General features: G+C 47.4%; 2 protein-coding genes and 2 pseudogenes across 2 annotated transcripts; 2 read left to right on the top strand and 2 right to left on the bottom strand.

Moving 5' to 3' along the window:
- Window positions 1-649: 649 nt before the first annotated feature.
- Window positions 650-12643, top strand: LOC149328221 (uncharacterized). The gene is made up of 2 exons (XM_089559622.1): window positions 650-1009; window positions 11360-12643. The coding sequence occupies exons 1-2, from the start codon at window positions 650-652 to the stop codon at window positions 12641-12643; spliced, it is 1644 nt and encodes a 547-aa protein (XP_089415748.1).
- A 24854-nt stretch (window positions 12644-37497) lies between these two features.
- LOC149328222 (uncharacterized) lies at window positions 37498-93529 on the bottom strand. The gene is made up of 3 exons (XM_089558940.1): window positions 93039-93529; window positions 73364-73721; window positions 37498-37566 (listed from the first exon to the last, which is right to left on the bottom strand). Exons 1-3 carry the CDS (start codon window positions 93527-93529, stop codon window positions 37498-37500), a joined length of 918 nt encoding a protein of 305 aa, XP_089415066.1.
- Window positions 79924-80521, top strand: LOC149328223 (uncharacterized; annotated as a pseudogene).
- A 39199-nt stretch (window positions 93530-132728) lies between the features above and the next one.
- On the bottom strand, window positions 132729-133850 carry LOC149328224 (uncharacterized; annotated as a pseudogene).
- Between the last annotated feature and the right edge of the window lie 10329 nt (window positions 133851-144179).

The raw sequence follows: 144179 nt of genomic DNA on the forward strand, positions 1-144179 counted from the left end.
ACAATTCTCACCACCACACAAACTGTCCTCATCGGGTGTTGTTGACTGTAGGAGAATGCAAACAAACACATATCCAAGTCCACATTTTGCATAAGATCAGACCCACATAATACCGTTACTATACTTGGTGGACAGCATGCCCCATGCTCTGCCATACCTCTTGGGAATGCCACGACAAGTCGGACAAAAGTTAATAGTGCCACGCCCGACACACGATCAGTGGGAGGAGGCCCTGACCAGCGACAACCTGGTCCAGCAAGCTTGAATCATCTAACTAGTCCGCAAGTCAGCTGCCGCCAGCGGAGCACTGGACTAGAGGCCCCGGCCACCCGGCTCCTGCGAATTATGCTATGCTAATTAAAAGTTTTCAGTAGGATACAGAGCTTGCTTGGGCCAATTGGCACGCAGTTCTAAAGAAAAGAACCAGCGGAAGGACGCAGGCACAGAAAGCAACACAGGGCGCCACTGGACCTGTGTCCCTCTCTGTGTGTGCGTCCTTCCGCTGATTTTTTCTTTGGAATTAAAAGTTTTCTCTATCTCTTCAACAGGAGCACGAGCACTTTACCGGGCATTTCTAGCACAAGGAGGCGCTGACCACACGCAGTTCCACGCGCTCCTCGAGGGCATTTTCCAGAAGAAGACGGACACGATGGAGCCTCAGGCTACGGAAGAAGGCCTACTTTCACCCCTTGGCGGCGGTCCCCCAGCGTCTCGGACTTCACCTTGGCGGGGCAAAGAGCTACTCTCAGCCGGCACCTGCCTTGGCTTCTTCTGCGGAGCCTCTTTGGCAGCGGCCACCGCCGCGCTGCTCTTGTTCACCATCCACGGAGCTGCCACGCGGGACGAGAGGAACGGCACTAGATCTCGGTTCTGCTGCTCCAGCGAGGCAGGCAGGCTGTTCGCCGTCATCGACAAGCACCAGTCGCCCTGCAGAGACTTCTACGCGTACATCTGCAAAAACGCCATCAGACACGGCTTTGTGCAGCAAGACGTGGCCAACGACATGCTGGTGAGCTTTCGTGCGGACATCCTGGTAGTTTTAATCACGAAAATCTGCTAACCTGCATTTGCATTTTGCTGGTTTCGCCTGCCGGCTAGTCTGAAACTGTTTCAAACAGCGAATTTCGCTAATAACTTTTGAATGCAACTTAAATAGTCACTCGAGTCGAGAGAATTGTAAACTATTTAATCATCATCATCTCATCATTAGCCTGACTATGTCCACTTCAGGGCAAATGCCTCTCCCATGTCTGTCCAATTTACTCTGTCCTTTGTCAGTTGCGGGCACCCCATCTCCGCAGACTTGATTGTGTATTGAACCTTTCCGGCTCAAACTTAAGCTGTTCAATATAAACAATCGATATCCTGAGGCCACTATGTGTCGGAGAAGGATAATTCACCAGAAAATAAAATTCTGTTGGTTCTTTATCAGTTTTGTTTGCATCATTTTAAATGGAACCAGAGGAACTTAATGCGTTCAAATGGGTTAGTCGAGTGATTCCTATGAAGATTTAATATCATCTGCTTTGAAACAGCGCTTGTCATTGCTGAAGTACAGCTAGTGTGTCAGTTTTTATCAAGCATATGCTATAATGACATGACGCACAGCTTCAGCCTGCGATGTTATGTTTCAGTTGCGTGAAGGTCGGTGTACTCTCCAACGCAAGCGGAATTCTTGAGTCGATTGAACAAAAGCATTGCTTCTTTTGAGAGACGGCGTGCAAGAAGCAGGGCGACTACGATCTCATTTTGAACATTTAAAGCCTCGAGCGCGACGCATCCTTTTGCATTTTCTAAAAATGTAGAAGGCGAAATGCTCAAAATAGAGTGAAAGGGGGTCCGCGTACTAGTGACCTCAGCTATACAGTTCACCAAACAGCTGAGCGGACGGCAGCAAAATCACAGTCAGTCTACACAGCCAGAGAGCTGGAGCCGCGCGCGCCGGCACACTTCGTCGTCAACTTCTTCGTCTGCCATCGAGGCAACCTGAGGCGCATTCAAAATAGTTCAGGCGCGTTAATTGTAATTCACTACAATGGCCCCGGGATGGAAGAGGAGCCATCCTGGCGACCTATGGTGCTGGCAAGAGGAGCGGGTCGTAATAAGTCTTGAGGCGACTGACATGGACAAGCTCACGGCCGCGACGACGCAAGTCCGACGAAGTTGTAAGCGGCTCTACAATATAATTAACAGGGGATGTTGATTCGACGACGCGGTAAGGGCCATGATGTTCTCTGCGAAATTTCGAAGACTGTCCTGGTGTAGTGGAGGGGACCCAAAGCCAAACTAAGGAACCTGGAGAGAAAGCGTGCGCGGTTTGATGGGCATCGTGTTCATGCTTTCGGCGACCTTGGGAGTCCGAGGTGAAAGAACGGGCCAGTTGGCGACATTCCTCGGCGTGCTTGGCGAGTTCGGAAAGGGGCATGCATTCGGAGGCGTCCGGAGTGTACGGCAAAACCGTGTCCATTGTGGAGGACGGCTCACGGCCATACAACAGGTAGAAAGGGGAAAATCCAGTGGTTGACTGGGTGGCGGTATTGTATGCGTACGTCACAAAAGGCAGTACAGAGTCCCAGTTAGACTGATCTGACGAGACGTACATGGTGAGCATATCGCCGAGAGTGCGATTAAAGCGCTCAGTCAGCCCGTTAGTTTGAGGGTGGTAGGCAGTGGTGGTCCGATGAATGATGCGACACTCTCTGAGGAGGGCTTCCACCACGTCCGAAAGAAAGACACGGCCTCGATCACTGAGCAACTCGCGCGGCGCACCATGGCGGAGAACAAAATTGTGCAGCAGGAAGTGGGCAACGTCACGAGCAGTGGCAGCGGGTAGTGCGGCGGTCTCTGCATATCGGGTTAGGTGGTCGACGCCAACAATTATCCAGCGGTTCCCAGATAACGTGTAGGGCAGCGGGCCGTAGAGGTCGACGCCAACACGATCGAATGGGCGAGCCGGGCACGGCAATGGCTGCAAGGGGCCGCTCGTACGTGGCGCGGGAGACTTGCGTCGCTGACAGGCGATGCAGGAGCGGACGTATTGGCGAATGTACCCGTACATGCCCCGCCAATAATAACGCTGAGATATTCTTTGAAACGTCTTCAACACACCGGCGTGGGCACATTGTGGGTCAGCGTGAAACGAGGCACAGATCTCAGAACGTAAATGGCGAGGTATCGCGAGGAGCCACCGTCGACCATCTTGCGTGTAGTTACGGCGGTAGAGCAGGCCATCACGGAACGCAAAATGTGGTGCCTGGCGGCGTAGAGTGCGCGAAGGCACAGCAGTGTGAGCGTTGGTCACGACGTCGATGATCGACGCAAGCCACGGGTCTTTGCGCTGTTCCGCAAGCATATCAGAGGCGGTAAGAGGCGAGAGGACGGGTTCAGGCACGGATGAGCATGCAGCGGCGGTGGGCAGAGGAGATCGAGATAGAGCATCGGCGTCCATGTGCCTACGGCCAGAGCGATATACAACGCGGATGTCGAACTCCTGAAGGCGGAGAGCCCACCTGGCGAGGCGGCCGGCCGGGTCTTTAAGAGACGACAACCAGCAAAGCGCGTGATGGTCCGTGACGACATCAAACTGGCGGCCGTACAGATAGGGTCGAAATTTCATGAGTGCCCAGACTATCGCTAAACATTCCTTCTCCGTAACGGAATAGTTGCATTCAGCCTTGCTGAGCACCCGACTCGCATACGCCACGACGTATTCCTCATAACCATCTTTCCGCTGAGTCAGGACAGCTCCGAGGCCGACGCCGCTTGCATCAGTATGCACCTCGGTAGGGGCTCTCGGATCGTAGTGGCGAAGTATGGGCGGCGAGGTAAGAAGACGGCGCAGTGTGGTGAACGCGTCTTCGCATTCGGGGGACCAAGCGGACAGGTGGTTGTCTGTTCCAAGCAGTTTCGTGAGTGGCGCAATGATCGACGCAAAATTGCGGACGAAGCGCCGAAAATAGGAGCACAGACCGATAAAGCTCCGAAGCTGCTTCATTGTTGTCGGCTTGGGAAACTCCGCAACAGCGCGAAGTTTGGCCGGGTCGGGGAGAACGCCTTCCTTAGATACAATGTGACCCAAGATGGTTAGCTGCCGGGCGCCGAAGTGGCACTTCTTCAGATTAAGCTGTAGGCCGGCGTCGGTGAGGCAAGTCAGAACCTGCTGCAGGCGCGTGAGGTGAGTGGAAAAATCTACCGAAAAGACAACGATATCGTCCAAGTAACAGAGGCACGTATGCCACTTCAGCTTCCGTAAGACGTTATCCATCATTCTTTCGAATGTAGCTGGCGCGTTGCACAGGCCGAATGGCATAACGGTGAACTCATAAAGGCCGTCGGGGGTAACGAATGCAGTCTTCTCACGGTCAGCGGCAGCCATCGGGACCTGCCAGTAGCCCGAACGCAAGTCAAGAGAGGAGAAGTATTCGGCGCCTTGGAGACAGTCAAGAGCGTCATCGATGCGGGGAAGCGGATAATTGTCTTTGTGGGTAATTTTGTTCAGTCGCCGGTAATCGACACAAAATCTGATAGAACCGTCTTTCTTCTTGACCAGCACCACCGGAGAAGACCAAGGGCTGTGAGAGGGACGGATGACGCCACGGTGCAGCATGTCTTCAACGTGCTCACTTATCACTTGACGCTCAGCCGCAGACACGCGATAGGGGCGCTGCCGAAAAGGCGGGTGGGAGCCGGTCTCAATGCGATGAGCCACGGTTGATGTACGGCCTAAAGGCTGATGGGCTGCATCGAAAGCGAAGCGGAAAGTGTGGAGAAGGGCTGAAAGCTGCTGACGGTAGGTGGACGGAAGAGTATCGTCGATGGCGGCGCGGAAAAGTTCGTCAGGCGCAGGTTCAGTAGCGAGCTCGGAATGCATGGCGTTTAGAGAGGGACCGCTGGCTGCCTCGTGGACATTAAGGGCAGAGAGAAGGCAGACAGGTTGAATGCAGCCAGGGGACTCACCAGGTAGCAGGGTAAGGGCACACGAGGATGGATTGTAGAGCAGCATCTTCGTGACACCCCGCCGAACATCGAGGACAGCAGAAGGTAGCGGCAGGTTCTTCCGGCGTACAAAGGAAGCAGACGGCGTAAATAAAACGGTGTCATCCGACGCGGCACGGCACGACAGGGAAACAAGGGCAGATGCTCCCGGCGCTACTTCAACATCTTCAGCGATAGTGACCTTGAGTGGCAAGGGGGCAGAGGTTTCAGTAGTAAGCTCGTCAAACAAAGGGGAAAATTCAACTTCAGCGCGGGCGCAATCGATGACGGCGTTGTTGTGTGACAGAAAGTCCCACCCGAGAATTATGTCATGTGAGCATGAGGACAGCACCAACAATTCGACTGAATACAATATATCGTCAATGATGACTCGCGCTGTGCACGAGGCGAGAGGGGCAATGCACTGTTCACTAGCGGTGCGGAGCGAGAGACCCGTAAATGGCGTCGTGACTTTGCGCAAGCGGCGGCAGAGTTTTTCGTGAATCACTGATACTGAGGCACCCGTGTCGATAAGCGCATGTACCGGCAGTCCGTCGACGATGACCTGAAGAACGTTGCGTGGGGAAAGCGGAGGCCTTGAGCTTTTCGAACAGCGCGCAGTTCTTGCCTCCGGAACTGCGGATCTTAGTTTCCCTCTTCAGCGGGGGGAGGGCGACGGCGCATTGGTGACAGTGAGCGACGGCGCGGTGATGGAGAACGTCGGGTCTCGTAAGCACGACGGTCGGGGGCGTACGCGTCTTGCGGCGAGGATGGAGAAGCCGAATAAAACATCTGGGATGGATGCACAGGGGTTGAGATGGTTGGCGATGCCACAATGCGACGGCGACAGTGGCGGGCGACATGTCCCGCGTACCCACAGGAGTAACAGATGGGTCGGTTATCCGATGTGCGCCAAGGGTTGTAAAACCGCTGCGGAGACGGCGAAGAAACCGGGGCTGGTCGTAGAGACGGGGCGGGGCGCAGGACGGGCTGACGAGGTGGAACAGTCAGGGGCACGGAGCGCGCCGCTGCTTCTGCGTAGGTCATCCGGGCGGGTATAGGAGATGGTTGGGGATACTGAGCCTCGGCGTAGGTTAAGGGAGCAACCGAAGGGACTGGATGTGCAGTAGGAATAGCCTCGGCAACTTCATGGCGGATGACCTCCTGCAATGGCGCCACCAGAGGAGTCGCAGCGTCGTGACTGGAGGGCATCAACGAGAGCTGACGCGCGACTTCCTCCCGAACAAACTGCTTTATCTGCGGTGACAGTTGCGCCGGGTCGGTGTCAGATGTGAGGGAAGCAAGCGATTCCTGCTGCGAGAGCGGAGAACGTGTGAGGATGCGTCGCTTCCGAAGTTCGTCAAAGTTCTGGCAATGAGTAATGACGTCGGCGACTGTGGTGGGATTGCGTGCCAGAAGCATCTGGAACGCATCGTCGTCGATTCCTTTCAAAATGTTCTCAATCTTGTCGCGCTCAGACATAGAGGCATCAACTCGTGTGCACAGGTTCACAACGTCCTCTATGTAGCTGGTGAAATTTTCACCAGGCAGCTGCGCCCGACTTCGCAGGCGTTGTTCCGCGCGCAGCTTGCGCACCGCAGGCCTGCCAAATACATCAGAAAAATTGGACTTGAAAGCTGACCACGTGGGGATGTCGGATTCGTGGTTTCTGAACCATAGGTTCGCAACGTCCGAAAGGTAGAAGATGACGTTGTTGAGTTTGAGTGCATCGTCCCACTTGTTATGGGTGCTCACCCGTTCGTACGATGCCAGCCAATCCTCGACGTCATCGTCGCCGGTGCCACTGAAGAAAGCGGGATCACGCTGCCGCAGCGCTCCAGCGCACAGAACGGTCGGGGTGGGTGGTGCAGGACTGGGCACGGAGTCCTTAGGCATTGTGAGCGGCGGGAGAAGACGGCTGCGAAGGTCCAGGGCGTCAGACGACCGCAACCTCCACCAAATGAAAGGGGGTCCGCGTACTAGTGACCTCAGCTATACAGTTCACCAAACAGCTGAGCGGACGGCAGCAAAATCACAGTCAGTCTACACAGCCAGAGAGCTGGAGCCGCGCGCGCCGGCACACTTCGTCGTCAACTTCTTCGTCTGCCATCGAGGCAACCTGAGGCGCATTCAAAATAGTTCAGGCGCGTTAATTGTAATTCACTACAAGAGAAATATTTATGAGCTGTAGGTGCTTCTGGCAAGGCCGGGGGGGGGGGGGTCACCTTTTTTAATTTTGTCTTGCTCTGCAATATAATGCTACGTCCACGAAACTGATTTTTGTGTGATTACTCTTTTGGTCGCTCAACACGAACTCTTTTGCGAGTGTGTCCACTTCTCGGAAATTGAAAGGAGGACAGCTTTCTGCCTTAGGCGTAGTTTTTTATTTATTTATTTTATTTCAATATACTGCAGGCCTATGCGGCCCAGGCAGGAGGGGCAAACAACCTAACAATACACAAAAGAAACGAAAAAACAACACAGCATCATTCGGCGATAACAAAGGGAAGATAAAAACAACAGCATTAAAAAATACAAAATGAGACAACTTAACCAAGGAAATGTTCTTCCAATGCGTTGCTAAAATTGCTTTTTGAAAAAGGGATTCTGGGAGCATGTTCCGATCGGAGATGGTTCGGGGGAAGAAGCTATACTTAAATGAATTTGTTCGTGCGAAGATAGGCTGCAGTGTGTGTTCCTTAGTGTGTCGTGTACGTCTGGTGGTAGAAGGTTGAACATAGTTAGGTATTGGAATGTTTACCTCGCGTGAAAGAATCTTACGGAGGAACAAAATTCGGTTTATTTTTCGGCGGTCTGAAAGAAGTGGGATATTATTTTCTGCCATTAGCTTTGTGGGAGAATCAAATCTGCTGTATTTGTGGAAAATAAACCTGACTGCTTTCCTTTGAATGATTTCAAGGGAGTTAATGTTCTTTTTTGTATGCGGATCCCAAATAATAGATGCGTATTCGAGCTTCGTCCGAAGAAAAGTGTTATATGCCAAAAGCCTAATATTAGAGGGAGCGGAACTGAGTTTTCGTTTTAGGAAACACAATGTTGAGAATGCTGAAGAGCAAGAGTTGCACTACTGCTCGCTTCTGTAACGTCCTAAAGTGCGAAATTTGCTGAAAAGAGCAATAATCCATAGAGGTTCAATGCTCTTGTGTTATGCTTACTGTTGGGTTCGTGCGATAAATAATATTTCTTCACCTATTAAATGACAGCCATACACATGTGGCAGGCTAATCTTGAAATGTTTTCCTTTCACTAGATGTAGACATTTTCTCTGGAGGACAGGACGTTTACTGGCACATATTAGACTGCGCAAGAAGCTAATTTCGCGCCACAGAAGCAGTCACAGGCTGGGGAACTCAAATGAGACCGCGCTGCTTATTCTTCAATAGGGCGCCAGGCCTCAGTGATTACATTTGTAATCATTATTATTTCCAAAATATTTTAGCGCTTGTAAGTGTGTTTTGCAGACAAAGTTTATATCCAAGGAGCAAACTGTTCCTTACTTGTACCCTTCCTTTTTGTTACGTAGGAATAAAAATGGTTTTCTTCTGCATGGTGCAAGGGGAAAAGGTGGCGCTAGCTGATGACAACAGCAAAGCGCACGCAGTTCCCGTAGCCCTTTACTACCTACTAGCATATGTCGGTGAGGTGAAAGGCCACTGAAATATGTTTAACTGCTAAATGTCCGAACTGCTGCAAAAAACTTACGACTTTCTCGCTCGCTTGAAGGCTTGGGGCATCCAACGTTGATGATTTGATGGGCCTGAAAGGGTCGCGGGATGAGAATAAAAACGAGAGTGAAAAAGCTCCGAAAGGCAAATTCGGATCAAAAGTATCACAGAACGCTACCTAGCAGGGAAACCTACTCCCCGAAGTGAATCACATATAATTTGCGTGTCTTTTGTGCTTCGTAAGAAAAAAAGGACAGGAAAGCATATCAGTGACAAGTGGATTGAATGCACTGTCTTAATCTTTCAATAACTGGATGCTCATACACTGCGCCACAGGAACGATGGGATTTTGTTTATTCATTGCGCTCTAACTCGTTCTCACTACTATTCTCATATTTTCGCGCATGCGCTGAATAGATAATCGCGCGCCGGTGAATGTCTGGTATACTCCTATAGCTTCCCTAAAATTTACACAAGCACAGAAAAATTGGAGAGGAAAACCGATCGGACGGAGAAAGACAGGCTCCATCAATGCTCTGTACTGTTTTCTTCGCTGGCGTACCTTTTTTGAAGCGTGCACGTAAGGTGATACGTCGCTACACTCGCATTCTAAAGAGCGCGCCTGTGGTAGTGGGAAATTTAAATATATCATTGCGCAGGCTTTGACTGTGTGTTGGGGCCTTTGGAATCGTTTGAGGTATAACCGCACAGTGGAAGTCCATGTATTAGAGGTCGTTGAAAATAAAGGCAAGTAAACTGTTTAACACTATACAACTAAAATTATCTTGGCATGCTCACTGGGAGGTAACATGTCTTTCTTTTATTCACATTGCAATGCTTGACAGGAGATATCCAGGTCTCACTCTCTTCTGGCGGGATTTAGCGAAATTAGGAACGAGTACAGTCCACCTCCAGAGGGTTCTTCGGGATCCTTACTTATGACATGTTCAAAATTTTAATGAATTTAGCGCCGCACACTTAAATTTATACACGAAAAGACTTACTCTATTGTCACGCTTGAAGGAACCATAAAGGAGTCATACTAATGAAAGAAAAACAAAAGCTATTATTTTTTGACCAACATTCGGAAAATAGTGTCTCCAACCTACCAGAGTGCGCCTGTTCATTAGAAACAAAACACTAAAGCACACGCTTTCACTCTGGGCTGAGCTAGAAACCGAAAATTTACTTCGTTTTTATTTATTTTTTTACAAGATACTGCCGGCCTCAGTTTGAGGCCCTGGGCAGGAGTGGGCATACAATAATACGTACATGAAATGCACATAACAAAAAAAAGCACCACAAGAATTCAAGTGAGAAGGAGAGACGAAATCGAGCAGTAGTAATAGTAAGGAAACGTAAACCGCGACAAAATTCAGTTCAAGAGATTATTCCATCTTTTCAGTTGAAGATTGAATAATGCTTCTTAAACTCAAGCTGAATTACATGAATTACATTATGTTCAAGTGAAACCTGTGGATCAAGGAAAAACTTACTTTGTGCCGTGATAAGAGATTTGCTAAGGCACATGTTACATTATATTGGCTGCAGATCTTGCAGTACAAGCTTGTTTGGGTGTAATAAACCGGACACCTAAGGTTACTGTTTGTGGAGTATTCTCACGACATTCGTTTCAAATTTGGTGCCGAAGTATGGAAAGGATGATTAGGAGATTTGTTACGCAGTGAACAGGAAGCGAAGTTGTCTGCTCGTTTCGGCAACTATCTCAGCGGTACGCTTTTCAGTGCTTACTCGATCCAAGCAGCAAGTTTAGGCTGACGACGGCCTGCATCGGCCGCCAACGTTTGCCCAGGGTGTGCCGAGAAGGTTGGAGATTCAGTGGCCCCACGTTTGCCGACGTCCATCCCTACTCTATGTATGCTAAGGTGTTTGAACCTGTGCACTGCGCATCATTTCACCCTGTTCGCTCTCCGCAGGGAACATAGCAGAGCTGAGTGCCACACTCCAACATATAACGGTCATTGCATACGCTATCTGGATACCAACTGCATTTGATAGAAGGTGAACGCGCCCGGTTTCAGTTGCACCAAGCGACAACTGCTACGGTTTTTATCCAGTTTAGGCGTAGTGAAAGTCTGATTGGCGCTAACGTTATAATTATAGAAGGAGTAAGCGCAACCCTTGTCAAAACTGAAAGACCACTGGGTTTCCTGTTGGGCCATGTGGCGTGAATTGCGCATCGGCAGTTTTGAGAAGCCTTGAGGCGAAGAAGCACTAGTCCTCTCTCCTCTGTCCTGCAACGTGGGACTTCCCGGATTCTGCGAGAACATCAGCCCTGGCGCTTCCTAACAAAGCCGTGAACGATCAAGATAAATTATGTAATGCATTGGCAGTCCGCGAATAGAACATCGTTCGTACGTTTAGTACCCCGAAAGATTGTCGACGTTGCACACTGTGCTACATGAGATACATGTTAATATGTAAAACACTCTCCGCGGCGGGTTTCCCTTACCTTATCGCCGCTTGGATATCGAACCCACACAAAACAGTCCCTAAAGATGGGGATCTGCACTCCGTGGTACTATGCGGACAATGTGACTCTAATTTCATTCTACACTTTGGTTCAACGACACGAGTGTCAATGCTCCGTAGTACGACCAAAATGACCGTTGTGAACAAATTTCATTATGTGTCTTTAATTAGATAATTGGTCCTTGTCCTGTTGTGCAATTTCGCAGGAGGACATCATCTCCAACATCATCAAAGGAACACAAAACTACGGCAGCCCGGCTGCGGCAGCACTTCACGCTCTCTACACATCGTGCCTCAATGAGGTTTGGCGTCAAGATCAGCGAGCCAGAGATGTCGCGACGATCGTGCTGGAAATCGCAAACACCTCCAGCCGAATGAGTGGCGAAGATTTGCTACGTTTCGCCCTCGCGGTGGATAGGCGATACCACCTCAAGTTTATTTTCACTTTAATCAGCCGTACCACTAAAACACAAGTGTTCGTGTTAAAAAGGAGGCTACTCCGGACCACCGAATACAAAGCATTTTGCGACGATTCCTGCTACATCACTGCTCTCTCCATCCTGAGCGCGCATTTCGGCACTAACTACACCCGGAAGGACGTGTCCGCGTGGGAAAAAAAATTTCCACTTGACAAAAAAAGAACTGGTTCGTTGTCTTTAGAAGAGATGAGCGGCATCTTCGGCGGTCTGAAAGTTCCGCAGCTACGGGACATATTTCTCGAGTTTCTTATCGATATTGACCAAGTTAGGGAATTTCAGACGATCTCCAAGGCTGCTTTCTCTACGGACGTACGCCTCTTGAGGAGCGACCAGCCGTTGTCCTTATGCTACATGCTACTTGTTGTCGCCCTGGATGCCATGAGCTACATTCAGAGGGGCAACACATTGAAATCGCCAACAGTGCGTAGCAAGGAAGTCTGTAACGACCACGTGTTCCAGAGTGGCCAGCTATGGAGGGTCACGTATGTGGCGGCCCTCGCGAGTCCCGCGAAAGACCAGCAGCTGCATAAGATCTTCGAGGAGACTCGAAAAAGATTCGTGGAATACGCCCCTATCCTGCGGCTCATGGCGGCGCCAAATGACACGGAGCACTTACGGACGATGGTCGGCAACTTTACTCTGAAGCTACCCGGCGACCTGGTGTTCCAGGAGCCGGCCGTTCCCCAAATGTCAAAGCAAGGATTCGCTCGAAACCTGTTCTTGGCGCACAACTTCGAGTTCGACGCTAAAAAGGCAAATATGAAACGAGGGTTCCCCTGGATTCGAGACGACAATGAGCACAGAGCCAACAACCGTCTGTACTTTTTGAACAAGGCCACCCTGTACGTGTCGTCTTCGGGCTACGGCTGGCTGAGTTCGGGCACCCTCGATCCACTGCTTGCCGACGCCGCGGTGATTGCGAGTCGTATGGCAGCTTTGATGTGGAGCAACGTGCGGAGACCGGCGGGCTGGTCTCGACAAACAATGGCGGCGTTCAAAGAGTTCAGGTAATGTATAGTACTCTGTTGTGAATGAGCCAAAAAAAAAACCAAGCCCTCACGAAATAACGTGGCCTAATCTTTTGCGAGCATTTTCGGTTAAGATCATAGTTTGCTGTGAGCTGAAGGTTCCTCTATCCCCAGCACAGTAGCTACCGCCCGCGGGTATATTTCACAGCTGCAAATGCGAAGTATTCCGGCGAGGTCATCTTAAAGCGCTTGCTGTACCCTTTAGCAAAGTGGGAGCCTAAAGTGACTGAATTTAATTTCATTTTTGGGCCTAAGGTTCGGAAATTATTATGCACAACGGCCTCCGCTGCTCTCATGACATGAAATCCATAATTATCGGTCTGCGTAATATGAAGTCTAGTTAAATGCTTCCTGTTCACATCGCGCTTTAAAAATAACGTGGCGCTTTACGCAACCAGTCATTTTTAAAGTAATTGTTGGTAGCGTGTAGTTGTTTCGCCCGCAAAATAACGCTGTGATTAATAGTTTCATGCCAGGCTTAGAGAATGCTCTGAGTTGTCTCAGCACTGCCGTCACCATATTCCGCATTCAACCTTAAAAAAAAAGTTCACTCCTAATTAACCTAACTTTAGTTGGGATGTTTTCTTTAAGATGTTGCACTAGACATTAGGATACACGGTCGATCATGGCAGTGGCGAAACCAGAAATATTTTTTGGGGGCTCTGATGTGCCACCGTTAAAAAAAAGAAAGACAGCATGCGCCCGAAAACATATCTTAAGTCATTTTTCTGCTGCAATAAAGCCGAAAGGTTAGTTGTTTCATTCATTGTTACATCCGCCTTAAGTGCTTCTGCGCTATTAGACTAAACATAATCAATAACTTGTCCCGTGTACATGTCACACCACATTCATCAGCGTCACAAAGTTGGAATGGAAAAAATATCACACCATATCTACATTTTAGTCTTTACTAACAAGCGGATCACGTGAATAGAACCTTCCCGGAGAAATTCTCGACATAAGTGATAACGAGTATTTTCGGACCGCACTAACATAATTAGCAGGAGGATGAAACTGTTTTGTAACAGTTATTGCATTAGTTTATGTATCTTGTTATTTGTTACCACTCCTCTCGAATGCGTTCGGCCCTGAGGGTTCAATAAATAAAGTATTCAGGTTCTAATGCATCTTTCAAAAAAAAGATATTTAGACATGTTTTTTCAGCCTTAATAAAGTCTGTTGGCAAACATTGTTTATTGCTGAGAACCTAAATGTTAAATACGTAGCACTATAAGCAGGAAGCTCGGCTATTATAAACTGAGTGAGGGACAAGATAACAGCAAAAATGTACAAAAATGCACTAGTAAAATGAATTCAGTACTGTATCATGCCGATATAACAATTATACTCCGCGCAAATAGAGAAGGAGCGCACTCGTAGTACCTTTTCTGAAAAGTGGAAAACCACGAACAAGTTCTAGGAGTCATAGGCCGACAGCCCTCACCAGCTGTACAGCAAAATCATTCGAAAGTGCTGTCGACATATGACTGATGTTCGTACTTTAATATCGGCGACTTTTAGAATGCATCTATGTGGATTTGAAAAATCATGAACGACCTACCGCCTTGTTGTCCCAGAAAACACCATCGGGGAGGTGTTCATCCACAAGCAGTATGGTATCGGGTCTTCTTCGACCTCGAGAAGGTCTGTGATGCCACGTGGAAGTTTGGTATCCTTCGTGACTAGCAGACCTAGGTATACACGGAAGGATGCCATACTGCTTGAACAACTTTAAAAGCACATTTTGCGTCCGCCTAAGAGCAATTCTTTCCATTACTTTCACACAAGAGAACGGCGTACCCCAGAAGTGTATTCTAAGCACGGCAGATTTCATTTTAAAAATGAATTCCCTACCTATAATAGTTCCCAAGAGCGTAATGTTTTCGGTTTATGTAGATGACCTACATATAGCATGCACTTCGTTCAGCATATGTATGTGCAGAGAGACAAATACAAATGTAACTAAATAAAATTGGAAAATTGTTAGACACTATATTGAAGGTAATGGTTCATTCTTCTGATCTTCTGATGTTCTTCTGTTGATTCTTCTTGCGGATATATTGATTTTTGTAGTGAAATTTTACATTAGATGAAAAATAGCGTTCATAAACGGTTTCGTGCTCACAAATTCTTTTGTCCAGAATTGTTGGGCATGTATATACTGCCGCGTATTATTGTAGTGCCCGTTCGTTCGGGCAAGGCAGCAGGAAAGGGGTGTTATCATTTTTGTTCGTGACGCAGGAAGCGACCGGACTTATCTCGATTGATCACAGCCATGAAGAGCTGCATCTACGTGTTTCCAGATTAGTCTAGATGATCTCGACCTGTCAACTCGAAGTTTCCCTGCTGGCTTTAAATTGAACGATGCCGCGAGCAGCGGGCATTCGTAGTTCGACGACCGCCGAGCACGCTTGTCGCTACGTGCTCAGTGCTGCGTCACTGCGCATGTGCTTGACTGATCAGAGCATTGAGTTCAGCTGTTTTGTTTTGTATTTTTTATGTTAACACAGAACAAAATAAACTTCTCTTTCCACGCTACGCCCGAGCTCGTCCAGACCCAGCGAAGTTTTTTTCGGCGCTGGCTTGATGAGAATTTCGTCAAGTGCAGGCGGGCCTCGGATCCACTGCGACCCCGAGGTTCCGCAACCAGCCTCCCAGCCCAGGCGCCGTGCCTTTGCCGGTGCTCGGGCAACATCGTGACCTTCAAGCAGCAGCCCAGTCGGGCGCCCGTGACGTCATGGGAGGCCCGGGACCTGCTGCTCCTCCGGTGTTCCGTGCGCCGCCCCCAAAGGCGCACTGTTTCCAATTTCAAGTTACTTCCGACGCGACGGCTGACGACATCGTCGACGGCATCGAGTCGGTTGTCGACCCGAAAGGGCTAGAGAGCCTCCAACACCATGGAGGCATGAAGTTCTGCGTCGCCTTGGCCTCGGCTGCGGCGGCGGAGAAGATGCTAGTGGAAGGCGCCTTCAACGTGAACGGCACTTCCGTTCCAGTAGCCTGCGTGGGTCCCGCCGTGGTCCACGTGACGGCTTTTCGTGTGCCGCTGTACGTGGGAGATGCGGCGCTGGCGGCAGCACTGACCTCTTACGGCAACGTGTTGGACATCACCTACCCCGTCCTCAAGGGCCGTCGTCACGTCGGCAACGGGTCGCGCGTGGTCCGGATCGAGATGAAGCAGGCGGTGCCGAACTTCTTGACCGTCCAGGGCCACCGCGTCATGTTTGACTATCGACGTGTCCGGAAGGTGTGTTCCCGCTGCGGCCAGGACGGCCACATCGGCGCGGCTTGTCAACGCCGCGGTGCGCTCGCTGCGAGGTGTTCGACCACGACACGGCCGGTTGCGGAGCGGCTTGCAGGCGCTGCGGCGGAAGCCGCGCCACAGCGGACTGCCTGCGACCACGGTCCTATGCGGCGGCCGTCGCCTCGAGGAAGGAACCGACCAAGGACAACGTGGCCCCAGAAACACGGAGCACACCAGCCGTCCGGACGTCGGTTGCCGACGAGCACCCAACGACCAGCCGCTCGAGGGAGCCCGAATCCGCCCCCGCGACGGAGGTGCCCGGGAAGGAGCAGCACCACGAGGGGTCACCTTCAAACGAGGTGGAGCCGTTCGGTGCAATTTTCGCCGAGCCCTTGGCGCCGCTTCCCGGCACAGACACCTACGACACCGTGAGCAGCAGCGACGAGTCGAGCGTGGCGTCGGGCGACCTGGAGGTACCGGAAAAGGCACGCCGCTTCGCCTGACAGGCGACTTGACGTGCGGCCAGGTGTCAGGGCCGACGACTCCTCGAGGTGTGGACACCGCGCGCTTCCCGTCACCAGCCAGCCACACCCTCCCATCGGCGACCCTGGCGTCGACATCGGCTTCAGCTGCGAGCGTCGCCAAGACCACGCAGCAACCAGTGAGCGAGGCCACAAGCGCCGACGACCCCGAAAATATGGACTTTTCAAGACCCGACTACAAACGTGCCCACCCTCAATCATCTGATTCCGAAGGGACTGTTAACGAACGTTGTAGAAAAAAGTGCCGCGCGCGTTAAGCGCCGCCCATGGCAGCGCTCTTTAGGTTGTATCCTTTGCCGTCGGTGCTCTTGGCAGTCATGGCGGTTGTGGATCTCCTCTCCCTAAATGTTCGGGGATTTCAATTCGTAGACAGACAGAGAGAGGTGATGCACATTGCCAGGGCTAGGGGCGTCGACATCCTGTTTTTACAGGAATGCAACTTCCGTACTTCACTTGATGTGCTGAATTTCACCACCCGGTTTTCTGTTTTTGCTTATTTTTCGTTGACTGATTCTCATATGTGCGGTGTTGGTGTCGTGTTTGTAAACCCCTGCCTGCGCGCGGGTGGTCATTGCACTTTCGGGCTGGACGGCCGCACTCTTGCGGTCCACTTCACTCTAAACCAGCGGCGGGTACGTGCGTTGGTTGTATACGCGCCAGCGCGGCAGACTAGTAGTTCCGATTTTTTTGAGCGCCTCGACTTATTCCTCCTTGATCCTTACCCCACTTTCATCGTCGGTGACTTATATTGTGTTCTTAACATCGACCGTGACGTCCGCGGACAGGGTCACAGTCACCGTTATTCCGGTGCCCCCGCGCTCCGCGATCTCGTGACTCAGTTCCGTTTGTCTGACGCGTGGGTGCAGCTTCACGGGGATGCCTTTGGATCGACGTGGGAGAGAGCGCAGTCAGCCAGTCGGATAGACAAATTCTATTTTCCACCTGAGCTCGCTTCTTTTGTCGTCAGCTGCTAGGTTCTCGCGTTCCCTGCAGGCACGCCAGTGATTTCCGATCACCACCCCTTGTCAGTCAGGCTCGACTTTGGTGAGGACACCCCACGTACTGTTACGTGGCGCATGGACACGAGCCTACTAGCAGACCCGAAAAGCGTAGCGTCGCTGCGTACGGCGTTGAACGCATCGTGCAAGACCTTCGTTGCGGCTGATTCATGGAACACACTCAAGACTCGTTGGCAGGCAACATGGTGGCGGCCGGTCAAGACCGCAGACGCCGGGTAACTCATGCACTGAATGACAACCTCAAGCGCATCCGTATAGTGCAAAGGGGAGCACCCTTAACCTTTCCATGAGCGATTACCTGAGCCTACTTAAAGCACGTTACCACGTTTGCTCTGCCAGTCATCACGGGCAGCTAGTCGCGCACACCAGCTCGGGCGGCCTATATCAGACCCGGCTGTGCTACGACACGTACGCGCAGGCACGGCAGAGGAATTCGCTCCCGCTACTGTGCCTTTCGTGACACTCCCAGACGGCACCCAAAGCGGAACCACGTCCGATATCTGCACGATCTTCGAAAGTCACTTCTCGAACCTGTTCTCTACGGACGGTTGGCTACATCTTCAAGATCGTTATGACGGGCTTCTACAAAGGTTTTTTGGAAGCTTGCCACGAGTAGCTGAAAATCTGCATGAAAACCTTTGCGCACCAGCCACAAGCCAAGAGCTGCACGCCATCCTGCAGAGTATGAGTGCAGCCTCTGCCCCCGGTCCAGACGGCATTCCAACAAGTTTTTTTAGAACGTTTTTTTAACAGATCCAAAGAGCGGTGCTGGAGATGGTCAACGGCTTCCTCGCGGATGGGTTACGTCCAAACTCTTTCCGCGAATGTCGCATCATACTCATTCCTAAAGCGGGCGGTGACCCCTCCGACCCGCAAACATGGCGGCCCATAATCCTCTTAAACGCAGACTACAAAATAGTCGCACCTTTACTGAACACAAGAATGCGGACGATCCTGCCTCACCTAATCCACCTGGCTCAAACCAGCAGCGTGCCTGACCGCTCTTTGTTTGATGCATTGGCACTCACAAGAGACCTGTTCACATTTGCCAGCAGGACGGGCTTCAGCGGGTGTTTTGTTTCGCTTGATCAGGCGAAAGCATTCGATCGGGTGGAACACTCGTATCTGTTCGGAGTCCTCGAAGCCTTCAGATTCCCACCGCAAATTGTCAGCAGGCTGCGCTTACTTTACGCAGACCTGAATGCTCGTCTCTCCGTAAAAGGCTACCAGAGCGCTCCCTTCTCAGTCACCCGGGGCATAAGGCAAGGATGCCCTCTCTCCCCAACATTCTTTGTGTTATGCCTCGATCCACTCATCCGGCGCAGTAACGACAGCCCATCCATACGCGGCTTCCCTCTGCCTAGCCAGGGCCAAATCAAAGTTTCGGCCTACGCCGACGACGTGTCGCTTTTCCTCAAGGACGAGGAGAGCTACGCCGCTTTTTCGCGGCTGTTTCTCGAGTACAGCGAGATATCGGGGGCCCTAATGAACAGGGGAAAAAGCAAGGCGCTAAGGTTTGGCACCTTCACACCGAACCCTGCGGGCGAGGTGGAGTGGGTGCAGGGAGTGAAAGGCCTGGGAGTAGTATTCCTCGCCAGCGGAGAAGTAGCCCGCGAAACCTGGACTAACCTCCGCACGAATGTTGAGAAACGCCTCTCGGTGGCGTCAACTTTCCGCCTTTCAATGGCAGAGCGCAGCTATGTAGTTAAGTCCACAATCCTAGCCGCATGTTTTTTTGTCGCCCGTGTCGCAAACCCACCGCGCACGTTTGCTCGCAGGCTAACCTCGCCCAGTGGCTCTTTCGTTTGGGCGGGCAAAACCGAACTTGTGTCACGAATGTTCATGCGCCTTCCATTCTACAAGGGTGGGTTTAGTATACCTTGCATCCGCACCATGTGTAATGTGCTCGCCTTGCGAGGAGGACGCAATCTTGTGCGCAACCCAGACTATCCCGGGAGAACACTCATCGCATACTTTCTGGGTACAGCGCGTAACGTGTTTTTTACACAACACGTGGTTGGCCCAACAGCCGAGCAGCCGCCGGAATTTTTCGTTAACGTGCGTCGCACTCCTGGCGTCGTTGACTGCCAGCGTTCCCGATCTGGATGTTGATAAAAACCCGCCCTCCAGGATGTGTGAAGCACTAACGGTCGCTGAGCTGACCCGCGAACAACTCCAGAAAACGAGACGGGCACGCTGGCGCCAACTGACCTCAGCTGCGCTTCCTGCAGATGTCAGGGACTTCGGCTGGCTGCGAGGCTGGCGGGTCCTGCCCACAAGAGACCGTCTTGCGGCGTGGGGCGTGACGCCCTCCGCCCGATGCCCGCAGTGCGGTCTCCTTGAAACTTTGTAGCACGCAATGTTTGAGTGTGTAGTTGCGCGCACCTTTTGGATATTAGTGTCACGCATGTTTTAAACTCGCCTGGAAGCGCGCACTAGTTCAGCCGAAGTGTTTCAAAATATGCTCTTGCGTCTCGGCATGTTCGTTTTGTGGCGGCAGCGTGGAGTGGCCTCCTTAAATGGGCGTCCGCAAAGAACAATGTTTCCAATGTTGCAGCGCCTCCGCACGCGCCTCTTTGAACAAGCATGCGTGGACGCTCTGTCAATGAGCGAGGGTGAGTTTTTGCGCAAATGGTCGACATACTTTATCGTCCTGCGCGGCGGTCGAGTGTCGGCTTTCTTACTGCCTCACTGACGTGCTCAGTGCTGCGTCACAGCGCATGTGCTTGACTGACCAGAGCATTGAGTTCAGCTGTTTTGTTTTGTATTTTTTATGTTAACACAGAACAAAATAAACTTCTCTTTCCACGCCGCCGCCGAGTGGTTCAGTTCTTTTGCGGGCGCAAGTGAGCCCAAATAAACAGCTTCGTTTCCCAGACTGGTTGGTGTCTTCTTGACCGCTGGACTGCCGTCACTACAACGTGACATCTGGTGGAGGTGCTGGGTAGCCAATTTGAAAGATCCCTCCGGCCGCCTTGCTCGTTGGAGCCTGCGCCTTCAAGAATTCGACATAACTGTAGTCTACAAATCTGGCCGCAAGCTTTCCGATGCAGACTGCTTGTCACGAGCCCCTGTCGACGCAGCACCCGAAGAGGAAGACGACGACGCTTTCTTAGGGCCGGTAAGCGCCAGCAGTTTCGCGCAGCAGCAGCACTCGGATCCTGACTTGCAAAGCCTAGTTGATTATCTGAAAGGCAAGCCCGCATCGCCTCCTCGAGGGTTCATGCGCCAACTGTTGTCCTTCGTCGTTCACAATAATGTCCTCCTGCAGAAGAACTTCGCGTCCAACAGGACAGAACATCTTCTTGTCGTGCCCAAGAATCTTAGGCAAGAAATTATGCAGGCATGTCATGATGAGCCGACTACAGGGCATCTCGGGATTGGTCGCACGTTGCACCGCATCCAGGAGAAGTACTATTGGCCGCGGCTAGCTACAGACGTTTCCCATTACGTGAAAACGTGCCGCGAGTGTCAGCGACGCAAAACGCCTCCGACTAGACCAGCCGGACTCCTGAAACCCATACCACCGCCAATTAACCCCTTTCAGCAAATAGAGATAGACCTCCTCGGCCCCTTTCCGACCTCTTCATCAGGAAACAAGTGGATCATCGTGGCCACCGACTACATGAACCGCTACGCCGAAGCAAAAGCGTTGCCTAGTGGTACCGCAACAGAAGTCGCAAAATTTTTTGTCGAACAAATTCTCCTGCGGCACGGCGCCCCGGAAGTGCTCATCACAGACAGAGGAACGGTGTTTACAGCGGAGCTGACGCAAGTCATTTTAAACTACAGCCAGACAAGCCATCGGACGACGACTGCCTATCATCCGCAAACCAACGGACTCACAGAGCGTCTGAACAAGACCATCGCAGACATGCTCTCCATGTACATCGACGCCGAACACAAGGCGTGGGACTCCTTTCTGCCCTACGTGATCTTCGCCTATAATACTGCCGTCCAGGAGACACCCAGGTTTACCCCATTCCAGCTGGCATACGCCAGGAAGCCCACGACAATACTCGACGCAATGCTCCCGCACGTTTCCGAAGAAGACAACCTCGGCGTCGCCGCCTACCTTCATCGCGCTGAGCAAGCTCGCAGACTTGCGCGGCTTCGCATTAGAGACCAGCAGCACACCGACGCCCGACGCTACAATCAGCGCCGACGAGACCCGCATTACAATCCAGGTAATCGTGTGTGGATATGGACGCCAGTTCGCCGCCGTGGATTGAGTGAAAAGTTACTGCGACGCTACTTTGGCCCGTACAGGGTTCTCCGTCGCATCGGTGGCCTCGACTATGAAGTCATTCCCGACTGCACGACAGCATCTCAGCGACGCCGCACACGCCCGGAAGTCGTACATGTCATGTTTACGCAAAAGGCGTACTGGCGCTAAAAACGAAGACAACACACACAACAGGACAGGACTGGCGCCACTTGTACATAGGGAAGGCAGAGAATATACTTGGTATAACCGAGAGGCACGGTGTCCCCTTAGTGTCTCAGAAGCAGCCTTTAAAATGCAGGAATACATTTGATTTGCCATGAAACCATGGCAGCAGATAGACGACTCGCGTACATAGGAGCCTGGTGGTGTGATGCAACTAGGGAACGCTGATGTGAATTTAGATGCGGGTTTCTGGCTAAAGTAAAACTCAGATGCATTACCTCGAGCAAATGTCCCGAGCCAGGAGAGCGCACCCTAAATTGCAGATCAGCCACATTGCAGCAGATGCCTATTTTAACAGCACATATGGCACTATGCATTTCAAAGCAAGGCTATCTTTGTAGATGCAATCTCCACGACAAATTCCGATTGACACTCGATACTGTGCAGTCAATGGTACAAGGAAGTGCTGAGATCAAAAAGTAAACTATATAACGTATTCTCTCCACTGTGGGCACTTGGTCCGCTTCGTCCCGTTGGGTTTACTCCCCGCGATGTCGTCCTCCCTATTTACCTTAACGAGGGGGGTCACCTGCATTGTAGCTACCCCCAGCGCCAACAGATGGCGTAACAGTCGCAGGTGTGGGGGAGACAGCTCTCTCTCTTCAGCCTCGGGAATTCATTGCACGCACGTCGCACGAGCTTGCGGGAACATTTCCCGTGAGGTTGTATCCCTCACTAACGGTATAAGGTAGGTGGAGACGCATTTTATTTATCCTGCTTAAATTCTTTATGCAGCACATTTCTCAATTCTTCCTCCTCAAGTACTCATTTTCATAAGGTGCGTGCATTCACAACACTGCTATGTTGTCTTTTGGTCCTCGCATATGTGAGCACCGAGGGAATTCCCACGTTCTAAGCGATATTTGTTACGTCACGGCATGCATGGAATGTTCATTCACGACAGTTCCTAAAGGAGGTAACTCTGACCGTCGATATAAGGTGGCCAAGGCAATGCTGAGAGAAAAACAACACCTTATATGAAATGCCGCTCCCCTTCTACCTGACCACACACTGTTTGGCTGTGTGGTGCTGAATGTAGCATTAATATCCAATTACAGACACAACACCACGCAGCAGATATCTCTGTTTAGAAACAAACCGTCTTTTTTTACTTAGCTAGTGCTATTCTATCCCAACATCTTTGTTTTCAAGGAATTGGTAAGTGAATGAAATCAATGGACAATGCAGCTAAACTGAATGTTACAGACCCTAGAATCGGTGAGTGCACAATCACTGGCATCATAACGACATCCTTAGATAGCTGTTGTGTCCCTGATCATTCTCATAAACATGAGTCGTAATAGGTTAAACCTTTTAATGGAGAGTAGTGCCACTACCTGCACCCATTTCCAGCAGCGCTCCCATGACTAACCATAAATGCGGGAGGACAACGTTTAACATTGCTGCGGCAAAAAATTTGCAGAGGGAAATTAAGCTTCACGTTAAGGGCATGACACGACAGCATTACTCGATTAATGCCAATATATGTGGAATTGGTCGTTCTCTATATTACATTCATAGGTCCCAGGGAGTCGTCATACCACTCCTGGCATAGCCACCCAGGTTGGCCTTCCCGAGCAACCTCGCGACCAACCGTAAATGAAAGTGCCAACTGCAACGGCTGGCAGATTGTGATGAAGTCACAAAGTCAAGAGACCTACATGGCTCGCCTAGGTTGCTTCTATAGGGATTTTCTGTGGATTTTTTGCTTATGGCCAATGACCCTGTCTTTTCTGAAACACCGGACAATGAACGCTATAGCGTTGAAAATGTACGCATTGTATCTCTTGGCAAGCCATCATAGCTCTAAGCATAAGCCTCCGATAGCATAAGCCTCCAAACCGTAATTAGTCATACAACGTTGACAAGACTAACAATAATGAAGTTAGCAGCAGAGCACATCCCCATGTGCACTGCATCAAGTACAATAATTTCAGGCTCAACAGTTGACGATGGCAGCCAGTGATTGTATCGACAAAGCAAATGGCTTTACAACAGCCTCAGAAAAACCTTGAAGAAGCTAGTTACTCAACACATCTCGGTTTCAAAACGGTCAAGGCTACCTAAGTTGACATTGTTGACAGTTAGTATTACCATGTTGAGTTTCAATCAATATATCATTCATGACACGTACATATGTAATTTTTCCATCAAAAAAAGGCAAGGATGGCACTTCTCTGCATTAAACTTAAAAATGTGGACCATGCAGCTGGGAACATGCAATGAAAACATCACAGTACAAACCTAATCCAAAGAGCGTCATGGCAAGAACATGCATTCGTGACCCTTAATTTGGATCACTGCAGCCCCCCCCCCCCCCCGCACACATAGACATGGCAGAAAAGTATGGGCAGATTACCTTCCATGGATGAGATATGAAGCTGTGAAATAAACTTTGAATACTGATACATTGTCGCTGCCTGCTTTGCAGAAATATTAAATGCTATCACAGTTTCACTTATCGTGAGTGATCAGAAGCTAGTCATGCTTTCTTGCCACGTATGCTGCTGCAGGGATTTCAGGGGATAACTGGGGCTTCCTACATTAAGGTTTTGAACCATGTTACTGGAAGACTGGCAGCTTACAATGCGACCCTGTGCTTTTCCACAGAAAAATTTTGACTTCTGACGAAACATGACGCCTCTCGCTGTTGCTTATAGCCGCCATCGTGAGATATGCCAACACAGTATGTCGGTCAGGAAGAGATGTTCTCCATTGTCACTTTTGAAGGTATGATTAAATATAAAAATATGGTAACAGTGATAGGCGACAACCAACCAGACAAACCAAATTGAGTAGAGTATTTTGGTTTGGTTTTAAGGGGCTTAACGTCCCAGCATGATTCAGGTGATGAGGGGCACCGCAGTGGAGGGCTCTGGATAATTTTGGCCGCCTGGCGTTCTTTAACCTGCACTGGCATTGCACAGTACACAGGCCTCTTGCATTTTGCCTCCACCGAAATGCGACCGGCGCAGCCGGGATTGAACCCCATTTTTCACATCAGCAGCTGAGCGCCATAACCACTGCGCCACTGTGATGGCTAATACAGTAATTTCAATCTGGGAAGTAAGAAACGTGCATGAAAAACTATAAGTTTTGCTCAACTAAGAATGCATCAGCTGCGATTTCAAACTGAATATGCAAACTCTTGCCTTACTTTTATACAATCATGTCATCTGAAACATCCAAGCACAAATATTCTGCCAAAAAACAGGCAAAAAAGCAGATATGAAATAAACAAAGTGATGGCTAGAAGAAGACGCATTACAACAATTAAGAAAGGCAGGACATTGTATGAATCTGGAGGAGCTAGTGCATAACAAGCAAGGAACTCTTAGAAAACCACACAATAGCAAATGAGCCATCATACTAAAAGAAAGATCAGAATAAAAAAATTGCACAACACATCACAGAAATTTAAGGAATACAGCGTAGAATACACAAAATAGCCTTCAATGGAAACAAATAAACAGAACAGGACACAAAGCTTACAAATAACAAAAGGGGCAGGAAGATGAGAACATCAGGAAGATGGTCTCCACTGTTACTCTGAAAGTATGATGATTAAACATAACAATATGGCAATACGGACGGACAACCACCAACCAACCAAACCAAACTCAAAAGAGTATTTTGGTTCGGTTTTAAAGGGTTTAACGTTCCTAAAATGACTCAGGCTACGAGCGACACCGCACAGGAGGGCTCTGGATAATTTTGACCACCTGGAGTTCTTTAACATGCAATGACATTGCACAGTGCACAGGACTCTAGCATTTCGCTGCCATAGAAATGCGACCGCCGCGGCCGGGACTGAACCCTTGTTTTTCGGGTCAGCCGCTGAGCGCCATAACCACTGCAACATTGTGATGACTGATAGAGTATTTTCAATTTGGGAAGTACGAATGTGCATGACAAACCATAAGATTTGCTCAACCAGAAAAATATTTGGTCAGCTGCGATTTCAAGCTGAAGATCCAACCGCACTGCAAAGAGAACTACTGTCTTACTTTTATACAATCTTTTAATCTGAGACTTCCAAGCACAAATATTTTGCCAAATAACTGACAAAAAAGCAGATATGAAATAAATTAAAAGATGGTTAGAATTAGAACGGGCATAATGACAAATAAGGAAGGCAGGACATTTTGAGAACCTGGAAGAGCTAGCGGATAACTCGCAAGGAACTCTTAGGGGACACACACTGGCTAATGAGCCATCAGACTCTAACAAACATAAGAATAAAAAAACTGCACAGCACACCAAAGAAATTGAAGGTATATAGCGCAGAATACAAAAAAAAATAGCCTTGAAGAAAAAAGACAGACAAGGATTCAAAGCTTACAAAGAAGGAAGGGGCAGTAGAAAAATATCACAATGAACCACTTTATCTTACTAGGAAAGGGGGCATTCGCCACAGCCCTGATACAGAGGGGATGCCAACAGTTATCCATTTAATCTAGTGGAGTGCGTGGTACAAAGACATGTCCCGCAATACATAGCAAATAAACCACGTTCCGCAGTACAAAAGAAATAAAACAATTAACCACTATAATCTACTAGGCAACGTGACACTCGACAGAGCTCAGACAGAAATGGGGAATTTATTAGTGCATTGTACAAAGATATTGTCACCGACAAACGCAGCAGAAAAGCGGCAAGCACAGCGTTTCCTAGGAAGAAGCCCGCCGAACCGCCGAGCTCATCCAGAACGAAGACGATGCGCGGCCACGCGCCTGGAGGCAAGGCTCGGCCACCAGGTGGCGACGGCAGAGTGCCAGCAGTGTGGCATTGCCCCCCTACCTTCCAAGAGGCATCGACCCAATGCCGCACCCCTTAGCGAAAAGAGGATGTGCTAAAAATGCATTTCAAACGTATTGTATTAATTTCATATTTATTTCGCATTTTTTGTCCCTATGCTTAAACTGCAATACGAATGCTTTCTAAGTATACTAGGAATAATATTTTAAACGTTCTTAAAAATACGTGAAAAGTACATTTTTGCCCGCTTAGCATATTTATAATGCATTAAAAATATAATAAAAATATACATTAGAAATATACTAAAAATATACATTTAATACATTAAAAATGTGTTTACTCGGGCTTAAAAAAAAGTCTACTGGGCGGCTCCATGGAATGACACGGGTTAATTCACCAACTGGAGAACAAATCCTACACGGGTATTTATCATTAATCAACAGGAGTCTGATATTATAACGTCACGTGATTGAATGGGAACGGCAGATACCTACATACAGCATACCAAGACGACAGCGACACAGCAAACAACAAATCCTACGACAAGCGCTATACTTGGCTTGCCGTATATATACCCAGCGAAAGCGACGCACTATTTTGCACGGTGATACCTTTTTTTGCGCAAATACTGTGGGCTTCCAAATTATCGCAGAAGTACCCTACTGATCGCGTTCGAATCTGGGATTAATTGAGAACGGAATTGCTAGTTGAAACTTGCGTCAGGCACAGGTCAGGAGTCGAACTGTCAACCAACAGATACATGGGCGTGTAAGGGAGCCGGTCTGCCCTGCCACACGGGGTCCTTTCCGCTGGCTTATTCGGACCCAGAAGTACCCAAGGCGCTTTTGCTGGTATAATGCTATCACGTTCTCACACGGAAATGTTCGAATGACATTGAGTGGAATGGCATTCGAGAATAGGAATGACATTCGGACTCGATGGACTGCCGCGGTGCTGCACTTTCGAAACGCATTCGAAAGCCTCAGCTCGTTTTCAGTGTACAGCGACGACGACGACGGCGGTCACACTAGTCCGACAACGACAGTATATATCACGCTGAACAACAGCATGTAATTATAGTGAAATATCTAGTTTACTATAATATGATTCTAGAGGGACACGTTTTTCAGGCCAACGACACCGACGAATCCGGTCGGCGGCTGAGCGAGAGCACGGTGATGAGGCGGCGGTGTGTGCATGCTCGCGCTTCTAAATGAGCGAAACGAACGGCTATATTTCACGTGTGCATACCTGAACACTCACCAGCGATAAGCGCTTGCCAAATCAATTTCAATCGACGACGGCTCTGTTCCCTTCCGCGACGACTAGGCCCAGCGAGTTCGCAGGGTTGGATCTGTGATTTCGGCGGTTGTGAAGAGCGAATCACAAGCTTTAGCGAATGCAAATGGTCACCAGGTGTAGTTTTGGCAACAGTGACCTGAAATCAACTATTGCTTACATCGCAGGGCACGCGTACGATGAACGGGAATCGCCGGTGTGACCCAGACTGCCGAGCCGTGCTTTACGGCCAGCAGCAGTCGTCGCCGTCGCTAGCTTGTGGATAACAAGTTAGGCCGTTTCAGTTAAAGCGAAAAGTCGCCATACATACTTCTGGATAAAGTAGTTTAAAAAAAAGTACTGGTCACGTCGGAGAAAGCCGGGACAAGAAGCGAGAAGCGCCAGTCCTGCGCGATGCCAACAACCCGGCTTTCTCAGGCGTGCGATCGCATCATCGCTTCCCACACATTGTAGCACTGCGTAAACAATCACGAGTACAACCAGTAAAAAAGAAAACAGATTGTTTATTAGAACCAAAGCGCAGATTGCGTTTTATGTTATGTAAACAAGCGATGTAAACAACAGTATGAGTGCAGTCGTCCTCATCGGCGCACTCCCGGGGAAATTTCATGCTTACGCGGTTAATATTCATTGGCGTAATATTATCTTCAAGCACTCCCTTAGACAGAACACATGTAGCATCGTTAGATGACATTCGGCTGGAAGGCATTCGAAGCGCCCGTGTAGCAGGGGTATAAGTGGTGATCACCTTCCTGCTAGAAGTTACCATAAACGAAAGGATGACAAGAAAGGGAATGTTTTCACTCTTCGCTGAAACGTCATTTCGAGCCCTAGATTGTTCCACGGTAGCTTGAAGTGTAATGCAAATACGTTTACGCGGACAACCCATTTGTTAGAATTTAAATATACTTCAAACGGATTAATTGCGTATTTACGAAAGTACACTTTAAATAGATGGCCAGCACCAAAATGCGATGTCCCGAAACTCGATTTTGAGCATTAGATTGTTCAACGACAGCTTGTAGTGCGCTGCAAATATGCTAATGCGGACTGCCAATTTGCTAGAATTTCAGTGTTCTTTGGACGAATTAATTACGTATTTACGGAAGTACACTTCAAATACATTGACGACACGCATATGCCATTTCCCGAAACACGATTTCGAGCACTCGACTGTTCATGGCAGCTAGAAGTGTGCAAAGACGTTTAAAAGGACTGCCCGTTTGTTAGGATTGAAATATATTTCGGATGAATTAATTTCATATTTACGAAAGTTCACTTTTAATACATTGACAAGATGCTAAAACTGCATACATATACGTTTACAAGGGCTGCCCGTTTTCTAGAATTGAAGTATACTTTCGATGAATTAATTTCATATTTCCGAAAATACACTTTTAATACACTGACAAGATGCTAAAACTGCATGCATATTTTTTCATGTATTTGAAAAGTGCTCGAAGTATGCTTTAAGTGAGGTATTTTTGGCACATTTTAAAAATATATTTCGAATACCAAGCATGAAATTTCAGAAACGTATTTCCTACATATTTTTAGTGCATTCATGAATACAAAATATGTTTAAAATACATTTTAAATAGACCTCCGTATATTCCAAACGTATTAGTTTTTGCTAAGACGGGCGGGAAAAAAAATAATGAAGGGAAGGCGGAAAGTGAAGGTCGCGAGTGTCTGCGTGAAAAGGGGCTAACGGGAGTAATACGGCTTCAGTCGCGCCACGTGGACTACTTCGGGCGTCGGTTGTCGAGAGGACCGGACAGTTCCTTGAGGGAGCGCCTCGCAGGTCACCGCGTTGAGGCGGCGTAACACCTTGTAGGGACCGAAGTAACGGCGAAGAAGCTTCTCAGAGCGCCCCCGCAAGCTGGTCGGGCTCCACACCCAGACTTTATCACCGGGTGTGTAAATCACTTCCCTGCGGCGGAGGTTGTAACGCTCGGCGTCGCGTTGTTGTTGGTGCCGGATTCGCTGTCGAGCAACATGGCGAGCGGCTTCGGCGTCACGAACAAATTGGTTCGCTACGAGAGAAGAGGGAGCAGGATCCGGAAGAAGCAAGGCGTCCAGCATGGTCAAGGCTTCGCGACCGTGCACCAAATGGAACGGAGTGAAGCGTGTCGTTTCGTGTAGAGCAGTGTTGTAAGCGAACGTGATGTAAGGCAGTATCCGGTCCCAGTTCCCATGGTCATCGTCTACATACATCGAAATCATGTCGGCAATTGTCTTGTTAAGCCGCTCAGTCAGTCCGTTCGTTTGCGGATGGTAAGCTGTAGTCCTTCGATGGCTGGTGCCACTGAGTCGAAGTACCTCGCTCGTAAGTGCCGACGTGAAGGCGGTGCCCCTCTCAGTTAATACGACTGCAGGGGCTCCGTGACGAAGTACAATGTTGTGAATGAAGAAATGTGCAACTTCGGCTGCGGTACCACGGGTAAGGGCCTTGGTCTCAGAGTAGCGGCTAAGATAGTCAGTGGCAAAAGCAATATACCGGTTACCCATGGAAGACGCCGGAAATGGGCCGAGTAAGTCCATGCCGACCTGTTGAAATGGGAGGCGTGGTGGATCGATCGGCTGCGGGAGCCCGGCTGGTTTAGTCGGCGGCGTCTTCCGGCGCTGGCACTCACGACAGGTTCGGACGCAGGGGTGGACAACCGCTGCAAGCCTGGGCCAGTAGTACTTGTGACGTATGCGCGCCACCGTGCGGGAAAATCCGAGGTGGCCCGAAGGAAGGTCGTCGTGGCACGCACGCAGAATTTCGTCACGAAGCGCTGTAGGTACGGCAAGCAGATAGGCAGTGTCCGTTGGGCCGTAATTGTTTTTATAGAGGACACCATCGCGCAAGCAAAACGATGACAGCCCGCGCTTGAAGATTCGAGGAGGAGATGGAGCGGTTCATTCGAGATACTCGATGAGAGGAAGCAGTTCGGCGTCGGCCCTCTGTTGGCGGGCAAGGGTGGACGCGGTGACAGCACCGAGAAAAGCGGAATCGTCGTCGGACTCGCCCGTGGGGCAGTGAATAGGAGCGCGGGATAGACAGTCAGCATCGCTGTGTTTCTCGCCGGACTTGTACACGATGGTGACATCAAATTCTTGTAGCCGAAGGCTCCAACGAGCAAGCCGCCCCGAGGGATCTTTCAGATTCGCCAGCCAACACAGGGAATGATGATCGCTCACAACCCGAAATGGGCGGCCATACAGGTATGGACGAAATTTCGTAACGGCCCACAGCACAGCCAGACATTCCTTCTCCGTGGTGGAATAATTGACTTCGGAACGAGACAAAGTGCGACTGGCGTAAGCAATCAGGCGTTCTAGACCATCCTGCCACTGAACGAGGATCGCACCGAGGCCAACGTTACTGGCATCAGTATGTAGTTCCGTGTCGGCGTCCTCGTCGAAGTGGCCAAGCACAGGCGTACATTGGAGACGGGACTTGAGTTCCGTGAAGGCTCTTTCCTGGTCCTGCCCCCACAAGAATGGTTCAGCGTCTTTCGTCAGGCGCGTCAGAGGCTCAGCTAGCTTGGAGAAATTATGAACGAACCGGCGATAGTACGCGCAGAGGCCCAAGAAACGACGCAGGCTCCGTTTGTCTGTGAGCTTGGGGAAGGCAGCTACGGCGGCCGCCTTTCGGGGTCTGGACTAACGCCTCGAGCGCTGACAATGTGACCAAGAAACTTCAGCTGATGAAACGCGAAGTGACATTTCTCTGGCTTGAGAGAGAGACCAGCGGAACGTATGGCCTCGAAAACAGCACGCAAACGTTTCAGGTGCTCATCGAACGTGTAGAAGATCAAGACATCGTCGAGATATACGAGGCACGACTGCCACTTCAGTCCAGATAGCACGGTGTCCACCATTCGTTGGAATGTGGCAGGGGCCGAGCACAAGCCAAAAGGGAGCACCTTAAACTCGTATAAACTGTCAGGGGTAATAAAGGCGGTCTTCTCTCGGTCGCGTTCGTCGACCTCTATTTGCCAATACCCACTGCGGAGGTCAAGAGACGAAAAATAGGTGGCATGGCGCAGGCGGTCTAGAGAGTCATCAATGCGTGGCAGAGGGTACACATCCTTTTTTGTGACGTTATTGAGGCGCCTGTAATCCTCGCAGAACCTGAGGGTGCCATCTTTCTTCGTGACGAGGACAACAGGTGATGCCCAGGGGCAATGCCATATAATATGGCCAGGCTCCCCGCAGTGGTAGCAGAGCGGGCGGTCGTTGGGCGTGCGCCACACGTGCGCTTTGCTGATAGGAGGGCGCAGGTTCTGCTGCTGCTCGACGGGGCGCACGTAACGGTGGGATGTTCGAGGTCCGGCAACTGGGCGAAACTCTTGCGGCATGGGAGCAGGTCGGCGCAGGGCATCGCTGTAGGACATGACGTGTGGCTCCGGTAGTGGTGCTGGTGGTGGCTGCACCACGCGCTGGAGTTCGTCACGGATGACGTCCCCTGTAGAAGGTATGCTTGCCGACGGAGCATCCATGCGGAGGTGTCGCAGTTCTTCGCGGCCAATGCTCCGTACAATCTCTCGCAGCGCCTCATCCCCGGGGCCTGGAAAGGGCGCGAAGTATTGAGTGGCCGCTACATTTGCCTGACGGCCGTATTGGGCGCTCCGTTCCAGCAACGAACGCTCCATGAAGGTAGCTTCCTTGGTGAAGGCGGCGACGGTTAGCGGAGGGTCGCGCATGAGGCCAGCAAACAGCTGCTCCTTCACCCCACGCATAAGGTGCCGCACCTTTGTAGCTTCTGGCATGGTAGGGTCGGCCCGATTGAAGAGGCGTGTCATGTCATCTATAAACATGGCCACGCTCTCGTTGGACTGATGTGACCTGGAGCGAAGGGCAATTTCAGCGTTCTCCTTCCGTTGGCTCGAGCTGAATGTGGCGAGCAACTCACGGCGAAAAGCTGCCCAGTTGGAAAAGGACGCCTCGTGGTTCTCAAACCACGTTTTCGCCGAGTCGAGCAGTGCGAAATATACATTCAGCAGCTTCCGCTCGTCATCCCACTGGTTAAATGCGGCCACACGGTCAAAATTGGCCAGGTGCGAGAAGGACGCACGGCGGGACACTGCCGGAGGACTGACCTGTCTGGCTGCCAGTGGTGGACGTCATCGCTCTGACAGGCCTTGTTAGTGGCTCGAACTCGGGTTGCAGGCCTCGCAGGCGACGGCTCGTTTTGTGGACGGGTGTGGCGTCCGCGGGTCGGGGAGAAGCGTCACGGCTGTCGTTGGGGTCAGCGTACATGGGATGGTACCCAGCACCTCCACCAAATGTCACCGACAAACGCAGCAGAAAAGCGGAAAGCACAGAGTTTCCTAGGACGAAGCCCGCCGAACCGCCGAGCTCATCCGGAACGAAGACGACAGGCGGCCACGCGCCTGGAGCCAAGGTTAGGCCACCAGGTGGCGCCGGCAGAGTGCCAGCAGTGTGGCAATATGTCCTCTAATACATTGTTTTACAGGACAGTAGCATCAAGCTATGGGTCGGAGTAAGTTGGCAGCAGTTCCTCTGGAATGTTCTTACCCTGGCTACTGATGCTCCTCTAATGCCTGCAAAACGAGAACACAGAAAACAGGCCAAGCACAAAAAAAAAGAAAACGGAAATCGGCACCAGCGTTGTTCAATACGGCGGGCAGTCCTGTATTTTAAAGCGGACCATTTAGTGCAATGCTATGGTAGCATGCACTTTTCATTCCTGTATAGCGCCTAATGGGACGCAGAAAAAAGATTTCGTACTTGCATGTCATGGCAACATGCAGAGGGGGAGGACCTCCATGTACAAAAAAAGGCGTGCTGAGTTGCAGTCACTAGTGCCTGTTTGTACCGGTATTCTATGAAAACTGCTGGCTACAGGTACTGCCAGCTTTTTGGATACGGTCCGCCAGCCTGCACAAGTCACCGCAGTGCACCGTGAACACTTGTCATACATTACACCGAAAGAACTAACGATAGCATTTTCTGTATGACTACGGACACAGAAAAACAAATACATCTATCTCCACCAACGTGATGTCCTTGCTAAAGCCCGCTACAAGAGAAATTAAGCGCGGAAAGCTCACTGGCGACCATGTGAGTGACACGGTCAGAGCAGAATACACACACAAAATGAATTTAGACAGGTTAACGACAGTTACAACCCTGCTGCCTGTTGCGTTTACTTACCCGCAGATGCAAGTGATGAAATAGCAGGTTTATAGGAAAAACTCCAGCAGGTTTCTATGGGGCAAATTTGTCCGGTATTGTGGTTATAAACTGCTGTGCCTTTCAGGTTACTGGTAAAGGCATCAACAAGCCTGCATCTTTCATGACTGCGCAGTGACATTTGGGGACGTGCACACAAAGACATACCATGTCTTCACTCGCGTACGCTGAAAAAGTCACGTTCAACGGTTCGCACGAAGTCATGCTTGCTCTGCATGCGCATAGATTTCCTTCTTCAAAGCTTCTTATTCTCACAGACTGACAACACACAAACAGGAATGTGTAAAGGAACAGATTGAAGAACTGTGAAAAAGGCAACACACGAAATGTATGCAATTGTTGATGCCACCCGCAATGCAGCTTGCGCCATCGTACATCTTGTCTGCACGGTTGGCGTGGGCACATTTCAATACAAATAAACATTATGAGGACCATCTAGACAACCTAAATTAACTGTATTTTATGATGCTGCAAAGTTTCATTCATGCACAAGGTATAGTTGATTGGAAACTGGCCGTCAGTTATGACAATTCTGACCATCCAACGCAAAAAATCCAATTTCTCATCGCGCACGGTGGTTTCCTTTTATGAAAATGCAAAAATATGTGTCTTCCTTGGAGCATTACAATGTAGTCAGTGAGGTTGAATTTCAAAACTGGCCACCAGACAACACTGCGCAATCTTTCTTAATGCATACAACGCACAATACACAACGAACGCAATTCATTCCCCACATAGAAAAAGTTTAGACCCTTTTGAACCTACGTTGGCAGGCACAAGCTTTTAGAGAATAAACTACGAGTTTATACACAAAAAAGACCGGTGTACTACACATAGGACGCGAGGCGTATATGGGTTAACTGTGCTTGAGCTTCAAAGAATGCGAGTGCAAGACATGGAAAGTACTTCCCATCGTGCAACTATGAAAAGCGGAGGCTATTTAATTTGAAATCACCGAAAAGGTTGTTCAATGTTCCTTATCAGAACGGATGGATGTAAATGAATGTAAATACACAGTGGCTGAGAAAAAGAGAGGTTTAAAGTTTTCTCCAAAGCAACCGATGAAACTACCGCCATTGTCGTGCCACAGGAAATGCAATGCTATTAGACAGGATAGACTTGCTTTGGGAACCAGAACCAAGTGCTGAAGCAAGTGGCAAAAAAAATTATTTCCTGGATGCAAGGCACAATGATGTCTGTGGAAGCTCGAAGCAAAATTCTAAAAAAGGAAACATCAGCTACTCGAATAAAAAGGCTAACCAAAGAACTGCACTGCTTTTGAATTTAATGCACAACATGTGAAGTAAGTTTTACAAACAGCCAGAAGTTATTCAACATTTTGTAATCGCAACTTTAATAAAATAATCATGTGCAATTTCACAGAACAAACCTAAAAAACTAACCTTACAATACACTACATAATAACAATGTTTTTCATACGCACCAATCAAAGAACTTTTTTTCAGCAGCCACGACCCTTGCAACAAGTTATCATGAACACCTTACAAACAGCCAGAACGTATTCAACAATATGTAATGGAAACTGGAATAAAACACTTATGTGCACTAAGCAACCCCACAAAAATGACCCAAATCACGTGCGTTAGAATACAATACAAGATTACAATGTTTGTCCTAGGCACTAATCACAGTATTTTTGTTTCAGCAGCCATGACTCCTGCAGCTTGTTATCAAGAACACCTTATGCAAAAAAATAAGGCTTCTTCAAGTAACACCAACACAACAAAGAAGCTAGCACAATATGAAATGGTCACAAACACCTGATATTCTGACAACCACAACAGATAAAAATGGTCTGAAGATAATGCTCCACAAATATTATGCCATTTATATCCAGCAGAGAAAGCGGTCTGAGAAATGGTGATTTAGATGTTCGTAAACTCTTCTTGTTGACTTTGATACCGAGGTACAGAGAACTGTTCTAAAACGTGAACACTAACACAAGACACATCAATACGAGGTCGGACACTTGCCGTTCGCCACTCATTCCAGCCACAAGCACTGCTGGAGTAAATACAAAAAGATTAACACAAGAGCAGGTTTTCCTCTGTTGTCACACAAACAGAAATCGGTTCAATGATATTAATGAGTGAATTTATAATGACCATCACAAAAATACGCCCACTCAGACTGCACGAATAAAAAGAATAGTTATGCATGTTTTGCCCCCTTGAATCTTTTCACTGAAGCAGGCAGATAAATGGCATTAGCAATAGAAATTTAGCGCAGTCGAGACGAAGTAGCGTAGATGTAGACTGGTTTACTGAACGCCGGCTCCGAATGCGCAGTGCCCTGCCTGATTGTATCCATGCCACAACGCGTGCGTAGTCAATTTGCGGTAAACTGGCATACGTCTATGCTATTACGTCTCTGGTATGCTACATCTCTTTGTAATATTGGGAATAATGTTTTTCAAATCTCTCTCCAAAGAGAAGTGATGCCATCCACGTATGACCGAGATTTCATTTCCATTCATGCGAGTTTACAAGCATAGCAGGATTACTCTCTGTGTTCAGGAAATACTTATCGCGAGTGTGTGTCTAGCCTAAGGGAACAACAAATGTATTTTCCTGAAAAAACATTAAACGTGAACAAAACATACAAATGTAAAGAAAGACGAAGGTTAGCTACCCCCACCCATCATAGAGCATTCTGCTAGAATCTCATTAGATCGCACATAAAAAGGTAAATAGGAAAACATATCGACTAAGGGCATTAGAAACCGCTGCTATTCTTTGTGAATAGTCTTTTTGTGGAGTTTTAAATTTTTTCCCTGAGCGAATGTCTTATGGCACAAATTACATTGGAAGGGCTTTTCGCCCGTGTGGAATCTCACATGCCTCGTAAGAATTGAATGTTGTACAAAGGCCATGGGGCACAGCTGGCACTGATACGGCTTTTCACCCGTGTGGGTACGGATGTGTGCCACCAGGCTGTTCTTCGATGTAAAGCTGCTACCACAGTGGTCATAACGCTAAGGACGCTCACCTGTGTGAGTTCGCTGGTGTTTCACTAAGTTGCTCCGGTCTGAAAAGGTGCTATCACAATAGTCACAATGGTAAGGACGCTCGCCAGTGTGAGTGCGCTGGTGTGACTCCAAGTGGGCCTTTCGTGCAAAGCTCTTTCCACAGTCATCACAATGGTATGGGCGGTCCCCAGTATGGACTCGGAGATGCACCACCAGCTGAGATCTGTTTCTGAATCCCTTGTTGCAGTGGGTGCATTCGTGTACCTTCTTTACTGCAGGTTTACCCGGGTGGTTACCACTGCCAGAAGGAGTAGATTCCATGCAGTGGCTCACTGGGCCCCTTTGACCAGCTGAATCTTGCACAGGAGGCGCATAGTCACCCTGTGTGACGACTGAACCTGTGTGGTAAAGGAAGAATACTTTCAATCAAAAGCAGGAACAAACATTGCACAGCTCACCTGGAGCTAGGGAAATGAAGATCAATGTGCAGGACATAATTGTCAAAGCTGTGGATATTTATGAAAAGTTTTATTGAATAGGTCGGCCTTAAGAAGAATTCAGGTCTGAAGAAATATATCCCTAGAATGAATTCTGCAAGCAGCTGAAAACATTTCAGCTGCAAAAAATGTCATCCGTGCCAAGAAAATAGGGTAGCATTTGAAAGCCATTCTAAGCACTTGCATTACTGCCATCATGACAGACGCTTTCCTAAGCCCACCCAAGTGGGCCTAATACCCAACAAATGGCAATTAGATAAGTTTAGCACACTGCCACTTTTATTTTCTTTATTTGCTCCTCAGACAGGGTACAAGAGGAAGTAAAAGCTAATGGCTAAAAACCTGATGAGGCCTTGGACCCCTGCACAAGTCCTTGCATCAATCCACAGAACCCACAGGGGTGGCAGTTTGGTCAACAGTTCACATATTCTGGAAAACCACTTTCCAGAATATCAAAGGCAAATATCATAATTCACCAGAGCTCTATGAACTGAAGCTTCTGTATTCTTCACACTTCTCTTTGAAAGACAACCTTCAGGAACGCATTAATAGAGAAAAAGTGAAGATTCTAACCTGATGAGTTTTGCCAAGAAAATACACCGTATTTGCGGCCTCTGGTGGTCAAGCCTGCAAGTGAAAGACAGGTTACATCCAAAAGACACAGGATTACTGGTGCAATAACTCACATGGTGTTATGTGGATGAGACAGTGAAAATAGCATACCATCTCATACAAGCGTTGTGCTAGGTCAGGTAAATTGAGCAAGACAGGCTTAAAAACAATCAAGTTCCAAAGCAAACATTCCAAACTTTCAATTCTGCCTCCAGACGAGAACTATAATTATCCTCATGAAAGAATCACAATTACCTAAAAATATCAGAAAGCTGTTGCAAGGAAACCAACAGCGACTTTAAAGACCTGTTCGCTAGCACAGTAACTGGCTTCATAGGAAGGACTGTACAAGTCTACCTACGTAGGCTTAAAAACTAACAAGTGTGAGTTATGGTTAGAGACAAAACACATTGGGACAGGATTCCTCCTGTTTTTTTAAGACCTCTTACACCCTTTGTAGAGCACGTAGGAAAAAAAATTTCAGAGCTTGACAACTGGTAAAAAATTGTCAGGAGGCTTGCTTGCAGCCAAGATTACAGCCCCCACAAGTGTGGCCAACATGTCCAGCACGGTGTTTCCCCTGCAGCAGCTCCAAGAGTGCCATGCACCAAACCAGTAGAAGCACATCTGAAACACCACACTACTGTGTGTCAAGTGCAGTTAGAGCGTAACATATTTACTCGTGCAAGGCCCACGCCTTGAATGGGGGATGAAATATTGTAATGAGAATGAAAGCTGATGACGACAATAGGTGAGATGGCGAAAGGGCAGCTTTGGCTAAAGAGGGCCATGGCTCAAGGCACTTTCTTCGACACAGGTTGGGGTTAAAGGCCCAATTCCAAGCACTGCACCCAGCACAAGCTAGGGGGAAAACTTGCTTATTGCATCACTGGTGGGTATCCAGTGCTAGTACTGAGATTACAACCCTGCACATCGTACATGCATGGTGCATCCTCCACTGACTATGCCACTAATGCGGGGAGAGTGAACGCAGCAAGAAATAAAGAATAAAAGTACAACTTGTCATCACTTATCAGAATCGCAGCAACACTAAATCAGTTTTACAGGCATTTTGTGAGGCATGAAAACCTGCCACGTGTCAGGAACTCACTCCGGCATAATCAGAAAAAAAAAGACAGAAACAGTGTGGTTCTTAGACGAGTAAGTGTGGTACAGCTTGCATTGCCTTGGGCAACACGGCAAAGAGCACTGCGTCAATAGGTCAGCACCGCACAAGGTAAACAGGGTCAACAGAGCACAGAGCTATACAGAAACACTGGGGAGGCAAATTTTTCAAATGGCTTCACATCATAACAAAAGAACTTCCTCCTCAAAGATAATTCAAGGTACATACAATCATCTCGATCTGAAGTCCAGACCTGATGAATTACAAATGCGCACAACAGCACTGAGCATTAGCAAACTAAAAAAAAACATTGTCACCCCATACAGCCAAATGTCGCCTGCTCTTAAAAGAGCCTCAAAACAGAACGGAAGACGTCAGAATGCAGGCTAAATGCACACAGCAACAAACATAGCTTGGACAGAGTAAGGAATGCTTCGCACATGACAAAGTGAGGTCAGTCACGTGTGACCAACCAAAAGGAATCATAGCGTACTCTTCAGCAAAGCCATAAAAATACCCATAAACCAGTGAACGGCAGCAGATACGATACCATCTAGAATTCACAACACAATACTGACAGCAGGGTTTCTGCAGAGCCCCCATGTTCATAAGCCCCACCTAGCGGACAGAGCAAAGTGAAACCTGGTGGAGTCACACTGAATGACGACAGCAAGCATTTTGAAAATATGTGTGGCTGTACAGAACAAGAGACAATATAAAAATTGATGTGTCAATCACACATTCATCAAAAGGGAAATTATTTCATTGCATGCAATATTCACACGATGTTTCTGCTTTAAGTGAAAAACACGAAAGAATTTGGTATAAATGAAATAACCAATTTGCACACTTATCACAGCAACCACAATGTCTAGCACAATTACATTGTTTTCTTTCGTGTGATCTCGCACACCGTCTTGCGCAATGACCGTCTCTTCAGGTCCAGAGATCCTGCTTTGATCTATGAATAATAGAATGGAGTCAGATTCACCCCACTTTGCACCAAAAGTAAAGGCGTCATTTTCTGCCTTTGTATGTTTAACCGAGCGTAATGTCTTGGAACCAATGCCTCTCGTTTATTTAAGATGAGCACCAGCTGCTTATTTTTTTTCGACTCTCCACATCCCAAATGTTAATTGACAAACTGACATGCAACACCCTACAGACACTGGCACAGGCCATCTTCCAAAAATATGCGAAATCACCTGAATATAATAACTGCCCTGAAACATACCCCAGTTTCACTCACTGTGTTGTGGAATGCAGGACGACCACTCAGTATCCTCCCATCTCCCATCCAACCCTTTTTATGTGGAGTGCCTGGCTTGGCTAAGATAGCTGGAAGACCAATGTCCTTTGCATGACAGGCATAATCCTCTCTTGGTGCTTGGTTCTTTGCGACCAAATATCATGATTCTAATACTTCTACTACTGAGTGCACACCGCAAGAGTACATAGGTAATAGGCCGCGTTCAACTTCAGGTGTTCTCTTCATACCACGACAGAAATGGGAATCTCACCGAGAGCTTAATTTAAACTGGTCAACCATTACACAGCAGTGATTTCTGCTCAACCACTATCGAGTCAAAACGAACAAAAAGAACCTTGTGCCTCGTCAACAACAGAAACAACTGTTAGCGACAACTATGCTGCCACCCTTTATTCCCTCCTTCCTTCTCCTTTAAGCGAGCGTGTTGTGATTTCAGGGGAAAGAACCATATTGCTTACGAAACAAGTTCACTAAACAAAATTTCTTTTCACGGTAATGCCCACTTTCCTCATTATTAAGATCCCTGTAATTGAAGCATTTACATCGAAACTATTTCCAATCCACTTTGTGATAGACACAATGCGCTGAGATCACTGCACATGGAATTTTCCAGGTTATAAGCATGAAGCACTGGAGTCATGAAAGGGTGGCAGGCGTGGAATCTTGTACGCATTGGCTTTTCTGTCATGGCCTGCAAAATAACATAGAGCAAAGGAGTGTCACTTTGCAATGAACACAAACGCCACAGGCATCGGAACATGTGCGCTTTTGTGTAGACGGCAATGCACAAAAAGCGCATTTAACAACACTTTCTGTAGCCTTTCTTCTCTAGACACAAAATGTGAAAGTATATGGATAGGAAATAGAAGAGCAACTTGCAATGTGCTGTTAACTGCGAGTGAAAAAATTTGAAACTGATGCTTTCCACCAGCTGAAATGCAATGTCAGTTACGGTATCTTTAACAATGCTTGTCACATCGGCCCAGCTGGTCAGGCTAGTTCTCTTCGCAGATCCAGGTGGATTCTCATGAACCTAACTTTGCAGATGCAAATAAGTGAAAGTAACGTTCTGCCCGTATTCGCAGCAGAGCATTGCTTTCGAAGGTTCATCCTCAGGCACATTTTACCCTGGCCTCGTAATACTGGTCCTCATGTCTGAAAATCGAAACAGAGCACAGTAGACTAAGCAGGAGTCTCCAAAGCCACAACAGCATTGTTTATACGCTTTGTATATAGAGCACATATCATGCAGCAGGCACCTGCCTATTTTAAATTTATCTACTTGTGTCTGTGGCATGATGCACGTGCAATACAGTTGAGCTCACTTATAACTGCCACAGACACAACAAACAATTGCTTGACATGAACAAGTACGGTGCCACCATCAAAGTATGCCTTGGGCAATGGCAATATATTTCAGATACAACTACGGCCGCATCAGTCGGTTATAGCAAACAAGGAGGTGCCGTTAACACCCCCAAATATGAAGGGGTTGCGCTTCCAGTATGCGCAGAGATCGAAGAGCATCTTAGCCCTCGCGAGACCGCCCCGGAAAGAGCATGTCGACCTTACAGAGAAATAAAAAGGCAGCTTTGAAACCGTATGTGGACGGCCTACAAGGGCCTGTGCGCTCACCAAATGGGCAGCATCCAAACTCGAAAAAGAAGAGAGAGAAAGGAAAATTGTTGAAAGCGAACCGTCTCCGCATGGCTACAGCCTCCATGAGGGAACCCAGATAACCACATACAGCCTTTTGACTTATCAAATACAGCACTTGTTGGACATTGTGTATGTCCGATAGATCTCCAAATATGTCTGCATAACATTGAGGGGATATCCACAGGATTATCAGAAATGCATCCGTACCTCTAAAATAGTATGTTGTACAGATGTTACGGCTGGACATTTGTCGCATATAATGGATGTGCACATAGGGCAGTAATACACCTATAGTTCTTCCTATGCATTGCAACAGATGCCTCATTGGCAGTATATAGATCTTTCCAAAATGGGCTCCCTGTGCGCTGCCATATTGTTCCTTGTACTGCAGTGGGCACCTCGCGCTAGCATGGTGGAAGCGGCGAAACACCTCCTCTCTTGATTGCTGGAAACCGGTTCCCCCGTTGCTTCCACCCTGCTAGCGCCAGGTGCCCACTGCCGTCCAGGGAACATTATGGCAGCGGCCAGGGAGCCCTTTTTCGAAAGGTGTATAGCACCTGGTATCTACCTGAAGCCTGTGTATAAACTGTACTTAGGCTAGCTAATACAGATAGCATGTAGGTTGACTGACAATCGCTGTAGTAAAAGTATACTATAAGATTTGAATGATGTGCAATAATTAGGATCTCAATCATCTAGTCTAGGTAAGGTCAAGAAAAAACTTAGAAAAGATATTCATTGTACATCAAGCTTTCCAGAATCTTCGCAGCTGCGTTAAATTGGCATCAATATCTTCATTGTTTACAAAAATGTCTTACAACAGCATATAACGCATTTTAACAGTAAGCAGCAAAACACTCGAAGAAAACCCAAATGGAAAGGGATTGTCTTTAGTGTTTATAAAATGAGCATACGAAATACAGCTACTACACTACAGAAGAACTAAACACCAAAATGGTCACTTAAGTCAGTCAGGTCAATAACTGTGCCTATTGTGCTTGGTAGGTGAGTATATAGAGCACAGGTCTCAGCAAAACACTACTAAAACATGCTAACAGTGGCTACTCTTGCTGTCACAATTAAGACACATAGCACTGTAATAAAAAAGGCATACTCAAAAAGAATACAAAAAGCAAGCAGGGTGCTACTTGAGTTCACTGTGAAATATGCATACAGCCACTGCAAAAGACTGAACAGAACGATGAGTACTTAGATCGGCTGCCGATTAAAAACAAGTCATAATAATAATACAAAAAATGAAACTACAATGAACATGCACACAGTAGCTTGTAGATCAAAAAAACAAATTGCTGTCCCAAAAATACAGCATGAATGAGCAAACAGAAGCTTGGTTAGTAGATACTTCTTTCATAATGAATAGAAAAGGAAGTAATGTATATGACAACATCGATGTTAAATGATAAGAGCCGGAACGAAAAGAAACACAAAAATTCAAATAAATGCGGACAGGCTAGCTTTCCCTCCTAGCCAAATGAATAGAAAACAAATGTGTGAAAAGTAACAAATTCACTGTTTACTGTAAGTACAAAACAATCACTTAAGACAAATGCCAAAAGAAATACAAAGAAACATAATAGCTGTTACTGTTATTTGCAGACAAGGAGCAGCACTGTACAGAAAGGACTAAAACTACTTAAGTGAGTGGAACAGTGAAAACTTAAGGCAGATAGAGATTGCAGTAAAAAAGCACATTTTCAAAAAAGAAAAGATGACATGAAATGCTATTGACGTTAGCTGTGAGGTGTACATAATAGAACCACTGTACACTCGCCGCCAAAAGTAAATGGAAGGCGGCTTTGTCAAAAAAATTTAATTTCTTTAAATCTAAAGCATAATGGTCCATGCTTGTTTGGGCACAGTGCAATTCGCACAATCACAATTGGGCTGCGCATATGTATTCAAGGATGCATGAACTGGGGGCCAATGATTAAATTTTTTCCTGAATATTGCCTTCCATTTATTTTTGACGGCACCTGTACATATAAAAGTCCAAATTAATGAGGACCATATGGCATATTGCTCTGCTCTCTACCATAAGAAATAAATGCTGCGTTGAACAAAAGAAAGCTGAAATGAATATGCAAGCAGGAGCTTGTAAAGACTAGCAACAGGAGTTGTCATAAAAAACTCTATCATAACACTTCATAAGCAACTTTAGCTGTGTTGGTGGATATTCAGTTACCAGAAGTGGAAGATGCCGGGCTAGTTGGTAATCCATGATGAAATAACAGCGCAAGGAACGGGACGAAAACCCGAAGGAAGTAGACACAGACACGGGCGCTGTCTGTGTCTGTGACAGCGCCCGTGTCTGTGTCTTCTTCCTTCTTGTTTTCGTCCCGTTCCTTGCGCTGTTATTTCATCAGTTACCAGCTTATTCAATAACATTTTGTTCTCAGTCCCTGCCAGCCCATTCACTGTGATTTGAATTGTGATGCTAGATTTTTTTGTGACAAGTCCTGTTTCTAGTCTGCCTACAAACTTTTGCTTGCATACTGTTTCCAGTTTTTTTTCACGCATTTATAACTTTTAAAAATATGCAGTCCCGTAAAGACCCCTTGGCAGCTCTTGCTTCAGCAGGTCCTCACAGTACAGCTATACATGGGCCACTCCAATGGGCAACAAATGCGACGAGGCCTTGCAGCTCTTGTTCTGGCTTGAAGTTAGTGGGTTCACTGTTCAGCTGTGCATAGGCCACTTCGCTGGGCAGCAAAAGCGACAAAGAATCTTCAGCGCTGTGCCCAAAATAAATAAAATACCTTAAACTTCTAGCATGCGGAAAGTTTAGTTTCCTGAAACTAGCTGTGTGCATCCTATAGTGATTACAAATGAACAGGCTCCATGGGCATGCTTGGACTAACTATAATACAACATCAACGCTAACTTTTACGCTTTTAGAAATGAACAATGGAGCCTGTTTCCTCATGTGATCTTTCTGTCCTGCTTCGTTGTACAGTTTCCGAATGCCAAATTAATAGTAAAAAATGAGAACACACCACCACTGGTTTCGAATTTTTCAGAATGTCCATTCACCAGACATCACAAACACAAAATGCAAAACAATCTTTACATCTATGTGGCACTACAGTAGAAAGAAGGTGGAAAGATTAGATTCTCGACAGCATAAAACGAACAAGCCAATTAAAAAGAAGCCTTAATCTGCTGTAGCAGACACAAACAGCTATCCTCTCCTCCAGCTTGCCCCTTGTTCATTATATGCCTTATCTCTGGGCTTCACTGTAAAATAAAACAGGCAAAATATCTCGCACCAGTTCACAAGCCAGCTATTTTGTAATGGCAGTTTGGCTGAAGTGAATAAACAAATTTTCCACATGGTTATGTGTCACGTAGGCACTCCAACTCATAAAACACGTGTTTTGAAGCACAACTTTTGTGTAGTCTACTGCAGTACTGCAGTAGACTACACAAAAGTTGTGCTTCAAAATCAACTCTTTCATGACATAAAACCTTTTTTTTGTTTTCAATTTGCCCGCTTAAATGCAACTGTACTTCAGTTGGGACAGACACTGCAATCATCTAATAAGCTGAATGGCTTGCCTTTTGGACTGTCGCAACGCATGTAGGCAATCATATGCTTGCACCTAAACAGAATGTTCCTGTAGCTTAAATTTTCAGGTATAAGAGTAAGAGGTATGTGAAAAATTAGGGTGATGGCTAAGCTTCACCTTAACAGTAGACAAGATAGCGTCCATACTAGTAGACACTAAGAGCGCCATCACAAGTGCTCCCCTAGTGACCAGTAGTACTAACTGTTTATACCTCATGTGATATGTCATCGCTCCACAGTACCCCCAGCTGCAAGCACACCTGATGCAAACTTCATACATCATAACAGCCTACTCCTTCCCTGATGGCCTCTGAAAAATTGACACTTTCTGAATTTATCAATTTTCAACATTGAATCACACCATGATTAAAATTATCGATTAACAGTCTCTATAATCAAACAACGCATCCGCTAGCTGGTCGCTCCTGTAACGCGCTCAACCGACAGCACATCATTGCCTTTGTGTTGCATGCCCACCTGGCACACAAAGGGCCTGGGTTTGAGCTGCAATACACGAATTTAACGAATTACCTCTATTTTACGAAATACCCCCAAGAGCAACCTCCTCGCTAATTGTACCTACATTTGGACCCTCCCCTACCTTCATTTGAAATTTTTGAGATTTTTACCAGAGTGATGGAGGGGTTTGCCGGATTTTCAGCAGAACGAGCTCGTTAACTATAGTGTAAAAAGTCGGATTCTCTACATGTTGAGGCAAACGTTTTGTAGTCTTAGGTAAGAGACTTCAAGTTCTGACAATAAAAATTGGTTATCACAGTTGCACTAGTACAAAATTCATGGGACACTATCGAGAACTTCCAAGTACAATCTTCACTGCTATAAAATCAGCACAATAGCATTAGATTGGCGTATGCCCCACGCATGCAAACTGCATGCTCTGCTCATTTTCAGTTTTTGTTAGAACAGCTGAATGCTCCCTTGCCTAGGCATTAAAATGTTTCCAAAGTTCTATCAGGAAATATTACGCGCCATGTGAAATAGTTCCACTACTTCAGCCCATGCAAAAATATAGCACAAATTTGGCATCAAAATGATGATACACAATGAAAATTTTGAAGCATAGGAAAACTGAGTGAAATACCTTTCCAAATGCATCTCGATGCCTCGCAGTAGCATGGCGAAGCCAATCTCTGAGGGCAGTCTCAACCACGAATTCACTGCAGTTGTGCACAGCAGTCGTGGCAGCTACCAAAGACCACATGAAAATTAATGAGCATACCAAGAATGTCTGCTTCATGTCTGTACATTCAAAAACAGCCACACAGAAATGCTGAGCATTCAATTACAAACTACACAAACGAAAGGCAATACGAAACTTTCTAGCGTCAGCCAGAGGTCTACATAGAGAGGCTGCTTTCGCAGCCCACATCGCAGCCCACATTTCCTACATTTACGGAGTAACATAAGAAAGCAAGGCAGTATAACATATGTAAAACAGGGCAAAATAATGGCACACATAACGGGGAAGAAATAAACTGCAATGAATCGACTGATTACAGATATGTACCTTGTTGCGGTTAGGTGCTGCTTGGCCTTTGCAACGGGTCGACGCAACCTGTGCGACTTTCCACGGCTGTAAAAAGAATAATCAAATGAGATTTCCAGGATAAAACAAAGCGTTAGAGATCTTATTTCAAGGATTACAAAAAGGTGGTTCCTTCCGCATCTGCACTCCACGTCTGGGGGGCACAATAAAGTGTCCACCAAACATCCGTCTCTGCAGAAAATTATCTTATAAATTTATTTTATGACTAAGTTATGCCCTGCAGCACTTAGGCGGCACTTCGTTCTCGTAACACACCGATCGAAAATATCTGTGGCAAATCACACTTCAATTGAGGTAAAACAGAATCCAGGATCAAATGGCGGGCTACTTAATCCTCTGCGTGAATTACGGACCGGTGGCTATTTAAGCCGCTAATATTTCCCGCCTTTTCGAGTAATCACGACAAAAGCAAGGAAGGTAATGTGGCCGGCTTCGCGTACGTGATACAGGTTACAATTAAAGGCATTCACTCAAAACGGCACCTTCTCTGGAGAGAATATCCTGATATAACACTCGTTGTTTGATGTCTGCGTACCAATTGCTGCAATTGACCATACGACAGAGCAATTAAGCAGCTATCGATTCATTAATTTTGCAAGACGACGCAAACCGTGGCCTTAGATATGGCTCTGGGTATAACAAAGAGCAGTAAAACTTACTGCATCAAACGGGGGGTGACAGAAACTTCCCGCCTTTTCCTCACATGAAGCCAACCTGCACAAAAACAATTACCAGGAACTCAGATGTGCCTTGCAGCAGCTAAACGGCAGTTCGCGTAGCCACGTCCCGTACGACGCTCCTCAGGGTGCTCCGGCTGCCAGAGCTGCCACACACACAACCGCCACTACCAGCACAGATTCGCAACAAAGAACGACGGCGTAACGCCAGTGCTACCGCATATCCTCGCCGCTAGCCCAAAATGGACCCGCCGTTACGATGGATACGAGCTAAACCCAATAAGCCCCTCTGGCCCCTCTTTACGAGCGTGTTAACATACACAAAAAATTACCGGCGATTACGTTACTTCCTAATGCGAAATTTGAGCGCAGCAAATAAGCTGTTTCACTTTTCGATAGATTGAGGCAAAGCAATCGAGCAACACATGCATGCGCTATCACAGAATTTTTTTTTTTAGCAGACGGAGGACTTCCATCGGTCGTCTCGCTCATGGCTCAGAAAGAACTGGCAGATAATTTCGCAGTGGCGAACGGCAGCGGCAATTTCGGCTCGGGCGGTGCACATATACAGATCCGCCGCCACCGATCTGGCTCTCTGATTGCCACCGCACAGGGCGAACGGCAGCGGCAATTTCGGCTCGGGCGGTGCACATATTCAGATCCGCCGCCACCGATCTGGCTCTCTGATTGCCACCGCACAGGGGTTGCATTGGAGGAGGAGCGAAGAAAGGAATTAAGTTCGAGCCGGCGCTTTGACAACCGGAGACTCGCAGGAAGAGGGGGGAGGGGGGCGGCGTGTACACCCAGCGGCAAACGATGGGGGCAGAAGCGCGCGCAGCAAGCGGACAACACGATAAAGGGAGGAGGGAAGAGATAGCAGCGACTGACTGATGCCGCTGACGCCGATAGTGAGTCAACCCCAGCTGCGGATGAAAGGGGGGCGGAGCTGGTTACGAGGCCGACGCCGACGACGACGCGAAACCCAGGAACGGACGCCAAAGAGCTGCGCTCTAAAACAATTGCGCACGCCCCCAGATGTAATTGTACATACAGTACTTACCCATAGAGAAAGATATTCGTAAAGAGCGGACACTCCCATAGGTCCCAGCGGCCCATTTGACTGCAGCGCACCAAGCGGGCGGCCAACGGCCGGCTGATGGCTATCTCTGGTTGCTTGGACCATCCTGTAGGCTAGGAGTTCTGAGCGCTAGAACTACCGCTTCAAGCATTTCAAATAGCAATGTTTTCATCACATTGCACCCTTTCCCCTTTCATGCCCAAACTAATATCTGTGTAGCTTTTTTAACAGTTTTTAAAACTTTTTTACAGCCACTCTCAAGCACTGGAGCCAGGAAAAGGGCGTGGATGTGCAACCAGTGGCAAAAAACATCAATTGAATATTGGATGAGAAGATACAAGGCGATGTAAAATCAGCACAGAAAAGTGGGCAATGAGGCCACGAAGTATGAAGTGATCGCAATGATGAAAAACCACAAACGACGCAAGATGGAGGGAGGCAACAGCATCGGGCAGTCTTGTGTTGTTGCCTCGCTCCATCTTGTGCCTTTTACGGTTTTTTATGATTACAATATGCCTTGCCGACTGGCCTGCATGCAGCCTTACCCTCCACAGTCAAGAAGTGATGAACCATGAGGCAAATAAACAGTCAAATCTGAAGAGTACCTATTCCTGCCCTGTCCTGCTCCTGAGGAACACGGAATGCATAAATATGCCTCAAAGCAGCAAGTGGCATTCAGTGAGGTGTGTTTGCTTGGCAAAATTCAAAATGGTCAGAGCTAACAAGTGTTTTTGGGACAGCCTATATTCCTCGAACTCAGCACAAAAAAAAACTAGCACAGTAGAATGAACAAAAATACCTGAGGCACAACACTGTCTTTGGAATTTTTCTACTGATCTTGTTTTTCATGCAGATTTGGAGATATATGAGCTGGTTCCATTGCCTGCTGCTGTGCCCAGCAGCAGCTGGGCCCAACTGCTTTTGGGACCAACTGTTACTGGTCCCAACTGTTGCTGGTCCCAGTTCTATTGGTTCCAACTGTGTTGGGATTCTGCTAAAAAAACAGCAGTGTTGGGTCCAGCAGACTCCCAACTAGAAATTTTCACCCTGGATTGTAACTCTGTAAACAGTGAAAAGGTGCGAAAGCGGCGAGGGAATGAAATTACGAATGGAGTCGACATGTTTTTGCGAATCTCGCGTGCTGAACACCGTTGCGCAAAGTACACCCTCCCACTTTTTTAACCTGAACGCACGAGCGTCGACTGCCCAGTGCAGGGGTGCCGAGGCGAAGCATAGCGGAAATAGGGAGAGGGAACGAGCATGCGCGCTGATCATGTCGCTGTAGCTAGCGTCGTCTGCGTGGCTGTTCTGCTTCGTGCGAAGCAACCCCTGCGAAGCAAGTTTTGTGGCAGAGTTCAGCGATTTTGTTACGTGTTCTATCTGCTGTGTGTTTGTGTCGTGTCCGGTCGCTGTGTTGAATGCAGCGAAAGACGCACACGGTACTTTAAGACTGTCGTGTCCGGTCGCTGTGTTGAATGCAGCGAAAGACGCACACGGTACTTTAAGACTTCGTTTATTTAAAGCCGATGAGGGTGCGACCAGCGTCGACCGAGGCAGGAGCCGAACTGGCCGCCCGAAGAAAGGAGGGAGCGGAGAAGCGTCCACGGGAGGGAGTGGCTTCCCAAAACAGGAGGAGGATGCGGGGGCGCACCATGGGGGGGCATCTGGCGACAGCGTGCGACGAGGGGCAAGTGGTCGTTAGGAGGAGGACGCGAGTGGTCGTTAGGAGGAGGATGCGAGTGGTCGTTAGGAGGAGGATGCGGGGGCGCACACACACAAAAGCAATAAGGGGACACAACACTTCCTTCCCCCTTAGAAAGTTGCCTGGTATCGTGCAGGGGGTCGGCGCTCACGCGTGGAGGCGCGCTGGCTTTGTGCGCTCGGGGGAGAAACACTTGTAGGCTGGCTGTTGTTCGCTGTGTCTCCTAGGTCTGTCCTGGGCGAAGTCTCTTCTTCCGGGAAGAGGTGCCAGGCTATGTGGGAAGATGGTGCACGTGTTCTCTCCGCTGGCGGACAGCTCTCAGACGGCGTCGTAAATCTACGCAGCTGGTTGAGATGTCGGCATGCTACTGTGCCATGTATGTTGACGAGCCAAGAGCGCAGGCCTATGCGTCTGACAATTGTAGCTTCCTCCCAGCGTGGCTTTTTCAGAAACTGTCGGGCGAGGACGCGCTGCCCCTCATTAAGCGTGCCGCAGCGCGGAATTGCTTTTTCTTCCCGGAACGTCTCTGCCTTTGGCTCGGGGAGGATGGCTGTGAGCTGGGTTCGCATTTCACGCTCGAACATCATTTTCGAGGGGGTCTCGCCTGTTGTGCTCTGAACCGTCGTGTGCTGCTTGAAGAGAAAGCGCGCAAGGCGGCGCTGCAGCGAGCCTGTCTGATCTCTTTCAAGGGCGCGTTTTAGCTCGGCTACGTAGCGCTCGGCTTGTCCGTTTGTCGCTGGGTGGTAGGGGGCCGATGTAACTGATGAGATCCCGTTGTCGCGATAAAACTTGAGGATCTCCGCAGACACAAACGGTGTTCCGTTGTCCGACACTACCTTGCGCGGCAGGCCGAACGTTGCAAATAGTGATCGGAGGTTGTCAATGACTGCTGCCAAAGTCGTCTGTCCCATTTGCCTTATCTCAAGCCACTTTGTGTAGGCATCTACGACCACAAGGAAAGTGCAGCCCTCAATTGGTCCTGCAAAATCAATGTGCAGTGTGTGCCATGGTGTGTCTGGCTTTTCCCATTCTGGGACAGGAGCTTTCGGCGGGGCGCTCCGGCTGCTCTGGCAAGGCTTGCATTCTCGCACCACTGTTTCGATGTCGTTGTCAATGCCAGGCCACCACATGTAGCTTCTGGCACACTTTTTCATTGCAACGATGCCCCGATGTCCGGCGTGGATGAGAGACATAGCTTGTGCGCGTAGTTCTCTCGGCATCACAACTCGGGACCCAAATATGATGCAGCCGCGATGGGTGCTCAACTCTGTAGCTCGCCTGCGGTAAGCGTCGAAGTTGTCCCCTTTGAGTTTATGCACGTTGCCTTGTTGAACAGCTGTGTAAACTAGCCGCAGAGCTGCGCACTTCTGCGTAGATGCTGCAACTGTGCCTGCTGTAAGCGGAGGTTCTGGCAGTGCTTCGAACATCAGAACGTCTCCTGGTGGAAATGGTTCGTCAACAGTTGCGTCTAGTGGCAGACGGCTTAGCGCATCGGCGTTTTGATGTTTACTCCCATTGCGGTAGACCAGAGCGTAGTCGTACGCTGAGAGTTTGATGCACCAACGTGTCATTCGCGGAGACAAAGTTGGTGGCATAGGCCTTTGTGGTCCCAGAATGCCCAATAGCGGTCGGTGATCGGTTATAAAGGTCACCTTCCGGCCGGCAATGTACTGGTGAAAATGTGTCGCCGCGTAGACGATGGCTAGCCCTTCTTTGTCAAGTTGCGCGTAGTTGCGTTCTGCTTGCGACAACGTACGTGAGGCGAAGGCGATGGGAGCTTCCCTTCCTTGCTCGTCAGTCTGCGATAGAACCGCGCCGACTCCGTACGGTGATGCGTCGCAAGCCAAAAGCAGAGGCTTCCTTTCGTCGTAGTGGCGGAGGACTGTACATCTTCGAATCAGGTCTTTCAGGGCATCGAATGACTGCTGATGGCGTGGCGACCATGTCCATGTCACATCTTTCCGAAGGAGTTGGTATAAGTCGTTGGCCACGGTAGCTCTTTGTTCCAAGAACCGGTCGTAGAACGTCAAGAGTCCGAGAAAAGCCTGTAGCTCCTGCTTGTTTGTTGGAGCTCGTGCTTCTGTGATCGCTCGCACTTTGTCCTCGGTAGGGTGAATGCCTTCCGCATCAATTCGGTGTCCCAGAAATTGCACCTCTGGCACCGCAAAACAGCACTTCGATTTGCTTATGCACAAATTAGCGTTTGCTAGCCTTTCGAGAACGAGCTCTAGGCGCACTGCATGCTCTTCAGTGGAAGTGCCACTGATGATGACATCGTCAAGGTAGACACAAACTCCTGGGATGCCCTGAAGCACTGTCTCCATGAATTTTTGAAATATGGCCGGGGCTGCAGCTACGCCAAAAGGCAGTCGCTTGACTTTGTACAAGCCTTTCAGTGTGTTAATTGCCAATAATTCAGCAGTTTACTCGCTCACCTTCAGCTGCTGATACGCCTGGGTGAGGTCCAATGTGCTGAAGATTCTTGCGCCACGTAGTACACTGAATACTTCTTCAGGTGTCGGTAGCGGGTAAGAGGACGCTTTAGTCGCAAGATTGACGGTGCTCCGGTAGTCTCCGCAGAGGCGTATGGTTCCGTTCTTCTTGCGAACTACGACAAGTGGTGTGGCCCATTCTGAATGCTGCGTCGGCTCGATGACACCTTGCTGCTCCAGTTTGTCCAACTCTTTTTCAACTGAATCTCGGAGAGCAAACGGCACCGGCCTGGCCTTCAGAAATTTGGGTTGCGCGTTGTCCAACAACTCCAGTGTGACCGGGGGCCCTTCGTTTCCTGGAATCTCTTCCGAGAATACTCTTTCGTATTTCTCTTGCAGTTGCTCAACCATGTTCTGGCTCGGCGTCTGGTGTATGCCGCATATCATCACGCCTAGTGGAGAAAACCAGTTTCTCCCTAGAAGGCTTGATCCTGTGCCCTTCACAACAAGCAGAGGTAGCGTATGGGTCTGGCCGTTGTAGTTAACCTGCACGTTGGCAAAGCCCAATAGTGGCAGATTCTGTCCTGACCACGTTCGCAGGTGCGTGTCGTCTTGTTGCAGGGCGGGTGCGTCAGATGGCCATGAAGTTCGGAACGTGTCCTCACTGATCAGAGTACAGGCTGCGCCGGAGTCCACCTCGAACTTAATCAGCTGGTGATGTACGCTTACTTCTGTAAAAATCTTCGGTCGCGTGCCGAGATTCATGGTGTTCAGGTCGTACAACACAGATGGTGTTGCTGATGTTGTTCCATGGAGATCAGATAGCGGCGTATTCTCTGAGGCGTTGACGCTGTGATTAGGCTGGGAAGGTGACTTTATCTTGGCAAGTCTCCGTTTCGTAATGCATGCTCTTTCGATATGCCCTCGCTTGTGGCAAAAATTACACGTGGCTGACTGGAATCGACATCCCTGGGGGTTGTGTTGGTCGTCACACCGCCAGCAGCGTTGTGCCTTTTTGACCGATTTTACAACAACAGAAGGCTTGCGCACCTGGTTGCTTGTCTGGTGTACCGGCTCGGTGTTCCGGCGAATCCCTCTCTGCTGGTGACCGGCGCTCTCCGCTCGAACGGCGATGTCGTAAGCTTTGCTGAATGTGAGGTCCTTCTCAGCGAACAGGCGCTGCTGCAGTGACTCGTCACTCAGTCCGCACACAAATCTGTCGCGTAACATCACGTCCAAGGGAAGCATGGTGGTGTTAGCAGAAGAAGCTGCGTCTCCCTCCTGCCCGGTAGCTGTTGTCGACAGCGTTCCAAAATTGCAGTCGGCAGCGAGCTTCTTGAGCGCGGCTACGTAGGCGCTCACAGTTTCTCCTCCCAGTTGATCTCGTCGTTGGAAGCGAGCCCGGCTGTAGACCTCGGATGGCCTTGGGTCGTAGTGCTTTTGCAGCGCTTTTACGATGTCGTCGTAAGACACTGCCGCTGGTGTGCTTGGCTGAATAAGGGCGCAGACAGTATCGTAGGTCTGCTCCCCGCACAGCGTCAGCAGGTTGGCCCTCTTCAAGGCTGGGTCTGTGATGTTGTTAGCTTCAAAGTAGAACTGAAGGCGTCCAACCCACGATGACCACGATGAGCCGTTGAACTCTGGTATCTGATTGGGAAACCCTCGCGTAGCCATGGCTTGTCAATAGCGTTGCGTAGCGCGGGTCGAATCCACTTTCTCGTCGCCACTGTCGTGTCCGGTCGCTGTGTTGAATGCAGCGAAAGACGCACACGGTACTTTAAGACTTCGTTTATTTAAAGCCGATGAGGGTGCGACCAGCGTCGACCGAGGCAGGAGCCGAACTGGCCGCCCGAAGAAAGGAGGGAGCGGAGAAGCGTCCACGGGAGGGAGTGGCTTCCCAAAACAGGAGGAGGATGCGGGGGCGCACCATGGGGGGGCATCTGGCGACAGCGTGCGACGAGGGGCAAGTGGTCGTTAGGAGGAGGACGCGAGTGGTCGTTAGGAGGAGGATGCGAGTGGTCGTTAGGAGGAGGATGCGGGGGCGCACACACACAAAAGCAATAAGGGGACACAACAGTTTGTCACTCCGGGCTGCTGGAAACGCGTAGCATTCCAAGCATGACTCCAGGCACTGGCTGCATTTGCCGGCAGCGCCTCGAAAGCATTTGCTTTAGCGAAATTAACGCGGCTCTAGCGAGGATCCCCTTCAGTCACTTTTTTGTATGTAACGATTGCAACTGGTTTCTTGGGCATGCTAGGCTGTCCCCAAACGTATGCTCTTTTCAGAATCACCCGCGCTATAGGCAGCGGTTAAAAACAATTAGTCTCAGCTTCTTGGGGCGCCGATGCTTAACAGCCGATGATGGGAAGGGGTTGCTTCGCACTAATCAGAATAGCCTAGCAGACGACCCTTAGTCCAGCAGCACGATTTGTGGGCGTGCCGCTGCCCTCGCTCGCTTTCTCCTCTCCTTCTTCCGGCGCCGCAGCGCCGGGCAGTCGACGCTCGCGCGTTCAGGTTAAAAAAGTGGGAGGGTGTACAATACACATACCCTACTACACGGCAGATACCAATCAACTTTTGTCAAGCATTTCTGCATTCCACAACATTTTTGTCTACCTTCTAAAACCTCGGTGGACAGCAGAGTACGCGTTTTGTTCGAGAAAAATATTTCGTATACGAACGGCCACAACATGGGCTACGAACCACAAGTACACAAAGTGTTAGGAGCACTGAGAAATACTCGGGTGCAACGTATGGTTAAGAAGCATAGAAAATTAAACTATCGGCGCAACAGTTCTTGGTTTTCAAGCTCTTTAGAGTTTAGAAAGGCCGACGCGTTGCCTTTTTTTGCCGGTTTTCAAAAGCGCAATCCTGTGTTGTCAATGCACGAATGAAATGTGCGTCTCCACGAGCGCAGATAACGGAGTCTTTCACACGTATACATACATACGTACAAGAGTCAGGTTTTTGAGCTTTTCATGTGTTATCTTTTTTTTTCACCAGTCTTGAAAACTACAGTCCCGTACTTGCTGCGCGGTAACAGTCGTCTTCGCCGTTCGCCCACTTTCAAAAAAGTATACATTTTAACCTTACGCCGACAAATGGCACCAAAAAGAAGTTACATATTGTCGGGGGGGGGGGGGGGGGGGGCATACAAAAACGTGACGTCCCGAGAAACTCAGCACGAAACCAAGCAAAACTAACCGCTAGGCACAGCGCGTCGGGCCACAGGCCGTGCGCAGGTTTTTTTTTCTACGCATTGACCGGCGAAGATGCATCATGCACCATCATTCCTCCCGTCGCTCCCGCCCACGGCGTAGCATGACACAGCGTGCGCGCGCCCTTCACAACTGCGCCGGCGTACTAAGCTAGAGTGCTTGAAATGCAGCGTAATTTTGCATAAAGTGCTTAAAATGTAGCGTACTTTTGCAAAAACAAAACATTCCTTCCTTGACTTTGTCACAAACTGCAATGCCGTGATCAACAGCCGGCAGGCCACAGAGCGAGCGCGCCGCTTCACTAACTGCAGACAGGCACCGGCGGCCGGCGCGGCCGCCTAAATTGCTTGCAATGCAGGGTACTTCCACAAATAAACATTTCTCACCTTGCCGCCGTCATAAACAGGGGGAGTTCTGCGTCGAAGGGCAAGAGAGACGAAAAAAATTGCGGCCTGCCCGCACGAACGAATACGCCGCACGCTTTCACGCGCACAAAACTGCCCCCACGATGCTCCGTCGTCTGCTGCTCGGATGGGTCTGCCGCCGCGCCGGCCGCCAGCGCGCGCGTTTAAAGACTGGGCCTCTTCGATTAACCGCGCTTGTGCAGCCCGCTGTTGGCCCGCAAGTTCGTCTCTGACAGGAAAACGCATCATGGTCACGTGGGCTGGCAGCCACCGGCGTGCCGGTACCAGGCGGCCGGCAATCACGGCGGCAAGCAAGTCGCGGATCACGGAGGGCAGGTGCTCTCTCTCTATTCGCGTTCTGCGTCTCATTGGCCGCATTTGTTTTTCCAGTCCCGGACTACTTGCTGACAGGTCTCGGCTTCCGCTCTGGCAGGAATCAACGTCATGGTCACATGACCTACTTGCCATAGGCTGCTTTCGAACTCGGCGCCAGAGCCGGGCTCCCCCTCGGTTACCGTACAAGGACGCTGTCATCTGCTAGCAGACCACGCAAGCCACGGCCACCACAACGCCGAAGCAACGCCGTGTGCTCGATCATGATACTGAGTCGATTTAAAGACTGTACTGTCAGCTTAGCGTAGGTGCATTACAGAACTCAGCTTCGGAGGTAAGCTCGCCGCTACTGCTTGCGGCGAAGTTCGCACAAAGTAGCCGAACTCGTTGCGGATCGGCAGATAGACGAAAGCCTTCGCAAAAATGTTAACAAGCTCTATAGCCGCTCCAGTATACGAGTGGTTCACCTGCGATGCTTTCAGGTAAGCGTACAGACAGCATGTCGCAAAACAAGCGAACGAGAACCTCTTGACGACACGAGCAAACAATACGCGCTCGCAGCTTCGAACGTGCGTCCCTGTGCGGTGGATTTCAAGAAAATAAACGAAGAAGCATGAACAAAAAGTATTGCGATGGCTCATAGAGCAGCTACGGAGCTCATATGAAGGATTAACGCATGATATCGACCTCCAGGAACACGAAAAATACTCAAAATGCACACGGAGTCTAACTCAATATGGCTGCCAGCGCGGCGCGCAGCTATCGTCTGCTGCCTTCTCAGCAGCCCCAAGCAGGCCGCGGACTGCCATAGGCTAAAAACGAACGCGTTACTATGGCGATGCAGGCAGGTAGGCGGAGCTTTCGGGCTGCCCGAGAATAACAAATACCGGACTCGAGTCCGCAAGTAGTCCCGGACAGTCCGGGACTGAAAAACAAATGCGCCCATTGCTACGCACGCGTACGGTAGAAATAGGCTGCTTGGTATCCCAAACAACGACTTGTACTGAGGGCTACGTGCCGCAGACTGCAGAACATGCAGCTGATCAAGCTCGCACTCGTATACATCGGCAACGATAACGCGAGCGTGTGCCTTCGGTGCACTGTGTAAGTTTCAAGAAATCCTCAAAAGCATGCGATGAGCAATCTCGCAATCTAACGTGTTTCAGTCGACACCACATAGGACGGAAAAACAGCCCGTGCGTTATCAAACGACAAGCCGTACTCTCGGATTATTGCGTGTTTGCTTACTACGCACCGACGATCGACCCTGGTGGACTCTGCTGTGGTCGTTGCGATTTCTACGCTCGTAACCTGCTTCCTGTAAGCTGTAAGCAGAAAAGAATCGGGATACGTTCGTTCAACTGTAGTCTGTCGGCCGCCGGCTTTTGCTGCGGGCAAGGGACGCATAATCTCGCCAAAAGCGCATATCAGCTTCTTGAACGTCCACCTAGAACAAGCGGGTGCATTGTATAAATTTAGCTGCGTATCGTTTCTGTAATAATGCAGCTTTATAGCAGAGAACTGGCACTGGAATGAAAGGCGCTACAATAAATTCCTGCGTGTCGGCGCCTCACGATTCGCGTGTGTTTGCATGACGATCAGCGCTAGAGGTCATTTTCATATCTCTTTTTTTTTAAATGAGCCAAACGCGAGGAGGTGCATGCCTGCGGTGCTTCTCACATATTTTGAGCATATGTGGCAGAAGGCCCGAGCATGAAGCTGTATAACAGTTGGCGACGACAGAATCGTGGTCGGCGCGACAATTTTGTGCGGCCACATATATGCCCGCAGAGATGTCTCGAGCAATGTGCTCGTGATGGCTTTTAATAAAGGACATGTTTCAGTCAAGCGTTTTTCAAAGCATATCCACTTCTGCACTGCGCCAAACGCAATGAAGACCATACGCTCCCGTATCGCGCTCAACCAACACTTCGTAAAACACGTTCAGCACATGCATATATGCGCGCGTCTGAACGCGTACTCGGAACTGGAATCCGGCTGCTCTGGTGAAAGGCCTCGAACACCATTGCAATATCCGCCGAGCGCACGAAATTAACAGCCGAAATATTTTGTGAATCAGAAGTATGCGATCGTAGTATGAAGCGAGCAATTGTGCTTGCGAGGTGGTGAGACGATCGAAATATGATCGCGCATACGCACGCAAAACATATCAATAAACAGCGAGAACTACCGCAAAAGGTGCCACTGCAGGCGACACAGTCGATATGCACCGTGGCCTAGTCGAAACAAGCGCCTGCATCGCGCAAAACATCGCATGAAGAACCGCGGTCCTTCTAGTGCTTATAAAAAGGGGCGCGCGAGCTTCCCGCTACCATACACCTCTCTGTCGTCTGCTAGCTGCCCGAGCGCTGCCAGCACAAAATCGTCCTGGCGAGTCTGGCCGCCGGCTGGCAGCCCGAAACCGCCCAGCCAGAGAAATACGAACGCGTTCCGGGCAGCCACCCGAAGTGGGCGGAGCAACCCGACAAAATCGAGCGCGCTCGGGCAGCCCGCAGGCAGGAGAGGCCGTCACGTGAAACAAGCTCGGCGTCATCTTACTCCGGCGGGCTTCTGTTTACATTTCGCCGCCGCGCCGATTGCGCCCGCGTTTCAAAGCCAACGAAGGAGCGTGCTACCACAAGGGCGCAGGCCCCCGCGCGAGTGGCGCTTGGCTGCTTGCCGGTTTAGGGTGCCCTATGCTGGTGTTCGTCAGCGGAAAAGTTAATAAAGCGGAAATACCCGTGTCAGACAGGCGGCTACTTCCAGTTACTGCTTCTTACTGCGTCGTATTCGTGCCGTCTCCAACTGCTCGGCCCTGGTCACAAACGCCATAAGACCCTCCTCCCCCCCTGGCAACGCCTGTCTCCGGGAATCTGAAGGCTGCTTTCGACGCAACTAGTATGCTTGCTTGTTTAGCTCAGCGCTAGAAATTTGCCTTCACCGAGAGAGGTGAAGGTCAATAAGCTCCACTGTACGCTCCACTTTTTTGTACTTGGTGAAATACTAGCTTGTAATGTGACTGCATAGTAGCACACTTTACTTGTGATCGACAATATAGGCAATGAAAGCGATCTGTTGTACGTAATGAATGCATCAAATTATTTTTCTTCAACATAACCACAGGCCCTTTTGCTGGGCTAGTTGGTGTGACGTTATGTTCAGGAAAGTAAAAACAGCATAAATTTTACACAAATCACACAGAAAGTGGACAGGACGGGCGCTGTCCGTCTTTCTGTGTGGTTTGTGTAAAATTTAGCGCTGTTTTTACTTTCCTGAACACAATAACCACCACAAGCATCAATGAAATTCAGCGCACATGCGGATCCTCATTTCACCACGTACTTTTTACGACAAATAACACTATCACAGGACATGGGCACAATAAACACATGTGAGAAAATGCCTCCAAATTCAGTTAGAGCTTCGCCTTTTTCGCACTTCTTGACCATGACATCAGCTAGAAAAGCAATTGCAAACCTGCTACAGGAAACCGGTCTAAACATAGCGCGTGACCAAAAGCACAGAATTGGCCACGATATTGATACATGTATTCGAAGAGACAGAAGTAGTGCATGCACTATAGAAGAGAAAGAAGTTAGTTGGCTCTCGCTCGCGCGCTCGGACCACTGAGGGACCGCCGCAGTTTTTCGTACTCCGGTGTTCGATTTCGCGTTGCACGCTACAATATGAACGAATACACTTGAGCCCGGCACGTCACAGAGGCAAATAGCTCGCTAGACTCTTCAAACGGGCACGTAACAAAGTTTCTGTATACTAAGAGCAAAGCGAGCGCAGCTGCTTCCTTTACAATAGCGCTCTCCGCCCATGTCATGGCCCCCGCCGCTCAAACAAACGCAATCGTCGAAAAACGAGAATGACAGTTATACCGACGCCAGTGACAATCGCTGGAGCGTTGCAAGAGCACGCATAGGTAGCAACGAGGTTTCACTTCCGATGTAAACGGAAGCGCGAATGGCACACACACACACTGCACGTACAGGACGCAAAACGTCCGCACAATGCGCCGACGACCGCTCTAGCGCACGCCGTATTGAATCACTGGTGAACGAATAGCGCGAATGCAGCGGCGGTCTCCCGACGGCTCCGAGCAGTGACGCAGTAGACGAAATGCCCGTGCGATCGTGGTCGCCGAGCACGTTGAAATCAATGCACGCAACAACGAGAGTTTTGCAGCGAATTCCACCTGAGATATAAGTGAACGGCGCCAACGTCAGCCTGTGAGCACGATCAAAAACAAACTCGAGCAGTTGAGGAAAGCACGCACCTCAAATGCTACGCCGCGGCCGTCTGCTATCGCCCGGTTTGTAAACAGCAACTACGACGCCGTTGCTAAGCTGCCGGAGTAAGATGGCCTCCCAATCGAGAAAAAACCACGTGATTTCCTCCACACTTTTCTCCCAGGGCATGGTGTAAGCACCGTGTCCCAGGGTGCTGTGTGGAAAGGGCCTCTCCTGTTTTTTTCCTTCCTCCATGCCCGCAGGCAAACCGCGGGCTGCCAGAAGCGGATAATCGAAGAAGCCCACTGGTGGCGCCATCCCCTAGGCGGCAGAGTATCTATTGGAGGAGGAGGATTGCGGGTCATTTCCTGGGGCCAGATTTCGCCGAGTGTCCGCTATTTGCTAATTACCAATATCTTACTTTATGACTTACTTGCAGCTGCTTAAGCGACAGTTCAAGTAGACACCCAGAGCATGTTGTTTTACTGACTGATTGCATAGCCAAGGCCAAGGCCAAGCCCAGCCAACCCTGTGGCCCGTCACGACTTTTACGCACGTAGTTCCCGTTTCTCTTTCGCTTGCGCGGTCGCGGTTGTCGTCTGCTGCGGCGCCAGCGCGGCGGCGCGGGAGGCGCGGCCGCAATGCGTCACGTACACAAAACTTTTCTCAAGTACCTTACTTTCTAATACTTCTTATTATTTAAAATTCAATGCAAAAGGCGGGAGGGCTGTCAAAAATCTCAGTCTCGCAACCACGGTTTTTCTCCCACACTTGCAACCCTGCTTGAAACTTGAATACAGTTCACAATATTGACCAAAGGTGGCAGGACATTCAGTAAAACCCGCAGTTTGGTTCACTTACACTGACGTTTTTTTTTTTTAAACTGGAAAACAGAGTTGGCGGAGGCGCTCGAGGCCAACGTTTTTAGATCCCTTTGCTCGAGGCGCTGTACGGACATTTTTGGTTTTGATTTTACAGGGTCGGCTACTAATTGGCTATGAGGCCGCCGCAGTGGATGGCTCCAGATGATTTCGAACATCCGGCCGGAGATCATTAAGGTGCATGGACATCGCACAGTACACAGGCGAAAGCTTTAGCCTACAAAAAAATTCAAGGTATAAAAGAACAAATTAACGAAAATTTTCTCAATGAAAACTTTAATTACAAAAACAACAAAAATGCAAAAGTAAAAGCATGACCAATAAAAGAAACCGTAACTAGCTGCGTGCATGCATGCATGCGGGGCGTTGCCCCTTTCCCCCTTTTGCGTGGAGTAGTGCAATGTGCTCTTAGTGCTTTGTGCCTCCAAGCTTTCCGCAGACAGTCATATGATTTCTCCATTAAAAAAATGGCTGTGGCTCAACTTGGTTAAGCCGGGAAATCGCGAAAGCAATACCCATGGCTACGCCCTCGCTCACATGATAGTCGTGCTGTTGTGGTGCTTGTGTGAAACTTGTTGTATACCTTGGTGCTGCTGTGGTGATCACTTGGCTATTCTATGTACAACTAGTAGCGAAACTATAATCGCTGCGCTGTGAGGATATACTTGGTTGCTGGTGATGTTAATGCAGACTGTAGAACTGCTGCTCCTGCACTGGCTACAACGGCATGCTTGGCACTCATGGTAAGTGTCCTGGTAAATCCAAGTTGAAAGGCGAAAGCCTGAGTGCTGCATTCTGCTACGCGATTGTTCACTGCACATTTTGTTGGTACATTAATTAACTGCCAATTCATGACGCTTAAGCTTCGCCTTTAGGAGTGGAACGCGACAGCGTGTTGTAGCGCTGCTACGGAGTCCAAAGTACGCCACCACCTGTTCGGCGCTGTGCGTTGCCCTTCGAACGCAACGCTTTTTGAGGAAAGGAAATGGTCTGTAATTCTCTGTCATCTCGGTGTACACCTGAGCTGCACCGTACAGGAAGGGAGGAAGTGTGAGTGAAAGAAGAAAGAGGGGCCGTAATGAACAAAATGAAAATTGTATTTGAGGAAAGGGAATTACTCATTAACTGTCTCACATATCTCAGTAGACACTAGTCGAAAATTGTATTTGAGGATAGGAAGTTGCGCAGTAACTGTCTCACATATTTCGGTGGACACCCGTCAAATTTCACGCGCGGTGACGTCACGACAACTTGGGTCAATCTGAAACGCGGACAAATACGCCTTGCTCGTCGGTGAATTGGTTTTTGAGGAAAGGAAATGTATCTGTCTCTCATATCTCGGTGGACACCTAAACCTCGCCGTAACGGGAAGGGAGGAAGATGGGAGTGAACGAAGACAGCATATTCACTAGACGCACCTTTGTTCATTCGAAACCATCGAGCTGGCATGGCGGAGTATACTTCCAGACGCGATAGCGGACGGTCGCAGAATCATGGGCTCCCACGGAGCGGCGATAGCGGCCGTTGGCGGCCGCGGAAACAGGTTTGCCAGCGACGCTGATAAGGACTACGAGATCGTTCTGCCTACCCTACCCACCGGACATGTTTTAAACACGGTTTTTCTGCACGGTGACGTGCGTGTGCGACCCTACCGGTTCGAAGACTTCAGAGACGCCCTCGCAAACGTTGGTGCGCTCCCCGACGTCGTGGCGTTGGGGGCGTACCAGAGAAACCACGTGTGGGCGGTGACCTTCAGCAGCGCGGACGCCGCAAAGAAACTGGCCGCCATGAAGGAGCTGGAAGTCAAGGGACGCCGCTGCATCGTCTTCGACCCAGAAGACCACCAGGTGAAGCTGCGCCTGCACTGGGAGCTACACGGCGTCGTCGACGAGGGCATCCGGACAGCTTTCGCGGCGTTCGGCAACGTGACCGAGGTCACCCGGGAGCGTTGGCGCTTCGCCGGCATGAAGAAGGGGTCCACCACGAGGACCGTGCTGCTAAAGATGAAGCCTGGCATGAAGGTGGACGACCTGCCCCACCAGGTTCGTATCGCTGGCGAGTTGGCTCTAGTGGTGGTGCCCGGTCGGCCGATGCAGTGCCTGCGCTGCGGCGGCACGGGGCACGTGCGCCGTGATTGCAAGGTGCCCAGGTGCTCGAAGTGCCGACGCTATGGACACTCCGAGGCTGACTGCGTGCGCACCTACGCGTCGGCTACCGGGCGTGTAGCGGCGAGCGACTCCGCAGAGCTCATGGACGTCGTCGAAGCGGAGGAAGCAGCCAGCGGCATCGACGACACGGGCAAAACGGCGGGGGTTGAGCCTGCTGTTTCGAGCAGCAACACCGACGCTGCTGGCGCACAGGAGAGCGGGTCGCGAACTACAGACCCATCTTCGACGCCTGTGGAGACGCCCGAAGTTGGAGCAAGCCCGCCAGCGCACGTGGACGCAGAAACAAAGGCGGCCAGCGATAACCACAACGAGAAGGTCCACGCCCGCATGAACACCGGCGTGACTACCCCTGCTAAGCGTCCGCACGCCGAGACCAAGGCCGAAGGGGAAAAGGCAGCAGAGCCCAGCGTCGAGGAACCGCCTGCAAAGACGCCGCAAGCACGACGGGCCAGTCGGCGGCCGCGGCCAAAGGTTCCGGCTTAGAAGTGTGGCGGCGACAAGGCGCCTCCTGACCAGGAGCACGTGAGCAGTGAGGAAGAGACCGGGAGCATGGTGCGACGTTTCACGTCTAGATATTTTGCTGTTGTTAGCCATGCAATGGGCTAATCTAGTGAAGCAGCGCAACGGCACAAGGCCAAGGGAAGAAGAGGACAAACACAGCGCTGAACTGACAACAAATGTTTATTCCGGATGCAATCAGCCTATATATACTTCAGCACCTTCGAAAAAACAACAAAAGAAAGAGAGAGCAGCGGAAGGTTTCATCCCAGTCACTATGCGCATGCAGCTGTATCGCGTGTACATCGGTCATATGACATCAGATAATTGTGCTCTTTCAACGAAATGGCTACGGAAGCGGTGCTGATACAATTCTCACCCAGCTTCATGATTTCAGATGCCTCGATTATCTCTCTAGTAAGTTTATCTCTGTGTTTGATAACTACATGGCTGTTTTTGAATTTCGGAAAACAGGAACAATCACGACAGTGAATACCTATGTGGCGGGCCGCATTCTTAACGTTGTTTCCATGCTCTCTAAATCTTTCATTTAGACAACAGCCCGTTTGGCCGATGTATGAAGCACCACACGTCAACGGGACTGAATACACCACGTTATCTTGGCATGGCACGTACTTCGTCCTGTGGTTTTTCTTGCAGTCATGACCAGATTCTGATCTTTTATCCTGGCCATTCACCCTCGCACACAAGCCACTGAGTCTGACAGGCGCTGAAAAAACATCAAATCCAGCCTTTTTACCTATTCTCTTCAGATTGTGGGACACGACATGGACATAGGATATAATTGACAGATTTCTTTGTTTAGAAAGACGGGCAGCGTTGCCCCCCTTTAGCCTTAGCTTCACTAGATATGTCAGACCAACTCGCCCACCAGTTCATGTTATGCAATGGGCACATCGGCTGGTTGTATTCTGTTTGTTAAGAAGTTGCCGGGGCTAGTGGTACACGGTCATCATTCGTGCTTGTCGGGTCGATACGTGTCGATAGATTTTTCGCTGTACAACACTGACTGGCGCATTGTTTGCCTGTACGCACCTAATGCTGTTGATGGCCGAGCCGCGTTTTTTAAAAGTGTCGAAGAACGGCTTCGCACGGACAGAAAGCTCATTGTTATGGGCGATTACAACTGTGTCCTTAGTGCGCGCGACAGGTCAAGCGTCCGAAGTTTCCGAGATAAGAGCACTCAAGTGTTGTTACGAATGATTGTTAACTGCAACCTCGAGGATGTGGCCGAGTGTCTTGAAGGAGCGCGTGCTGTCAAGTACACACGATTGGAGGGCTCAAGTCACGCACGGCTAGACCGCATTTATGCATACGCGGATACTGTACCTAAATGCAATAGTTATGTAGTACTGCAATAGCAAAAATAGAACTAAGTAGCAACATGAGGATTTGGCAGCAGTGGGAGCTCACTAAAGAAACTTTAAAATTAAAAGCCATAGAAAGAGCCACCTGTATACATCATGAGGAAAAAAAAAGAAATGGAGCTAAAGGCACTGCTTCAGAAGATGATAAAACAGGAATGCCGAGCGCCTGGTAAATGGATAGAAGACATAAGAAAAACCAAACAAAAGCTAGAGCTTATCGAAGAAGATCGTTATCGGGGAGCATTGGTGAGGGCAAGGGCAGAAGACATGGCTGCAGGGGAAGCGCCAACGAAACGAGCGCTTGGTTTAGAAAAGGCCCGGGCGGAAAGAAATCACATTAACGAAATAGAATGGGGAGGTGTTTTAAAAACGGACATCGACCACATCAAAGCAGCTTTTTTTCGAGCATTACCAGGCGCTCTTCGCATAGATACATCCGGTAGATGCTATCACATTTAAGGAGGCGTTTCTAGCCGACATGCCGCGTCTGGACGACGAAACTAAAGAAAGATTAGAGCAGGAGATAACTCAAGGGGAAGTTGCGCAAGCAATAGACAGTTTGAACCCAGGTAAGTCGCCTGGACCCGACGGGTTCAGCGCGGCATTCAACAAAGAATTTAAACTTGTAATTTCCCCGATCTTGAAGGTTATCTTTAATGAAGCCTTTAAAATAAAAGCACTGCCTTTATCCTATGGTTCGTCCCATACTGTGCTGATTCCCAAAACGGACGACATAGACAGATTACGATTGGTAACAGCATACCGACCAATAGCACTCACGAACGTCGAGTACAAAATTTACATGAAGGTTCTGGCGCGAAGGTTGCAGACCGTGATTCATTACTTAGTTGGTCCGCATCAGACCTGCGGGATTAAAGGGCGGTCTATTTTTACAAATATTCACGTTGCGCGCAGTGTCTTAGAATGCTGTGATGACACTAGTGGCCAGGTGGCAAATTCTCCAGATCGATTTAGAAAAGGCATTTGACTGCGTCGCCCACGAACTTTTGTTTGTAGTATTGGGCCATGTTAATGTTGGTTCTGTTATTCGCGAGGATGGGGCCCTGGCGTACCGGAACGGGACGACGAGATTGATCGTTAACAATAGTCTGGGGGCCCCCATTAGCGTGCAGCGTTTGGTGCGCCAGGGCTGTCCCCTCAGCCCCCTTTTATTTTGTATTTATGTGGAGACCCTTTGTTCAAAGATACTGAAAAACAGGAGTATAAACGGATTGAGTTTGCAAGCAGCTGAAGTTAAGCACTTAGCGTACGCTGATGACATTGCAGTGTTTGCCGTGGACGAGGGAGGCATAAGCGAGGCAGTTAAATGTGTACGCGATTTCAGCCAAGCTACGGGAAGCGGGCTTAACTGGTCGAAGTGCCTCGGGCTGTGGCATGGTGGGTGGGCGTCTACGCCTGAACGGTTCGCCAGTGTGCCTTGGACGACGACACCAGATAAGTACTTGGGCGTTCCGTTCGATGCGTACCGTGACAGCGAACAGTATTGGACAGGGCAGGTCAAAGAGATACGGGAGAAAGCGGATAAGTGGAAAGGGACGACGTTTTCAATTTTTGCCAGAGCCACTATTTGCAACCTGTTCTTCATCAGCAGGCTCTGGTACGTCATGCAGGTGTTGCACTGTTCACGGTTAAGCATTCAAAAGCTGCACAGAATTTTCGCCGTCTTCATCTGGTCGTCTGACTGGGAGCGCTGCAGCCGGACCAACCTGTTCAGACGGGTACAGGAAGTTGGGCTGGGACTGGGCCATTTGTTTCTTCGACAGCTGGTGAATCGTTTCTTGTTGTTTCGGGACACAAGAGACCTGTTTTTGCGCACCGTATGCCAAGTTAGGCTGCGGCGCCTGCTGCCGGAGTACGCAGTCGGAACTGCTGAGGTTTACAGTAGGGTCAGCGGTTTTTACCGGGAAATCGTTGCCAGTGTAAGGTTGCTTTCCGCGCGGTTTTCGAATGACTTTCTGTCCACTGTGAAACGAAAGAAACTGTACCGTGCTTTGTGCGATGTAGTTTTCCCCGTGCCCTTGTACAGGGTCTTGTACAGAGGAGGCCCAGGCAAAGATGTTTTAAAGAGAGTGAAAAAAATGCAGGTGCCGCCAGGAACAAAAACCTTCTTTTTTAAGCTGCACACCGGAACCTTACCGGTTAAAACATTTTTAGAGGGAAAGAAGTTCTTTTTACCCTGGGGATCTCACTGTTTGATTTGCAGGAAGCCGGAAACAATAGACCATGTTTTTTACACACTTGGGAAGGGGTTTATTTTTGGGATATGTTGCAGCGAACCTTAAAGAAAGAATTTCCGCTAGACCCGTGCGGCATTCGGTACTTATCTGTTGAAAATGAGGATGGGGTGCCTTTTGACTTAATGTTGACAGGCCTCCACTGTATATGGCGCTCCAGAATGGCAGGCTACCATTGTGACCGAGACGCAAGACCTGCCACGATTTACTTTCGCGAAAATATGGACATGTTTCTGGCCATTCAGAGGGCAGCTGCGGACCCTCTGGAGTGGCTCAAACTAGAGCCGCTCTGTACATTGCCTGAATTTTAATTAGACGAAGCCAGATTCATGCTGGATGACCACGAGTCGTATGTACATAGCGTTTATTGTGTTGTTGATTGTTTGTTTTGTCCAATTTTCTTTGCAAAATCCAAGCAATAAAGAAAAAAAAGCTGGCATGGCGGAGTGGTAGCGTGCTCGACTCACACTCCAGAGACCGGGGTTCGATTCCCAAGCTCGGCAAATTTCTTACTGGTTTTTATTTATTTATCTGGTCTCACTAGAAAGGTTTGACTAATTGGTTAAGTAGGGAATTAATTAAACTCAGTCAAACTTACTTGGAGCATTACTAAACGATCCCTTTAATTGGTTGCATGGTTAGTAGCCAAAGTACAATTGGCCCCGTTTGAAATTCGCGCACTGTGACGTCACGACCGTTTCGACCAATTGAAAAGCGGGACATTTCTGTCGACAGCTCCTGCTTACAACGATGAGGCATTAAAGGCTTCCGCCTTAAAAGCGCGCTTCGATCGCGGAGGCCACGCCGTGGTGGCACCGCCGCGGCTTGCGACGGCGCGAGTCGGTCGCCCTTCTCTTCGGCGTGACGTCACAAAGCACCTGTTGCGCTCCTAGCGGAGAGCGCAGCCGTTAGGCGCCGGTGGTGGTGACACCGCCACGCCAAAAGCTGAAAGTGCCAGTAGTAAAGCTTTCGCTTTAAAAGATTGTTATGCGAAGCATATTACAAAAGGTAACCCAAGCCCTTCGTGACGGTTACACGCCGTGCACACCACGTGACACAATGACGTCACGACAGGTGAGAGACGGGGCTCCAACTCGTGCCGTCGCTGTGGTTGCACGCCGTGCAGACCACGTGGTATGGTGACGTCACACCACGTGACACAATGACGTCACGACAGATGAGAGACGGGGCTCCAACTTGTGCCGTCGCTGCGGTTGCACGCCGTGCAGACCACGTGGTATGGTGACGTCACACCACGTGACACAATGACTTCACGACAGATGAGAGACGGGGCTCCAACTTGTGCCGTTGCTGCGGTTGCACGCCGTGCAGACCACGTGGTATGGTGACGTCACACCACGTGACACAATGACGTCACGACAGATGAGAGACCGTGCTCCAACTTGTGCCGTCGCTGCGGTTGCACGCCGTGTGAATCACGTGGTATGGTGACGTCACACTCCCGCGCATTTCGAACGCGCGTTCACACTCGGTGTAGGTGAAACGCTCGCTCCACCGGGCAGGCGGCTTCCGTGGCAATCCAGGCGCTCACCCAACGCGCGTCTCGGGGTTAGTCGGCGTCCCGCTGTAGCCATGCCGTTGTCTTCCCCCACGACGAAGGCTTCTAGTGGTTGCATTAAAATGACCAAGTATTCAACCAAGGAAAGCCATGTATTACGAAGCCTAGCCATCAATATGCTTCGCATCTGACTAGGCTTAACCTTAGCTAAGCCTCAGCCATTTTTTTTTTCATGTAGACATGGAATGACTCATACGATGACGATCTGCGAAACGTGGCTCGCAAGACGGTTCAAAAGCGCGTCTCTTGCCCAAACCCGATCAACCGTGAAGAAGGTATCCAAAAGCGTCGGCTTTGTAATCAATCTGTGGTTCCAGTCGGGTTCGGTTATTATCTGGATAATGCGTAGCGCTTAGCTGAGCAGAGATGTATATATATGTGCGACATTGAGGAGGCATATATCATGCGTTGTGTGGCAAGTTTGGTCGGCCACGAGTAGCCAGACACTGCACATCCCATGCTCGTGGTTCGTGTATGTGCAGAAGATGTACAACATCATGGCATATGCTACATACCATGCATGTCTGCCATAAAGTGACACATACTGGTAACGCTCAGTGGACGTTATATTTAGGCATAGACATTTGGATCTATCTGGTACGAGGTTTCTGGTTAACTGGGATGTTGAAGTTGGACGGAAGCTGGAGAACGCTAGAACACGGGAAAGCTGGTGACCGCTGCTGCCGGCGGCGCGATGAAAATGCAGACCGCCGCCGCCAGCCTGCAGCATGGAGCCGACGGCCCACGTGCGAGCAACTCATGCGCCGAGAGAGATGCGGGGTTTACAGTTTCCTTCGGCTGTTCGAATGAAACTGCTGTTTTATCTCTCAAAACGACGAGTGCAAAAGCAAAACCTTCTCTCCCCGCAGCTTGTGGTGCGAGGGAGAGAGAAAAGAGAGTGAGGAGTCGATTTTTATTTCTTGTTGAAAGCCATTGGTCCCGAAAACGCTATACCCAGTTACATTTCTGGGACCTAAATGTATAATTCGTCTTTGTTGCAGCTTAAAACTCTGAAAAACGGTTCTAGACCTTTAATGGGAGCACTGCCTTTTTGCTTTTATTTCTATGTCTTGCCACTTGATTCCGGAAACGTTTGATAAATGCTGTACTGGGGCTGGAACATTCCATCCTTTTTGGGCGCACAAGGGGAGGCCCATTGCTTGTTGGGCACGGTTACGAAACCCTAGGTTGGCAACGTCTGTGAGGTAGAAGAGTATGTTGCTCAACTTAACAGAATCGTCCCACCGATTGTAAGTGGTGACGCGCTCGTATGAGGCTAGCCAGTCATCGACGTCGTGGTCGTCTGTACCACTGAATGGAGAAGGGTCGCGCTGGTGTTGCACCCCGGAACAGACGGTCGGTCTGATGGGCGGCGATGGCTGAGTTGGAGCGTCTGGCATTGTGGGTGGAGCGAGTAAAGTTCCGCTCCGAATTTCCAGGTTGAGGACCGGAACGGAGATAGAGGCACCTCCACCAAGTGTAAAGGTGCTTCTTCAAAGCGCAGGTCGGTAGTCGTTGACTGAAGAGAGTCACTAACAGCACACTCCCAGGCATCACTCAGGATCCAGCACTGCACTTAGTCGACCTCTTTGTTCAATCGCAACGCGATCCTTGCATAGGAAAAGTTTAGACCCTCTTGAACCTACTTTAGCAGCCGCAAGCTTTCACAGAATAAATTGAGTTTCTGCGAAAGAAAGAAAGCGGTGTTATACATATAGGACGCAAGGCGTATATGAGTTAACTTTGCTCGAGCTTCAAAGAATGCCAGTGCAAGACTTGGAAAGGACTTCACAACGTGCAACGAAAAAAAGTAGGGGCTATTTAATTTGAATTCCCCGAAAAGGTTGCTCAATGTTTCTTATCAGAATGGATGTATGTAGTGGCATGTAAATGCATAGTGGCTGAGAAAAAGAGGTTTAAAGTCTTCTCCAAAGCAACCAATGAAACTACCACCCATTGTCATGCCACAGGAAATGCAATGCCATAAGACAGGATAGCCTTGCTGTGGGGACCCCCATAAAGTGCTGAAGCAAGTGACGATAAAAATTCTTTTCTGGATGCAAGGCACAATCATGTCTATGGATACTCGAAGCAACACTAAAAAAACAAGGAAATATCAGCTATTTGAAGAGGAAGGCTAACCAATGAAATGCACTGCTTTTGAATTTAATGCACAGTACGTCAATTAAGTTTTACTAACAGGAAATATGTATTCAACATTTGGTAATGGCAACTTTCATAAAATACTCATGTTCAATTCACACAACTAGCCTAAATTGCCGACTTTACAATAGACTACAAAGCAGCAATGTTTTTCTGAGGCGCCAATCGCAGCACTTCTTGTTTCAACAGCCACGACATTTGCAGCTTGTTATCATGAACACCTTATGTAAAAGAATAAGGCATTTTCAAGCAACACATAACACAACACAGAAGCTAGCACATAATGAAATGGTCACAAACAGCTAATATTCTCTCAACCAAAAGAGATTAAAAATGGTGCGGACATAATGCTCCACAAGTATTACGCCATTTATATCCAGCAGAGATAGCACTCTGTGAAATGGTGATGTGGATTTTCGTGAACTCTTTTGTTCGCTTTCATACCAAAGAACAGAAACTATTATCAGGCCTGCAGACTAACACAAGACACATCAATATGAGGTCAGACACCTGAATTTCCCCACTCATTCCTGCCATTTGCAATGCTGGAATAAACACGCAAAGATTAACAAAAGAGCAGGTTTTCCAGTGTTGTCATACAAACAAAAATAGGTTCAATGATATTAATGAGTGAATTTACAATGAACGTTACAAATACACCCATTCAGACTGCATGAATAAAAAGAATAGGTGTGCATGTTCTACCTCCCCAAATCTCTTCACTGAGGTAGGCAGACAAATGGCACCAGCAATAGAGATTTAGCGTAGCGGAGATTTGGTAGCGTAGATGCAGACTGGTTTACTGAACACCGGCTTCATACGGTGCAATCAACCTATACATGACTCTCAAGACTTAAACGTACTGCAAATGCCATGGGGCACAGCTGGCACTGATACGGCTTTTCACCCGTGTGGGTACGGATGTGTGCCACCAGGTGACTGCTCTGTGTAAAGCTGCTATCACAACAGTCGCAACGGTAAGGACGCTCGCCTGTGTGAGTGCGCTGGTGTTGCACTAAGGTGCTCTGGTGTGCAAAGCTCCTACCGCAGTGGTCACAACGGTAAGGACGTTCGCCAGTGTAAGTGCGCTGGTGTGACACCAGGTGGGCCTTTAGTGCAAAGCTGCTACCACAGTTATCGCAGTGGTATGGGCGGTCGCCGGTATGGAGAATGAGATGCACCACCAGACGGGATCTGTTTTTGAATTTCTTGCTGCAGTGGGTGCATTCGTACAGCTTTTTTTCTTCAGGTCTACCCCTGTGGTTACCACTGCCAGAAGGCACAGATTCCATGCCGCGGCTCACTATGCGGCTTTGACTGGCTGAATCTTCCACAGGAAGTGCGCAATGGGCACTCTGTGTGATGACTGAACCTGTGTTATAAAGGCAGAATACTTTCAGTCAAATGCAGGAACCAACATTGCAGAGCTCACCTGGAGCTAGGGAAATAAAGATCAATGTTCAGGACATACTCGTCAAAAGCTGCGGATGTTTATGAAAACTTTTATTCAGTAGATCAGCCTTAAGGAGAATACTGACCTAAATATATTCCTAGTTTTAATTGAGCATGCAGTTGAAAACATTTCAGCGGCAAGAAATGTTATCATTGCCAACAAAATAGGGTAGCCTTTGAAATAAATCCAAAGCCTTTGCATTACTGGCATCATGACAAACACAGTCTTAAACCCTCCCAAGTGGGCCTAATAACAAAACAAATGGAAGTTACCAATGTTTAGCACGCAGCATACTGCCATTTTTGTTTCCTTAAACAGGGTATAAGAGGAAGCGAAAGCTAAAGGCCCATCAACCAGTGAACAGCGGCCAATACGATACCATGTAGAATTAGTTATACAATACTAACAGCAGGGGTTCTGCAGAGCTCCATTGTTCATAAAACCCCGACTAGCGGACAAAGAAAGAAAGCAATGTGGTGGAGTCACAATGAATGACGTAAGCAAGCATTTGAAACTATCTGCGGCTATACAGCACAATAATCAATATGAAGACTGATGTGTCAATCACACATTCATCAAAAGGCAAATTATTTCAACGCAAGCAATATTCACCCATGATGTTTCTGCTTTAAGTGAAAAACACGAAAGAATATGATATAAATTAAAGAATCACTACACACACTTAACAGAGCAACCACTCAATGCAACCTAGCGCAAAACCTACAGGACCTAAATGTAATAGACATTGAGTCTAAGATTCCAAATAGTTTTGTTTGTTCCAAATTGAACTAGAAGAAATACAGTCTGTTGTTTTAACGATGCCGACGAATAAAGCGACAGGTTTCGACGGCATAAGCAATAGGGCTGTGATAGAAAATGTTGACATCCTTGGTCCCGTCTTGTGCTCGCTTTTTAACCATTCTGTTAATGCTTGCAAGTATCCGTCTGTATTGAAAACAGCGAAGGTAGTACCAGTATATAAGGACGGTGACCGGCACGACGCAAATTGCTAGAGGCCAATATCTCTTCTTAGCACAATTAATAACATCTTTGAAAAAATTCTCGCAAACATATTCAACAAGTTTTTAGAAAAATACGGTATCCTCAGTACGCAACAACACGGTTTCAGGTCACACCATTCAACTTCTACAGCAGTTCTCTCACTTACCCAGAAAATTAACACGGCTTTGCACAATGACATGTTAGTTGGAGTAATATTTTTGGATTTAAAAAAGGTATTCGACACAGTGGATCAATCTATCCCGATAACAAAACCAAAACACTATGGCTTTCGTCATAATATTTCCGACCTACTCACTAGTTATATCACTGACCGTCAACAAGTTGTGGTGATGAATTCCTTTACATCCTCATCGCACAAGCTTTACACTGGAGTTCCGCAAGGATCCGTACTTGGTCCATTTTTGTTTTCCTTATACGTTAATGACTTACCTTCATTTATCGGCTGTTCAAAACTTCTGGTGTATGCTGATGATACGTGTTTAATAATAACGGCAGATACAATGAAAGAGCTAGAAGAAAAAGCGAATCAAGAAGTCCATAAAAAAGAGCACTGGTTCTCAGCTAATAAGCTGACAATAAACACGAAAAAAACTAAATTCCTGATATTCTATTCAAGAAGAAAAGTAATCGACCCAACTGATGTCAGAATCCTTGTAAATAATGCTCTAACAGAACACACGTTTTCGTTTAAATATCTAGGTGTCACATTTGAAAGCCACTTACTCTGGCAAGACCAAATTGAGGCAGTCTGCGGGAAGTTGGCATCTGGATGTCATGCTCTTCATCAGGCTAAGGAATTATTTGACATCTCTACATTACGAATGCTTTATTTTGCCTTCATCGAAAGCCATCTATCATACTGTGTCGAAGTATGGGGTGGAACTTACCATACGTATTTAAATCCTATTATCCGTCTTCAAAAACGTGCATTAAGAATAATAAACAAGTCTAATCGTTATGAGCACAGCAAACCGTTATTTCGCAAGTCAATGATCCTTCCATTTGATTCATTGTATCGATTAAAAATCTCTATGTATTCACAACATAGCAAGACACAACCACCCTTTTCATGCATCAATACTTGATATCCCGCTTCGGTCCACTAGAAACATCTCTTTTGGCAATTTCAACCTCCCTCCCATCCGCAATATATATGGTGAGCGTTTAGTGGAGTCTGCTGGGGTAAAAATTTGGAACGGGATACCAATCTCTCTTAAAAACGCACACAATTTTGCTGGTATGTTTAAAAAACAATTTATTGAAATAATTGATTTAACCTGAAATTCTTTTTTTCGTCACAGTTTTCTGTTATTATGTACTTTTTATGGAACACGATAGTTTTTGCTAACACTTGATGTCCGAAAGTTCTTTTTGAATGTCATGTTTTCAAAGCTATTTTCTTTCTTTTGCCGCGCCGAATGTTATCTACCAGTGCTATTTAGACTGCTTTGCTTTTAATCTTGTACTACGCTTACGATTTTCTGTATATGTCCGCCGTTTTTGAATTTGCTTTTTCGTATTTTGTGTACTTGGACCCCAACTAGCCGCTGGCTATGGGTTCAAAAAGTGTTTGTATTTCCTGTAAAAGAAATTCTAAAATCAATTGAAATTGAAATTGAAATGTCTAGCGCAAATACATCTTGTTCTTGTTCGTGTGATCTCGCACATCGTTTTTCGCAGTGACCATCACTTGAGTTCCAGAGATCTTGCTTTGACCTCTGAATAATAAGACGGGGTCAGAGTCACTCCAATTTGCACAAAAAATAAAGGCATCATTTTTTGCTGTCTGTACTGTTAATTGAGCATAATAGTTTTTAACCGATACATCTTTTTTTAACAGGAGCACTGCTGCTTATTTTTTTTTACAGTTCTCGAACTCACAAGGTTAACTGACAAATTGACGTCCAACGTCCTATAGACACCAGCACAAACTTTCTTCCGAAAATAGACGAAATCACGTGAAAGTTATATCTGACCTGAATCATATGTCAATTTCATTTTCTGTCTTGTGGAATGCAGGACGACGGTTCATTATCCTCCCCTTCCCTATCAACCCCTTTTTCTTGGAGTGCCTGGCTACTCTAAGATAGCTGCAAGAGCAATGAGCCTTGCATGATAGGCATTCCTTTCTTGGTGCTTGATTTCGAGTGACCAAGTATCATTAATCTAGTACTTCTACTACTGAGTGCACACCGGAAGAGAACATAAATTATAGGCTGCGTTCGACTGCAATACGAGGTCAGGTGTTCTGTCAATACCACGACCGAAATGGGAATCTCACTGAGAGCTCAAACTGTTCAACTACTGCACACCAATGGTTTATGCTCAACCACTGTCGAGTAAAAACGCACAAAAAGAACCTGGTACCTCCAAAACATCAGTAACAACTGTTAGAGGCCGCTATGCAGCTACCTGTTATTCCCTCCATCTTTCACCTTTCAGCAAGCCCGCTGTCAATTCTGTGGAAAGAATTACATCGCTTACAAAACGAGTTCACTAAACAAAACTTTTCTTTAGGGTGATGCCCAATCACCTGATTATTAAGATACCTGTAACTGAAGCAATTACATCAAAGCTATTTCCAACCCACTTTGTGAATAGACGCAATGCACTGTGGTCACGGCACATGCAATTTTCCAGGTTATGAACATGATGCAAAGAAGTGATGAAAGGGTGGCAGGCGTAGTATTCAAGGTTTCCTTTGGACCTTGCACGCATTGGCTTATCAATACTCGCCTGCAAAATAACAGAGAGCAAAGGAGTGTCAATTTAAAATAAACATAGATGCCACAGGCATTGGAGCATATGTACTCTTCTGTAAATGGCAATGCACAACGTGGTAGCAAGAATGCACAAAAACCAGATCTGACAACTCTTTCTGTAGTCTTTTTCTCTAAGCACAAATTGTGAAAGAATATGAATAGGAAAAAGAAGTGCAACTGGCAATGCGCTGTTAAATGCGGGTACAAATATTTGAGACTCATGTTTTCTACCAGCTAAAATGCAATGTTAGTTCTGGTATCTTTAGCAATGCGTTATTTTGATAACCTTCGCCAGATAATCTTGGCTGGAAAAAACTCAGTCCATGCACCCCAACACAGCCAAAAGCGAAAGCAACGAACACAATATAAATGCCACAATAAAAATTCACCTGGCCGATACCGGAATCCCTATCTGACTCATGCCCTTCAGCTCAGATGCTACCTACGCCATTGCCTGACAGTGGCCCCGTCAATATATCTTTCATCCCTGCGCACCCGGTGGAATCACTCGTCATCGGCCGTTTAACCCCATCGACAAGTGCATCATCGCCCGCAAGGAATTTAAGCTGCGGCCCCTCCGTGTTCGGATTCAGTGGGCACGGGAACGTTCCAAGAAGCATGGCTCCTGATTACCGCTTTGCTCCGATGCAGGTTACGCTGACGCTCTTCTTCAATTGCCTGATACCGGAATCGCTGTCTCCCTCATGCCCTTCAGCTTAGATGCTACCTACGCCAGAGTGGGCACGGGAACGTTGCAAGAAGCATGGCTCCTGATTTAAGCTTTGCTCCGATGTAGGTTACGTTGACGCTCTTCTTCACCTGGCTGATACCGGAATCGCTATCTGACTCATGCCCTTAAGCTCAGATGCTACCTACGCCACTGCCTGACAGTGGCCCCGTCAACATATCTTTCATCCCTGCGCACCCGGTGGAATCACTCGCCATCGGCCGTTTAACCCCATCGACAAGTGCATCATCGCCCGCAAGGAATTTATGCTGCGGCCTCTCCGACCTCGGATTCAGTGGGCACGGGAACGTTCCAAGAAGCATGGCTCCTGATTTCCGCTTTGCTCCGATGCAGGTTACGCTGACGCTCTTCTTCAATTGCCTGATACCGGAATCGCTGTCTCCCTCATGCCCTTCAGCTCAGATGCTACCTACGCCACTGCCTGACAGTGGCCCCGTCAACATATCTTTCATCCCTGCGCAAACGGTGGAATCACTCGCCTGCGGCCGTTCAACCCCATCGACAAGTGCATCATCGCCCGCAAGGAATTTAAGCTGCGGCCTCTCCGACCTCGGATTCAGTGGGCAAGGGAACGTTGCAAGAAGCATGGCTCCTGATTTCAGCTTTGCTCCAATGCAGGTTACGCTGGCGCTCTTCTTCACCTGGCTGATACCGGAATCGCTGTCTCCCTCATGACATTCAGCTCAGATGCTACCTACGCTACTGCCTGACAGTGGCCCCGCAACATATCTTTCATCCCTGCGCACCCGGCGGAGTCACTCGACTTCGGCCGTTCAACCCCATCGACAAGTGCATCATCGCCCGCAAGGAATTTAAGCTGCGGCCTCTCCGACCTCGGATTCAGTGGGCACGGGAACGTTGCAAGAAGCATGGCTCCTGATTTCCGATTTGCTCCAATGCAGGTTACGCTGACGCTCTTCCTCACCTGGCTGATACCGGAATCGCTGTCTCCCTCATGCCCTTCAGCTCAGATGCTACCTACGCTACTGCCTGACAGTGGCCCGTCAACATATCTTTCATCCCTGCGCACCCGGTTGAGTCACTCGCCTTCGGCCGTTCAACCCCATCGACAAGTGCATCATCGCCCGCAAGGAATTTAAGCTGCGGCCTCTCCGACCTCGGATTCAGTGGGCACGGCAACGTTGCAAGAAGCATGGCTCCTGATTTCCGATTTGCTCCAATGCAGGTTACGCTGGCGCTCTTCTTCACCTGGCTGATACCGGAATCGCTGTCTCCCTCATGACATTCAGCTCAGATGCTACCTACGCTACTGCCTGACAGTGGCCCGTCAACATATCTTTCATCCCTGCGCACCCGGTTGAGTCACTCGCCTTCGGCCGTTCAACCCCATCGACAAGTGCATCATCGCCCGCAAGGAATTTAAGCTGCGGCCTCTCCGACCTCGGATTCAGTGGGCACGGGAACGTTGCAAGAAGCATGGCTCCTGATTTCCGATTTGCTCCAATGCAGGTTACGCTGACGCTCTTCTTCACCTGGCTGATAGCGGAATCGCTATCTCCCTCATGCCCTTCAGCTCAGATGCTACCTATGCCACTGCCTGACAGTGGCCCCGTCAACATATCTTTCATCCCTGCGCAAACGGTGGAATCACTCGCCTGCGGCCGTTCAACCCCATCGACAAGTGCATCATCGCCCGCAAGGAATTTAAGCTGCATCTCTCCGTCCTCGGATTCAGTGGGCACGGGAACGTTGCAAGAAGCATGGCTCCTGATTTCCGCTTTGCTCCAATGCAAATGTGTACATTTTCCTTGTACGCTAAAAAGAGCGACATCTGCTTGCTGGTGTTCCAGTGCCCAGGGGTGCTGTGTGAAACTGTGTGTGATTGCTTTTCTATGGCTTTTCTACTCTTGTGCTCCGCCGACATAGAAACGATCCCCGGCCCCACCACGCGATCTGAATCCCTGTCAGAAATTGAATCGCTCCCTAAAGACCCTGCAGAACGGATGACAGTAATTTTTCAACTGCTCAAAGATATTCACGCCCGTTCATTACAAAGTTCGGAGGCACAAACTGAGCTGACCGCAGATATTAAATTCATTAAGGCTGGGCAGAAAAGCATCGAAACAAAAATAACTAATGTTCAGAAGCGTTTAGATGAACTGGAAGAGAAAGGGAAAGTTCTTGACACCTTCAGCCATGAGTTCGCAGGCATGCAAGAATCTATCGAATGTTAACTTCACAAAATCGCTTCTTACAAAAACGCCTAGATGATATGGAGGACAGATCACGCCGAGATAATTTGATTTTTCATAGACTGACAGATTCATCAGAAACTTGGCAAGAAACAGAAAGCACACTGACCAATGCACTAACGAAGGTACTTGACTCGTTACCAAACGACCAATTTCAGCGTGTTCATCGTTTAGGCATCTTTTCCGCTAACAAATGCAGGCCCATCATTGCCAGATTTACCAACTACAAAGTGAAAGAGTTAATGCTATCTCATCGTATTAATTTCAAGGAACACAAATTATCAATAAGCGAAGATTTTTCACCCGCTACTAGAACTGCGAGACGGAAACTAAGCGAATTTGGAATCGGCTATCCGGGATCACCCAAATTTCGCCTTCGCTACAATAAGCTACTCATACGCGACAAATGCTTCATGTACAATCCATCCAACGACACAATTGATGAAATCGAGCTGTCATCCGAACACGTGCCCCAAGGATCAGACGCTTCGCCACTTGTTGCGTCCTAGGGGCGCGAGAGGGGCAGTGGTCATTCATCACCATCAGATGTTACGATTCTGTACACTAACACCAGAAGTACCTTAAATAAGAAAACACCTCTTTCATCGGCAATCGACACCTGTACTGCGCATATCATCGCATTTACTGAAACTTGGCTATCACATCAAATCCACGATAACGAAATCTTTCACAACGCACACCGCTTCACAATATATCGCAACGACCGAACTATTCTGCGGGGAGGCGGCGTACTCCTTGCTATTTCGAAAGACATACCGTCATCATGCATCTACACTAATAGCGTGTTGGAAACAGTATGGGCATCAGTTACTCTACACCATCAGAAAATCATATTCGGCGTATGCTATCGCCCTCCTTCTTCTTTGCGCTCTTTCATTAACGAGCTTCACGACGAACTTAACATAATACACACCAGATTTCTATCGGCTTCCTTGATTTTACTACGAGATTTTAACTTTCCCAATATTTCTTGAGATACCTAGCCTCCCATCCTTTCTCAATTTTTATCCGATTCCAGTGATTTTCTTGATTTATGCTCCGTTTTTTCATTTACCCAATTAGTCACTAATGCTACCAGAATCTCTGTCAACACTGCCAACACTTTCGATTTGATCCTAACCAATCGAGCCGACTTTGCTTCCGCCATCACCTATTTACCTAATATAAGCGATCACTCTTTGCTTATTTTCAGCATTAACGCTGCCTGTCCTAAACCTGGAAGAAAGAAAAAGACCATACTAGATTATATTAGAGCAGACTTCGATGCCATTAACAATGAATTATCAGCGTTTTCTCAAAAATTCCTGAAAAACTTTGGCGATCGCTCTGTGCAAACGAAGTGGGAAATGCTCAAGACCAAAGTTCACGAACTAACTCAGAAATATATTCCAAGACGCACCATCACTTCTAATCCTCAAGCCCCATGGTACACCGCCCATATAAGACGCCTATCTAACAGAAAAAAGCGCCGATATGGTATAGCTAGGCTATCACCGTGTAACACACACTGAGGCGCATACAAGACTGCCGCTGATGCCTATACAACTGCACTTAAGCAAGCAAGAGATAACTTCCTTTCTAACAAGTAACCATCCATGCTATCTACCAACATTAAAAAAATTTGGCGCGTTATCAGCCCACATACCGAAGAATCTATTAACTTAACTGACGTGTCAGGGGACCCTATTCCGGCTCATTTATGCGCATCAGAACTTAACAAAAACTTTATTCAGAACTTCTCGCGCACATCAAACACCACACATCCCGTTCCACTCCGGTATAATTACCCTTCTATGCCTCAAATTTTCATCGATACATCTTGCGTTGCTAAACTTCTTGATGCCCTAAAACTTCATGCATCGCCCGGTTTTGACTGCATTCATCCTAAATTAAAAAAAAAAATACAATTGCCTCTAGCTCCTTAATACTAACAAAGATTTTTCAGCAGACTCTCGATAATTCCATTCTGCCAACACAATGGAAAGTCGGGAAGGTGGTTCCATTATTCAAATCAGGAAATCGAACCTCCCCTACAAATTATTGCCCCATCTCGCTCACTAGTACTTGTTGCAAACTATTAGAACACGCCAGTTTCACTAACCTTGTGAACTTTCTCGAGTCTAATTCCTTTTTTACACCCGCACAGCATGGCTTTCGGAAGTCATTTTCTTGCGAAACCCAACTTGCCAGCTTCACTATCACACTTCATGATATTTTAGATCGCGCTTCAGAAGCTGACTGCATTTTCCTTGATTATTCTAAGGCATTTGACAAGGTATGTCACCGCTTATTATTATGCGAAGCATATTGCTAGAGCTACCACTCACGCCGTCGCCGTGGGACCCCCACCTGACACCGTGACGTCACACCACGTGACACCGTGACGTCACACCACGTGACATCGGATGAGAGAGCCGGCCTCCGCCTCGCGCCGTCGCCGTGGGACCCCTAGCCGTCACGCCACGTGACACCGTGACGTCACACCACGTGACATCGGATGAGAGAGCCGGCCTCCACCTCGCGCCGTCACCGTGGGACCCCTAGCCTCACACCCGCGCATTCCCGCGCATTTCAAACGCGCGTTCACACTCGGTGTAGGTGAAACGCTCGCTCCACCGGGCAGGCAGACGCGGCTTCCGTGGCAATCCAGGCGCTCACCCAACGCGCGTCTCTGGGTTAGTCGGCGTTCCGCTGTAGCCATGCCGTTGTCTTCCCCCACGACGAAGGCTTCTAGTGGTTGTATTAAAATGACCAAGTATTCAACCAAGGAAAGCCATGTATTACCAAGCCTAGCCACTAATATGCTTCGCATTCCCCAGGCTTAGCCAAGCTGAGCCTCAGCAATTTTTTTAAAGCTAACCCAACTGAATATCGACTACAGCGTTCTGAAATGGATTGAATGCTTTCTTAACCGATCACAGTTCGTTTCCGCTAATAACTATAACTCACCTTACAGCGAAGTTTACTCGGGCGTGCCACAAGGCTCCGTGCTCGGACCCCTTTTGTTTTTTATTTACATCAACGACCTCCCTTCCATTGTATCATCTAACATTCTTTTGTTTGCTGACGACTATGTGGTTTTCCGCGAAATAAAATCGCCCGACGATGCTAACCTTCTTTAGCGTGATCTAACATTTCTCTTTGGTGTAATGAATGGCTTATGGAACTTCACACTAATAAGTGGAACATTATGTGAATATCAAGAAGTGCCAACGCTCCGCCTGTGTACTACCTAAATAACGTTCCGTTAGAAGCGGTTACTTCATATAGATACCTGGGTGTTCATATTTCTGCTGACCTTAACTGGACGCGCCATATTGAGTACATTGCTAACAAAGAACCGCATGTTGGGCTACGTGCGCCGTAACGTTTCCAAAACTCCGTCTTCCTTGAAATCATTGCTTTATAAAACACTAATACGTCCTAATCTGGAATACGCCGCCGCCATATGGGATCCCCATCATGAAAAACTGATAACTTTGCTTGAGCTAGTTCAAAATAACGCTGCTCGTTTTATCCTGTCCAACTTTAACCGTACCGCAAGTGTAACAAGAATGAAAGCTAATCTTTCTTTGCCTCTTTTAGCATCCCGCCGGCAGACAAGTTGTTTGAGCCTCTTTCATAAACTATACTATCATCGCATGCTACATGTTGTCCTCATTTGGTCCCCCAGATACGTGTCAAACCGCATTGATCATCGTCACAAAGTTGGCATTGAAGCGTGTAACACTGTAACTGCATTTCAGTCTTTCTTGCCTCGTAGATCACGCGAATGGAACCGCCTTCCCGCAGACATCGCCGACATAAGTGATAACCAGCATTTTCGTTCTGCACTAGCGAACATTGTATAGCAGGAATATGATAATACTTTGTTCTCTATCATGCATTGCATCTGTTTATGTATCTTCATGTTTTGTAACCACTCCCCTCTTTAATGCCTTTGGCCTTGAGGATTCAATAAATGAAATGAAAAAAGTGCGTAAGCCTGAGCTCCAATATGCTCTTCAGACCATGTAGAGGTGCTGCCAAAAGGTGACCCACTGTGTTCTTGTCACAGATCAACGAGAAGGTTTCTCGTGACCCTAACTTGGCAGAGAGAAATTCAGAGCACCAGACACACAGTTGAAAAGGGTATGAGCCTGAGAATATTACCTGCATAGTTTAGCAGCAGCTATTTATACAGATTGTTTAAGCAGCAATAAGCACTCCTTCTTCAGCTAATACGCTTGATTTGTCTGCAAAATGACGCTCAGAAAAGCAGAATAATCACTAGGGAAGGCCTTAATTACACGAGGCAGTGTTTAATAGTAACCACTTGTACACAGGGAAGCCAGAGAATATACTTGGTGTGACCGAGAGGCACGGTGTCCCCTTAGTGTCACAGAAGCAGCCTTTAAAATGCAGGAATACATTTGATCTTGCCATGAAACCATGGCAGCGGATAGGCGACTCGCGTACATAGGAGACTGGTGGAGTGATGCAACTAGGGAACGCTGATGTGATTTTAGATGCGGGTTCCTGGCTAAAGTAAAACTCAGATGCATTGCTTCGAGCAAATGCCCCGAGCCAGGAGAGCGCACCCTAAATTGCAGATCAGCCACATTGCAGCAGATGCCTATTTTAACAGCACATATGGCACTATGCATTTCAAAGGAAGGCTATCTTTGTAGATGCAATCTCCACGACAAATTCCGATTGACACTCGATACTATGTAGTCAATCGTACAAGGAAATGCAGAGATCAAAAAGTAAACTATAGAACGTATTCTCTCAACTGTGGGGACTTGGTCCGCTTCGTCCCCTTGGGTTTACTCCCCGCGATGTCGTCCTCCCTATTTACCTTAACGAGGGGGGTCACCTGCATTGTATCGACCCCAGCGACAACAGATGGCGTGACAGTCGCAGGTGTGGGGGAGACAGCTCTCTCTTCAGCCTCGGGAATTCATTGCACGTACGTCGCACGAGCTTGCGGGAACATTACCCGTGAGGTTGTATCCCTCACTAAGGGTATAAGGTAGGAGGAGAAGAATTTTTTTTATCCTGCTTAAATTCTTTATGCAGCACGTTTCTCAATTCTTCCTCCTCTAGTACTCATTTTCATAAGGTGCGTGCATTCACAGCACTGCTATGTTGTCTTTTGGTCCTTGCATATGTGAGCACCGAGGGAATTCCCACGTTCCAAGCGATATTTGTTACATCGCAGCATGCATGGAATGTTCGTTCACGACAGTTCCTAAAGGAGGTAACTGACCTGCGATATAAGGTGGCCAAGGCAATGCTGAGAGAAAAACAAGATCTTATATGAAATGCCGCTCCCCTTCTACCTGACCACATACTGTCTGGCTGTGTTCTGCTGAATGTTTAATTAATGTCCAATTAATGTCCAGATATCTCTGTTTAGAAACACACCTTTTTTTTACTTAGCTAGTGCTATTCTATCCCAACATCTTTGTTTTCAAGGAATTGGTAAGTGAATGAAATCAATGGACAATGCAGCTAAACTGAATGTTACAGACCCTAGATTCGGTGAGTACACAATCACTGGCATCATAACGACATCCTTAGATAGCTGTTGTGTCCCTGATCGTTCTCAAAATCATGAGTCGTAATAGGTTAAACCTTTTAATGGAGAGTAGTGCCACTACCTGCACTCATTTTCAGCAGTGCTCCCATGACTAACCGTAAATGTGGGAAGACAACGTTTAACATTGCTGGGGCAAACAATTTGCAGAGGGAAATTAAGCTTCACGTTAAGGGCATGACACGACAGCATTACTGGATTAATGGCAATATATGTGGAATTGGTCATTCTCTACACTACATTCATAGGTCCCAGGGGGTCGTCATACCACTCCTGGCACAGCCACCCAGGTTGGTCTTCCCGAGCAACCTCGCGACCAACCGTAAATGAAAGTGCCAACTGCAATGGCTGGCAGATTGTGATGAAGTCACAAAGTCAAGAGACCTACATGGCCCGCCTAGGTTGCTTCTATAGGGATTTTCTGTGGATTTTTTGCTCATGGCCAATGACCCTGTCTTTTCTGAAACACCGGACAATGAACGCTATAGCGTTGAAAATGTACGCATTGTATCTCTTGGCAAGCCATCATAGCTCTAAACAACGATAGCATAAGCCTCCAACCCGTAATTAGTCATACAACGTTGACAAGACTAACAATAATGAAGTTAGCAGCAGAGCACATCCCCGTGTGCACTGCATCGAGTACAATACTTTCAGGCTCAACAGTTGACGATGGCAGCCAGTGATTGTATCGACACAGCAAATAGCTTTACAACAGGCTCAGAAAAACCTTGAAGAAGCTAGTTACTCAACACATCTCGGTTTCAAAACGGTCAAGGCTACCTAAGTTGACATTGTGGACAGTTAGTATTACCATGTTGAGTTGCAATCAATATATCATTCATGACACGTACATATGTAATTTTTCCATCAAAAAAAAGGCAAGGATGGCACTTCTCTGCATTAAACTTAAAAATGTGGACCATGCAGCTGGGAACATGCAATGAAAACATCACAGTACAAACCTAATCCAAAGAGTGTCATGGCAAGAACATGCATTCGTGACTTAATTTGGATCACTGCAGCGCCCCCCGCCCGCACACACACACACATGGCAGAAAAGTATGGGCAAATTACCTTCCATGGAGGAGATATGAAGCTGTGAAATAAACTTTGAATACTGATACATTGTCGCTGCCGGCTTTGCAGAAATATTAAATGCTATCACAGTTTCACTTATCGTGAGTGGTCAGAAGCTGGTCATGCTTTCTTGCCACGTATGCTGCTGCAGGGATTTCAGGGGATAACTGGGGCTTCCAACATTAAGGTTTTGAACCATGTCACTGGAAGACTGGCAGCATACAATGCGACCCTGTGCTTTTCCACAGAAAAAATTTGACTTCTGACGAAACATGACGCCTCTCGCTGTGGCTTATAGCCGGTATCGTGAGGTATGACAACACAGTATGTCGGTCAGGACGAGATGTTCTGCATTGTAACTTTTGAAGGTATGATTAAATATAAAAATATGGCAACAGCGATAGGCGACAACCAACCAGACAAACCAAATTGAATAGAGTATTTTGGTTTGGTTTTAAGCGGCTTAACGTCCCAGCATGATTCAGGTTATGAGGGGCACCACAGTGGCGAGCTCTGGATAATTTTGACCGTCTGGAGTTCTTTAACATGCACTGGCATTGCACAGTACACAGGCCTCTTGCATTTTGCCTCCATCGAAATGCGACCGCCGCAGCCGGGATTGAACCCCATTTTTCACGTAAATAAATAAATAAAGTGATTGCTAGAAGAAGACGCATTACAACAATTAAGAAAGGCAGGCCATTGCATGCATCTGGAGGAGCTAGTGCATAACAAGCAAGGAACTCTTAGAAAACCACACAATAGCAAATGAGCCATCAGACTAAAAGAAAGACCAGATTAAAAAAATTGCACAACATATCACAGAAATTTAAGGAATACAGCGTAGAATAAACAAAGTAGCCTTCAATGGAAACAAATAAACAGAACAGGACACAAAGCTTACAAATAACAAAAGGGGCAGGAAGTAGAGAACATCAGGAAGATGTTCTCCACTGTTACTTTGAAAGTACGATGATTAAACATAACAATATGGCAATACGGACGGACAACCACCAACCAACAAAACTAAATTCAGAAGAGTATTTTGGTTCGGTTTTAAAAGGTTTAACTTCCCTAAAATGATTCAGGCTATGAGGGACACCGCACAGGAGGGCTCTGGATAATTTTGACCACCTGGAGTTCAACATGCAATGACTTTGCACAGTGCACAGGACTCTAGCATTTCGCCGCCTTAGAAATGCGACCGCCGCGGCCGGGTCTGAGCCCGTGTTTTTTGGGTCAGCAGCTGAGCGCCATAACCACTGCACCACTGTGATGACGGATAGAGTATTTTCAATTTGGGAAGTAAGAATGTGCGTGACAAACCATAAGATTTGCTCAACCAGAATAATATTCGCTCAGCTGCGATTTCAAGCTAAATATCCAACTGCACTGCAAAGACAAGTACCGTCTTACTTTTATACAATCTTTTAATCTGAGACTTCCAAGCACAAATATTTGCCAAATAACTAACAAGAAAGCAGATATGAAATAAATTAAAAGATGGTTAGAATTAGAACGGGCATAATGACAAATAAGGAAGGCAGGACATTTTGAGAACCTGGAAGATGGTTGGTTGGTTTATGGGGTTTACCGTCCCAAAGCGACTAAGGCTATGAGAGACGCCGTAGTGGAGGGCTCCGGAAATTTCGACCACCTGGGGTTCTTTAACGTGCACTGACATCGCACAGTACACGGGCCTCTAGAATTTCTCCTCCAAAGAAATTCGACCACCGCGGCCGGGATCGAACCCGCGTCTTTCGGGTACGCAGCCGAGCACCATAATCACTGAGCCACCGCGGCGGCAGAAGCTGGAAGAGCTAGCGGATGACTCGCAAGGAACTCTTAGGAGGCACACAATGGCTAACTAACCATCAGACTCCAACAAACATAGGAATAAAAAAACTGCACAGCACATCAAAGAAATTGAAGGTATACAGCGCAGAATACAAAAAAAATAGCCTTGAAGAAAAAAGACAGACAAGGATTCAAAGCTTACAAAGAAGGAAGGGGCAGTAGAAAAACATAACAATGAACCACTTTAACTTACTAGGAAAGGTGGCATTCGCCACAGCCCTGATACAGAGGGGATGCCAAGAGATCCATTTAATCTAGGGGAGACATCTCAGTGCGTGGTACAAAGACATGTCCCGCAATACATAGCAAACAAACCACGTTCCGCAGTACAAAAGAAATAAAACAATTAACCACTATAATCTGCTAGGCAACGTGACACTCGACAGAGCTCAGACAGAAATGGGGAATTTCTTATTGCATTGAAGAAAGATATGTCCCCCAATACATTGTTTTACAGGACAGTAGCTCCAACCTATGGGTCGGAATAAGTTGGCAGCAGTTCCTCTGGAATGTTCTTACCCTGGCTACTGATGCTCCACCAATGCCTGCAAAACGAGAACACAGAAAACAGGCCAAGTACAAAAAAAAGAAAACGACAATCAACACCAGTGTTATTCAATACTGCGGGCAGTCCTGTATTTTAAAGCGGACCATTTAGTGCAATGCTACGGTAGCATGCACTTTTCATTCCTGTATAGTTCCTAATGAGACGCAGAAAAAGGATTTCGTACTTGCATGGCACGGCAACATGCAGAGGGGCACGGCCTCCATATACAAAAAAAAAGGCCTGCTGAGTTGCAGTAACTAGTGCCTGTTTGTACCGGTATTCGATGAAAACTGCTGGCTACAGGTACTGCCGCCTTTTTGGATATGGTCCGCCAGCTTGCACAAGTCACCGCAGTGCACAGTGAACACTTGTCATACATAACACCGAAAGAACTAACGATAGTATTTTCTGTGTGATTACGGACACAGAAGAACAAATACATCTATCTCCACCAACGTGCTGTCCTTGCTAAAGCCCGCTACAAGAGAAATTAAGCGTGGAAAGCTCACTGGCGACCGTGTGAGTGACACGCTCACGGCAGAATACACACACAAAATGAATTTAGACAGGTTAACGACAGTTACAACCCTGCTGCCTGTTGCGTTTACTTACCCGCAGATGCAAGTGATGAAATAGCAGGTTTATAGGAAAAACTCCAGCAGGTTTCTATGGAGCAAATTTGTCTGGTATTGTGGTTATAAACTGCTGTGCCTTTCAGGTTACTAGTAAAGGTATCAACAAGCCTGCATCTTTCGTGACTGCGCAGTGACATTAGGAACGTGCACACAAACATACCATGTCTTCACTCGCGTACGATGAAAAAGTCACGTTCAACGGGTCGCACGAAGTCATGCTTGCTCTGCATGCGCATAGATTTCTTTCTTCAAAGCTTCTTATTCTCACAGACTGACAACACACAAACAGGAATGTGTAAAGCAACAGATTGAAGAACTGTTGCAACAGGCAACACACGAAATTTATGCAATTGTTGATGCCACCCGCAATGCAGCTTGCGCCATCGTACATCTTGTCTGCATGGTTGGCGTGGGCACATTTAAATACAAATAAACATTATGAGGACCATCTAGACAACCTAAATTAACTATATATTATGATGCTGCAAAGTTTCATTCATGCGCAAGGTATAGTTGATTGGAAACTGGCCGTCAGTTATGACAGTTCTGACCATCCAACGCAAAAAATCCCATTTCTCACCACGCACGGTGGTTTCCGTTGATGACAATGCAAAAATGTTTCTTCCTTGCAGGATTACAATGTAGTCAGTGAGGTTGAATTTCAAACCTGGACACCAGACAAGACTGCGCAATCTTTCTTGATGCATACAACGCGCAATCGCAACAAACGCAATTCAATCCCCACATAGAAAAAGTTTAGACCCCCTTGAATCTACCTCAGCAGGCACAAGCTTTTACAGAATAAACTATAAGTTTATACACAAAACAGAGCGGTGTACTACACATAGGACGCAAGGCGTATATGGGTTAACTGTGCTTGAGCTTCAAAGAATGCGATTGCAAGACATGGAAAGTACTTCCCATCGTGCAACTATGAAAAGCGGAGGATATTTAATTTGAATTCACCGAAAAGGTTGTTCAATGTTTCTTTTCAGAATGGATGGATGTAACCGAATGTAAATGTACAGTGGCTGAGAAAAGGGAGGTTTAAAGTTTTCTCCAAAGCAACCGATGAAACTACCGTCCATTGTCGTGCCACAGGAAATGCAATGCTATTAGATAGGATAGACTTGCTGTGGGAACCAGAACCAAGTGCTGAAGCAAGTGGCAAAAAAAATTCTTTCCTGGATGCAAGGCACAATGATGTCTGTGGACGCTCGAAGCAAAATGCTAAAAAAGGAAACATCAGCTATTCGAAGAAAAAGCCTAACCAAAGAACTGCACTGCTTTTGAAATTAATGGACAATATCTCAAGTAAGTTTTACAAACAGCCAGAAGGTATTCAACATTTTGTAATCGCAAATGTAATAGTCATGTGCAATTTCACACAACAAAGCTAAAAAACAATGTTTGTCTTAGGCACTAATCGCAGTATTTGTTTCAGCAGCCATGACTCCTGCAGCTTGTTATCAAGAACACCTTATGTAAAAAAAATAAGGCTTCTTCAAGTAACACCAACACAACAAAGAAGCTAGCACGAAATGAAATGGCCACAAACACCTGATATTCTGACAACCACAACAGATAAAAATCGTGTGAAGATCATGCTCCACAAATATTATGCCATTTATATCCATTAGAGATGGCGGTCTGAGAAATGGTGATGTAGATGTTCGTAAACTCTTTTTGTTGGCTTTGATACCGAAGTACAGAGAACTGTTCTAAAACTTGCACACTAACACAAGACACATCAATAAGAGGTCGGACACTTGCCGTTCGCCACTCATTCCAGCCACTAGCACTGCCAGAATAAACACACTAAGATTAACAGAAGAGCAGGTTTTCTTGTGTTGTCACACAAACAGAAATCGGTTCAATCGGTTCATAAATTCACTCATTAATAAATTACTGAATTTATAATGTCCATCACAAAAATACGCCCACTCAAACTGCACGAATAAAAAGAATAGTTGTGCATGTTTTACCCCCTTGAATGTTTTCACTGAAGCAGGCAGATAAATGGCATTAGCAATAGAAATTTAGCGCAGTGGAGACGAAGTAGCGTAGATGTAGACTGGTTTACTGAACGCCGGCTCTAAAGGAGGCGCAGTGACCTTGCCTGATATTAACCATGCCACTACGGCTGCGTAGTCAATTTGCGGTAAACTGGCATACGTCTATGCTATTACATCTCTGGTATGATACATCTCTTTGTAATATTGGGAACAATGTTTTTAAAATCTCCCTCCTACTGAAGTGATGCCATCCACGTATGACCGAGATTTCATTTCCATTCATGCGAGTTTACATGCATAGCAGGATTACTCTGTGTTCAGGAAATACTTATCGCGAGTGTGTCTGTAGCCTAAGGGAACAACAAATGTATTTTCCTGAAAAAACTTTAAACGTGAACAAAACATACAAATGTAAAGAAAGACGAAGGTTAGCTACCCCCACCCATCATAGAGCATTCTGCTAGAATCTCATTAGATCGCACATAAAAAGGTAGATAGGAAAACATATCGACTAAGGGCATTAGAAACCGCTGCTATTCTTTGTGAATCGTGTTTTTGTGGAGTTTTAAATTTTTTCCCTGAGTGAATGTTTTATGGCACAAATCGCATTGGAACGGCTTTTCGCCCTTATGGGATCTCACATGCCTCGCAAGAACTGAACGTTGTACAAAGGCCATGGGGCACAGCTGGCACTGAAACGGCTTTTCACCCGTGTGGCTACGGATGTGCACTACCAGGTTGCTCTTCGATGTAAAGCTGCTGCCACAGTGGTCACAACGGAAAGGACGCTCGCCTGTGTGAGTGCGCTGGTGTTGCATTAAGGTGCTCTGGTGTGCAAAGCTGCTACCACAATGGTCACAATCGTAAGGACGTTCCCCGGTGTGAGTGCGCTGGTGTGCCTTCAGATTGGACCTAATTGCAAAGTTCTTTCCACAGTCATCACAATGGTATGGGCGGTCCCCAGTATGGACTCGGAGATGCACCACCAGCTGAGATCTTTTTTTGAATCCCTTGTTGCAGTGGGTGCATTCGTGTACCTTCTTTACTGCAGGTTTACCCGGGTGGTTACCACTGCCAGAAGGAGTAGATTCCATGCAGTGGCTCACTGGGCGCCTTTGACCAGTTGAATCTTGCACAGGAGGCGCATGGTCGCCCTGTGTGACGACTGAACCTGTGTGGTAAAGGAAGAATACTTTCAATCAAAAGCAGGAACAAACATTCCACAGCTCACCTGGAGCTAGGGAAATGAAGATCAATGTGCAGGACATAATTGTCAACAGCTGTGGATGTTGATGAAAAGTTTTATTGAATAGGTCGGCCTTAAGAAGAATTCAGGTCTGAAGAAAAATATCCCTAGAATGAATTCTGCAAGCAGCTGAAAACATTTCAGCTGCAAAAAATGTCATCCTTGCCAACAAAACAGGGTAGCATTTGAAAGCCATTCTAAGCACTTGCATTACTGCCATCATGATAGACGCTGTCCTAAGCCCACCCAAGTGGGCCTAATACCCAACAAATGGCAATTAGCTAAGTTTATCACACTACCACTTTTGTTTTCTTTATTTGCTCCTCAGACAGGGTACAAGAGGAAGCAAAAGCTAAAGGCTAAAAACCTGATGAGGCTTTGGACCCCTGCACAAGTCCTTGCATCAATCCACAGAACCCACAGGGGTGGCAGTTTGGTCAACAGTTCATATATTACGTAAAACAACTTTCCAGAATATCAAAGGCAAATATCTCAATTCAGTACAGTTCTATGAACTCAAGCTTCTGTATTCTTCACACTGTTCTTTGAAAGACAACCTTCAGGAACGCATTATGGAGAAAAAGTGAAGATTCTAACCTGATGAGTTTTGCCAATAAAATACACCGTATTTGCGGCCTCTGGTGGTCAAGCCTGCAAGTGAAAGAAAGCTTACATTCATAAGACACAGGATTGCATGTGCAACAACTCACATGGTGTTATGTGGATGAGACGGTGAAAATAGCATACCATCTCATACAAGCGTTGTGCTAGGTCCGGTAAATTGAGTAGGACAGTCTTAAAAACAATCAAGTTCCAAAGCAAACATTCCAAACTTTCAATTCTGCACGCAGACGGGAACTATATTTATGCTCATGAAAGAATCATAGTCACCTAAAAATATCAGATATCTGTTGCAAGCAAACCAACAGCCACTTTATAGACCTGTTCGCTAGCACAGTAACTGGCTTCATGGGAAGGACTGTACAAGTCTGCCTACGTAGGCTTAAAAACTAACGAGTGTGAGTTATGGTTAGAGACAAAACACATTGGGACAGGATTCCTCCTGTTTTTTTAAGACCTCTTACACCCTTTCTACAGCACGTAGAAAAAAATTTTCAGAGCTTGACAACTGGTAAAAAATTGTCAGGAGGCTTGCTTGCAGCCAAGATTACAGCCGCCCACAAGTGTGGCCAACATGCCCAACACGGTGATTCCCCTGCAGCAGCTCCAAGAGAGGCATTAACCAAACCAGTAGAAGCACATCTGAAACAGCACACTACTGTGTGTCAAGTGCAGTTAGAGCGTAACATATTTACTCGTGTAAGGCCCACGCCTCGAATGTGGGATGAAAAATTGTAATGAGAATGAAAGCTGATGACGACAATAGGTGAGATGGTGAAAGGGCAGCTTTAGCTATAGAGGACCATGGCTCGAGGCACTTTCTTCGACACAGGTTGGGGTTAAAGGCCCATTTCCAAGCACTGCACCCAGCACAAGCTAGGGGGAAAACTTGCTCATTGCATCACTGGTGGGTATCTAGTGCTAGTACTGAGATTACAACCCGCACATCTTACATGCGTGGTGCATCCTCCACTGACTATGCCACTAATGCGGGGAGAGTGAACGCAGCAAGAAATAAAGAATAAAAGTACAACTTGTCATCACTTATCAGAATCGCAGAATCACAGCAACACTAAATCAGTTTTACAGGCATTTTGTGAGGCATGAAGACCTGCCACGTGTCAGGAACTCACTCCGGCAAAATCAGAAAAAAAAAGACAGAAATAGTGCGGTGCTTAGACGAGCAAGTCTGCTACAGCTTGCATTGCCTTGGGCAACACGGCAAAGAGCACTGCGTCAATAGGTCAGCACCGCACAAGGTAAACAGGGCCAACAGAGCAAAGAGCTATACAGAAACACTGGGGAGGCAAATTTTTCAAATGGCTTCACATCATAACAAAAGAATTTCCTCCTCAAAGATAATTCAAGGTGCATACAATCATCACGAACTGAAGCCCACACCTGATGAATTACAAATGCGCACAACAGCACTAAGCATTACAAAACTAAAAAAAACATTGTCACCCCATACAGCCAAATGTCGAATGCTCTTAAAAGAGCCTCAAAACAGAACGGAAGACGTCAGAATGCAGGTTAAATGCACACAGCAACAAACATAGCTTGGACAGAGTAAGGAATGCTTCGCACATGACAAAGTGAGGTCAGTCACGTGTGACCAACCAAAAGGAATCATAGCGTACTCTTCAGCAAAGCCATAAAAATACCCATAAACCAGTGAACGGCAGCAGATACGATACCATCTAGAATTCACCACACAATACTGACAGCAGGGTTTCTGCAGAGCCCCAATGTTCATAAAGCCCCACCTTGCGGACATAGCAAAGTGAAACCTGGTGGAGTCACACCGAATGACGACAGCAAGCATTTTGAAAATATGTGTGGCTGTACAGAACAAAAATCAATATAAAAATTGATGTGTCAATCACACATTCATCAAGAGGGAAATTCTTCCAATGCATGCAATATTCACACGATGTTTCGGCTTTCAGTGAAAAACACGAAAGAATTTGGCATAAATGAAATAATCAATTTGCACACTTATCACAGCAATCACAATGTCCAGCACAATTACATAATTTTCTTTCGTGTGATCTCGCACACCGTCTTGCGCAATGACCGTCTCTTCAGTTCCAGAGATCCTGCTTTGATCTCGGAATAATAGAATAGAGTCAGATTCACCCCACTTTGCACCGAAAGTAAAGGCGTCATTTTCTGCCGTTTGTATGTTTAACCGAGTAAATGTCTTGGAACCAATACCTCTCGTTTTTATAAGATGAGCACCAGCTGCTTATTTTTTTTCGACTCTCCACATCGCAAAGTTAATTGACAAGCTGACATGCAACACCCTACAGACACTGGCACAGGCCATCTTCCAAAAAGATGCGAAATCACCTGAATTTAATAACTGCCCTGAAACATATGCCAGTTTCACTCCCTGTGTTGTGGAATGCAGGACAACCACTCAGTATCCTCCCATCTCCTATCCAACCCTTTTTATGTGGAGTGGGTGGCTTGGCTAAGATAGCTGGAAGACCAATGTCCTTTGCATGACAGGCATAATCCTCTCTTGGTGCTTGGTTCTTTGCGACCAAATATCATGATTCTAATATTTCTACTACTGAGTGCACACCGTGAGAGTATATAGGTAATAGGCTGTGTTCAACTTCAGGCGTTCTCTACATACCACGACAGAAATGGGAATCTCACCGAGAGCTTAATTTAAACTGGTCGACCATTCCACAGCAGTGATTTCTGCTCAACCACTATCGAGTCAAAACGAACAAAAAGAACCTTGTGCCTCGTCAACAACAGGAAAAACTGTTAGCGACAACTATGCTGCCACCCGTTATTCCCACCTTCCTTCTCCTTTAAGCGAGCCTGTTGTGGTTTCAGGGGAACGAACCATATTGCTTACGAAACAAGTTCACTAAACAAACTTTTTGTTTTCGCGGTAATGCCCACTTTCCTCATTAGTAAGATCCCTGCAATTGAAGCAATTACATCAAAACATTTTCCAATCCACTTTGTGATAGACACAATGCACTGAGATCACTGCACATGGAATTTTCCATGTTATAAGCATGAAGCAATGGATTCATGAAAGGGTGGCAGGCGTGGAACCTTGTACGCATTGGCTTTTCTGTCATGGCCTGCAAAATAACAGAGAGCAAAGGAGTGTCACTTTGGAATGAACACAACGCCACAGGCATCGGAACATGTGCGCTTTAGTGTAGAAGGCAATGCACAAAAAGCGCATTTAACAACACTTTCTGTAGTCTTTCTTCTCTAGACACAAAATGTGAAAGGATATGGATAAGAAATAGAAGAGCAACTTGCAATGTTCTGTTAACCGCAAGTGAAAATATTTGAAACGGATGTTTTCCACCAGCTGAAATGCAATGTCAGTTGCAGTATCTTTAACAATGCTTGTCACTTCGGCCCAGCTGGTCAGGCTAGTTCTCATGGCAGATCTAGGTGGATTCTCATGAACCTAACTTTGCAGATGCCAATAAGTGAAAGTAAGGTTCTGCCCGTATTCGCAGCAGTACATTGCTTTCGAAGGTTCATCCTCAGGGACATTTTACCCTGGCCTCGTAATACTGGTCCTCATGTCTGAAAATCCAAACAGAGCACAGTAGACTAAGCAGGAGTCTCCAAAGCCACAACAGCATTGTTTATACGCTTTGTATATAGAGCACATATCATGCAGCAGGCACCTGCCTATTTTAAATGCATCTCCTTGTGTCTGTGGCATGATGCACGTGCAATACAGTAGAGCTCACTTATAACTGCCACAGACACAACAAACATTTGCTTGACATGAACAAGTGCGGTGCCACCATCAAAGTATGCCTTGGGCAATGGCAATATGTTTCAGATACAACTACGGCCGCATCAGTCGGTTATAGCAAACAAGGAGGTCCCGTTAATACCCCCAAATATGAAGGGGTTGCGATTCCAGTATGCGCGGAGATCGAAGAGCATCTCAGCCCTCGCGAGACCGCCCCAGAAAGAGCATGTCGACCTTACAGAGAAATAAAAAGGCAGCTTTGAAACCGTAAGTGAACGGCCTACAAGGGCCTGTGCGCTCACCAAATGGGCAGCATCCAAAGTCGAAAAAGAAGAGAGAGAAAGGGAAATTGTTGAAAGCGAACCGTCTCCCCATGGCTACATCCTTCATGAGGGAACCCAGATAACCACATACAGCCTTTTGACGTATCAAATACAGCACTTGCTGGACATTGTGTATGTCCGATAGATCTCCAATTATGTCTGCATAACATTGAGGGGATATCCACGGGATTATAAGAAATGCATCCGTACCTTTAAATAGTATGTTGTACAGATGTTACGGCTGGACATTTGTCGCATATAATGGATGTGCACATAGGGCAGTTAGACATCTATTGTGCTTCCTAGGCATTGCAACAGATGCCTCATTGGCAGTATATAGATGTTTCCAAAAAGGGCTCCCTGTGCGCTGCCATATTGTTCCCTGGACTGCAGTGGGCACCTCGCGCTAGCATGGTGGAAGCGACGAAACACCTCCTCTCTGGATTGGTGGAAACCGGTTCCCCCGTCGTTTCCACCCTGCTAGCGCGAGGTGCCCACTGCAGTCCAGGGAACATTATGGCAGCGCCCAGGGAACCCTTTTTGGAAAGGTGTATAGCACCTGGTATCTACCTGAAGCCTGTGTATAAACTGTATTTAGGCTAGCTAATACAGATAGCATGTAGGTTGACTGACAATCGCTGTAGTAATAGTAAACTATAAGATTTGAATGATGTGCAATAATTAGGATCTCAATCCTCTAGTGTAGCTAAGGTCAAGAAAAAACTTACAAAAGATATTCATTGTACATCAAGCTTTCCAGAATCTTCGCAGCTGCGTTAAATTGGCACCAATATCTTCATTGTTTACAAAAATGTCTTACAACTGCATATAACACATTTTAACACTAAGCAGCAAAACACTCGAAGAAAACCCAAATGGAAAGGGATTGTCTTTAGTGTTTATAAAATGGGCATACGAAATACAGCTACTACACTACAGAAGAACTAAACACCAAAATGGTCACTTAAGTTAGTCAGCTCAATAACTGTGCCTATTGTGCTTGGTAGGTGAGTGTATAGAGCACAGCTCTAAGCAAAACACTACTAATACATGCTAACAGTGGCTACTCTTGCTGTCACAATTAAGACACATAGCACTGTAATAAAAAGGCATACTCAAAAAGAATACAAAAAGCAAGCAGAGTGCTACTTGAGTTCACTGTGAAATATGCATACAGCCACTGCAAAAGACTGAACAGAACGACGAGTACTTAGATCGGCTGCCGATTAAAAACAAGTCATAATAATAACACAAAAAATGAAACTAAAATGAATATGCACACAGTAGCTTGTAGACCAAAAAAAACAAATTGCTGTCCCAAAAATACAGCATGAATGTGCAAACAGAAGCTTGGTTAGTAGATACTTCTTTCAAAATGAATACAAAAAGGAAGTAATGTGTATGACAACATCGATGTTAAATGCCGAAACGAAAAGAAACACAAAAATTCAAATAAATGCGGACAGGCTAGCTTTCCTCCTAGCCAAATGAATAGAAAACAAGTGTGCGAAAAGTAACAAATTCACTGTTTACTGTAAGTACAAAACAATCACTTAAGACAAATGCCAAAAGAAATGCAAAGAAACATAATAGCTGTTACTGTTATTTGCAGACAAATCGCAGCACTGTACAGAAAGGACTAAAACTACTGAAGTGAGTGGAACAGTGACAACTTAAGGCACATAGAAATTGCAGTAAAAAACCACATTTTCAAAAAAAGAAAAGACATGAAATGCTATTCACGTTAGCTGTGAGGTGTACATAACAGAACCACTGTACACTCGCCGTCAAAAGTAAATGGGAGGCGACTTTGTCGAAAAAATTTAATTTCTTTAAATCTAAAGCATAATGGTCCATGCTTGTTTGGGCACAGTGCAATTCGCACAATCTCAATTGGGCTGGGCATATGTATTCAAGGATGCATGAACTGGGGGCCAATGATGAAATTTTTTTTAATGAATATTGCCTTCCATTTACTTTTGACGGCACCTGTACATATAAAAGTCCAAATGAATGAGGACCATATGGCATATTGCTTTGCTCTCTACCATAAGAAATAAATGCTGCATTGAACAAAAGAAAGCTTAAATGAATATGCAAGAAGGAGCTTGTAGAGACTAGCAACAGGAGTTGTCATAAACTCTAGCATAACACTTCATAAGCAACTTTAGCTGCGTTGGTGGATATTCAGTTACCAGCTTGTTCAATGAACATTTTGTTCTCAGTCCCTGCCAGGCCGTTCACTGTGATTTGAATAGTCATGCTAGATTTTTTTGTGAAAATTCCTGTTTCTAGTCTGTCTACAAGCTTTTGCTTGCATACTGTTTCCAGTTTGTTTTTTTCACGCATTTATAACCTTTAAATATATGCAGTCCCGTAAAGACCCCTTGGCAGCTCTTGCTTCAGCAGGTCCTCACAGTACAGCTACACATGGACCACTCCAACGGGCAACAAAAGCGACGAGGCCTTGCTGCTCTTGTTCTGGCTTGAAGTTAGTAGGTTCACTGTTCAGCTGTGCATAGGCCACTCCGCTGGGCATCAAAAGCGACAAGGAAACTTCAGCGCTGTGCCCAAAATAAATAAAATACCTTAAACTTCTAGCATGCTGAAAATTTAGTTTCCTTAAACTAGCTGTGTGCATCCTATAGTGATTACAAATGAACAGGCTCCATGGGCATGCTTGGACTAACTATAATACAGCATCAACGCTAACTTTTACGCTTTTAGAAATTAACAATGGAGCCTGTTTCCTCATGTCATCTTTCAGTCCTGATTCCTTATACAGTTTCCGAATACCAAATTAATAGTAAAAAATGAGAACACACCATCACTGGCTACAAATTTTTCAGAATGTCCATTCACCAGACATCACAAACACAAAATGCAAAACAATCTTTACATCTATGTGGCACTACACCATAAAGCGAACAAGCCAATCCAAAAGGAGCCTTAATCTGCTATAGCAGACACAAACAGCTATCCTCTCCTCCAGCTTGCCCCTTGTTCATTTTATGCCTTATCTCTGGACTTCACTATAAAATAAAACAGGCAAAATATCTCGCACCAGTTCACAAGCCAGCTATTCTGTAATGGCGGTTTGGCTGAAGTGAATAAACAAACTTTCCACATGGTTATCTGTCACATAGGCACTCCAACTCATAAAACACTGCAGTAGACTACATAAAAGTTGTGCTTCAAAATCAAGTCAGTCATGACATAAGACCTTTTTTTTGTTTTCAATTTGCTCGCTTAAATGCAACTGTACTTCAGTTGGGACAGACACTGCATTCATCTAATAAGCTGAATGGCTTGCCTTCTGGACTGTCGCAACACATGTAGGCAATCATATGCTTGCACCTAAACAGAATGTTCCTGCAGCTTAAATTTTCAGGTACAAAAGTAAGGTATGTGAAAAGTTAGGGTGATGGCTAAGCTTCACCTTAACAGTAGACAAGATAGCGTACACACTAGTAGACACTATGAGCGCCATCACAAGTGCTCCCCCAGTGACCAGTAGTACTAACTGTTTATACCCCATGTGATATGTCATCGCTCCACAGTACCCCCAGCTGCAAGCACACCTGATGGAAACTTCACACATCATAACAGCCTACTCTCTCCCTGATGGCCTCTGTGAAATATTGACACTTTCTGAATTTATCAATTTTCAATGTTGATTCACACCATTGATTAAAATTATCGATGAACAATCTCTATAATCGAACCACGCATCCGCTAGCTGGTCGCTCCTATAACGCGCTCAACCGACAGCACTTCATTGCCTTTGTGTTGCATGCCCACCTGGCACACAAAGGGCCTGGGTTTGAGCTGCAATACACGAAGTTAACGAATTACCTCTATTTTACGAAATACCCCCAAGAGCAACCTCCTCGCTAATTGTACCTACATTTGGACCCTACCCTAACTTCATTTGAAATTTCTGAGATTTTTTTCCAGAGTGATGGAGGGGTTTGCCGAGTTTTCAGCCGAACGAGCTCGTTAACTATAGTGTAAAAAGGCGGATTCTCTACATGTTGAGGCAAAAGTTTTGTAGTCTTAGGTAAGAGACTCCAAGTTCTGACAATAAAAATTGGTTATCACAGTTGCACTAGTACAAAATTCATGGGACACTATCGAGAACTTCGAAGTGGAATCTTCACTGCTATAAAATCAGCACAATAGCAACAGATTGGCGTATGCCCCATGCATGCAAACTGCATGCTCTGCTCATTTTCAGTTTTTGTTAGAACAGCTGAATGCTGCCTTGCCTAGGCATTAAAATGTTTCCAAAGTTCTATCAGAAAATATCACGCGCCAAGTGAACTAGTTGCACTACTTCAGCCCATGCAAAAATATAGCACAAATTTTGCAACAAGATGAAAATACACAATGAAAATTTTGAAGCATAGGAAAACTGAGTGAAATACCTTTCCAAATGCATCTCGATGCCTCGCAGGAGCATGGCGAAGCCAATCTCTGAGGGCAGTCTCAACCACGAATTCACTGCAGTTGTGCACAGCAGCCGTGGCAGCTGCCAAAGACCACATGAAAATTAATGAGCATACCAAGCATTTCTGCTTCATGTCTGTACATTCAAAAACAGCCACACAGCAATGCTAAGCATTCAATTACAAATTACCAAAACTAAAAGCAAAACGGTACTTTCTAGCGTCAGCCAGAGGTCTACATAGAAAGAGTGACTGCTTCGCAGCCCACATCGCAGCCCACATTTGCTACATTTACGGAGTAACATAAGAACGCAAAGCAGTATAACATATGTAAAACAGGGCAAAATAAGGGCACACATAACGGGGAAGAAATAAACTGCAATGAATGGACTGATTACAGATATGTACCTTGTTGCAGTTAGGTGGTGCTTGGCCCTTGCAACGGGTCGACGCAACCTGTGCGACTTTCCACGGCTGTAGAAAGAATAATCAAATGAGATTTCCAGAATAAAAAAAGAAAGCGTTAGACATCTTATTTCAAGGATTACAAAAAGGTGGTTCCTTGCGCATCTGCACTCCACGTTTGGGGGGCACAATTAAAGTGTCCACCAAACATCCGTCTCTGCAGAAAATTATCTTATAAATTTATTTGATGACTAAGTTGTACCTTGCAGCAGTTACGCGGCACTTCGTTCTCGCAACACACCGATCGAAAATATCTGTGGCAAATCACACTTCAATTGAGGTAAAAGAATCCTGCATCAAACGGCGGGCTACTTAATCCTCTGCGTGAATTATGTACCGGTGGCTATTTAAGCCGCTAAAATTTCCCGCCTTTTCGCGTAATCACGACGAAAGCAGGAAAGGTAATGTGGCCGGCTTCGCGTACGCGAAACAGGTTACAATTAAAGGCATTCACTCAAAACGGCACCTTCTCTGGAGAGAATATCCTGATATAACACTCGTTGTTTGATGTCTGAGTACCAATTGCTGCAATTGACCATACGACAGAGCAATTAAGCAGCTATCGATTTATTTATTTTGCAAGACGACGCAAACCGTGGCCTTCGATATGGCTCTGGGTATAACAAAGAGCAGTAAAACTTACTGCATCAAACGGGGGGTTACAGAAACTTCCCGCCTTTTCGTCACACGAAGCCAACCTGCACAAAAACAATTACCGGGAACTCAGATGTGCCTTGCAGCAGCTAAACGGCAGTTCGCGTAGCCACGTCCCGTACGACGCACCTCAGGGTGCTCCGGCTGCCAGAGCTGCCACACACACAATCGCCACTACCAGCACAGATTCGCAACAAAGAACGACGGCGTAACGCCAGTGCTACCGCATATCCTCGTCGCTAGCCCTAAATGGACCCGCCGTTACTATGGTTACGAGCTAAAGCCAATAAGCCCCTCTGGCCCCTCGTTACGAGAATGTTAACTTAACCTACACAAAAACAATTACGCACGACCCCAGATGTAGTTGTACATACACTACTTATCCATAGAGAAAGATATTGGTAAAGAGCGGACACTCCCATAATGCCCAGAGGTCCATTTGACTTCAGCGCCCCAAGCGGGCGGTACTACTCAGTGCAAATAAGGAAGCAGTATGAGTTGTGAAACGACAACCGTATGCTCATTTCTTCAACCTGCAGAGCAACGAGGGCCACTACAAAAAGCGCTTATGTGTAAAAACATAATGGAACACATGGAATGCACTCGATAAATTAGGCGGCACCTAGAGCAATCCTGCAGAGGCTTGCACATTGCTTGTGCACTTAAATCCAGTCCCCCCCACCCTTCAAGTCCTTTGGGCTGACCTTCCATCCTGTGTACTTCTCTCAAAGATTATGTTTAGGCACGTTGGTTCCAAGTTCGCCGTATGCTTAAACGCAACATTAACTTTTAAATTTGTCAAGTTGTACACCAGAAACTGACGACTGAAAGCGAACTTTGTCTAAATTTCTGTTCACAAATCTCATATGCCAGCATAAACGAATTCTACAATGCATTTTCACAAACTTCTGCCGGCACTCAAGAGAACAAAAATCAAAATCCCCATTGCATTGGAGATGTCGCAGCAAAACATCACAAACCCTTTCTAGATGTGCAGTATCCTCAACCAAAGCAAAGCGGGTCTCAAGTGCTTGCACAAATGTGCATGCCCTTTGCGATGGTACAGTTAAATTTCCAAACACTTTGCCTGGTACATGATATGATTTCAGCATCGTAAAATATTGATGAGAACCACTCAATGTATTGTCTTCATCTTTCAACAACTGACGGTAGATGCAATTATTTGCATATTTACCAACAAAATATTTTTCTAAGAAGCCTGCCACATAATAGACAACAGAATCTTCAATAACATGAGAGTGCTTATCCGCGGCTAGCTCTGAAACATCTTGCAAGGACGGAAAGTCGTCAGCAGGAGCCCGCCCAACATTATCAACTAAAGATGCCCAGCTAACAGAATTGTGAACATTCCAGTAGAAGTTCACATCTATCCTCCTCAGCATTACCTTGTTTAGAAAGTTTAAACAGTTTCTGAATGCAAATATGCTTTAAACCAGAGATAAACTGGAAAACATTAGGATTCATGTTGCAGCCTTGCTTCTGTCTAATGTGCCCAAACATTCTCCAGCGAATCCTGCTGCAGCCGACGGGTGAGGAGGCACAAAAAATTATGATTTAGAGAAAGATCACTCCAAAGAAGCAAAACAGCCTGGATAGTTATCTGCCAGCCTATGATTGTTTGTGGCTGATGCTTGACAGGAAACTTCCACGTTTTAATGCAGTGAAGTTGATCTTGAAGGAAGTGAACAAGTTCTTCATCACCCCTTTTAATCGCATAGCGATATCTTTGCGCTATTTTTTTAGGAGTTGAGCTGTTCAGTGCATCAAACAGTTTATCCATTCTTTTTCAAAACTGCGCTGTAGCCAATGCTGCTGTTGGCAGCTCCTCTGCAAATATTAAAGCCATAATGGCCACAATCACTGAAGCACTCAGTACTTCTGCTGCTCTGCTTACTTTCATAGTAGAACACGGTTTTTGAAAAATGTTCCGCTCGGTCAGCTTTGGGGCTAAACGCAAGCGCAACTCGTGGGACGAATTGTACAGGCGCTCAATGTAAGCCCTGTCCATAACCTCTTCCCCAATTAGCAACTTGTGAGCTTGCACATTATTACGAGTAGTTTTAATGAGATAGCGCACGTCAAAAATAAAATATATCCGCTCACCCCTTGTTTCAAAGAAAGGCCTGTCAACAGACACGCCCAGCTGATGACACAAGCTGATGTTTGACGCCCCTTTGGTCGCAAACAAGTGTTTTCACAGTCAGTTTGGCTATTTCTTTAAGTTTATCAATAAGGGACATGAGCAATTTACGCATAATAGGTGCTGGTTATGACAATTGTAAATGCTATTGGCTGAACCCACCTCTTGGAGATTCCACCCACCAGAACAACCAAAGCCCTGTCTGCAATTGTCGATGTCCGCACATTACCATCATCCACAAAGCCATGAAGAACATCCTGACTGGAATCGTAGCACAAGTTTTTTTTTCTGTACTATTTCATCGAAGATCAAAGTGCATGCTTGATCTCTTTTATCCCAAGTCTGACTTGTCGCTGAAAGCGACTCAATGACCCCAGGAATCACACCTGGTTTCATGTTGACGTTAGCCAACCATCGTCTCAGCGAATGCTGGGTTGGCAAGGTGAAAATGGGTGCTAAAAATCTCTACGCCCGTGGTCCACGAAAGTTTAGGTGCAACGCATACTTCTTTAGCCACAAAGGAAATCATTTGCCTTTGCCCCTTGGCTTTGAACGCACATGTTCAGTCAGAAGTTTGAACACTTCGTCAGTGACAAATGGCCGGATGACACCTAGTGCCCTCGAAATAGTTGGCGGCAAGCTGTGTTGTTGTTTGCGCAACCTTGTGATGGTCTTGCGGCAGCTCTTCACCTTCGCCTGCAGCCTCCTTATAGTTGTTGTGGCCCTGGACTTGGAATACTGTAGACAATTTGTGTATGCTGAGCCCATTGCAGGATCGCTGCCAAGAACTGCAACAGAAGAAAAAGAGGTAGCAATTGTGATAAAGATGAAGTGTGGAAGGTGCGCTGCACGCACTCGCGCGCACGGGAATAGAGAAGACGACGAAGTAGCAGAATACAGATCGGCTCGACCGTATGCTACGTGTACTGTTTTACTGCTAATTATCATTACTACGATACAACATATTTTGGCGACGAGGATGCTGTTTTGATTCGGGACCTTCACGTGGCCTGCTCACTTTCCGTCATGAGCTTTTCTGGGCTTCAGCCACCACCGCCTTTCCTGCCGACTCCTGGTCGTCCTGCCCTTCCATGGGAGCAATGGGAGCTGGCGTTCCGGAATTACATGCTGGCCTCTGGTGCCTCTACTCTGGGCGCGGACAGGCGGAAGGCCATCCTGCTGCACTGCATCGGACTGGAAGGTCAGCGCATTTTTTATACCTTGGCGCCGCCGTCGTCCACTCCAGCGCCTACAGCAGCTGCATCGCACTCCGGTGACGAGGCGCCGCGCCTTGACGAATTTGATGCGGCGATATCCATCCTGTCGGCGCATTACAAATCGTCCGTGAATGTAATCGCCGCACGTCATCGCTTTCGCCGTCGAGTTCAGGCTCCAGGAGAGACAATCGATGAGTACGTCGCTGTCCTTCGCAGCCTTGTCGGCGACTGCGGGTTTGGGACCATGGCGGACGATATGATCAGGGACCAGCTGGTGGAGAAGACCTCGAGTTGCCATCTGCGTGAGCGCCTACTCATGGAAGGCTCCTCCTTGACTCTGTCGCGCGCCGTGCTCCTTGCTCGACAGTGCGAGCAAGCTTCCCGTGAAGCCAGGGAATTGGCTGAGGAGGACGCTCCAGTACATCCTGTGGGATGCGAGCGCGGATCGAGACAAACACTACCTCAGGCCCATTGCTGCAAGTGCCAAAGTGAACCGTCACAACCTGCTGCTGCAATACCACAGCGCATGTGCTACCGTTGCGGTTCTACGGCCCACCTGGCTAACAACCCTGCATGCCGAGCCCGCAACCGCAAGTGTCGTCGGTGCGGCAAGATGGGCCACTTAGACTCTCTTTGCAAGTCGTCCAACCGTCCTGTTCAACAAGTTCAGCAAGTTGCAGATACTGCTGACACATCGTCGATGCCGGATGGCTCCAGCAGTGCATCTATTCTCAATGTTGAAAGTCAAAAAAACGGAATTTTCGCCTCGGTCCTGATTGAAGGCAAGTCCATCCGCTTCCTGATTGACACCGGCTCATCTGTGTCAATTATTTCTGAAGACCTATACCACCGATTCTTCGCTGCAATTTTCCCGCTTAAACCAACTGCAGTTCAACTATTGGACTATTCTAAGTCTCGGAATATAGTCCAAGGCTGTTTTGTTGCCACAGCCAAGTTTCACGACCGTACCGCCTGCATCCTGTTATACGTTGTGTCGGGAGGCACAACGCTGCTGGGTCTGGATTCCATTGCAGCCCTACAAATGAAGATAAAAGGTGCATCGTTGGAATGTCTTTCCATGACGCCTGATACGCCTCTGTTACCTCCTGAGCTACGTCCACACTTCGAACATCTCTTCTCCAAGGAACTCGGGGTTGCTCGTGGCTACGTGCACAAAGAGTGCAGGATTCCGTTTCTCCTGTTTCTTGCAAGCTCCGACGGCTGCCGTTTGCCATTCGACAGCAAGTGTCCGAGGAACTCCAGAAGCTTGAAGCTCAAGACATCATTGAACGGGTCGACGCTTCGAAGTGGATTTCACCGATAGTCGTTGCTCGGAAAAAGGATGGCTCCATCCGAATGTGCGTCGATTTGCGTGAGCCGAACAAGGCTATTGTGGTCGACAGTTTTTTTGTGCCTCAAACGGAAGAACTTCTACATAGCTTGGCCGGGTCACAGCGTTTTTCGAAGTTGGACCTTGCCTCGGCTTACCATCAAGTACCACTTAGCCCTGAGAGTCGGAAATTGACCACACTCATTACCCATGATGGCCTCTTCCGCTTCAAACGAGTGTGTTTCGGCCTTGCTTCGGCGCCTTCGGCTTTTCAGAAGATGATGCACTTATTTTTAAAAGGGTGCAAAGGTGTCCTCTTCTACATCGACGATATCATAGTCCATGGCACCACCCGACAGGAGCACCTGACCAACCTTCGTGCTGTTCTCGAGCGCCTGTCCCAAGCCGGACTCAAGCTCAACCACAAATGTGTCTTCGACGTTCCGAAGCTCACTTTCTTGGGGCACGTTGTCAGTGGTGAAGGACTGTTTCCGCTTTCTTCTGCCATTGAGGCGATTACGAAGGCTCCGACTCCATCTAACATCAGTGAGCTTCGCTCCCTCCTTGGACTTGCGAGTTTCTACTCCAAGTTTATCCCGCATTACTCCGACGTCGTTGAGCCTATGCGCGCCCTACTTCGTGGAAGCGACTCAGCCTTCACTTGGACCGCTGCTGCAGATTCAAGCTTCAAGCTACTGAAGTACATGTTGACGTCATGTGACGTGCTGCATTTTTTTGATCCTGCCCTTCCCGTGGTCGTAACGAGTGACGCTTCCGGATATGGCCTTGGGGCAGTGCTTCAGCAAGACAACGGCCATTCCCTGCAAACTGTTGCGTTTGCCTCCCGTACCTTGACACCCCAAGAAAGAAAGTACTCTGTTGGTGAACGTGAGGCCCTAGCTTGCGTTTGGGCGTGCGAACGGTGGCACGTGTATTTGTGGGGCCGGCCTTTTGTTCTACGCACCGACCACAGTGCACTTGTCACTTTTCTGTCGACGAGAGGAACGGATCATCGGCCGTTGCGAATTTCACGTTGGTCGGCTCGCCTGTTGTGCTACAACTACACTGTAGAGTACCACAAAGGCAACGACAACTCTGTTGCGGACGCTCTGTCTCGCCTTCCCTTGCCGACCTCATCATGCAGTGAGCCCAGTGAGTTCGACTCCAGTGACGACGATTTCGTCTGCCTGCTATCGCCAGCCGTGACTCTACAAGAGCTACAAGAGGCAACCATCAGCGACGCGGCAGTTGCTCAAGCCATTCAGTTTACATCTGCGACTTGGCCGGACAAGAAATCCCTACCGGAGAACCTCAGGCCATACTATCTCCTGCGATCGGAGCTGTCCGTCGTGCAGGGCGTCTTGTACCGAGGTGACAGGCTCGTCGTTCCCGAAAGTTTGCGACGACGCCTCATGGACATCGCGCACGAGTCACACCCCGGAATCAGCCGCACGAAAAGTCGACTGCGAGAGCTCTACTGGTGGCCGCGAATGGACGAGCACGTCGAAGAAATGGTACGGACATGCGTTATCTGCCAGTCCTGTGACAAATCGGCTCGTCCGGTGGCAGCTCCTCTGCAACCTGTCGCCTTCCCAGAAAAACCTTGGGATAAGGTTGCCATTGATATTGTGGTGCCTTTCGGTCAAGCTCCCAGTGGCTTCCGCTTCGCGATTACTCTAATGGATTATTATAGTAAGTGGCCAGAGGTTTTCTTCGCTGATGCCATCACAACTCAAACCGTTCAAGAATTCCTGCTTGGCCTCTTTGCTCGTGAGGGTTACCCTCAAGAGATTGTCTCTGACCACGGACCTCAATTTTCATCGGTGGCCATGCAAACTTTTCTCCGCGAACGGGGGATACGCCATTGCTACTCTTCAGTGTACCATCCCCAAGCTAATGGACTCGTGGAACGATTCAATCGAGTGCTTAAGTCCTATATTCAGTTGGCTATGTGCGAGCGACGCGACCTACGTACAGCTATTGTGGATTACATCGGTGTCTACCGCTGTACGCCCCATGCCACGACAGGAATTGCACCAGCTGTCCTACTTCATGGCCGGTTGCCCCGCACAAGGCTCAACGTCATAGGACTGCCGGATCAGTGCTTCTCAATGGATCCGACAAAAGCGCTTAAGCTTTTGCGGCAGAGGCTTGAGGAGAAGCAAGCGCAGTACAAGCTTTATGCGGACCAGCGGAGTGGCGCCAAGTGTCGTGACTTTCCGATTGGCCAGTACGTGCGTGTCCGCAAATCAAATGTGCGAGGCAAACTGTCAGCTCGGTTTTCGGAGCCTCGGAAGATTGTGGAGCAGCGTGGACCTGCATCTTATCTGCTGGATGATGGGCGAGTGTGGCACTCGTCCAAGTTTTCTGCGGTTCGCAAAGAAGTAGTAGTTCAGCAGCAACTGTCGTCCCCAGCTCCAGCGGCCCTTTTCGCTGATATTTACCCGCCTATCGACGGCAACAGAATGCTGCCGCCCAGTTCACAGTCCGGAACCGTGGTCCAGGGTTCTTCTTCGGACGCGCCTTCAATCCATCTGTTGCCAGCCGCTCAAGTTAGCTGCTCGGGCCCTTCATCGCACCTGGTTTCGCCCGCTCCGGAATCGGCAGCCGCTCCTCAACCCTCGTGTAGTACATCCACAGCGGCAACTGCGGCTTCACTTCCTGCGCCGCCTCGCCGAAGTACTCGCAAAAAGAAGCGGCCCGCATGGTTCAAAGACTATGACATCCGCTAGACATTTTTTTTTAAAGTGCGGCGGAAATGTGATAAAGATGAAGTGTGGAAGGTGCGCTGCACGCACTCGCGCGCACGGGAATAGAGAAGACGACGAAGTAGCAGAATACAGATCGGCTCAGCCGTATGCTACGTGTACTGTTTTACTGCTAATTATCATTACTACGATACAACAGCAATAAAGTCAGTCTTGGCAAAATGCCTTTTAATGGTTCCGTCACAGTAAACATTGCTTGCAATAAGTGCAACGTATTGCATTACGGGTATTTTTTTATGAGCATAATGCACTCTGCGCGATTCAATCATACAACCCATCTACACGACTGTCCCGAATATAACTTGTCCCAGAGTAAGATTCCTGCATGTGAAGTAAACGCTTCTAGTTTTACATTATGCATTCAATGCTATGGTTAACACCCCTAGTTTCCTGTGAATGCACAAAAAAACCTCCACTTAAGCATTTGCCGCACATTTGTGTAAAGAGCCGCCTTTTGTTTTTGGATCATACTGTTACCGACATCTGTAGGAACACGTCAGACAAATGACTTTTACCTTATCTGGATGAATACAATGATGGGAGCTTGAGGGCTGAGGAGATATTTAAATTAATTGAACATAAAAAGGCATTGCTTCAGACGCATGTACCAAAACAGTGAGGGCAAACCTCCGACACTTTAATGCATGAGCTCCCCACAAAGCACCAGGAGCAGTCACTGCTGTTTCCAGACAACCAGTGCTTTGCTGTTCTTTTCTTTCTTTGCTGCACTCAATTCTGCCAGCGTCTTCTCTTTCTGACCAACAGGTACTATGGGTGTAAACTTTTTGTATGTACACAGCCACCTTCCTTGCACTTCCGCACCAAGTCGCAGCAAGCTCACTGAAAACATGGCCTCTCTTACCAGCTTATGAGCCTAATGGCAAAGGTTTGTTTGCCTACCGTGAATAGGTGGGGAAAAAAATGAAACTAATAGTTCTCATTATTACATGAGGGGCATTGAAGCGCATTTTGGCGTTTTCTGCAGAATACTGCGGCTTGTTTGTTCTTAAGGCATGAAATTTAAGATTTTCTATAGTGGAAAGTTATGTTTCTGAGGGCCAAAGGGAACACAAGAGCCGAACACAACGTCATGGAATACACAAATTTGCATTGGCACATGCAATTCAGGTAGTAACAGTGGTGCTGCGGCAAGCACACATTCCTCTCTGTTCTTGTTTGCAATGCCTCTGTAAGGCATTTCCTGTCATCTCTTGTCAATTGCAGTTAGTGTCGTCCATATTGCAGTTTCACTGAGTGATAGCTGTACTCAGCGTGCCAACCAGCTTGTGGGTCACGGGACTTTGTCCGGCGCATACCAACTACCTACAGCCTAGGCAAGGTCAAACTCTACTCAGTGACAGGTCAACCATATTAGAACAGAATATTGATGACTTGTCGAAACTACGAAACAGTCGTCTAGCCTAATTCCAGCACGGGAAACACGATGGCGACAACCAAACTTAACCCACGCCACCTGGAATATGAAGTTTATACATTACCAATATACTATAAATATTTACTCGAACTGCATATACGAAACATTAAGGAGCATGTGCAAGTACAGAAGTAAGGAACAATGTTTATGTTTACAACCGTTCACAAATCTATCGAGTGAGCTGTACCAGCACTTAAACCATAACTTGGAAACTTTACCACCAGCGGAAAAACGGTGAACAGAGAGACGTTCCGTATGATGCAACAAGACACGATAAATATTCAGTTTAAAAGTCACACAAAATCAACGCTTCCCTAACTAATTTTAAACTGACTGTTCTTACAATGGGCAAAAATGATAGTGTCCACCATCCGAAGAATATGCTGCATATGCTACTAAACACTACTACTGAAAATGCTACTAAGCAGCTTTAAAGGAACAAGCACTAACCAACGCAGCTGCTTTCTTGAGGGCTTGCACCGCTTTCAGCCAAGTCAGGAAAGCGGCTCCTGCTTGGGGAAGAGAACACCCATGATCTGCCACGTCTGTTGTGGTATGGCCATGGTCGATGAGCAGATGCGGCGCTGCAGGCAATGGCAGAAAACATCAGCAAATGTCTCATTTGTACTGCTTTGTCTCAAAGCGAATCAGGCTACGAGAGACATCCTGGCGAAGGACTCCGGAAATTCGGACCACCGGTGTGCATTCATGCGTGCTGACATCACACAGTACACAGGGCCTCAAGCATCGAAATCTGAATGGGATCGACGACCCACTCCTTTGAGATCACCAGCCAGGCACCACCAGCCCTGAGCCACCACGGCAACTAATCAATGTTCAGAATGAGTACGGCAGTCATATGAGCGCACATCTGTGAATGCAGAGCCTTTTTCTTGAAAAACAGTGTGGAAAGGCTCAGCAGAAGAGTGAAATTATTGACCATGAAGGAAAACAAAAACTCTCAAGCCAACTGAAGTGAACTGCAGCACAAGGAAAGATACGAACTAGGCACGTATACATTATCTGCTGTAGAGCACGTCAGCTTAATTCTTGATTACCTGCTACAATATTTACTTCATAAATATATATGCTGTGACCAGCTTGCCTTGCAAACCTGGACACACAGAAGGCACAGCCAATTTAGTGAGTCGCGTGTGCCCGGGATCCATAAAGTCCTTTGCTGTGAAGTGTTCAGTGGACATCCGGTACCCGGTGTGCACTAAACTTGGCGGTTTTTCCAAAAGGTCACTTCTTCCACTGTATGACACCCATGCTGTCGACCTGCGTACGTGTTTAAGGCACTCCATTACTTCATTGCTGGAACTCTGCTTTGCTTTTTATGGCGTTTAACGTCCCAAAACAACTGATGCTATGAGGGACGCCGAAGTGGAGGTCTCCGGGTAATTTAAACCACCTTGGGTTTTTTAACTTCACTGACATCGCACAGTACACGGGCCTGTAGCATTTCGTCTCCATTGAAATGTGACCGCCATAACCGGGATTGAACCCACGTGTTTCGGGTCAGTAGCCGAGCACCATAACCACTGAGCTACCGCGGTGGCGTCATTGTTGAATGTATAAGCATGAAGTGCTTCACTAGCATCCAAACAAGCCGCCGCAAGTGTTCTTCATAACAGACCATGAGACATTTGGGGAAAAGGTACATTACCCGATTGTAGAAAAGCGCCGTCGCAAAGGTTGTCAAACTGGTGCATAGGTGTTGCAGCCTACCTAGTATTCATCTCAAAAGAAAAATGTAACACTTGCAAAATTATTTCTATCCACAGTGCACAGCACTTTCATTATTCAAATGGCTTCATTGTTATACATGTCCCTGATAGCCTGAGTCATTTTGGGACTTTGCACCATACACAGTAAGCAGTCTTAGTATGCTAGTTATCACATGATGAATTTGCTGCCATGTGAAAATATTCACTGCTACTCTTATCTGTCAAACAACGTCACGGTCATTTATTTTATGCCTATAAACACATTCACAGTTACATCGCTGTGGAAATAGGTGGTTTGGTTTGGTTTGTGGCGTTTAACGTCCCAAAGCGACTAGCTGTGGAAATAGACGATTATCTGTATATTAAACTATGAAAAATGGCAAGCTGAAAACCCAAAGCACGACAGACCTGCTGTCCCGTGGGATGCGGAAGATGGTTCCTGGCCTCCTGCTCAAGGTGCTCCTGTTGCGGCACCACGGCACACAGCAGGTGTTGCCGACGGGTGGAATTACCTGAAAAATTCGCAAGTATGGTCATTCTCAGTCTCCTTATATTGTAACTCTGTAAACAGTGAAAAGGTGCGAAAGCGGCGAGGGAATGAAATTACGAGCGCAGTCAGCATGTTTTTGCGAACCTCGCGTGCTGAACGCCGTTGTGCAAAGTACAATACACATACCCTACTACATGGCAGTTACCAATCAACTTTTTTCAAGCATTTCTACATTCCCCGACATTTTTGTCTACCTTCTAAAACCTAAGTGGACAGCAGAGTACGAGTTTTGTTCGAGAAAAATATTTCGTACACGAACGGCCACAACACGGACTACGAACCATAAGTACACAATGTGTTAGGAGCACTGAGAAATACACGGGTGCAAGGTATGTTTTAAGAAGCATAGAAAATTAAACTATCGGCGCAACAGTTCTTGGTTTTCAAGCACTTTAGAGTTTAGAAAGGCCGACGCGTTCCCTTTTTTTGCCGGTTTTCAAAAGCGCATTCCTGTGTAGTCAATGCGCGGGTGAAATGTGCGTTTCCACGAGCGCAGATAACGGAGTCTTTCACACGTATACATACATACGTACAGGCGCCCAAATCTCTAACTGGCGTGCGCGAGCGGCGACTTTTCTGTGCGTCAGCGCCATATGACGGGGCGAAGTTGGAAACAGGATGAGGCTAAGCGCATGCTCACAAAGCACGCTCGGCTGGGCCCGTCGTCTGCCAGGCTCTCCCTTCTTAAGGACATCACCCCTTATTATCGCGTTTCGACGAGCAGGCAGCGTGAGTAGACGAATGATTTTGCTCGGATATTGCGTTCCGAAGAACAGCGTTGTAGCAACCAAGCGAGGAAATAAAGCTGAAAGATAGGCCGAACATTCCCAATCATGCGATAAGCCGGAGAACATATATCGTTCATGTGTTACTTGCTAACGCGAAAGCTTTTTTTTCATCTGCACGAAGGGCGCTTATCAACACTCTGCGTGCTTTATGCTTCAGCATGGCGACGAAACTAAAAGGCCGCTGTGAAACTGAAGTGAAGCTGCTCTGCAGCCGTGCTCGCAGCAGTTCGGAACAGTTATCATGATGCCACTCCGTGTATGTCAAGCGACAAGGCTCCGAATTATAGGGATGTCATTGGGCGGCTCATCGCAGAAGGAGATGTTAAAGCAACTGGAGTGGCTGGGGCTTCAGTGGGCAGAATCATACGTGCGACGAAGGTCGGATCGAAGATGCTCCTCGCTACCTCACCAGGAAAACAAAAGAAGACTTGCATATTGTTGCCTGAGCTAGTGATAACCCTTTCATAACGATAATGACCCATGTTCTCCAGCTTATTGCATGATTTGCGTGTTCGGCATATCTTTCAGTTTTATTTCCTCGCTTCGTTGCTATAACGCTGTTCTTCGGAACGTAAAATGCGAGCAAAACCATTGGCCTACTCACGCTGCCTGCTCGTCGAAACGCGATAAGAAAGGGTGACGTCCTTAAGAAGGAACAGCCTAGCAGACGACGGCCCCAGCTGAGCGGGCTTTGTGAACATGCGCTTAACCTCATCCTATTTCCAACTTCGCTCCGTCATATGGCGCTGACGAACAGAAAGGTCGCCGCTCGCGCACGCCAGCTAAAGATTTGGGCGCCTGTACAAGAGTCAGGTTTTTGAGCTTTTCGTGTGTTATCTTCTTTTTTCCACCAGATTTGAAAACCACAGTCCCGTACTTACTGCGCGGGAATGGTCGTCTTCGCCGTTCGCCCACTTTCAAAAAAGTGCATTTTAACCTTACACCGACAAATTGCACACAAAAGAAGTTACATATTGTCGGGGGGGGGCATACAAAAACGTCACGTCCCGAGACACTCAGCACGAAACCAAGCAAAACTAAACGCTAGGCACAGCGCGTCGGGCCGCAGGCCGTGGGCAGGCCTTTTTTTTCTCACCGACCGGCGAAGCTGCATCATGCAGCATCATCTCTCCCGCCGCTCCCGTCCACGGCTTAGCATGACACAGCGTGCGCCGCCCTTCACAACTGCACCGGCGTACTAAGCTAGAGTGCTTGAAATGCAGCGTAATTTTCGCATAACATGCTTGAAATGTAGCGTACTTTTGCAAAAACAAAACATTCCTTCCTTGAATTTGTCAGAAACTGCAATGCCGTGAACAGCCGGCAGGCCACAGAGCGAGCGCGCCGCTTCACGAACTGCAGACAGGCACCGGCGACCGGCGCAGCCGCCTAAATTGCTTGCAATGCAGCGTACTTCCACAAATAAACATTTCTCACCTTGCCGCCGTTATAAACAGGGGGAGTTCTGCGTCGAAGGGCAAGAGAGACGAAAAAAATTGCGGCCTGCCAGCACAAACGAATACGCCGCACGCTTTCACGCGCACAAAACTGCCCCCACGATGCTCCGTCGTCTGCTGCTCGCATCGGTCTGCCGCAGCGACGGCCGCCCGCGCGCGGGTGATGATGATGATGATGATGATGTAGCCTTCCCTTTGTAACGGGTGGGCGCCTGGGTTTTAAAGACTGGTGGCGCCATCCCCTAGGCGGCAGAGTGTCACGGCTAGAAAGTCGGGACAGCCAGGACACGTTTTACTGTGCAGCGCCAGGCAGCAGCGGACTCCGAGGGACCACACAGAAGAGACGACGAAAAAGAAGCCCTGCCCGTCACCATGGCTAAGGCTAGCCAGAATAGCGGGGAAGGCAGTTCGGCCGGGAGACGGCGCCACGAGAGTGCCCAGGAATGTGGTATTGCTCCCCCCCTCAGGAAAGCGCCGCCCTCGGCGCGGCAGGTCGTGTGGACCGACGGCGGCTCCCCCGGGCACGGGATTTTGGCACACGAACACCTGCTGTTCATCGGGTGCCCGTGCAGAGGGGCAGTAGTCCTGGTGCATGGAGCATTTATCGTCGACGGGCGCGGAATCCACTGTCTCGGCCGTCTTGGTCTCGTATGCGAGGAGGGAGAGACAGCTCTGAGTAGTCCAGACATTTGCTACTTCCAGTGCGAGCAGTACGCGGTCGTTGAGCGTTCCCGAAATCGGGGCGTGGGTACTTTGTCCGACGGAGTATTCAAGCGGCAGCGTGTTATGGTTGGACAGCAGGGCGAGTGTGGGATTCCATAAGGCGGTTCTGGCCGGCCACCATCTCGACGGGCGCGCACGCGGAACACCTTATTCTTCGGCGCCCGCAGGTAGAGACGAGAGAGCGGCTAGCGGGCGTGGTACGGCTTCATTCGTGCGACATGCACAACTTCGGACGTTGGTCGTCGAGAGGAAAGAACAGTTCGTTGAGGGAGAACTTCATAGTTTACCTCGCCGAGCTGGCGTATTACTTTATAGGGGCCAAAGTACCGCCGAAGCAGCTTTTCAGAGCGCCCTCGTTGGCGGATTGGGCTCCACACCCAAACGTTTTCTCCGGGCTGGCAAGTGACATCCCTGTGCCGATGGTTGTAACGGTGAGCGTCTTTTGCTTGTTGATGCCGGATATGTCGCCGAGCAAGTTGGCGGGCGGCCTCAGCTTCGTGAACAAAGCGGTCGGCCCCCACGACAGCGGAGTTTACACTACCAGGAAGAAGCATTGCGTCGAGCATAGTCGTGGCTTCGCGACCATGGACTAAGCGAAATGGTGTGAAGTGAGTCGTCTCTTGCAGGGCAGTGTTATATGCGAAAGTAACGTCAGGGAGTACTGCATCCCGGTTGCGGTGGTCGTCGTCGACATACATGGAAATCATGTCGGCGATCGTCTTATTTAGGCGCTCAGTGAGTCCATTAGTTTGCGGATGATAAGCTGTTGTTCGTCGGTGGCTCGTGCCGCTGAGTCGCATAACTTCCTCTGTCAGCGCCGAGGTAAAGGCCCTCCCTCTTTCAGTTATAACGACCGTGGGTGCACCATGACGAAGCACGATGTTGTGCATGAAGAAGGCGGCAATTTCCGCAGCTGTTTCACGGGGAAGAGCCTTCGTCTCACAGTATCGACTTAGGTAGTCGGTGGAGACCACAATGTACCGGTTACCCAGCGAGGACTCCGGAAAGGGGTCGAGTAAATCCATGCCGACTTGGTAGAAAAGAACGTGTGGTGGATCAATAGGCTGCAGTAGTCCGGCTGACTTAGTTGGTGGTGTCTTGCGACGTTGGCACTCGCGGAAAGTTCTGACGTAACGCTGCACAACTGCAGCAACCCTGGGCCAGTAGTACTTTTGGCGTATCCGCGCCAAAGTGCGGCAAAAACCCAGGTGACCAGAAGATGGGTCATCACGGCACGCCTGCAGGACTTCGTCGCGCAAGGCCGCAGGTACGACGAGCAGATAGACAGCTTGCGTCGGGTGGTAGTTTTTCTTATACAACAAAACGACGACAGTCCACGAGAGAAGATTCGCGGTGGAGACTCAGCGCTTCCTTCAAGATACTCAATGAGAGGCCGTAGTTCACTGTCGTCTCTTTGGTGTTGAGTGAGGACGGACGTGGAGATGGCGCCGAGAAAAACAAGTTCGTTGTCGGGATCGGCTCGGTTGTCCTCAACAGGAGCACGAGACAGACAGTCAGCATCACTGTGCTTCCTGCCGGACTTGTAAACGATGGTGACGTCGAACTCTTGAAGGCGAAGGCTCCAGCGTGCAAGCCGCCCGGAGGGATCTTTGAGGTTCGCCAGCCAGCACAGCGAATGGTGATCATTGACGACTCTAAAAGGGCGGCCGTATAAGTACCGGCGAAATTTGGTCATTGCCCACACAATTGCCAGGCATTCTTTTGCAGTGGCAGAATAGTTCGCCTCCGAGCGTGACAAGGTGCGGCTTGCATATGCGATTACGCGTTCGAGACCATCCTGCCACTGCACAAGGACCGCACCGAGGCCGATGTTGCTGGCGTCTGTGTGCAGTTCAGTGTCGGCTGACTCGTCGAAGTGGCCAAGGATGGGCGTACTTTGCAGACGAGTGCGGAGGTCTTCGAAGGCCTGTTGTTGCTCCTGGCCCCAGGAGAACGGTTCGGCATCTTTCGTGAGGCGGATGAGGGGCTCAGCGATCTGGGAGAAGTTCCGCACAAAACGCCGATAATAGGCGCAGAGACCCAGAAAGCGGCACACACTTCGCTTATCGGTCGGCATGGGAAAAGCAGCGGCAGCGGCTGTCTTATCGGGATCAGGGCTAACTCCCTTAGCGCTCACGATGTGGCCCAGAAACTTCAACTCCTGGAAAGCGAAGTGACACTTTTCGGGCTTGAGGGAAAGACCAGCCGAACGAATTGCGGCGAACACGGCACGCAGGCGCCTGAAGTGCTCTTCGAACGTGGCGGAAAAGATGACAACGTCGTCCAGGTACACGAGGCAGGACTGCCATTTTAGGTCGGCAAGCACGGTGTCCATCATCCGCTGGAAGGTGGCAGGAGCCGAGCACAGTCCGAAAGGGAGCACCCGGAATTCGTACAGACCATCCGGTGTAATAAAGGCAGTCTTTTCCCGGTCGCGCTCGTCCACCTCGATTTGCCAATAGCCACTACGTAAATCTAGCGACGAGAAGTACGTGGCGTGGCGTAGCCGGTCCAGGGAGTCATCAATCCGTGGCAGAGGATAAACGTCATTTTTGGTGACTTTGTTTAGACGCCTGTAATCAATACAGAACCGTAGGGTCCCATCCTTCTTCGCCACAAGAACAACAGACGATGCCCACGGGCTCGTCGACGGCTGTATCACATCGTCCTGGAGCATTTCTTGAACTTGCCGGCGAATGGCGTCACGTTCCTTCGAAGAGACCCGATAAGGCGGCTGGCATAACGGACGCTGGTTTGCGTCAAGAATAATGCGGTGCTTTGTGATCGGAGTCTGCCTGACCTTGGAGGTCGAGGCAAAACAGTCGCGGAAAGATTTGATAATGACCTTCAGGCAGCGTTTCTGATGAGACCGGAGGTTCGGGTTCACGTCGGTCGTTATGGGAGTGGTCGGCGCCTCCACTAATGCCGGGATTTCGGACAATGCGTGCTGTCCCGCGACTTCACAAAATTCTTCGAAATACGCAATAGCTGTTTTGCCAGGCAAACACTGAGGTTCAGAACCAAAATTGGTCACCAAAAGTTCGGTTCGCCCACTGTTCAGTTCAATAATTCCGCGAGCTACACACACTTGCCGACCCAGGAGCAGCGAGATGTTGGTTTCAGCGATGCCACGAGTGCTGGGGCTGTTATCGCACTCTACGGTAACAAACATGCTGGCTCTTGACGGGATCAACACCTGGTCATCACAGACGCACAACTTAGCCCTACGTGGCACGGTATCTTCGTCGACAGGGCCTTGGGTGGAAAACGATACGATTAGCTCCTGAAAATTGATGACGGCACCGTACTCCTGAAGGAAATCCAAACCGAGTATGAGGTCCTTGGAGCACTCGGGTAACACAGCAAAGTAACCAGGGAAAGTAACACCGCGGATCTGGATTCGCGAAGTGCAGACACCAATCGGAGTTACGACATGGCCACCAGCTGTCCGGATCTGCGGCCCGGACCAAGGAGTTAGAACCTTTCTCAGGGCTGTGGCTAACCGACTGCTCATTACAGAAAAATCGGCGCCGGTATCCACGAGTGCGGTTACGTCATGGTTGTCAGCGGATACCGGAATTTCGGCGGAAACCAGTCGGTCGCAGCGCGTCGTTGATGTCGTTGGGTCACGTCGTCGTTGATCGGAGCGTCGCTGCGAATGTTCGGGTGGAGGCTCTTGACACGTTCCAGTAGAGGCGGCCCTACCCCCGGAGGACGCCGTCTTCAGTTTTCCCGATGTGGGGACGCGCCTCTGAACTGGCCAGAGGACGACGGGCGGCCGGGCGAAGAGAACCGCCTTGGGGATGGCGATCGGGACTGGCGTCGCTGCGGGGTCGAGGGCTGCACGTTATCAGCCAGGTACAGGTCGATATCCCGTGGTCTTTCACCGTAGCGTGGTCGAGGTGAGTCAGGTGAAAACCCCCTTAAGCCCATTCTGCGGTAGGGGCAGTGACGGAGGATGTGGCCGGGCTCCCCGCAGTGGTAACAGAGCGGCCGATTGTTTGGCGTACGCCACACGTGCGCTTGGCTCCTGGGGGGCCTGAACTCCTGCGGCACGGGTGGTACTGGCATGGCAGGTACTGGCAAAGATGGTACTGGCACGGGAACGACGGGGGAAAAGGCTTGCATCGCTGGCCTAGGACTTCGTAGTGCTTCGCCGTACGTCATAACGGAGAGCGCCGGGTGTGGAGCGGGAGGCGGCTGCACAGCTCGTCGGATTTCGTCACGGACCACGTCCGCTACGGCAGCGACACTGGCCTGTGGAACTTCGAGGCGAAGTTTCGCCAGTTCCTCGCGAACGAGGCTTCTTACAAGTTCCCGAAGCTCCTCGGCGGGCAGCGACGTAGGCGTGTACTGGGAAGCTGCTGCTACGGTAGCCTGACGTCCGTAGTGCGCGCCTCGTTCCTGCAGAGAGCGCTCGATACCCGTTGCCTCCCTTGTGAAGTCGGCCACTGTTCTTGGCGGGTCACGGACCAGTCCGGCAAAGAGCTGCTCCTTTACGCCGCGCATTAGGTGGCGCACTTTCTTGGCCTCGGGCATAGCAGGATCGGCTCGATTGAAGAGACGCATCATGTCCTCAACGAACATGGTGACGCTCTCATTTGGCTGCTGCGACCTGGAGTGCAGAGCGACTTTCGCATTCTCTTTTCTTTCACTGTTGCCGAATGTCGCCAGCAACTCACGCCGAAAAGCCTCCCAGGTGGTAAAAGAGGTCTCGTGGTTCTCGAACCAGATCTTTGCCGAGTCCTCTAGCGCGAAGTAGACATTCCTCAACTTGCGCTCACCGTCTCACTGGTTGAAGGCTGCCACACGGTCGAAACTGGCCAACCAATCTTCAACGTCTTCAAACCTGTCTCCATGGAACGTCGGCGGTGACCGGGGTGCGTGGAGCACGAACGGAGCGTCAGCTCCAAAACGTTCAGTGGTCTGGCTACGAGTGGCTGTCGTCATCTTCCGTGACGGTTTTGTCAGGCCGCTAAACTCTGGCTGTAGGCCTAGCAGGCGGCGGCTCGCTTTCTGCACGGGGGTTGTGTCGATGCCCTGGGAACTGGCTTCAAAGGCGTCTTCGGAGTCAGTGTACATGGGACGTTACCCAGCCGGCTCCACCAAATATGTCACGGCTAGACAGTCGGGACGGCCAGGACACGTTTTACTGAGCAGCGCCAGGCTGCAGCGGACTCCGAGGGACCGCACAGAAGAGACGACGAAGAAGAAGCCCTGCCCGTCACCATGGCTAAGGCTAGCCAGAATAGCGGGGAAGGCAGTTCGGCCGGGAGACGGCGCCACGAGAGTGCCCAGGAATGTGGCAAGAATATCTATTGGAGGAGGAGGATTGCGCGTCATTTCCTGGGGCCAGATTTCGCCGAGTGTCCGCTATTTATCAGAGAGAGAGAGAAAAGGACGGAAAGGCAGGGTGGTTAACTAGGCGATGCCCAGTTGGCTACCCTACACTTGGGGAGGGGAACAAAGGGGAAAAAGGAAAAAGAGCAGCAAGGAAATGAGTTTTCTAAGTGTCCAGCGATCACTATGTCACAGGAACAGAGGGCGCGCACTGAAAACTTAAAAATTATAGGCGGGAATGCAACCCCGAGTCCCTTAAGAAATTCAGGAGCGCTATTTACCAATATCTTTCTCTGAGTTACCTTGCAGCTGCTTAAGCGACAGTGCAAGTAGCCACGCAGAGCATGTTGTTTGACTGACTGACTGCATAGCCAAGGCCAAGGGCAAGGCCAAGCCCAGCCAAACCTGTGGCCCGTCACGACTTTTACGCACGTAGTTCCCGTTTCTCTTTCGCTTGCGCGGCCGCGGTTGTCGTCTGCTGCGGCGCCAGCGCGGCGGCGCGGGAGGCGCGATGCCGCAATGCGTCACGTACACAAAACTTTTCTAAAGTACCTTACTTTCTAATACTTCTTAGTATTTAAAATTCAATGCAAAAGGCGGGAGGGCTGTCAAAAATCTCAGTCTTGCAACCACGGTTTTTCTCCTGCACTTGCAACGATGCTTGAAACTTGAATACAGTTCACAATTTTGACCAAAGGTGGCACTACATTCAGTAAAACCCGCAGTTTGGTTCACTTACACTGACGTTTTTTTTTTAAACTGGAAAGCTTACGAAGTGAACCAATACACGCGGCTCACGCAGACGGCTCCTGGGCGCCGCCTGCTAAACCGCTTACACATCCAACACGACTGCACTGCAGAGGAGGCGGAGCGTATCCCAGTACTATGGCGCCATATGCTCTGGGTCTCCCCGCTCCCCCGTAACATGGACACCGACATGCATGAAAAGAGACGACAAGCGCGGGCTCGGGCTCTTGAGAGAACAACACGGCTCCCGACCCAGTGTATATTATGTAGACGTAGCAGGGCCATCGCCCACGGGATTTTACTCGGCCGCTGTCGTTCACCATGAAATGCACGTTGATGGACTCTCCTTTCGAGCTCCGAATTCAATGCGGGCCGAGGAAGTAGCGATAGCGCTTGCTGCCGCCCACGCCAATTCGAGAATAATCATCACGGACTCCCGAAAAGCATGTGAAGATTACTTGGCAGGGGAGATCTCCCCCTTAGCTGCTTGTATTCTACGACGGACTGCCACTGATCCAACACCCAAACGAATCATTTGGGCTCCTGGCCACCAGGGCTTACGAGGTAATGAGGCCGCTGACGCGGCTGCCCGAGCGCTTACTCACCGGGCTCCTCATCCCAGCTCTTCTGGCTCGGAGACTAGCCAGCCGCTGCTGCGATTCAGGGAAATATTAACACATTATAGCGACAACCACCGCCTTTTCCCGGCCCCTGCAAAAGGGCTGAGCAAGACGGAGGAGCGAACTTTAAGGCGCCTGCAGACAGGTACTCTACTCTGTCCTGCAATAATAAAACATTACGATCCTAACACGGATGGGCGATGCCCACACTGTGGGGAGACCTGTGATGTCTTCCACATGGTGTGGGCATGTACTCAAAATCCCCACCTCCCCCCTTCCCCTACCCCTTCCAGAGAGGCATGGGAGACTGCCCTCCTCAACTGCTCCTCGCTTGAGTCCCAAAGGGCTCTGGTGGAACGGGCGAGAGACGGGGCCTCGTCGTGCGGTGTCCCGGACTAGGGATGCCGACCATGTAGCGGGGCCACTCTGTGGCTCCCAAACTCTTTTTCACAAAATAAAAGTTTTCACCACCACCACGAAGAGCTGGCGGAGGCGCTCGAGGCGCTGCACGGACATTTTTGGTTTTGGTTTTACAGGGTAGGCTACTAATTGGCTATGAGGCCGCCGAGGTCGATGGCTCCAGATGATTTCGAACATCCGGCCGGAGATCATTAAGGTGCATGGACATCGCACAGTACACAGGCGAAAGCTTAAGTATACAAAAAAATTCAAGGTATAAAAGAACAAATTAACGAAAATTTTCTCAATGAAAACTTAATTTGCAAAAACAACAAAAACGCAAATGCAAAAGTAAAAGCATGACCAATAAAAAAAATGGCCTGGCTTAGCTTATGGTTAAGCCTAGGATGCGAAGCATAGTTTTGCGGTCTGGCGAGCCGCCCTCTCCCTGGCCGACATCTCGCTGCTCAACTGACTCAACGAGTGCGTCGCCTTTTGGTGACGTCAGTATCTCCTAGCGGTAGGAGCGGGAGTTAGGCCGCCGGCGGAGGCTGCGCGTCCGCAAGCGAGCGCACGAGGCCCCAGCTTTCACAGATGTTGTGACGTCATATCACATGGTGCGCCGATGAATGTCAAGTAGTAGCTACGCGGCCGTGCGCGTCGCAGCAAGGAAGAGCTCGGTTGTGCGAGTAATACGCTTCACATAAATCCGTAACTGAAACCAATTTAATAATTCTGAGCTGCGTGCATGCATGCATGCAGGGCGTTGCCCCTTTCCCCCTTTTGCGTGGACAGCGTAGTGCAATGTGCTCTTAGTGATTTGTGCCTCCAAGGTTTCCGCAGACAGTGATATGATTTCTCCATTAAAAAAGATTTTGTTTTCATGTAGACAAGGAATGACTCATACGATGGCGATCTGCGAAAAGTGGCTCGCAAGACGGTTCAAAAGCGCGTCTCTTGTCCAAACCCGATCAACCGTGAAGAAGGTATCCAAAAGCGTCGGCTTTGTAATCAATCTGTGGTTCCAGTCGGTTTCAGTTATTATCTGGATAATGCGTAGCGCTGAGCTGAGCAGAGATGTATATATATGTGCGATATTGAGGAGGCATATATCGTGCGTTGTGTGGCAAGTTTGGTCGGCCACGAGTAGCCAGAAATTGCACATCCCATGCTCGTGGTTCGTGCATGTGCGGAAGATGTACAACATCATGGCATATGCTACATACCATGGATGCCCGCCATGAAGTGACACATACTGGTAACGCTCAGTGGACGTTACATTTAGACATAGACATTTGGATCTATCTGGTACGAGGTTTGTGGTTAACTGGGATGTTGAAGTTGGGCGGAAGCTGGAAAAACGCTAGAAGACGGGAAAGCTGGTCACCGCTGCTGCCGGCGGCGCGATGAAAATGCAGACCGCCGCCGTCTGCCTGCAGCATGGAGCCGACGGCCCACGTGCGAGAAACTCAAGCGCCGAGAGAGATGCGGGATTTACCGTTTCCTTCGGCTGTTCGAATGAAACTGCTGTTTCATCTCTCAAAACGACGAGTACAAGAGCAAAACCTTCTCTCCCTGCAGCTTGTGGCGCGAGGGAGAGAGAAAAGAGAGCGAGGAGTCGAAAACCATTGGTCCCGTTTCTTGTTGAAACGGGACCAACGGGACCAACCAATTTTGTTGAAAACCATTTTGTTGAAAACCGCACATGGGCAAGTCCGTTGCTTGTTGGGCACGGTTACGAAGCCATAGGTTGGCAACGTCTGTGAGGTAGAAGAGTATGTTGCTCAACTTAACAGAATCGTCCCACCGATTGTAAGTGGTGACGCGTTCGTATGAGGCCAGCCAGTCATCGACGTCGTGGTCGTCTGTACCGCTGAATGGAGAAGGGTCGCGCTGGTGTTGCACCCCGGAACAGACGGTCGGTCTGAAGGGCGGCGATGGCCGAGTTGGAGCGTCTGGCATTGTGGGTGGGGCGAGTAAAGTTCCGCTACGAAGTTAAGTTCCAGGTTGAGGACCGGAACGGAGATAGAGGCACCTCCACAAAGTGTAAAGGTGCTCCTTCAAAGCGCAGGCCGGCGGTCGTTGACTGAAGAGCGTCACTAACAGAACACTCCCAGGCATCACTCAGGATCCAGCACTGCACTTAGTCGACCTCTGTTCCACCGCAACGCGATCCTTGCATAGGAAACGTTTATACCCTCTTGAACCTACTTTAGCAGCCGCAAGCTTTCACAGAATGAACTTTGAGTTTCTGCACACAAAAAGCGGTGTTCTACATATAGGATGCAAGGCGTATATGGGTTAACCGGGCTTGAGCTTCAAAGAATGCCAGTGCAAGACATGGAAAGGACTTCACAACGTGCAACGAAGAAAAGGTGGGGCTATTTAATTTGAATTCCACGAAAAGGTTGCTCAATGTTTCTTATCAGAATAGATGTATTTAGTAGCATGTCAATGCACAGTGGCTGAGAAAAAAAAAAGGTTTAAAGTCTTCTCCAAAGCAACCGATGAAACTACCACCCATTGTCATGCCACAGGAAATGCAATCCCATAAGACAGGGTAGCCTTGCTGTGGGTACCAGCATCAAGTGCTGAAGCAAGTCATGATAAAAATTCTTTCCTGAATGCAAGGCACAGTCATGTCTATGGATACTCGAAGCAACACTAAAAGAACAAGGAAACATCAGCTATTTCAAGAGGCAGGCTAACCAGTGAAATGCACTGCTTTTGAATTTAATGCACAATACATCAAGTAACTTTTAGAAACAGGCCCAATGTATTCAACATTTGGTAATGGCAACTTCAATAAAATACTCATGTGAAATTCACACAACCTAAATTGCCAACTTTACAATACACTACAAAACAGCAATGTTTTTCATAGGAACCAATTGCAGAGCTTGTTTCAACAGCCAAGACATTTGCAGCTTAATATCATGAACACCTTATGCAAAAAATAAGGATTTTTCAAGTAACACATTACACAACACAGAAGCTAGCACATAATGAAATGGTCACAAACAGCTGATATTCTCTCAACCAAAACAGATTAAAAATTGTGCACACATAATGCTCCACAAGTATTAGGCCATTTATATCCAGCAGAGATAGCACTCTGAGAAATGGTGATGTAGATGTTCATGAACTCTCTTTGTTGGCTTTCATACCAAAGAACAGAAAACTGTTATAAAGCCTGCAGACTAACACAACAGACATCAATATAAGGTTGGACACCTGCCTCTCACCACTCTTTCCTGCCATCAGTACTGCTGGACTAAACACACAAAGATTAGCAGCAGAGCAGGTTTTCCTGTGTTGTCATACAAACACAGATAAGACAGGTTCAATGATATTAACGAGCGAATTTACAATGAACGTCACAAAAATACACCCACTCAGACTGAATGAATAAAAAGAATATTTGTCCATGTTTTACCTCCCCAAATGTCTTCACGGAGTCAGGCTGACAAATCGCACCAACAACAGAGATTTAGCGTAGCGGAGGCGTAGTAGTGTGAACTTATACTGGTTTACTGAAGGCCGGCTCCAAAAGGGTGGTGACCTCGCCTGGCTGCACCCATTCTACTGCGCGTGCGTGGACAATTAGGAGTAAACCGGCATACATCTATGCTAATAGGTCTCCGGTATGCTAAATCTCTCTCTAATATTGGGTACAAAGTTTTTAAACTCTCCCTCCAACAAGAAGTGATGCAATCCATGTATGACCATGATTTTATTTGCATTCGATTTTACAAGCACAGCAGGCTCACTCTTCATGTTCAGGAAATACTAAAAGCGAGTGTGTGTGCAGTTTAAGGAAACAACGAATGTTGTTTTCTGAAAACTCAGTAAAAGTGAATAAACCTTACAAATGTAAATAATGATGGTTAGCTACCAACACCTTTCATATGAAATTCAGCTAGAATCTCGTTAGCTTGCGTATAAAAAGATAGCTATGAAAACACATTGACTAAGGGCATCACAAACCACTACTATTTTTGTGAATCACCTTTTGTGGCGTCCTAAGTTTTGTGTATGAGCGAATGTCTCTTGGCAAAAGTCACATTGGTAGGGCTTTTCGCCCCTATGGGATCTAACATGACTCTCAAGACTTGAACGTACTGCAAATTTCATGGGGCACAGCTGGCACTGATACGGCTTTTCACCCGTGTGGGTACGGATGTGTGCCACCAGGTGACTCCCCTGTGTAAAGCTGCTATCACAACAGTCGCAACGGTAAGTACGCTCGCCTGTGTGAGTGCGCAGGTGTTTCACTAAGGTGCTCTGGTGTACAAAGCCGCTACCACAGTGGTCACAACGGTAAGAACGTTCACCAGTGTGAGTGCGCTGGTGTGACTCCTGGTGGGACTTTTGTGCAAAGCTTTTTCCACAATCGTTAACAATGGTATGGGCGCGCGCCCCCCCCCCCCCCAAGTGGGCCTAATAACTAAACAAATGGCAGTTAGTTATGTTTAGCACACAGCATACTGCCATTTTTGTTTCCTTTATTTGCTCCTTAAACAGGGTATAAGAGGAAGCGAAAACCAGTGGCTAAAAACCTCATGAGGCATTGGACCCCTGTACAAGTTCTTACTTATTTATTTTTATTTATTTATCAATACTGCAATCCCCTCTGGGGATTTTAGCAGGGTGGGATACAATAAATACATAATGAAAACAATAACACAGACAAAGCATATAATACAAATTAGATCCATGGAGCGTATAAACAGTTAAAGACAACACGTTTCTAAACAATACCTAAAACAAATGCCGACAGTGATGATTTTGAAATTTGATCATTGGTTAGTAGATTCCATTCAGTTACTGTTCGGGGAAAGAAAGAATACTTAAAACAGTTATTACGGGTGCTAAAGGCGGTTATTGTGCGACTGTGTCTCTGCTTTGTAGAATACCCAGATGAAAAACTAATTATTCCCGTGAGGTCGGTTTTATAATGACCGTTAATAAGCTGCAAGAGGAATTTTAGTCGTGATACACGGTTTCTTTGCGTTAATGGTGGCAGGTTTGCTTTCATTAGTAGTTCGGTTACTGATGTACGTCCAAAGCTATTATATATGAAGCGAACTGCTTTTCTTTGCACCATTTCCATCTTGGTGATGTTAGTCTTGGTGAAAGGGTCCCAAATTACACATGCATAATCTAGTATCGGCAGGATTACACTTTTGTATGCGAGCAGACGGACAGAAGGGGTGGAAAGTCTCAAAGCCCTCCTCAAGAAGAATAATTTGCGGTTAGCATTAGCTACTACATATTCAAGGTGCTTAATCCAAGTGAGATCATTAGTGATCCAGAGTCCTAGATACTTGTAGCGTGTTACTTCGGAGAGAAATATGTCGTTAGTAGCATGTGGATATTTAAAGCTTGTGCTTCTTGCGTGTAATGGTCATAAAAACAGTTTTTTGAAAATTAATTGACATTTGCCAAGCTTTGCACCAGGCAACAACTTGTCCTAAGGCATTGTTCAGCAGTTCCTGGTCAGCGGCGTTCTCTATTTCCGAGTACAATGCACAGTCGTCAGCATAAAGTTTAACGTTAACGGGAATACCATGCAGTACATCATTAATAAACAAAAGAAACAAAAGAGGCCCAAGCACCGAGCCCTGCGGGACGCCAGAGCCAACTGAAAGTCGTTCTGAATGGTGGTCATTAAAATCAACAAATTGTTCTCTGTTCTCAAGATAAGCCGCAAGCCAGTTAATTAGTTGAGAATTTTTCAGTATTGCGCTTAATTTGTGAAGTAACTTTTTATGAGACACCTTGTCGAAAGCCTTTGAAAAATTCATAAAAACAGCGTCTATTTGTTTTCCATTGTTAATTGCTTTAGCAAAGTCATGCACTGTTAGAACCAATTGGGTATTTGTAGAGTAGCCTTTTCGGAAACCATGTTGATTCTTCGTAAGTATATTATATTTCTCCAAGAAATCTGAAATATGATTATGAATTATGTGTTCTAAAAGTTTACATACCGTAGATGTTAAAGAAATTGGGCGGTAATTTTGAATGCACTGCTTTTTTCCTGCCTTATGTAGTGGCTTTACTCTGGCAGTCCTCCAGTCGCTCGGCACTTGTCCCTCGCACAATGATCTCGTGAACAGAACGTGCAGGTATTTTGAGGTCCATTCTGCATACCGCTTTAAAAATGTGTTTGGAATGTTGTCCGGACCGCAAGACTTTTTAATGTCCAAATTTAAAAGCATGTTTATTATTCCTGTTTCACTTATCTTAACATCGGGTATAGGTGACGTAGGTAATTCGAAAGACGGCATTACGCCATTATCTTTAGTAAAGACGGACTTAAAATGTTTATTAAATGCATTTGCTATTTCCTTGCCATCGCACACATCTTTACCATCAACATGAAATACATCACATTCCTTGGAAGTCGGAGAAATAGAACGCCAAAACTTTTCTGGAGCTGCAGTTATGAAACTGGGCAGTGATTCACCATAGTAGCGTTGTTTATCGGCATATACTTGATTTTTAAGGCGGGAGGAGATTTCGTCGATCTTTTTTTTGACCGCCTGTGCACCATGGATTTTTAATTTTTTCTTAAGACGCTTCAATTGCCTTTGGAGTCGTAACGTCTCACGGGAGATCCAGGGGTTCCTGCCGTTTTTCTTTTTAGTTATCAGCGGGACAAAACGGTCAATGCACTCTTTTACTAATTTTTTAAACCTGCACCAAAGCGAATGCACATCATCCGTGCTATCTGAAAAGGCATCGAAGTTAAGCGAAAGTATGTCAATGATGGATACATCATCGGCTAGAGAAAAGTTTGGGTAAGATGGATATTTAGGCTTGCTATCCAAGACGGCATCAGCAATGGTGAGTAGGACAGCTTCATGGTCCGAAATTCCAGGTACTATTTCGTAATTTGTATCTGCGCCTATTGATCCGCTGACAAAAAATAGGTCAAGGACTGACTGAGAACTGCCCTGAATTCTTGTTCTTTGTTCCACAATTTGCAATAAATCAAAGGAAAAAACAATGTCCAACATTGCTTCACCTAAAGCGTCATGTTTTTCAAGTGAGAACATCGACCAGTCTATATTAGGTAAATTAAAATCACCTGACAATATAATACGATCACCAAGTTTGACATTCGTGTATAAATATTGTTTGAGATCGTCTAGAACGGAAACGGTAGAACTAGGGGGCCTATACATTGCTGCAATAACATATCTAACATTTCCATAGTATGCTTTACAAAAAATACACTCTACATTGGGTATATCAGACATTGGGAAAATTCGCAAGGTTGACTTAAAGAGAATGCTAACGCCTCCACCTCTACCATCACGGTCTTTTCTGTACGAACTGTAGCCAATGGGTACAAACTCACTGTCAAATACTGTGTCGTTAAGCCAAGTCTCAGTCAAAACCGCAATTTCTGGATCGCGCAAAAGCAGAAGAGCCTCCAACTCAGCAGTCTTGTTTAGAACACTCCTGCAATTAACATTTAATATTTTCAGGGTCCGAGGTTTATTGGTGAGAAGTCAGTTTGATTTCTTTTTAAGCCTGAAGCGAGAACCTTTCGCTTCGTCCCAACCAAATAGCACGTTATCAACGCTTAGTTTATCGAATAATAACTTTGCTTTGGCTCCTTCGTCTCTCTCTTCTTTACAGCTTTTCCATAATTGTTTACGTATTTCTCGAACTCCTTTTGAATAATCCTCAGCTATTGATATGCCGTAGTCTTTGAGCTTATGACATGATTGTAATATGGACATTTTTTCACGGAAATCGAGGAGTTATAAAATGACAGGTCGCACCTTGCTTGCTTCCTTTTCACCCATTCTATGGCATCTTTCGACGCCACTTACCGTTAAACCCAGCTTTTCCTGAAAAACGCCGTTTGTTACTTTCTCTTCCAGTTCATGGTTAGACTCAATGCTGTCCTCCTCTATACCGTAAATGATAAGGTTATTTCTTCTACCTCTGTTTTCTAAGTCATCCATCTGGTTTCTAACTAAAGTAAGCTGGCCCTGAAGTTGTGATATGGTAGATTCCATATCTTTCACCTTCGTGGCTAAGACATTTAGGCCGGATAACTGTCAATACCGTCAATCCGCTCAGTTAAAGAGGAAAGCTTGTCTTCTATCTTGTTCTGTGATGCCTGTAGGCCCTCTATTGTTGAAGTAATCTTACCCTGGCCTGCCAGTAACTCCGATAGCATCTCTTTTTCAGTTGGACCAGGATTTGCTTCAATATCGCCACAAGACAACAGATCTTTCGATAATGTAATAACACAAGACAGAAAGCACTCAACGCTCAGTGGGCAGGGCAGCAGCACTAAAAAACGATCGTCACTTCGATAACAATGTTCATATTTGAGATTACCAACCTGAAGTGCAAAGCAAAAGGGATTGCTTAGCATGTTGCCCTGTCTGCTGCTGACATGCCCACTGGCGAAGAAAAGCTCCGGTGGTAGATTTATAGTCGATGGATGAGCCACGTGACATGACGTCCCCGATGTCGTCAAAGGTGTGGAAGCTGATAGCCAAGGTTGGTCTGGTTCAGTGATGACTCCGTCGGAAAGCAGTACTGCTGATACGGCATCGAATCCTTGAACATGGTCCGCACGTGTCGCTTGATACCACTCACGCGGCGCTAGCAGGGCTCCGAGAAAGACCTGAAGTGCAAAGCAAAAGGGATTGCTTAGCATGTTGCCGTGTCTGCTGCTGACATGCCCACTCTTAGATCAATGATTAGAACTCACAGGGGTGGCAGTTTTGGTCAATAGTTCACATATTATGGAAAAGAACTCTCCAGCATATCAAAGGCAAATATCACCATAATTCACTACAGTTCTACGAAATGAAGATTCTGTATCCTTCATACTGCTCTTTGAAAGACAACATTCAGGAATGTATTTACGGAGAAAAACTGCAGATTCTAATGATGAGTTCTATCCAAAAAATACACCATATTTACAGCCACTGGTGGCCAAGCCTGCATGTGAGAGACAGGTAATATCCATAAGACACAAGATTACATGTACAACAACTCACATGGTGTTATGTGGATGAGACGGTGAAAATGGAATACAATCTCATGCAAAAGTTGTGCTAGATCATGTCAAATAAGTGGGCCAGGGTTAAAAACATTCGAGTTCCAAACTTTCAATTCTGAACGCAGATGAGAAGATATAATTATGCTGATAAAAAAATCACAGTTACCAAAAAAAAATCAGAAACCAGTTGCAAGCAAATCAACAGCCATTTGATAGACCTGGTGGCTTCCACAGTAACTGTCTTCATGGGAAGGACTGTACAAGTCTGCCTACGCAGCCTTAAGAACTAACGAGCGTCAGTTATGATTACAGACGGAACACATTGGTACAGGATTCTTTTTTTTTCTGTAGACCTCTTACAATCTTCTACAGCACATACTAAAAAAACTTTTAGAGCATAACTGGTGAACAATTGCCAGGAGGCTTGCTTACAGCCAAGATTACAGCTACCCACGAGTGTGGCCAGCATGTCCAACAGGGTGTTTCCCATGCAGCAGCTCCAAGAGCGCCATTAACCAAATCTGTAGAAGCACATCTAAAACAGCACATTACTGCGTGTCGAGTACAGTCAGAGCATACCATATTTACTCGTGCAAGGCCCACACCTCCAATATGAGATGAAAAATTGGAGGAAAAAAAGAAGGAACTGTCATGACCGAGCTTTGCAATGCGCTGCTCTGAAAGATGTTTAAGATGGCAGGCTTTTCTGACACCATGAATGGCAAGGAAAAAAACCATATGTCTGGTGAGCTTTTTGGACACCAACAATAGTGAAAGCTGATGATGACAATAGATGGTGAAAGGGCAGCTTTGGCTAAAAAGGGCCATGGCTCAAGGCACTTTCTTTGACACGTTGGGGTTAAAGGCCCATTTCCAAGCACTTCAACCAGCAAAAGCCAGTGGGAAAATTTGCGTACTGCATCACTGGTGGGTACCCAGTGCTAGTACTGAGATTCCAATCCTGCACATCCTACATGTGCGGTGCATCCTTAAATGACTATGCCACTGCTGGATGGAGAGTGAATGCAGCAAGAAATAAAGAAAAGTATAATTTGTCATCACCTACATTCAAAACAGAATAGCAGCAACTCTAAATCAGTTTTACAGGCATTTTGTGAGGCTTGAAGACCTGACAATTGTAAGGACCTCACTCTAGCGAAACCAAAAAAGAAAAGAAAAAACCAGCGGGAGACTAAGATGAGTAAATCTGGAAAACTTTGCATTGCCTTGGGCAACAAGGTAGATAGCACAGCATCTATAGGTACACACAGGACAGGGTCAACAGGTTCAATAGAGCAGAGAGCTATACAGAAACATTGGGCAGGCAAATTTTCTCAAATTTTTCACATCATAATAAAAGAATTTCCTCCCCAAAGATAAATCAAGGCCGGTACAATGATCATGAACCAAAGTCCACGCATGATGAATTACAGATGTGCAGAACAGTATTTGGTATCAGAAAACTAAACTAAAACATTCTCGCGATACATCGCATACAGCCAAATGTTGCCTGCTCTTAAAAGAGCCTCAAAACGGAATGGCACATGTCCGAATGCAAGCGAAATGCACACAGCAACAAACATAGTTTCGACATAGTCAGGAATGCTTCGCACATGACGAAGTGAGGTGAGACACGTCTGACCAACCACAATTAATCGTAGCGTACTCTTCAGCAAAGCCATAAAAATGCCCATAAACCATTGAACAGCGGCAAACATGATATCATGAATTCATCACACAATACTGTCAGAACAGATTTCGCAGAGCCCCAAGAGTTGATAAAGCCCCAACTAGTGGACAAATGAGCATGTAACCTGGTGGAATCACATTGAATGACATAAGCAAGCATTTGAAAATATCTGCGGCTATACAGCGACAGAATCAATATAAAGATTGATACGTGAATCAAACGCACCAAAAGACAAATTATTCTAATGCTTGCGATATTCACCCTTGATGTTCCTGCGGTAAGAGAAAAACACTATAGATTATCTCATAAATGAAATAATCTAGTCGCACACTTATCAGAGCAACCACACAATATCCAGCTTAATTACACATTTTTCTCTTTCGTGTTATCTGGCCCATCCTTTCGCAATCACCGTCACTTCAGTTACAAAGATCCTGCTTCGATTTCTGAATGATAGGATGGAGTCAGATTCAGCCCATTTTGCATCAAAAATAAACTCGTCATTTTCTGCCGTTTGTATTTTAAGCCGAGCATAGTGGTTTTGAACCAATGCCTCTCCTTTATTTGAGATGAGCACCAGCTGCTTATTTTTTACAATTCTCGAAGTCACAAATTTATTTGACAAATTGACATGCAACGTCCTACAAGCACCAGCATAGACTTTCTTCCGGAAATATACAAAATCACCTGAATGCTATAACTGCCCTGAAACATATGCCAATTTCCTTCATTGTCTTGTGGAATGAAGGACGACCATTCAGTATCCTCCCATCCCCTATCCACCCCTTTTTCGTGGAGTGCCTGGCTTGTCTAAGATAGCTGGAAAGACCACTGGTCCTTGCACGACAGGCATAATCCTTTCTTGGTGCTTGGTTTTGAGTGACCAACTATCATGATTCTAGTACTTTTACTACTGAGTGCACACCGCAAAAGTACATAGGCCACAAGCTGCGTTCGACTGTTGTACGTGGTCAGGTGTTAAGTTGGTACCACGATAGAAATGAAAATCTAACCAAGAGCGTATTTTCAACTGATCAACCATCGCACACAAATGGTTTCTGCTCAATGACTATCAGGTCAAAACGAACAACGAGAACCCAGCAGTGCCTTCTCAGCATCAGTAACAACTCTTAGAGACCACTATGCAGCTAACCGTTATTCCCTCCTTCCTTCTGTTTTCGGCAAACCTGTTGTCATTTCTGTGGAAAGAATTATATTGTTTGCGAAATGAGTTCACCAAATGAACGTTTTATTTTCAGGGTGATGCCCATTTTCCTCACTATCAAGATCCCTGTAATTCAAGCAATTACATCAAAACTAATTCCAATCCAATTTGTGAAAAAACACAATGCACTGAGATCACTGCACATGCAATTTTCCAGGTTATAAGCATGGAGCAATGGAGTCATCAAAGGCTGGCAGGCATGGTATTGAAGGTTTCTTCCTCTGAAACCTTGTACGTATTGGCTTTTCGGTAATGGCCTGCAAAATAATAGAGAGCAAAGGAGTTTCAGTTTTAAATGAACAGAGATGCCACAGGCATCGGAACTTGTGTGCGCTTCTGTAGATGGCAATGCACAAAAACAAAGCCTGACAGCACATTCTGTAGCCTTTCTTCTCTAGGCACAAAATGTGAAAGGGTACGGATAGGAAAAAAGAAGTGCAACTTGCAATCTGCCGTTAACTGCGAGTAAAAAAATATTAAACTGATCTTTTTCTAGAAGCTAAAATGCTATGACTGCTGCGGTATCTTTAACAATGCTTGTCATTTCAGCCCAGCTGCTCGGGCTAGTTCTCTTGGCAGATCTAGGTAGATTCTCATGAACATAACTTTGCACATGCAATTAAGTGAAAGTAAGATTCTGCCTGTGTTAGCAGCACTACATTGCTTTGGAAGGTTCTTCCTCAGACACGTTTTATCTTGTCCTTGTAATATTGGTCTTCATGTCTGCAAATCGAAACAGAGCACAGTAAACTAAGCAGGAATCTACAAAGCCACAACAGCATTGTTGGTATGCTTTGTATATAGAGCACGTATCATGCAGCAGGCCCTAGCCTGTTTTAAAAGCATCTGCTTGCGTTTGTGGCTTCATGCACGTGCGATACAGTAGAACTCACTTATAACTGCCACAGACACACCAAACAGTAGCTTGGTATGAACAAGTGCGGTGCCATAGTCAAAGTATGTCTTGAGCAATGGCAATATGTTTCAGATACAACGAACACCTTTGGACGCATCACTCGGTTATAGCAAACAAGTAGGTGCCATTAATCCCCCCGAATATGAAGAGGTCGTGCTTCCACTGAGCGTGGAGATCGAAGCGCGTCTCAGCCCTCGTGAGACCGTCCGGAAAGAGCATGTCGACCTTGCAAAGAAATGAAAATGCAGCTTTGTAACCGTAAGCTGACGGCCTAGAAGGGAATGTGCGCTCACCGAAAGGGCAGCATCCAAAGTCGAAAAAGAAGCGTGACAAAGGGAAATTGTTGAAAGCGAACCTGCTCCCCATGCCTACAGCCTCCGTGAGGGATGCTTCCGAAGGGAGGTAGGCCTGCAATGGGACGTTGCAGGCAACTACTGCAAGTGGACACATGATAATCGTTTCATCGAGAACTTTTGGCACTTCTTAAGCGAGGCTTGTTTACACTCTTTTTTTCTAAGTTTCTCTACCTTTCTCATGATGCCTCATAGCAAATGTCTAGAAATAAAATTAAAAAAGAAACAAAGAGCAGTGATTTGAGAAGTTTGAACACCTTGCTGTTCATGTTGGTCATGTGATACGATTCGCATTCCCAGTCCACTGCTCCATTTTTTGTGCTGCTACCACACACAGGCTGCTTCAGAGAGCGGACAGTGCAGCTGATACATTCTGTGCCACGCGTGCTACGCTACTTTAGTCGCTGCATGGGCATAGGGACTACAGATGAAACTCTTGAAAACACACGTGATCAGACGCATGGAGATTTGTGGCAACGCATCATTGATGCATTTATGGCCAGATGTATCCTCGGAGGACTACGCTCCGGCGGACCACAACATAGCGTAGCTGTGTGCGCTGACGAAACTGTTGAACGCAAAGTAACAGAATACTCTTACCGCTAGCAATCTGATTAATGTGGTCAGTCCGTCACCACATGCCGTGGATGCTTGAACTACGATTTGTTAATGCGATACCATTAAGGAGCCAGTGTCGCAAAAAAACCAGCATTGTTATTGGTGTCGTTGGCCATGAGCAAAAAGCTACGAATAATCCACAGAGAAGCAACGTAGGTGAAAGATGAGCCAGCTGAGTCACGCGATCTTGCGATGTTATCCCAACCAGCCCACCAGATTGTGATCAAACTGGCCGCCGTGGCACAAGGCATTTAAGTAAATGCTTGCTCGTGAGAGGTTACTGGTCGTGGGAGGTTACACACACACACATATATAGTGGCAGAAAAGTATGAACAGATTACCAACCATGGAGGAGATATGAAGCTGTGAAATAAACTTTGAATACTGATACATTGTCGCTGCCGGCTTTGTAGAAATATTAAATGCTATCTCAGAACTTCATTTATGGTGAGTGATCACAAGCTTACCATGTTTTGTGACAAGGTATGCTGCTGCAAAGATTTCAGGGGATCTCAGAACTTCATTTATGGTGAGTGATCACAAGCTTACCATGTTTTGTGACAAGGTATGCTGCTGCAAGGATTTCAGGGGATAACTGGGGCTTCCAACATTAAGGTTTCCAAAACATGCCACTGCAAGACTGGCAGCTTACAACGCGACCCTGTGCTTTTCGACAAAAACATTTTCACTATTTGGCCTATAGTCGCCATCGTGACTAATGACAACACAGTACGTAGGTCAGGAAGATGTTCTCCGTTGTCACTTTAGAGGTATTACTAAACAGAAAAATATGGCAGTACTGATAGATGACAACCAACCAGCCAAACCAAATTCAAAAGAGTATTTTAGTCTGGTTTTACAGGGTTTAACGTCCCTAAAATAACTCAGGCTATGAGGGACACCACAGAGGAGGGCTCTGGACAATTTTGATCACCTGGAGTTCTTTAACGTGCAATGACATTGCACAGTACACAGGCATCTAGAATTTCGCCGCCATTGAAAGCGACCGCTACCGCCGGGATTGAACTCGTGTTTTTCGGGTCAGCAGCTAAGCGCCATAACCGGTGCGCCACTGTAATGACTAATAGATTATTTTCAATCTGGGAAGTAACAAACGTGGATGACAAACCATAAGATTTGCTCAACCAGAAAAATATTGCTTCAGTTGCAATTTCAAGCTGAATACCCTGCTGCACTACAAAGATAATTCCTGTCCTTCTTTTATACGGGCTTTTCATCTGAATCTTCTAAGCACAAATATTATGCCAAATAGCAGACAAAACAGCAGATAGGAAAAAAATACATTGATAGAATTAGAAGGGGCATAATGACAGTCAAGGCAGGGAGGACAATTTGTGAGCCTAGAGGAGATAGCGGGTAACTTGCAAGGAATTCTTACAAAAGCACGCAATGGCTAACGAGCCATCCGACTCCAACATACATAATCAAAAAACTACACAGACATCACAGAAATTGAAGGTATATAGGGCAGAATGCAAAAAAGTAGCCTTTAATGGGAAAAAGAAACAGACGCGGATTCAAAGCTTACAAATAAGGAAGGGGCAGTAGAAAAGTAAAACAATTCACCACTTTAGCTCCGTAGGCGAGGTGGCACTCGCCACAGGCTTGATACAAAGGCTGTGCCAACAGTTATCTATTTATCTAGGGGAGATATCTTGGTGTGTGGTAAAAAAACATGTCCCCTCAATACATTGTTTTACAGCAAAGCACAGTCAAGCTGTGGGTCGACATCAGTTGGCAGAAAACTTCCTCTGGAATGTTCTTCCCATCGCTACTGGTGCTTCTCGAATGCCTGCAAAACGAGAACACAGAGAACAGGCACAGCACACAAATACACACACACACACACAGAAAATAACGAGAAACGACACCAGCATTGCTCAACAATGCAGGCAGTGCTGTATTTTAAAGCAGACCATTTAGTGCAATGCTAGGGTAACATGGACTTTTCAATCTTGGGTGGCGGGTATTAGGACCTGGAAAAAGGATTTTATACTTGCATGCTATAGCAGCATTCACAAGGGTAGAAAATTGGGCGAATCGGTAACTGTGGTTCATGGTATGTGAGGTAGCGCAAAACGAGACAAAGGACAGAGAAAAGCGAACACAATACCGGCGCTATGTTGTGCTGTGTTAGTCTTTCTCTGTCCCTTGTCCTGTTTTGCGCTACCTCACATACCATGAACCACACCAGCGTGCAGAGGGTGACCACCTGTATATACAAAAAAGAAGACTGGTGTGATGCAGAATCTGGTGGCTGTTTGCACCACAGTTTTTGGCGTAAACTGCTGGCTACAGGTACCGCCTTTTTGGATATGGTGCGCCAGCTTGCACAAGTCACCACAGTCAACCGCGAACGCTTTTCATACATACCACCGAAAGAACTAACCGTAGCATTTTTCATTTGATTACGGACAGAGGAGAACGCATACATCGATAGCCACAAACATGCTGTCTTTGCTAAAGCCCGCTACAAGAGAAATAAGGCGTGGAAAGCTCACTGGCGACCGAGTGAGTGACACGGTCACGGCAGAAGACACACACGGAATGAATTTAGATAGGTTAACGTCAGTTACAACCATGTAACCTGCTGCGTTTACTTGCCCGCAGATGCAAGTGTTGAAATACCAGGTTTAAAGGAATAACTCCGGCAGGTTTCATTTAAGAAAATTTGTCCGGTATTGCGGTTATACACTTCTGCGGCTTTAATGTTACGTAAGGCGTTAACAAGGAATCCCGAATCTTTCGTGACTGCGCCGTGAAATTTGGGGACGCGCGCACAAAGATGGACCATGTCTTCACACCCACACGCTGCAAAAGTGGCGTTCACCGGGTTGCACGAAGTTATCCTTGTTCTGTAGGCACGTAGATTTCCTTCTGCAAAGCTGCTTCTTCTCATAGACTGACAACACACAAACACGAAAATGTAAAGCATTGAAGAAGTGGTACAACTGGCAACACACGAAAAGTACAAAAAGTGTGCTATTGTTGATGGCGCCCGCGATGCAGCTATCGCTATCATACATCTTACCTGCATTGTTGGCTTGGGCACATTTAAATACAAATAAACATTTTCAGGACAATGTAGACAACCTAAATTAACTATATCTTACAACGCTCCAAAGTTTGATTTGTGCAAAAGGTATAATTGATTCGAAACTGGCTGTTAGTTGTGACCTTCCAGCGCAAGCGCAAGAAAAAACGAAACTGAACACTGTTGGCTTTTGGTATCGATATCGCCCTCCGCGGATCGCTATCCTTGCAGGCTTTGAATTTTATATCGGACTTGTACGTACGACGATTTATCAGTGCTATTAGTGCGTAAGCTCTTATCCGATGGGTGTCAACACGTACCAACACTGAGCAAAATCATCCCTTGTCAGCCTTAACAGCTGGTCTAGCGCGAGCGTTCCGTACTTGTTTTTTGTTTGTATATGCACTTACTATAGGTTTTTCGGCAGATATTACAATCTAAGTTTGGCTCGAGAGAGAATAATTAACTGCGTGAAAAAATTGTTTTGCTTAGGCAATGTTTTTTTGATCGCTAGATGGTGCATATTATACAAGCATTAACAAGAAAAAAACTAAAAAATGGATTTTCAGTGCGCACATATTTATTGACATGAGAATTAAACTTAACTATTTAGGCAATTCGCGCATGAACAAAACCATAACATAAAACAACAGTTTAAATACCACAATACAAGCAAACGCGCCCACAAAGATCCGGTGGCGCTGGAGTCAGCAGTGACTTTCGTTGTGTAGTCAAAAGCCGGTACCGTGTGCCTTGGGCATGCCTTCGGTACAGTGAACTAGAATACTTTCTAGTGTTCGCGAGCGGCGGCTGCTGGGGCCAGATCGGGTGAAACGAATTGACACTGACGACCGGCAGGGGCGCTGCTGCGCCTTTTTCAGAAAGCCCTCTGTTTTTAGCCTTTCTGGACATAAGTGGTGCATACGATAACGTGAACAGGGAACTCGTGTTGAGCATATTGAAAGATTTAGGTATCAGTCGTGAGGTAGCTGATTTTCTCCAGAAAATCTAACGAGATAATGAAGTTGAAATTACATGGGAAGGGAAAAGAAGTACCATAACTGTGGGGGTGCACAAAGGATTAATGCAAGGTTGTCTTCTATCACCGCTGCTGTTCATGTTTTAGGCGATAAATATGGAAAGAAAGCTAGAAGAAAGTAATCTAGGTTATAATCTGTCGTACAGATTAGGCGGAAATGTAGTTGAGCATGGACTTCCGGGTTTAATGTATGCGGACGATATTGTACTGTTAGCAGACAGCCAGGAAGATTTACAAACTTTGGATAATTGCTGCGGAGACGAAGGACAGGCTCTAGGGTTCAGGTTTAGCGCAACTAAATCAGGTGTGATATTCTTAACGATACAACTGATCAGGTGCTTACAATACAAGACCACGAAATACCCAAAGTGGCCGAATACAAATACCTCGGGATATGGCTAAATGAATGGCAGATATACACGGAAAAGCAAGAACAGGCTCTTAGGGCAAAAGGACGAAGAGACGCCGGGATATTGAAACATAGGGCATTATGGGGGTACAACAAATATGAAATACTAAGAGGTATTTGGAAAGGAATAATGGTGCCGGGACACACTTTCGGCAATGCGGTTCTCTGCTTGAGGGCAGAAGTTCAGTCGTGATTAGACGTAAATCAGAGAGCTGTTGGAAGATTAGCGCTAGGTGCCCACGGAAAAACCACAAACGAGGCAGTGCAACGGGATATGGGCTGGGCATCGTTCGAAGCACGGGAAGCTAAGAGTAAAATACTATATGAAGAATGCTTGAGGAAACTGGACGATAACAGGTGGGCAGCTAAGGTATTTAAATATTTATACAGAAAGAGCGTTGACTCAGAGTGGCGGAAAAGAACTAGAAAACTAACCAGTAAGTATGGCGGTCATGAGGACGGAGAAAGAAAGAGCATTAAACGCCAGGTTAAAAATGTGGAAGTTAAACATTGGATGAATTCAATGGAAAGGAAACAGTGTAGAACTATATTGATACTGGAAAAGGCAGATCAGGAAAGAATTTGACTATGATAACTCAGGACGCAGTGCCCTACTTCGTGAAGCTAGG

This window comes from Amblyomma mixtum, chromosome 9 (assembly GCF_055824585.1).
Source record: "Amblyomma mixtum isolate Tamu chromosome 9, ASM5582458v1, whole genome shotgun sequence".
Lineage (NCBI taxonomy): Eukaryota > Metazoa > Arthropoda > Arachnida > Ixodida > Ixodidae > Amblyomma > Amblyomma mixtum.

What these genes read in the sequence shown, in the direction of transcription:
- LOC149328221 (XM_089559622.1), top strand. Translation starts at nt 650, where the DNA reads ATGGAGCCTCAGGCTACGGAAGAAGGCCTACTTTCACCCCTTGGCGGC. An exon ending in ACGTGGCCAACGACATGCTG is followed by an intron (nt 1,010 to 11,359) that starts GTGAGCTTTCGT and finishes GCAATTTCGCAG; the next exon opens with GAGGACATCATCTCCAACAT.
- LOC149328222 (XM_089558940.1), bottom strand. Translation starts at nt 93,529, where the DNA reads ATGGAATCTACTCCTTCTGGCAGTGGTAACCACCCGGGTAAACCTGCA. An exon ending in GAAAAGCCGTTCCAATGCGA is followed by an intron (nt 73,722 to 93,038) that starts TTTGTGCCATAA and finishes GTACGAATGCAC; the next exon opens with CCACTGCAGCAAGAAATTCA. An exon ending in TGTGCCCCATGGCATTTGCA is followed by an intron (nt 37,567 to 73,363) that starts GTACGTTTAAGT and finishes TTTACCACACAG; the next exon opens with GTTCAGTCGTCACACAGGGT.